The 144,179-nt window shown below is 43.6% G+C and overlaps 2 protein-coding genes across 10 annotated transcripts; both read left to right on the top strand.

The window, feature by feature from the left end:
- The first annotated feature begins 23,308 nt into the window (after window positions 1–23,308).
- LOC141410253 (N-acetyllactosaminide beta-1,6-N-acetylglucosaminyl-transferase-like) lies at window positions 23,309–26,767 on the top strand. The gene has a single exon (XM_074039117.1). The coding sequence runs from the start codon at window positions 26,153–26,155 to the stop codon at window positions 26,765–26,767; it is 615 nt and encodes a 204-aa protein (XP_073895218.1). The 5' UTR covers window positions 23,309–26,152.
- Window positions 26,768–30,240: 3,473 nt separating this feature from the next.
- On the top strand, window positions 30,241–139,374 carry GCNT2 (glucosaminyl (N-acetyl) transferase 2 (I blood group)). Of its 9 annotated transcripts, none has more exons than XM_045390496.2 (4): window positions 30,241–30,307; window positions 37,981–39,186; window positions 131,449–131,541; window positions 136,456–139,374. In XM_045390496.2, exons 2-4 carry the CDS (start codon window positions 38,262–38,264, stop codon window positions 136,644–136,646), a joined length of 1,209 nt encoding a protein of 402 aa, XP_045246431.1. In that variant the 5' UTR covers window positions 30,241–30,307; window positions 37,981–38,261; the 3' UTR covers window positions 136,647–139,374. The 9 variants fall into 9 exon arrangements, with proteins under 9 accessions (XP_045246431.1, XP_045246432.1, XP_065400516.1 ...); XM_045390497.2 differs by having other exon boundaries at window positions 30,241–30,472; XM_074038889.1 differs by lacking the exon at window positions 30,241–30,307 and having other exon boundaries at window positions 37,859–38,191; window positions 38,446–39,186.
- The last annotated feature ends 4,805 nt before the right edge of the window (window positions 139,375–144,179 follow it).

The raw sequence follows: 144,179 nt of genomic DNA, 5'->3' as shown, positions 1-144,179 counted from the left end.
ACCATGCCCAGAGCTCAGATAATTTTTCTATTTTTCTTTTTTTTTTTTTTGAGGCGGAGTCTCGCTCTGTCGCCCAGGCTGGAGTGCAGTGGCGCGATCTCGGCTCACTGCAAGCTCCGCCTCCCGGGTTCCTGCCATTCTCCTGCCTCAGCCTCCCGAGTAGCTGGGACTACAGGCGCCGCCACCACGCCCGGCTAATTTTTTTGTATTTTTAGTGGAGACGGGGTTTCACTGTGTTAGCCAGCATGGTCTCGATCTCCTGACCTCGTGATCCGCCCGTCTCGGCCTCCCAAAGTGCTGGGATTACAGGCTTGAGCCACCGCGCCCGGCCTTTTTTTTTTTTTTTAAGGATGGAGTCTTGCTCTGTCTCCCGGGCTGGAGTGCAATGGCATGATCTCGGCTCACTGCAATCTCCGTCTCCTGGGTTTGAGCAATTCTCCTGCCTCAGCATCCTGAGTAGCTGGGATTACAGGCACGCACCACCACGCCTAGCTAATTTTTGTATTTTTAGTAGAGATGGGGTTTCACCTTGTTCATCAGGCTGGCCTCAAACTCCTGACCTCGTGATCCGCCCACCCTGGCCTCCCAAAGTGCTGGGATTACAGGTGTGATCTACCACTCCTGGACTAATTTTTATTTTATGTAAAGACGGTGTGATGGGTAATACTGAGTGTCAACTTGATTGGATTGAAGAATGCAAAGTATTGTTCCTGTGAGGGTGTTGCCAAAGGAGATTAACATTTGAGTTGGTGGACTGGGAAAGGCAAACCCACCCTCAATCTAGGTGGGCACAATCTAATCAGCTGCCAACATGGCCAGAATTAAAAACAGGCAGAAGAATGTGAAAAGACTAGACAGCCTTAGCCTCCCAGCCTACATCTTTCTCCATGCTGGACACTTTCTGCCCTCGAACATCAGACTCCAAATCCCTCACATTTGGGACTTGGACTGGGTTCATCGCTCCTCCGCTTGCAGACGGCCTCTCATGGGACCTTGTGATCATGTGATTTCCTTAATAAAATCCCCTTCATATATACATCTATCCTATTTGTTCTGTCCCTCTAGAGGATCCTGACTAATACAGACAGGGTTTTGTCATGTTGCCCTGCCTGGTCTCAAACTCCTGTCCTCCAGTAATCCACCCACCTCAGCCTCCCAAAGTGCTGGGATTACAGGCATGAGCCACCATACCTGGCCTCCAAGTAATGCATCTTTAAGAACAGAAAAGGGCTAGGCACGGTGGCTCATGCCTGTAATCCCAGCACTTTAGGAGGCCAAGGTGGGCGGATCACATGAGGTGGGGAGTTCGAGACCAGCCTGGCAAACATGGCGAAGCCCCATCTCTCTACAAAAATTATAAAACTTAGGCATAGTGGCTGGCACCTATAATCCCAGCTATTAGCAGGGACTGAGGCAAGAGAATCGCTTGAAATGGAAAAGATACACTCATGGGACAGGGGCTCTGAGCTTTCAAAATGGTCCTTACAAACTCATGCTTTTCCAGGGCTGCTGGTCCAGGCTCCTCATCTCCAGGCTTTTTTCCTTTTCACCAGTGACTATCCCAGTTTCACATGCCTCTAAGAAGCGGGATCTTTCCTTTACCTGACCTCAGACTTGGTGACCCCTTTGTTAATCCCAGTCCTTGATCTCAGGAAACCGCCAAGGTCTCCATTCACTCTGCTCCTCCCAGGCTTAGGCACCTGACCCCTCAGTGCCAGCTATGTGACTATTTCCTGAATCCTACTTCCACTCTGTGGTCTCATGTTGCTTCTACCATGCTTTAAAGGACTGCCAATGTGTGAAGCTTTTTCTATTTGACATGTTAATGAGGTTGTGACTTTTACTCTTTGCTCAGCCAAATGAAATTGTAAAGAGAATTATATATATAATAGAGAAATTGTGAAGAGGATGATATATATGAAATCCACATGTATATAATCCATGTATATATACATATAATCCATAAATATATAATCCACATATATACATATAATCCATATATATATACACAATATATAAAAGTTTAACGAGTAGCAACTATCTATTGATGAAAATGGTGGAAGTTATGTAAGATGACTTGTAAGGAGCACCCCTTCCCTGGGAGAAATCAGCACTGAATGTCTCCTGGGAGGTAGCACATTTTGATGATGATGATGATGATGATGATGGAAAAGAGGAAGATAAGCATCTCTCCAGTGCTTTCTATGTGCTAGGTACATGGTCTCATTTGCTCTCATGTTAATCCAGGAAAGTAGGCACTGTTTTGGTCCCTGTATTAGCTAGCTTGGGCTGCCATAACAAAATGCCACAGACTGCATGGCTTAAACAACAGAAATTTATTTTTTCATAGTCTGGAGCTGGAAGTCCAAGATCAAGTTGCCAGCAGGGTTAGTTCCTGGTGAGGGCTCTCTTTCTAGCCTGCAGACGGCCGTCTTCTCACTGTGTCCTGACATGACCTTTCCTCTGTGCCTATGCTCCTGGTGTCTCTTCCTCTTCTTATAAGAACACCAGTCCTATTGGATTAGGGCCATGCCCTTATAACCCCATTTTACCTTAATTACCTCTTTAAAGACCCTATCTCCAAGTACAGTGACAGTCTGAGTTACTGGGAGTTGGGACATCAACAGATGAATTTTGCGAGGACACAGTTCAGTCCATAACAGCCTGTCTCTTAGGAATGATGAAACTAAGACTGAGATGAGATCTACACCTTGCCTAAGGTCATAGTAAAGACCAAAGAACAGGGATTTGAAGCCACATTTGCTCTTATGGCTTCTTAACCACCAGACCACCCTGCCACAGGCATCAGAACAGAGCAACTCCACAAAGTGGGCAGGAATAGCACACACTGCTTGCCACTGCCAATCTGACTGGGGAAGGAGGGGTGCTTCCTGGTTTCTGGAGCTGAGCTCTCACAGCCCAGCCTTATACTCATGAGATAGGAGCTCTGAGCTTTTGAAATAGTCCTTGCAAACCCATGATTTGCTAGTGCAGGACAGATGCTGTTTGCTGACATCTAAATGAAACACAACCTAAGCGTTGATTACTGTTTACCTGCAGACATGTGTCAAGAAGAAAAGGCATTAAAACCCTTGCGGGGGAAGCCTGTCCAAGGTGGAAATGAGCCCAAGATTCCCAGTATTAATCTGATCCCCCAGGTGTTTGTCAACTTTAGTTTATCAGGAGAGTGGAACATTGTGTTAGTGTTTCTATCCAAATATTTCCAGGCCCAAAGGCTCAACATTTTTTTGTGGAGACTTCCCCAACCTCTGGGGTTCTCAACTGCTCTGAGTTCTTTTAAAGCAGGGGTCCCCAATCCCTGGGCCATGGACAGGTATCAGTCTGTGGCTTGTTAGGAACTGGGTACACAGCGGGAGGTGAGTGGCAGGTTTGCGAGCATCACCACCTAAGCTCCACCACCTGCCAGATCAGTGGTGGTATTAGATTCTCATAGGAGCATTAACCCCATTTTGAATTGCACATGCAAGGGGTCTAGGCTGTGCATGCCTTATGAAAATCTAATGCCTGATGATCCGAGGTGGAACAGTTTCATCTCAAAACCATCCCTGCCCTCATCCATCCTCATCTGTGGAAGTCCCAACTCCCAGTAACTCATCCATGGAATGTCTTCCATGAAACCAGTCCGTGGTGCCAAAAAGGCTGAGGACCACTACTTTTAAGGCCCTCCATCCAGGCCCCACCTTCAGATGCTGACCACCCAGTGCGTTAGACTTCATTTGTTCATCTGTGTTAAGTTGAACCCTTTTTTTTTTTTTTTAATTAAAGGAGGGGCTCTGGGCTTGCAATGTGTTCTTGTGAAATGAATGAATGAATGAACAAATGGCTTTAGAAATCAGACAATTATGTTTCCCTAAAGTTTTTAAAGGATTCCATAAAATAAAAAGACTACTTGGAAGCACAGAACCAAGGAAAATTGCCTTGGTTTCTCATTACCTACTGGCAGGAGTTGCTCAGAGCTGAGCAGTATAGAACAGACAGACCCGGATTTACCATGCTTTATCTTACCTGATATTCAAAACTATCTTACAAGTGGAGTACTAGTAACATCTCCGCCCCCGCCCCCAACCTTTTTTATTTTTATTTTTTTTCTTTGAGACAGAGTATAGCTCTGTTGCCTAGGCTGGAGTACAGTGGCGCAATCTCAGCTCACTGAAACCTCTGCCTCCCGGGTTCAAGAGATTCTCCTGCCTTGGCCTCCTGAGTAGCTGGGATCACAGGTGTGTGCCACCACATCAGGCTGATTTTTGTATTTTTAGTGGAGACCGGGTTTCACCATGTTGGCCAGGCTAGTTTTGAACTCCTGACCTTAAGTGAACCACCCACCTCAGCCTCTCAAAGTGCTGGGATTACGGGCGTGAGCCACCGCACCCAGCCAACATCGCCTTTCAGTGGATGAGGAAATCAGGGCTTCCTGAAGTTAGGTGAGGTTTGCGGACACTTGATTGTTGGGCACAAACTCAAGAAGTCTGACTCCAGTGTAACTGGTAACTCCCAGGCCAACATGGAATTCAGAGCCTCTAGTGGTGGAATTTCTTTCAGGCCGTATCATCCCTGGGCTGAGGTTCTTTTGGAAGGTCAAGGGAGCTGAGTGGAACTTGGCGGTGTGGTCAATGAACAGCACATGGGCATTGAAGTTAGGACAGACTTGGATTCAAAACAGATCTGTCACTTTGTGATTTAGGGCAAGTTACTTAACTTCACCTGCCTCCATTTGCTTATTTGTAACGTGGAATTGTCATGAGAACTACATAGAATGACTTTTTTTTTTTTTTTTGGAGACAGAGTTTCACTCTTGTTGCCCAGGCTGGAGTACAAAGGCACGATCTTGGCTCACTGCAACCTCTGCCTCCCAGGTTCAAGCGATTCTCCTGCCTCAGCCTCCCAAGTAGCAGGGATTACAGGCATTCTCCACCACACCCAGCTAATTTCTATTTATTTATTTATTTGTTTATTTATTTATTTATTTACTGAGACGGAGTTTTTGCTCTTGTTGCCCAGGCTGGAGTGCAGTGGCGTGATCTTGGCTCATTGCAACCTCCGCCTCCCGGGTTCAAGCGATTCTGCTGCCTCAGCCTCCTGAGGAGCTGGGACTACAGGCGCCCGCCACCACAGCTGGCTAATTTTTTTGTATTTTTAGTAGAGACGGGGTTTCACCCTGTTGGCCAGGATGGTCTCAATATCCTGACCTCATAATCCGCCTACCTCGACCTCCCAAAGTGCTGGGATTACAGGCGTGAGCCCCTGCTCCTGGCCTATTTTCGTATTTTTAGTAGAGACAGGGTTTCACCATGTTGGCCAGGCTGGTCTCGAACTCCTGACCTCAGGTGATCCGCCTGCCTTGGCCTCCCAAAGTGCTGGGATTACAGGCATGAGCTATCGTGCCTGGCGAATGGTTTATGTACCAGTGTCACATCTATGTCATGTAAGCTGGTGTCTCCACCTCCATGTAATCATGTTTACATACTTTGGGAAGGAATGACAAAATCTGTGGATGATGAAAACCAGACTAAAACTGAGGAAAGGGGAAAAAATAAAAACAGAGTCTTAAAGTTTAAATGGACCATTTTCTCTAGCGGTGCTTGAAACACAAACTGGTTACGGGGGTCGAAAACATGATTCATCGCACCAGGAGACAGTCTGGTCTTTGGTAGTTCTGAATGGCCACCGTGAGCTCAGTCTTAGTCTTGAATGCAATAGCTAATCCCAATAAGCAATTCCAATGAGCCAATTAAATGGATTTCATGGAAGTCTGCAATGGATTACTAAGATATTCATGGCTGGGTGCAGTGGCTCAAGCCTGTAATCCCAGCACTTTGGGAGGCCGAGGCAGGCAGATCGCCTGAGGTCAGGAGTTTGAGACCAGCCTGGCCAACATGGTAAAACCCTGTCTGTACTAAAAATACAAAAATTAGCCGGGTATGGTGACGCACACCTGTAATCCAAACTATTCGGGTGGCTGAGGCAGGAGAATTGCTTGAACCCAGGAGGCAGGAGGTGGAGGTTGCAGTGAGCCGAGATCGTACCATTGCACTCCAGCCTGGGAGACAGCGAGACTCCATCACACACACAAAAAAATATTAAAAAAGATGTTCACATTGATCTCGGAGCATTAGGACCTTGGTTTCCTACTGCTGTGTGGATGGATGAGACCTCTGCTGGCGTCTGAGAACCTTGGGGAGGGGAAAGAAAGGTACGCTCTGAATCAAAACCAGATATACCTGCACCCAACTCCCAGGGCCTCACTTTCGCAAAACATCAACCACTGTCTCCTTATAGTGCAAAAAGCATTGCTGTGTGAAGTGCACGCACAAGTTTGATCGTGCAACAAGTGAAAACTTGCCTTGGGAAAAATGTGGTCATTTCCATGTTCCCGTCTTAAAAATTATTAAGAGACCATCTCCTACCTCTTAGGTCTGGTCAGCCTACCCCAGAATCTTGGCTCTCCCTCTCTGCCCAAATCGAAACCAGAGATTTGAAAAAGAATCTGGCAAAAGATTTTGAAAAGTTCACCAGGCCATTTCTTTGCTGCCTTTAGCGGTGGCAGCATTTATCTTACCATAAATGTCAAAAAAAAGTCCTGCAGACATTTGCATCAGTAAAGCAAAGAGACTGGGCCTGGCTCTGCGGGACTCAGTGGTGCCCGCTGGCCCTGCCAGCTCTGCTGAGTCTCTGAGAACTGGAAGGCTTTGGAGCTGCTGCACCTGACTACATGGAAAAAGCATGTAGTCAGGCGGCAGCGCCTGTTTCCGCAAGGAGCGCAAAAAGGTGGCGTCAAGGATTACTGTCCCCCTCGCAGTCGATAACTGGGCAGGAAGGCGACAAAGGCACTACGGCTCCGAACCTCAGTGGGTAACAAGAGAAACGTGCTCAGAACTGTGTGTGTGCATCTCCAATGCTGGATTTTGGTTTGGTTTTGTTTTTTATTTTAAAAAGATATAAAGTCTTTGGCTCTTTGCATGAAAACATTAGTGGTGGGATGGGAAATGTATCTGGATGAAGTTCAGTGGTAACTCAAGTGACAGTCGCTCCTCCTGGGAGGATCTTAGTGATCGTTAAGGTCCCGGACCACCCTTAATAAGTGCCTGTTACAGCCGCAGTTACGGATTTTTCAAAGTGTGTGGTCGGCAGCAGAAAGCCTGGTAGGGCCTTGCTTCTACCCTTTTCTCAGTTGTTTTGGAGTTGCCTTTGCAGAAGCCACGCATGGCTATAGTTCTGTGATAGCACCCGGGGCTCATGGTCTCTCTCTGCTTCGTACCAAATGTGTTGAACTAGCGCTGAGGACTTCTTGCAGGGGATGTCTGTTTAACAGCGGTCATTTCTACTTCCCTGGTGGTGAAAGCAGGAAACACCTGGAATCCTTCGATTGTGAAAACTTCATATTACTCTCTCTCTAATATGTGCATGCATGCGTGTGTGCGCGCAGGCGTGTGCGTGTGTGCGTGCATGCATATGCATATGATCTACTCTAGTGCGTTCTCTCAAGTGATTTTTTAAAACTGTATGATTTATTGCCTACTTTGGAAATGCAACAGGCTTACACAGCAGTTGGTCCGTAACCTGCCCCCAAGCACACAGCCCTCATGACCCTACACTGGGCAAATTCACCCTTTCTTTTTCTTTCTTCTTTTTTTTTGAGACAGAGTCTCGCTCTTGTCACCCAGGCTGGAGTGCAGTGGTACGATCTCGGCTCACTGCAACCTCCACCTCCCAGGTTCAAGTGATTCTCGTGCCTCAGCCTCCCAAGTAGCTGGGATTACAGGTGCCTGCCACCGTGCCTGGCTAATTTTTGTATTTTTAGTTGAGGCAAGGTTTCACCATGTTGGCCAGGCTGCTCTCAAACTCCTGATATCAAGTGATCTGCCCACCTTGGCCTTCCCAAGTGCTGGGATTACAGGGTGAGCCACTGCACCCAGCCCCAAATTCACTCTTACTTGGATCTGGGAAGCTTGTCTACTATTCTCTGAGGGGCAACTAACTATTAGTATTCATTACCATACAGTGATGTTGTTTGTGAAACAAAACCAAACACATTTTTGTAAAGCAAAATAAAAGTCAGATCTGTGAAGTTAGAATGTGAGGCTGGTAGGATTTTACAGGAAAGGTGTAGTATTCTGGAAAATTCTGAGATTGTACCACTAATGCCTGGCTAAGGAAGGAGTTTGCTGAGAGAAAACCCTTTAAGTTGTGTCTGTCTGTCAACTCATTCATTCATCCATCTAGCTATCACCTCGGCTCCTCTGAGTTCAGAATCTTGCTGAAGTTTGCACAGTTAACACTCAGGAACCAGGACTCTGTTCTTCTCACCAGCGGGGCAACCCAAATAGCAGACTTTTTTGGCCCTGTATCCCAAATTTTTCTGGAATGTTATTGAATCAGATTATCAAGGGATGCCACAATTAAAGAACATTGACCTTTATTTTCTGTATGAGGTCAGTTTTCTACCTGGAGGGAGGTTAATGCTTAAGCTCCTCTAACCAAGTGTTAAACGTAACCCAGCTGGTGATCTCTGGACTCAGGGCTCGTGCTGGAGACCTGGCTGCAGGGCCACAGGCTCCATAGCAATACCAGGGTGGTCTGAAAGGCAGGCTGCGTCCACGACGCCCCTAAATATCTCTTCCTGAGCAAAAAGGGACCAAGCTCTGCTTTTGCCTGAATAAGGGCTACTGATTAGATTTTTAAAAAATAAATGTTATTTTGGAAGTTTTTTTAATGTGCAAGAAATTTGCAAAGAGAGTACAGAATTCCTATATACCCATTGTCCAATTTTAGTTTTTGCTAATATTATCAGCTCATATTACATTTGTGGTACATTTGTCAAAACTAAGAAATTAACACTGATGTATTATACTAACTCAACCCCAGACTTTATTCTGATTTCACTAGTTTTTCCATTCAGGTCGCTTTTTTGTTCCGGGATCCAGCCCATGATACACGTTGTGTTTGTTTGTCATACCTCCTTAGTCTCTTTCACTCTATGACAATTTCTGTCTTACCTTGTTTTCTGTGACCTTGACAGTTTTGAGGAATACTAGCCAGGTATGTTTTCAAGTGGTCCTCAGTTTAGGTTTGTTTGATGCATTTTTCTCATTCTTGGACTGCAGTTGTGAGTTCTGGGGGAAAGAATACCACAGAGGTAAAACGCCCTTCTCATCACACCAAATCGGGGGTAGGGTAGCCACAGGATGTCGCTGAGGGGTTATCTCTGATCCCTTGGTCAAGATAATGTTTTCCAGCCTTCTCCACAGTAAAGTGATCCCTTTTCTCTTTCCATACCCCATTATTTGGATGTCAGTTACTAAATCAGTGTACCCTCAGGGGTGGGGGGATTAAACTTCACCACCTGGGGTAAAAGTGTTAGATGTTTTTTTGAGAACTAGGGATTACCTGGCTCCATCCTCCCCTGTTTATAATTTGCCATTTCACTGCATTTTGAGGGAGAGTGTGTCCATCCTTTCATAGCTAACTTAGTAGTTAAATTTTGTCCTGGGCACTGTGGACGTAGGACATAGAGGTGAACAGAAAATAGACCAGTGGAAAAGACGTGGAGAGCAAGGCCGATGTAATAAAATTTAAATACAGCTCACGCATAAAATCACTGTGGAACCTGCTTTGAATTTAAGCAGTTTCATCTGAAAAGTTAGGATAATAATAGCTTCCTCTTGAGTAATTGTGAGAATTAAGTTGGACAATGAATGCAGAAGGACCAAACATAGTGTCTGATATGCAGTAGCTGCTCAATAAATGTTAGTTGCCTTCCTTCAAGAAGAAAATGATGGACCCGGGCTGGGCACGGTGGCTCACGCCTGTAATCCCAGCACTTTGGGAGGCTGAGATGGGCAGATCACGAGGTCAGGAGTTCGAGACCAGTGTGGCCAACATGGTGAAACTGCGTCTCCACTAAAAATACAAAAATTAGTTGGACATGGTGGTGGGCACCTGTAATGCTTCAGGAGGCTGAAGCAGGAGAATCGTTTGAACCCGGGAAGTGGAGGTTGCAGTGAGCCGAGATCGCACCATTATAATCCAGCCCGGGTAACAGTGCAAGACTATGTCTCAAAGAAAAAAAAAAAAAAAAAGAAAGAAAACGATGGACCCTTGCTGCTAACAGCATGGATTCTGGCACCAAACTGCCTGCTTTTGAGACCTGGTTCTCTGGTTTCAAGCCTGTGTGACCTTGGGAGAGTTAATTAACCTCTCAGTGCCTCATATTTTTCTTGGATAGAAGGAGGATAATAATAGTATACCTCTCATGGGGTTGCTGTATGATTTATTGTATGTAAAGAGCACAGAACAGTACATGGCACATTGTATGTTACAAGTGTTTGCAAATATTCCATATCATTCCATTCATTCATACCTTAGGCAGTACAATACGCATTAATTTGATGTTTAACCATTCTATTGAATTCAATAGATTAGAATTCAGTCATTCAATAGATTAGATTTCAATTTGCTAGTGTAATATTTAACCATTTTATTTATTTATTTATTTATTTATTTATTTATTTATTTATTGAGGGGTAGTCTTGCTCTGTTGCGCAGGCTGAAGTGCAGTGGCACGATCTTGGCTCACTGCAACCTCCACCTCCTGGGTTCAAGCGATTCCCCTGCCTTGGCCTCCCCAGTAACTGGGATTACAGGTGTGCGCCACCATGTCTGGCTAATTTTTTTTGTATTTTTAGTAGAGACAGGGTTTCACCATGTTGGCCAGGCTGGTCTCCAATTGCTGACCTCGGGTGATCTGCCTGCCTCGACCCCTCAAAGTGCTAAGATTACAGGCATGAGCCATGGCACCCAGCCCCATTCTATAGAATTTAAAGGATATAGATTACTGTACCAATTTAATTTTTTCTTTCTCCCATATTCCACCCAATCCAGCAATACTGTGATACAATTGAGATACAATAAACTTCACATACATGTACAATTGATGAGTTTTAGCATATTAAAATATCTGTGAAGTCATCACTTCAATGAAACACAGAACGTATTCATCAGCCCCAGAAGGTTTCCTCAGGTCCCTTTGAGATGTCTCCCTTCCAGATAACCACTGATTGGTTTTCTGTTGCTATAGAAAGTTTGCACTTTTAGTTTGCATTTTCTAGATTTCTATATTAATGAAATCTTATAGCAGGAGCTTTGTTTTCCGGTATGGCTTCTTTCAGCATAAATATTTTGAGGTTTATCCATGTTGATGCATATATCAATAGTTTGCTCCTTTTACTACTGGGAAGTATTCCATTGGATGACTATACCATACTTTTTTTAATCCATTCACCTGCTGATAGACAGTATTACTTTCACTGTTTGTTTGTTTGCTTTGTTTCTTTGAGACGGAGTCTCGCTCTGTTGCCCAGGCTGGAGTGCAGTGGTGCGATCTCAGCTCACTACAGCCTCTGCCTCCCAAGTAGTTGGGATTAAAGGCACACGCCACCACGCCTAGTTAATATTTGTATTTTTAGTAGAGATGGAGTTTCACCATGCTGACAGGCTGGTCTCGAACTCCTGATCTCATGATCCACCCACCCCAGCCTACCATAGTGCTGGGATTACATGTGTGAGCCACTGTGCTTGGCTTTTTTTTTTTTTTTTTAAATAAACAAAGATGTCATGAATAGCTGTATACAAGAGTATATATGAACATATGATTTGAATTCCCTGGAATAAATATAGTTGATCCTTATTTGCAGGTTATGTGTTTTAAATACACCTACTCGTTAACATGTTTGTGTAACCCCAAAAGTATTAACCTTACAAGTATTATTCGTGGTCACTTGCCCATATGGGCAGAGCTGCCAAGAGTTTAAGTTCCCAGGCTTGCACATTCCCAGCTAAGGTTGAACAAGGTGACGCTGCTTTCTTGTTTCAGCTCATACACAGAGGTGACTAGAAAATAGAGATCAGGTCAGGCACGGTGGTTCATGCCTGTAATCACAGCATTTTGGGAGGCCAAGGCAGGTGGATCACCTGAGGTCAGGAGTTCGAGACCAGCCTGGCCAACATGGTGAAACCCCATCTCTACTAAAATACAAAAAAATTAGCCAGGTGTGGTGGCAGGCGCCTGTAATCCCAGCAACCCAGGAGGCTGAGGCAGGAGAGTCACTTGAACCTGGGAGGTGGAGGTTGCAGTGAGCTGAGATTGATCGTGCCACTGTACTCCAGCCTGGGCGACAGAGCAAGGCTCCTTCTCAAAAAAGAAAAAAAATAAAATAAAATAAAATAAAATAGAAATGGGAGGGAACATTATACATTATAGGGCAAAAAGTTGCAGTTCTGGGGCCAGCTGGACAGATCTGAATCTCAGCTCCAGTGCCTGTAGATCCCGGAGCATTAGGACCTTGAATATTTTTAAAAGAATGTTCTCTGATCGCATGGAATTAAGTTGGAAACCAGTAGCAGAAAACGCCCCTCGGTGGGGCATCTCAGGCAAGACACTTAACACTTGGGAACATAGTTTTCTCTTTTAATAAATTAAGGAAAAGAAAATCAATCAGGATGAGTTGTCTTGGAGATTTAAGATTGATTTACGATTATAATCCATGAGAGATATATATCCTCTTGGGACAATATTTCAGAGTTAGCTAATTCAGAGTTTGTGGTGACTTTATAGAAATAACTACCTCAAATAATGAGAAGCAGTTGTACCTAGAGAGGGGATGGATAGGTCTTATGACAGGGGTATATTTAACAGTTTAGGAAACTACTGAACTATTGTCCAAAGTGTTTGTGTGATTTTACATTTCCAGCAGGATAGGAAATTTCCAGTTGATTCACATCTCACCAACACACGGTATGGCCAATCTCTTTAATTTTCGCTATTTTAGTGGAATTATAACAATATTTCCTTGTAATTTTAATTAGCACTAACTTGCAATGAATAATGATTTTGAATATCTTCTCACGTATTTATTTATGTTCTGTGTGTCTTCTTTAATAAATTGTTCAAATCTTTTGCTCATTATTTAAAAAATCAACTTTATTGGTCTTTATTTTTAAGAACATGCTTCTCACATGTTTACGTACGTAACAAACCTGCACATACTGCACATGTACCCCAGAACTTAAAATAAAAGTTGAAGAAAAAATTTAAATTTTTTTTTTTTTTTTGAGATGGAGTCTTGCTCTGTTGCCCAGGGTGGAGTGCACTGGCATGATCTCCGCTCACAGTAAGCTCTGCCTCCTGGGTTCACGCCATTCTCCTGCCTCAGCCTCCCGAGTAGCTGGGACTACAGGCGCATACCACCACGCCTGGCTAATTTTTTTTTTTTTTTTTTTTTTTTTGTATTTTTAGTAGAGATGGGGTTTCACCATGTTAGCCAAGATGGTGTCAATCTTCTGACCTTGTGATCTGCCCGCCTCGGCCTCCTGGGATTACAGGCGTGAGCCACCGCGTCCAGCCTCTTCTTTTTTAATGTAGGTGTTTTCTGCTATAAATTTTTCTCTGTGCACTTCATTAGCTGAATCCCACAAATTTTCATACGTTGTGTTTTTATTTTCATTAAGCACAAAGTCCTCTCTAACTTCCCTTTTAATGTCTCTTTTTGACTATAAATTATTTAGAAGCATGGTCTGAAATTCCAAATATTTGGGGATATTCCAGATATCTTCCTGTTGCAGATTTCCAACTTAATTCCATGTGATCAGAGATAATTCTTTTAAAAAAAATAAAGAAAAGGTATTTATTTGGCTCACGGTTCTGCAGGCTGTACAAGAAGCATGGCACCGGCCTCTGCCTGGTTGCTGGTAAGGGCTTTTGTGTTGCGTCAAAACATGGCAGAGAAGGTCAAAGGGGAAGTGGGCACATGTGAAGCAACGTTCCTTATAGGACTTGAATCCTGTTGTATTTATCAAGACTTGCTTTATGGCCCTGAAGATGGTCTATTTGGTAAATGTTTTTTGTGTACATGAAAATAATATGTATTCTTCTTTTGTTTGTTTTTTTGAGATGGAATCTTGTTCTGTCACCCAGGCTGGAGTGCGGTGGTGCGATCTCACCTCACCGCAACCTCCACCTCCCGGGTTCCAGTGATTCTCCTGCTTCAGCCTCCCAAGTAGCTGGGACTATAGGCACGAGCCACCACGCCCGGCTTATTTTTGTATTTTTAGTAGAGACGGGGTTTCGCCTTGTTGGCCAGGCTGGTCTCAAATTCCTGACCTCAAGTGGTCCACCTGCCTCAGCCTCCCAAAGTGCTGGGATTACAGGCGTGAGCCACCACGCCCGGCCAAGAATGTGTATTCTCATATTGTTGGGCAAAGGGCTCTTTCTCTGTCAAATAGGTCGACCTATATCCTTCCTGGTTTTGTGGCAGCTGATCATCTAATTTGACTGGACTGAGGCAATCCCCTTCTGAGTATACTACCTAATGACTTTGAATTACAAGGTTTTTCTCTTCTGGCTGGGAGGAACACAAACAATTGCTAGCCCCGTGTAAGTTTTGCTGTTTCTTTTCTCTAATCCTTGGGTCATTCTTTCCTTGGCATTAGGTCATTTCTTTGCATATTTCCTGATCTGTCCTTAGCTAAAGACTTGAGGGAGACCCTTGCATATGTCTGGAGTTCTCTCTCTGGACTATTTCCTTCTCAGTAACTCCGCCCCAGGAACCTCAGCAGTCTTGACCTCCTCAAACTCTCAAATCTGTCTGCTCCATTCAAGGAGATGGCCAGGTTCCCTCTGGACTCCTCTGCCTGCCCTGTGGCAGAATAACTCTGTACTCAGTAAGTTGGGGCAATCGCAGGGCTCACTTCATTAGTTTCCCCTCTTTCCGAGTTCACTGTCCCATGCTGTGTGATGTCCTATGTTTGCAAACCGTTGGCTACAGTAACAATGAAGTATGCGTCCTGATTACTGAATTGCTATCTAATTAAGCTTTCATTTTGGTTTAATAACTTATTTGAATTATTCCCGATAATATATACACTAGAATGTTCCTTGATTCTGAACTTAAACACCCCAGTGGCAGGAAAGAAGAAGGCTACTGAGGATTGTAAACCTTCATCCTTGGCCCTGCTCTTGCTGATTCAGTATCCTGCAGAGCCGAGCTTCCTTCCGCTTTTTCACTCCTGTGTTAGACTCTCCTACCATGCTGTCTTCTGAGGTTCACATTCACCATTGTTGGAGTCTCCTTGTTGCTATTATATCTTTATTTTCTAATTGTTATAAAAATTTGTCCCTGAACCCCAATTTGATGCAACTTCTTGTTCCCAGGTTTGTTTGTTTTTCTCCCTGGCCTGTACTTCATCCACTTCTTTGCATTTCTTTTAGCATATTTGTCTTTTAATGGCATTTTAATCTCTTTTTAAAACCTCAATATTTCAAAGGCATTTGCTTATTATAACAAATTCAAGCCAGGCGCAGTGGCTCACGTCTGTAATCCCAGCACTTTGAGAGGCTGAGGCGGGTAGATCATGCGGTCAGGAGATCGAGACCATCCTGGCTAACACAGTGAAACCCCGTCTCTACTAAATATACAAAAAATTAGCTGGGCGTAGTGGCAGACACCTATAGTCCCAGCTACTCGGGAGGCTGACGCAGGAAAATGGCGTGAACCAGGGAGGCAGAGCTTGCAGTGAGCGCCAAGATTGTGCCACTGCACTGCAGCCTGGGCAACAGAGTGAGACTTTGTCTAAAAAAAAAAAAAAAAAAAAATTCAAATGCAATAGGGATGCATAAATTTAAATTTACAAATTAAACTTTTCTCCAAGTCAAAGTGGGAACCCTGGGTCTGGTCAGAACATCTGACTTTTTTTTTTTTTTAAACATGCCTTCATTCTATTCACTCAATTATCAAGTTAGCTTTCTAGTTATAAATGATATACAGGGCCAGACATGGTGGCTCATGCCTGTAAATCCCACCACTTTGGGAGGCCAAAGCAGGTGGATCACTTGGGCTCAGGAGTTCAAGACCAGCCTGGACAACATAGCAAAACCCCATCTCTACAAAAAATACAAAAAATTAGCCAGGCATGGTGTTGTGTGCCTGTAGTCCCAGCTACTTAGGGGGCTGAAGCAGGAGGATCTCTTGAGCCCGGGAGGTCAAGGCTGCAGTGAGCTGTGTTCACACCACTGTATTACAGCCTGGGTAGCAAAGCAAGACCCTGTCTCAAAAGAAAAAACATAAAAGATATACATGTATTTTCAGACATTGTATAATTCACTTAGACATTACCCTACCAAAGGGGACTGTATTGTCAAACAAGCTCACATATGGCCACTTGTGGTGGCTCACACCTGTCATACTAGCACTTCAACTTTGGGAGGCTGAGGCAGGAGGATTGCTTGAGCCCGGAAGGTTGAGGCTTCAGTGAGCCATACTCCAGCTTGGCTGACAAAGCAAGACCTCGTCTCAAAATAAAAAAGAAACTTAGCTAAAAAAATGAGTTGGGGCAACACTGGGAGAAATAAAGCCAAGCAAGTTTCTTTACTGCTTCTCAGATCTTCTTCTGAGCTAGTTTAAGCCATCAACCTTCAGGATGGGAAGGATTAGCCTTTTTCAAATCGCCTTTTTGTGTGAGTAAATCCATAATAAAAGTTGATCAATAACCAGTAGACATTTATTTTTGTATGAGTAAATCCATAGTAAAAGTTATCAATAACCAGTAGACACTTAAACTTCAAATATAAGGCAATAAAACAAAAACACTGATTTTAGGCACTGTTTGAATTAATCACGCCAGGGCTCCACTTTACAAGCATCTGTCTCTGAAGGTTATTAAATGTGGCGTTGGCCTGTGCGCTTCAGTGGCCAGGAGGTCAGAAGGCAAAGGAGGGCCGGAAATGACTGCTTCCCTCCACCACACCCTCTCCTGGATCTGGAAAGAATATATAGAAAAATGGATAGTGTTTCAATTTATTCTTGATTAATCTCTTAATTTCATTAAAGTGAATTAAGTTTTTCAGAACACAGAAAAGAACTTCATAAAAATACCAGACGATATATTTTTTCTCTTTGCATGAATAGAAACTGCCCAGAAGTCTCTGGGATTTCAGTTTGAAGTGCCGTAGTTTGAAACACGGTACTGTCTCAGGACTGGTATTTGGTCCACTGTGATACTCCTGGAGCAGATGCGGTTTCCACTTTGACATTTCTGGATTTCAGAAATAAGCTCTGCAAATTGAGACTGAACAAAATCTTTTTCCCGCTTATAAAAGCAGTGCAAGCTCTGGAATAGAGTAAAAGTAATAAAAATAATCCATAATGCTACAGCTCAGTGAGAACCACTGTTAACATTCTTGTGTATACATCCCCGTCTTTTTATTCTGTGTATGTGCGAAAGTATGTGTGTGCATCTGTGTAGCAAGAAATGTGTCTGGGCCGGGCACGGTGGCTCACTCCTGTAATTCCAACATGTTGGGAGGCCCAGGCAGTCGGATCACCTGAGGTCAGGAGTTCGAGACCACCATGACCAACATGGTAAAACCCCGTCTCTACTAAAAATACAAAGGTTAGCTGGGTGCGGTGGCAGGCACCTGTAGTCCCAGCTACTGAGGAGGCTGAGGCAGGAGAATGGCTTGAACCCGGGAGGCAGAGGTTGCAGTGAGCTGAGATATGCCACTGCACTCCAGCCTTAGTGACAGAGTGAGACCCTGTCTCAAAAAAAAAAAAACTGTAACTGTCTCTCACCCCTGTATTTCAAGTACGTAGCACATATCTACCTCAGTCCTTGGTATAGGAAAGGCATTTCTTAAGTAGAGCATGAATAAATATTAAAAATTAGGGGCCAAGCATGGTGACCCAAGCCTATAATCTCAGCACTTTGGGAGGCCAAAGTGAAAGGATTGCTTGAGCCCAGGAGTTTGAAACCAGCCTGGGCAAGATGGTGAGACTCTACCAAAAACAAAAAAAGGGATCACAATGGGTCTGTTCTTAACCACTTTCAAGTATTCCATTGGAGCTGCCTGATCTCCACCCGGCGATGGCCTAGTACAGTGAGAACTCCCAGATGTGCCCCTTCTGGTGAGAGGCAAGCTTCCTGACAACGCCACTCTGAATGTTTGATTGGCCAAACCTGTTCATAGAGTATTTCACAAGCTGTCCTTTCTTATGCAAACTAGCTGGGAATAAACGGGCCCCCTGTGGGTCTTAGAACTAAAGCAAACATGAACATGAAAGAACAAAGGAAAATCCTTACTGGTGGCAGGAATATGAGGGTGCTTCCATAATACTATTTCACAAGTCTTTTCTACGTGGGCTTCAGTCACAAATGTGGTTTGACAAACATTCACTGAGCAGCATGGTGATAATTCTAGAACACTTATTCTATCCCTGAGCTATTTCTGTGATACAAATATTGTTATATTCTATCCCTGAGCTATTTCTGTGATACAAATATTGTTAAAATATGGCTGGGCACAGTGGCTCATGCCTGTAATCCCAGCACTTGGAGAGACCGAGGCAGGCAGATCACCTGAGGTCAGGAGCTCGAGACCAGCCTGGCCAACATGGTGAAAGCCCGTCTCTACTAAAAAGGCAAAAATTAGCTGGGCATGGTGGTGTGCACCTGTAATCCCAGCTACTCAGGAGGCTGAGGCAGGAGAATCACTTGAACCCTGGAGGTGGAGGTTGCAGTGGGCTGAGATTGCGCTACTGCACTCCAGCCTGGGTGACAGAGCGAGACTCTGTCTCAAAATATATATATATATATATATATATATATATATATATGTATATATATATATATACACACACACATAAATATAAATAATGCATTTTAACTATATATATATATATATATAATATTCTTGACAAAAAGAATGCTATTGTTTACTCTAACAAAACAAACACACTTCTTCTCTTCCAAAAAAGATGTGAGACAGCTTAGACTGTTACAGTACTGTGAAGGGAACTATTAAAATTTATACCATATTCTAGTTGTGAAATGTTCAGAATAGGAGAAACTTTAGAATCAGAAGGTAGATTAGCAGCTCTCGGGGACCCAGGGAGGTGGGACAGGGACGTAATGGTTGGATGGTTTCTTTTGGGATAATACAAATATTGTGGAATTAGATGGAGATGACGGTTGCACAACCTTGTGTGAATATACTGAAAACCACTGAACTGTACGTTTCAAATGGGAGAATTGTATGGTATATGAATTAAGTTTCAATAAAGTTGTTACAGAAAATTTACATCATAACAATGGCTTGCGTGTGTAACAAGTTCCTACTTTCAAAGTACCTTCCTTTTATTATATAACTTTAATATCATTATAACCTTATAAAGTACACAGGGCAAGTTTATTTAATCTCCCTTAACAGTTGGTAGAACTGGGACCCAAAGAGACTCAGTGATTTTGCCAACATCACACATCTAATTAGAAGTAGAGGCAGATTTCGAATAAAAATATTTCAGTTCCTATCCAGTGAACCTCTGTTGCTCAATGTCCCATTACTGGGTTTTACTCAATATCCAGCTACTCAATTTCATGTATTTCATATGATGTTATTAAATAATAACAACTCTTATTTATTAAGTGCCTGTTATGTGCCAAGTAGCTTCAAACACTGTTTTTGTTTGTTTTGCTTTTTAGAGAGCAGATCTTGCTATGTTGCCTAGGCTGGAGTAAGTGGCTATTCACAGGCTGGATCACAATGCACTGCAGCCTTGAACTCCTGGGCTCCAGCAATCCTCCCACCTCAGCCTCCCCAGTAGCTGGTACTACAGGTGCATGTCATCATGCCCTGGTATTACAAGTCATTATACAAACCTCACATAGTTTTGCTAGCTGCATTTTACTTCTTTTGGAAGGTAGCTTATTGGTCCAAGGTTGTCCCATAGGGGACATTTAGCAATGTCTGGAGACATTTTTGGTTGTCACAGCTGGAGGGGGAAGATGCTACTGGCATCTAGTGGGTAGACACCAGGTATGCTGCTAAACATCCAACAATGAACAGGACAGCCCCCACCACAGACAATTATCTGGTCTAAAATATTGATAGTGCTGAGGGTGAGCAACCCTGCTTTAAATGATGATGACATAGTATGTGTGAAAACCCTCTACAAATCCATACTGCTATTGTTACCATTTTACAAGTAGATTTTTCTAGTACAACAGCTATTCCTGGCAATGTTAGCCAGCTCTAGGCCCTCAGCTCATGTTTGTTGGGTAGACCCATGTGTGTCAAAGATGCTTAGGAAACATTATGCTAAGTGAAATTAGCCAGTCACAAAAAGAAAACTACTACATGATTTCACGAATGTGGGGTATTTAAAGTAATCAAACTCATGAAAACAGAAAGCAGAATGTGGTTGCCAGGAGCTGGGGGGAGAGGAAATGGAGAGTTGTTCTTTGATGGGTCTGAAGTTTCAATTATGCAAAGGTGAGAAAGTTCGAGACATCTGTCATACAACAATATGCAATAGAGTTAACACTACTCTATTGCAACTCAAAGGTGGTTCAGATGGTAAATTTTATGGTAGGTGTTATTTACACAGTTTTTAAAACTGTTCAGGCCGGGCACGGTGGCTCATGCCTGTAATCCCAGCACATTGGGAGGCCGAGGCAGGTGGATCACTTGAGGTCAGGAGTTTGAGACCAGCCTGGCCAACACAATGAAACCCCATCTCTACTAAAACTACAAAAAATTAGCTGGGCGTGGTGGCACATGTCTGTAATCCCAGCTACTCAGGAAGCTGAGGCAGGAGAATTGCTTGAACCCAGGAGGCAGTGGTTGCAGTGAGCAGATAATTGCACCACTGCACTCCAGCCTGGGCAACAGAGCTAGATTTCACAAAATAAATAAATAAATAAATAAAAACAAAACAAAAAACTCTTTTATCAAGTCTTCAACATTAGTGATTAGGGATAGAATTTGAAGTTTCCAGGTTCCTATGGCAGTGTGTACACCTGATAAAACACTACTCTTCCATCCCAGCTAATTTGACAGAAATGCAACAATATGTTAAATATGGAAGGAGAGGGGCGGGTGATGGGAGAGAGAAGTATGAAAAGCCCCACAATATGTCCTCATCCTGGAGACACTGAGTACGTGCTTGAAAATAGGCTGATGTATTGAACTAACCTTGGAATTGTGAGAAATAATTTATTTGCAGAAGATAAAAGATTTAGAGGACATTTATAAATGTAAATGTTATTAGAATTAGGTGACCTTCAAAGGAGTATTGAATACACCTGTTGATTTTGGTCACAAAGTTTCCCAAATCATTTTTGTTTTGCTTTGATTATATTTACCTAATCCTGATAAGATTCACCCGAGTGAATAAATGTTATCGCTCTGCGGTTCAAAGTGCAAATATTTTACCAGCCTCGTTGAAAAGCACAAATATTATCTTTAGCATAGATTGGTTTCTCAGGGTAGAAACTGCATATAAGAACAAATCTCATGAAGTTAAGATTATCTCATTCCCGATTTAATTTGTCCTTTAGTTGAATAGTGAGTTAGAGCTAGAGACATGCTTATAAAATTTTGTTTTCTGGCGTCTTTGCTGTAGGACAAATGAAAGGAAACGCTTTTGGAAGCAGCTTCTTATGTCTGACCAGTTATGCTAAGCTGCCACTCCCAGGTCTGGGGCTAGATGGCTTTGTGACTTTCCTTCTCTGGATGGCATTTTGCTTTCCTCTGTAAAATGGTGTGATGGGTGAGATGACCTCTAAGCCTCTTTCCATGTCTGTCACTGGACTGTCCTCTTACGTAGCCATTTAAGTTTTCTGAATTAAAAAAAAAAAAGAAATTTAAAACTTGATGCTCAGTTAAGTTACATCAAAATAATTAAAATGAAACTACAGGTTGAGTATCCCATATCCAAAACGCTCGGGACCAGAGGTGTTCTGAATTTCAAATGTTTTCTAGTTTGGAATATTTGCATATACATAATGAGATGTCTTGGGGATGGGACCCGAGTCTGAACATAAAATTCATTTATATTTCATATACACCTTATGCACATAGCCTAGAGATCATTTTATACAACATTTTCAATAATTGTGTCCAAGAAGCAAAGTTTTGACTGCTATTAGACTGCGACCTATTGTATGAAGTCAGGTGTGGAATTTTCCACTGATGGTGCCACATCAACTCTCAAAACATTTTGGATTTTGGAGCATTTCAGATCTCAGATTTTCAGACTAGGAATGCCAAACCTTCATTTAATTTTGCTTTGAGTGTGTGCCTGGGATACTGGGGAAATTTTGATTTTTAAGATTCATCTCTAATTCTGAAAACAACCTGGTCAGGTGCAGTGGCTCACGCCTGTAATCCCAGCATTTTGGGAGGCTGAGGCGGGCAGATCCCCTGAGGTCAGAAGTTCAAGACCAGCCTGGCCAACATGGTGAAACCCTGTCTCTACTAAAAGTACAAAAATTAGCTATGCATAGTGGTGCACACCTGTAATCCCAGCGACTTGGGAGGCTGAGGCAAGAAAATCGCTTGAGTCTGGGAGGCAGAGGTTGCAGTGAGCCGAGATCGTGCCACTGCACCCCAGCCTGGGCGACAAAGGGAGACTTGGTCTCTAAGTAAGTAAGTAAGTAAATAAATAAATAAATAAATAAATAAAACCTAAGTGATGGCACGTCACCCTGGGGTGCCTTTCCACCTTCACGTTCTCTCCCAGCTGCTTAACCCGCCTTGCCAGCACAGTCCAGAGGGCCCTCGTTAGCATCCCACATGCCAGGCCTTGCTTAGATGGAAGGCCTTTTCTTCCATCTAATCTAACCTGTCGCTGGTCCCATTTTTCCAGAACCTCTATTGGATGGCATTGATTACTTACTCATGGTGTAATGAGATATATAGAGGTTATTGCTAGGTCATCCTTCTTGACTCAAATCTTATTTAAGCAATTAGCTTCCTTATGAAACCTCCTAAGGGTCATTGTGGAACCCTTGGCTGGCTGATGGGGCTGCGACCTTGGGATAGGCAGGTTTTTCCATGCGCCTCAAATGCCACATTGAATATTCCTCATATCTTTGGAGACATGTCCTTTCCTTCGAGCTGCTCCCAGTCAGGTGAGGAATAAAATGCTATGATGGTGTGAAAACTCTCCCTTGCTCTCATCCATAGATTTGCAATCACCTAAAAGAAAGGAAGAGTGTGCCAAGCCACCCCTTACAGAGCCACTGTGTGGCAGCACTGCATCTCGCCAAAGCTTGGGCCACCCAGTGTCAGGCAAAGTGCAGTGGAGTGAGTTTCCAGTTCACTGGTGGTACAGGTAGGCCCTAGAAGTGACCATGCCCAGTAAGAATAGCCAGCATTTCAGAGTATTCACTACACGTGAATACCGCTCAGAGTGTATTCTACTTATTAACACATCAACTCACAAAACAGTCCTACTGGTATTATCTTTATTTTACAAAGAAACTAAGACAGAAAGGAAAATTGATTTGCCCAACGTCACACAACTAGGAATCAGCAAAGCCAGGATCTAGACCCACACAAATCTCTCTTTGAAGCTCATGCTTTGCTACCAAACATCATGTCATTCTGGCATTCACAAGGAAATCTTGAAAATAAAGCAAAAAGTTGTAAAATGGTATCAAGTCCACAATCGCTATCTTGATGTTGTGCAAACACAAAGGTATGCAAGGGACATCCGTAGATACAGAGGAGAGGGTCAGCAAACCTTTTCTGGTAAAGGCCAGATGGAAAAGATTTTAAGCTTTGGTGGCCAGATGTGGCAACAACTCAACCCTGTTAATGTAATGTGAAAGCAGCCATAGGCCCTGTGTAAACAAATGAGCACCGCTGTGTGCCAATAAAATTGTATTTATGGACACTGAAATTTGAATTTCATGTAATTTTCATGTGTCACAAAATATTTTTCTTCTTTGGATTTTCTCCCAACCATTTTAAAATATAAAACCATTCTAGCTGAGAGATTGTCTAAAAACATGTAGTGAGCCAGATTGGACCCCCCCAGCTGTGGTTTTGCTGATCTCTGGTATAGAGGAAAGAAGAGTGACTGAACTTAATTCAGTGAGTGCCTACCATAAGCAAGGTGTTGAAAATGCAGTGACCAGTAGACAGAAATAGTTCTCCATGGGACATTATGTTGAGTGAAATAAACCAGGCACAGAGAGACAAATATTGCATGATCTCACTTATGTGGAATCTAAAAAGTTGTTATCATAGAAGTAGAGAATAGAACACAGTGGTTACCAGAGAGTGGGAAGGGAAAGGAGCAGGGGGTGATGAGAGATTGGTCAACAGGTGCCAAGCTATAGTTAGAGAGGAAGAATAAGCTCTGGAGTTCTATTGCATAGGAGGAGGATTACAGTTAATGACAATGCATTGTATATTTCAAAATACCTGGAAGAGCAGTTTTCGAATGTTCTGATAACAAAGAAACAATAAATGTCTAAAGTGATGGATATGCTAATTACCATGATTTGATCATTACACAATGTATACATGTATTGGAACATCATGCTGCACCCCATAAATATGTATACTTATTACCTGTAAATCATACATTAAAAAATAAAATATTAATTTTTTGTTTTAAAAACAAATAGTCCTCCACGGACTAGTGGTAGAGCAAACAAACAAGCAATTGTAGGAGTACAAGGTTTTATTAGGGCAGGTGAAGGGCTTCTAACCCTAACTTGGAAGAGCAAGGAAGGGTCACCAGGGAAGCAGTGTCACATAGGGACCTGAAAGATGAGTAGGAACTCAAGACAAGGCAGGGGGAGAGAATATTCCAGGTAGATGGCCTACGCAGTCAGAAGAGATAAGCTTGCAGCTAGGCACAGTGGCTCATGCTTATAATCCCTTTGGGAGGTGAAGGAAGGAGGGTTCTTTGAGCCTAGGAGTTCAAGACCAGCCTGGGCAACATAGTGAGACCCTGTCTCTACAAAAAAAATTTTAAGTCCAGGCCCAGTGGCTCACTCCTGTAATCCCAGCACTTTGGGAGGCCGAGGCGGGTGGATCACCTGAGGTCAGGAGTTCAAGACCAGCCTGGCCAATATGGTGAAACCACTTCTGTACTAAAAATACAAAAATTAGCTGGGCATGGTGGTGGATGAGTGTAATTCCAGCTACTTGGGAGGCTGAGGCAGGAAATTGCTTGAACCTGGGAGGCAGAGGTTGCAATGAACTGAGATCGCACCATTGCACTCCAGCCTGGGCAACAACAGCGAAACTCTGTCTCAAAAAAAAAAAAAAAAAAAAGAAAAAAGAAAAAGAAAAGAAAAGAAAAGAAAAGAAAAAAAAACCCTTATTTTAATTAGCCAAGCAATGTGGCTGGCACCTGTAGTCCCAGCTACTCAGGAGACTGAGGCAGGAGGATGGTTTGAGTCCAGGAAGTTGATGTTGCAGTGAGCCATGATTGTGCCATTGCACTCCAGCCTGGGCACAGACCCAGACCCTATCTCTAAGAAAAAAAGAAGAGGAGGAGTTAGGTTTCAAAACCCCATGCTACCCTTAACTAATTACTGGATATCAGGCAAGCTAGCATATCTTTGGGTTTAATTTCTTCATGTGCAAAGTGGATATAATGTCAATGCTTACCTCTCAGGCCATCAGTGAGAAAATGGAGACAAGGTGTGATAGAGTAGTCATTATAGTTCATTGTCAGTGTCCTTCATTTGTAAACTGAATAAGTTGGTGGGAAAAATCTGCAAGATTCCTTCCAATCCTGAAATACTATAAATTCTTGATCTTTATTTTTAGGTAAAGAGACCCCACTATTGAGGAGTTCTGGGTGCTGTCCACGTAAATGGTGACCTACCTCAGGACAACTGTGATTGCCTGAAATTGAAGAAATATAGTGTCCCTTGTATTCAAAGGTGACGTCAGTGATGGTGATGGTGGCTCTGCATGGGGAAAAGAGGTGCCGAATGAACACACATTCCACCCTTACTCTACGTGGGAAAACACCCTGAGCTGGCAGTTGTGGCCGATTTGCTAGGGTCTTAATTTGTGGTTGACTTAGACAGAGGTGCCCAAATGTGCCTGGCGTTCGCGAAGTGGTCAGCTGGCCCCACTGGCTCATGTTCAAAGAGTCACCTGATTTTTTTTTCAATATAAGAGAAGAGTTACCGACTTGTGGTTGATCCTCCTTCTTTTAAGTAAATGGTCATATTGCCCTTCTTGCTGAAAATAAGTTGCTAGAGCAGATTTCTCAAGTCTGGGCAGGGAACTGCAGACTGACTTCAGCAATGGCATAAAATGAGGTGAGTGATGAACCAAGAAGAGGCCACAGGAAAACTGAAGGTGAAGGCATTTGAGGTGGTCCTAGGGCTTATGGCCATGTCCATAACTCTTTTATTCCTGTATACCAACCATTTAATCCTGCAAAAACACCTTCCACAGGGGAAAACCTCAAACTCTTCAGTCCTTGCAGAAGTGTGTGGCACGATTGTGACAGGCAAGAAAATGTTCTTCAATGAAAATATACCAGTGACGCCATTGAGAATTGTAACTTGCCAGCAATACTTGATCCGAAATCACTACATAATGGAACCTCTGTCCGAAGACGAAGCCGAGTTCCCACTGGCCTATGTCATGGCCATCCACAAAGACTCTGATACATTTGAAAGGCTCTTCAGGGCCATCTACACTCCCCAGAACATCTACTGTGTTCATGTGGATCAGAAGGTCCCAGTCGCTTTCAAAGACGCTGGAAGAAAGCTACTGAGCTGCTTCCCAAACGTCTTTGTGGCTTCTAAGAGGGAGTCTGTGGTCTACACGGGGATCTCCAGGCTCCAGGCTGACCTGCATTGCCTGAACGACCTGTGGCCTTTGAGGTTCCCTGGAAGTATGTCGTCAACACCCGTGGGCAAGAATTCCCCCTGAAAACCAACAGGGAAATAGTTCGGTATTGAGGGGACTGAAAAGGACAAATATCACCCCCAGGGTGCTGCCTCCTCCTCACATTATCAGAAGGACCAAATACATGCACTTGGAGCAGAGATACAATTTGTTTTCCTTCATGCTGTGGACTTGGGTGAGAAAAATGCCTCCTCCCCACCATCTGACAATTGACTTTGGCTCTGCCTATGTGGTCCTTACAAGGGAATTTGCTAATTTTGTTCTTCAAAACAGAGGGCCATTGATTTTCTTGAGTGGTCAAAAGACACCTCCTCTCCTGATGAGCATTTCTGGGTGACACTCAGTAGGATTCCAGGTATGTGGAACTTGATTTCCAATCTACATACAGTCTAAAGTGTGTGTGAATGTGCACATGTGTGTTACACATTGAAAATGGTCTTGATGAAGTTATGTATACCCACCTATGTTTCTAGACTTAATGAATATCCTGTTGACTGCTTTGCATATCTGTTTCAATGAATTAATATAAAATAAATTATACTTCCGGCCAGGCGCGGTGGCTCATGCCTGTAATCCCAGCACTTTGGGAGGATGAGGTGGGAGGATCACTTGAGGTCAGGAGTTTGAGACCAGCCTGGCCAACATGGTGAAACCCTGTCTCTACTAAAAATACAAAAATCAGCTGGGTGTGGTGGCACTGGCCTGTAATCCCAGCTACTGAGGAGGCCAAGACAGGAAAATTGCTTGAACTTGGGAGGTGGAGGCTACAGTGAGCCAAGATTGCAGCACTGCACTCCAGCCTGGGTGGCACGGCAAGACTCCATCTCAATGAATGAATGAATGAATGAATGAATGAATGAATGAATGAATAAAATAAATCATGCTTCTATGTGTCACTAAATATACTGTTAGCTTATTTCTCAAGGAAAAAATTGCCCCCTGCTGCAATGATTTGACTTAACTGGCTCTTTCCCAATAAGTAGACCCAGTCCTGAATCTCCAGAACAGTCATCGTTTTTTCCCTACTTTCATCACCAGACTCTGGGTTTGCAAAATACTGATGTATACTTGGATATTTGATGATTTTATTCCTTTGTTGGTAAAAGGCATAGAATTGTGTGGAGCATTTTATTTACCTCTCCAGCAAAATTCCCATAGACTGGTCTCTATTTTTAATACTTTTACAAATAGTACGGAATGACAGGCCATGAAGAAATGATGAGTCATGCGTTCATGAGGAAGCTGAATTGCAGATCTGGGCCCCACACATGCGGTGCAGGGTAAGATGAAGGAGAAGATAACCAGGCATGACCATTAAAATGGTTCCTTTCCAATTAGAAAAAAATAATTCATGACCATTTTAGAAAACATGGAAAATAGGAAAAAAATATGAAGAAGAAAGTAAAATTTCTCATAATCCTAAAACTCTAAAAAAAATTCCGTTAAAAGAGTTGGGCTTCTTTTAGTCTTTTCAAAATAGGTCATTTTAAGAATTGTTGATTTGGCCAGGCAGGGTGGCTCATGCCTGTAATCCCAGCACTTTGGGAGACCAGGCAGATCACTTGAGGTCAGGAGTTTGAGATCAGCCTGGCCAACATGGTGAAACCCCGTCTCTACTAAAAATACAAAAAAACAGCCTGGCGTGATGGCAGGCGTCTGTAATCCCAGCTACTCGGGAGGCTGAGATAGAGAATTGCTTCAACCCGGGAGGCAGAGTTTCCAGTGAGCCGATATCGCACCACTGCATTCCAGCCTGGGCAACAGAGCAAGACTCCATCTCAAAAAAAAAAAAAAAAAAAAAAATGAGAAAAGAAAAGAAAAAGAGGCCAGGTGCGGTGGCTCACACCTGTAATCCCAGCACTTTGGGAGGCCGAGGCGGGTGGATCACCTGAAGTCAGGAGTTCAAGACCAGCCTGACCAACATGGAGAAACCCCGTCTCTACTAAAAATACAAAAAATTAGCTGGGTGTGGTGGTGCATGCCTGTAATCCCAGCTACTCGGAGGCTGAGACAGGAGAATTGCTTGAACCTGGGAGGCGGAGATTGCAGTGAGCCGAGATCGTGCCATTGCACTCCAGCCTGGGCAACAAGAGCGAAAATCGGTCCCCTCCCCCTCCCCCCCCAAAAAAAAGAAAAGAAAAGAAAAATAATTATTGATTTGGGCTGGGTATGGTGGCTCACGCCTGTAATCCGAGCACTTTGGGAGGCCGAGGGGGTTGGGTCACTTGAGTCCAGGAGTTCAAGATCATCCTGGTCAACATGATGAAACCCTTTCTGTACTAAAAATACAAAAATTATCTGGGCATAGTGGCGGGTGCCTGTAGTCCCAGCTGCTTGGGAGGCCAAGGCAGGAGAATTGCTTGAACCAGGAGGCAGAGGTTGCAGTGAGCCGAGATTGTGACACTGCACTGGGTGACAAAGGCTTGCTCTGTCACAAAAAAAAAAAAGTTCAAAAGTTTAATATTTCTTCAGTTTATCCTGGCTTTATGACTGCAAAATTTTGTTTGTTTGTTTTAACTCCGTTGGATTTTTTCTTTTATTTTTGTTTTAAGTTGATGTCTCACTATGTTGCCCAGGCTGGTCTCAGAATTCCTGGGCTCAAACAACCCTCCCGCCTCAGCCTCCCTAGTAGCTGAAACTGCAGGTGCACACCACCATGCCCTGCTTTATCCCCACTAAATTTTATAAGCTGCTTCTAACTGCAAAGTGTTTGGCAGAAGAGAGGCACACGGCTAAGTACACGGTATGTCTAGCTTGTTCCCTGGGACAGGAATCAGTTCATTCCTGAAAGGGTATGTAAAGAGCCTGTTTGCCTGGCCTGGGAAAAGCCAGAGGTTCAGAGAGAGGAAGTGACTTGCTCAAGATCTACAGCTTGCATTAGAGACGAGAGAACGTGCCTTCTGAAAATGCCCAGGGTATTTTCTACTAAATTCTACTGCCACCTTAGGATTTCCCTTCCTCAGTGAGGGGCGCATTTGAGAAGAACACATATCTAAATCTGTTAGGGGTTACCCTAGGGCAGAGACTATAAGATTTCCTACCAATAACTAAACGTAAGGATGGAACCTTAAACACAGGGGTCTGTGAGGGAATCCAAAACTTCCCCTCTGGATAAAGCAGCCTCTAAGGGGGCAAAATGGAGGGTGGTCTTAGGAAAACACCCAAATAATTATCCTGAGGTCTATCTTGGAGTGTCCTCGTGAAAAACCCAATTACACCCAGGGCAGTTACCTTTCTGAGGAGTTTCTTCTTATAACATTCCTGGAGTGGAAATTGATCAACTCAAAGCCCTCCAGGATTCTGGAGGCAGGGGATGAGCTGGTGTCAGGTAGCACCTGGTATCCAGCAGTTTAAGAAATCAGACTCCAGTAGTTCTGTCTCTGAGACTCTCAGGGCAGGCCTTGGGGGTGGGACTGAAAGCAAACAGACCTTCCCTCTTTCACATTCCAGCCTTTGTTATTCCACTTAAAACACTAGGGTTAAACTGCGTTTATCTTAAACAGGCTTACTGTGTTCACTGCTGGACGCCTCTGGGCAATCTTATCCTCCTGGGAACCGAGAGAGGTAGGTGCAGGGAAACTGGTGGAGGGAGGAAACTGCAGGGAGCTGGTCTTCCCGGGTTACCTCTGTTAAATCCCTGACAGCAGTTTAAGGTCCAATAGACTGGTACTCACATGGGCTGCACGGATGTTTTATATTTCCAGAACCTAGCACAATGCCGGGCATAAAGTAAGTACGCCAAAAAATGTTGAATGAGTCATTTGGTCATGAGATTTCTGTTTCCAAAGGTTTTTTTTTTTTCAAAGAATAGCATGTTTGTATGTTGTTTCACTACGTGATGGGCCTACTGGGCACTAGGATTTTCCATCTGTCTCTTTAAATCATTAGTATCCTTCTATATCTCAGTTACAACTTTTAACTTTGTAGGAAAGGACAACACTCACTTCAGACTTCATAGTTTATGTTTCTCCGTTCCCTTCAGGCAAGGGAAAATGTTTCCAGAATTTGACAAGGTACTTGGCACTGTCTGGCGTTTAAATTTTTTTTTTTTTTTTGAGACATAGTCTCACTCTGTCACCCAGGCAAGAGTACGGTGGTGCAATCTCGGCTTACTGCAACCCCCACCTCCTGGGTCCTGCCTCAGCCTCCTGACTAGCGGGACTACAGGCATGCGCCACCAAGCCCGTCTAATTTTTGTATCTTTACTAGAGACGGGGTTTCATCATGTTGGCCAGGCTGGTCTCAAATTCCTGACTCCATGTGATCCACCTGCCTCGGCCTCCTAAAGTGCTGGGATTACAGGCGTGAGCCACCGTACCCAGCCTAAAATGTATTTTATTTAATTCGTTCTTTTGAAACATTCCTGTGAGGTATGAACCTCATTTGATAATAGGTAAAATTGAAAATGAAGCTCTGGGCCATGTAGAAAAGTAGCAGATCCATATTGCCATTCTATGAAAACCCACCTTCTGATATTAAAGACAGGTCTACTAAGTAAATTCAGGTTTTGCCAAATTCAAAGCTACTTTTCTGTTTTCCTTGTTTTTAAATGTAGGCTTTTGAGAGTCGTCACTTGTAGAGTCTTTCCGCACCTGGTAGCAGATTGGCCAAATAGAGGGTAGTTACCTGTAGGCTGTGGTTTTCCAGAAGAAATAGGGAGACTGTAATCCCAGGCCCTGGGGACCCTGTAGCGTAAAGGATTTGTTTCTTTGCACTCTGTTCTGATTGCACAGTATATTGCAATCATCGGAAGAAGGGAGGCTACATTCTTTCATGTAATTATTCTTAGTGATCAGAAGCTTGAGGTCTCCCTTGTGGAGGTATTCTACCTATGGCGGTGATTTTTGGTTCCTGTAACTTCAAAATCCTATCAAGGACTTTCTGAGGGATAGAGGGCTGGAGGGTAAGAGCAAAACTCCACAAAGGTGAAAACAACAAATAAAGCCCGGGGCACCGAGATGGGGCTGCTGTTCTAGCTTCTCATAATATCCAACTTAGAGAAAACACTCAGTCCTCAACTCCGGGGTAACTTTCTGCAACAGTAAAATTAGACTGCTAAAATGTATGAGGTTCTCTGGCTTCTCCCCTAGCCCCTGGCTTGGAAAGCCTGGAGTTGTCAGATATCTTTTCGTGTGCAAATGCAGGTGGAAAGTACCTTTAAGGCCTGGACTCTGCCTAGTAACTGAGCTGCTATTTAACTGTCCTCAGCCTTGCATTGCCTCAAAGTTATTTAATTGACTGGATTGAAAAGACCGGCTTTCGGCCAGGCACGGTGTAGCTCATGACTGTAATCCCAGCACTTTGGGAAGCCTGAGTCAGGTGGATCACCTGAGATCAGGAGTTCGAGACCAGCCTACCAGCATGGTGAAACCCCCATCTCTACTAAAGAGAAAATACAAAAATTAGCCAGGTGTGGTGGCGCATGCCTGTAATCCCAGCTGCTCAGGAGGCTGAGGCAGGAGAATTGCTTAAGCCGGGGAGACGGAGGCTTCAGTGAGCCTAGATGGTATCATTACACTCCAGACTGGGAAACAAGAGCGAAATCCGTCTCAAAAGAAGAAAAATAAAAGGACCAGCTTTCTCTTATATTTTCCTATTACATTTTTTCCCAGCTATTTTTTGTTAAACGATCACAACCCACTTCATTTCCCCCTCGTAGCCTCTTCTTCCCCGCAGCTTTCCACCGAGGTCTGGAATTAGCTCTGACTTCTCTACAAGCCCCGAGCTGAGGGCGTTAGGTGCCCTACCTCCAGAATCCTCCCAGCATGACCTGGAGATTGCTGTTGCCTTGACTTTAGACTTGAAAAACCTGGCTGGGTGCGTTGGCTCAGGCCTGTCATCCCAGCACTTTGGGAGGCCGAGGCGGGCGGATCACGAGGTCGGGAGATTGAGACTGTCCTGGCTAACACGGTGAAACACCGTCTCTACTAAAAATACAAAAACATTAGCCGGGCGTGGTGGCGGCGCCTGTAGTCCCAGCTACTCGGGAGGCTGAGGCAGGAGAATGGCGTGAACCCGGGAGGCGGAGCTTGCAGTGAGCCAAGATGGCGCCACTGCACTCCAGCCTGGGCGAAAGTGCGAGACTCTGTCTAAAAAAAAGAAAAAGAAAAAGAAGAAGAAGGAAGGAAGGAAGGAAGGAAGGAGAGAGGGAGAGAGGGAGGGAGAGAGGGAGGGAGGGAGGGAGGGAGGGAGGGAGGGAGGGAAGGAAGGAAGGAAGGAAGGAAGGAAGGAAGGAAGGAAGGAAGGAAGGAAGGAAGGCAGGCAGGCCAGACTAAGACTAAGAGGCGTGGTGATCTAGCTAGGAAGGAAGCCACAGTTGGGAGTTGGAGGCTCTAAGTAACTGCAGAGTCCCTTCCAGCCTGCCAGATCCACGCTGGATCTCGGTTTGTTTTTCAACAAATGGGTGTTGTTTTCTCAAATTCACTCCAAGAAGAAGCTGTGATTATAAATAAAATGACTTATTCAAGGGTTCCAAGCCTGTCAAGAGTGGCCTTGGTCCACGGAGACTTTCTGACACATAATCCAGGGCTTGTTTTTGGGAACGGAGTTTCGCTCTTGTTGCCTGGGCTGGAGTGCAATGGCACGATCTCGGCTCATCGCAACCTTCGCCTCCCAGGTTCAAGCGATTCTCCTGCCTCAGCCTCCCGAGTAGCTGGAATTACAGGCATGAGCCACCTCATTTTGTGTTTTTAGTAGAGACGGGCTCATTTTGTGTTTTTAGTAGAGATGGGGTTTCTCCATGTTGGTCACGCTGGTCTTGAACTCAATCCAGGGCTCTTTTTAACCATACTATTTAAGCCCTGTTGCTCGAAGCCTGTGGCTATAACCTGTGCTTAAAAAGAAATAGTGATGAGGATAAAACAGGGTACCGAACTTGTCAATAGAAAACACATAAATAAGAAAGAGGAGGCAGACAGGAGGATAGGAAAAGGTTGTCTTTTTGAAAAAGGACAAAATGATACAAAAATTAGACAGGTATGGTGGCGCACACCTGTAATCCCAGCTACTCGGGAGACTGAGGCAGGAGAATGGCATGAACCCGGGAGGCGGAGCTTGCAGTGAGCCGAGATCGCGCCACTGCACTCCAGCCTGGGCAACAGAGTAAGACTCCGTCTCAAGAAAAAAAAAAAAAAAAAAAAAACCCCAGATTATTCCAAGCTGTTCTTCCTCTGAGACCGCATCAGGCTTTCATAAACATTGAGAAAGTTTCCACTGGCCCCGGCTGGTTTCTAATTTGGGCACACAGATGATGTCATGGTAAAATGAACATGTGAAAAACGCTTTGGGCGTCATATGGTCCATGAATAATTAAGGTGAGGATGATGGGATTCTTGTCTGTGGAAAGAGACAGACTGCTTCTCTTTCTACAATCAGTTATTGAGATTAAACTCTAAATGCAGTATCTTAGTGCAATAAAAATTAGTTTATATCCTGGAGTGAGAATTTATAAGAGTATGTGTTATGGAGAAATAAGCAATTAGAGATTGAACATAATATACACCCTGCCAGTTACTGAGCAACCAAACTACAAGTCTTTGCTGGTTTCCCATTTGTTCAGAACTCTCTATCCCACCTGATCAGTGCCTCCAACTTAGAATTTGGGAGTATTAATTTTGATCTGAAGTTCAAGCTGGAATGAACAATCTCTGCTCTTTTTGGTCACTCCCTGATTACCATCTCCTCGCATTATATTACACAAATGCAAGAGTCTAGAGCCCAGAATTGAGGAGAGTGATTAGTGATAGATTGTACAAGGGCATCGGGAAAGCTGGAGGGTCAGGAAGACCAGCGTGTCCCATATGCCTACCAAAAAGAAATGCACCAGCTAGCACTGGGTTGATGAAAAAGGAAATAGATTCATATTAATTATTTTTTAAATGTCTAGCATTGTCAAAGACACTATTTTACATAATCATAAATGCTCCAGAGCTCAAAATCAAGGGACCCTCATAGCATTTCAGGTAAGGTACAAGTAAAGATGTATGAACTTTGCTTGTACTTGCAGCAGAGCACAAAATACAAGTGTTCGTTACCTTGCAACTGAATCAAGTGAGTTGTAAATTCGAAGAGCAGGCAAATGATTCAAGATGCTTCTATGCCTGCAACGTCTGGAGGGATAGAACTAGGCCAAGAATGAGGTGAGAGTCAAAGAAAGAAAGACCTGATGTAATTGTCGGGATAAATTGGGAGAAAACATGGTAAAACTTACTTGACTAGTTTAGATAAGCATCATTCAGCATTGACATTTTCATTTAATCATTCCTATAGTCAATTTCATTTGATATGGACAGGGTCTAAAGAGACATTAAAAGTCAACTAAAAATTAGAGAAATTTTAGCCATTTCAGAAAAGATTGATTTTGTATGCGTACTGTATTGAAGAAGTGATTTGTTCAAACGAATTTTGGATAGATGCCTGAAAGATAGTTAAGAAAATAGATATTTGGGTTGATTAAATTCTATTTTGGGGGCCCTATGGGCACGACTGGGTGTTCCTGAGTCACGCTGTAGAATCTGATTCCAGAAGCAACTAAAAACTGACTCACTGAGTTCTAGAGAATTTTCCCTGTGTCCTTTCTTGTCATCATTTCCTGTGTTCCTGACGCTGTGAAATGGGGTTAGCCGCCGTCTCAATGTGTTCGCTGTTAGCTGGGATAGCGGAAAAACCAACAAGAATAACTCCAGATTCTAAAGTAGTGATTGTGAAGATAATACCCGAGGCACACCAGGAAGCACTATGGAAAATGTTATGGTATAATAGTACGTGCAAAATGCAGGATTTAAGCTTGCATCTTCCTGCATTCTTTTTTTAATTAGAGATGGGGCCTGGCCATGTTGCTTAGGCTGGTCTCAAACTCCTGGCCTCAAGAGCTCCTCCTGCCTTGGCCTCCCAAAAGTGCTGAGATTACAGGCATGAGCCACTCCACCCAGCCTCTCCTGTGTTCTTGATAAAATAAAAATGTGTTTGTCCTGTAGGCAAGAGGTAAATGAAAGTACAGGACGTGGAAACACTGTGTTTAGAAACTATCTACAATATCATGTTGTCTTTGTGATTAAGAAAATGAGCCGGGTGCAGTGACTCACAGCTGTCATCCTAAAGCTTTGGGAGGCTGAGGTAGGAGGATAGCTTGAGGAATTCAAGACCAGCCTGGGCAACACAGTAAGACCCCCACCTCTTTGAAAGAGTAAATTAATTAATTAATTAAATTTAATAAAAATCAGAAGATATATTAGAAAAATTAGGTATGTTGACTGCACTACATTCTTAGATACAAATATATGTCTCCGACGAATCAGTATTACCTGGAATTTCTCACTAATGTGATCAGGGAAACAGGGACATGAAAACTTGAGCATTCAATCAATAAATAGTTGATTGATGGCTGGGCAGGTGGCTGACACCTGTAATCCCAGCACTTTGGGAGGCTGAGGTGGGTGGATCACCTGAGGTCAGGAGTTTGAGACCAGCCTGCCCAAAAATGGTGAAACCCTGTCTCTACTAAAAATACAAAAATTAGCCGGGCATGGTGGCAGGTGTCTGTAATCCCAGCTACCTGGGAGGCTGAGGCAGGAGAATCGCTTGAACCTGGGAGGCGGAGGTTGCAGTGAACCAAGATCGCGCCATTGTGCTCCAGCCTGGGCAATGAGAGTGAAGCTCTGTTTCAAAAAATAAATAAATAAAATAAAATAAAATAAAAAGTTGATTGTCTACTACACACAGACAATGCTAGGAGCTAGAAACATGAGGAATACGTGAGCTCGGCACCAATGGAACATGCTTTCACACCAGGTGCAGCTGACTACCACATCACACAAAACTCATCGCTGCTGTTTTATTTATTTATTTTTTATTTTTTATTTATTTATTTATTTTTGAGACAGAGTCTCACTCTGTCGCCCAGGCTGGAGTGCAGTGGCCGGATCTCAGCTCACTGCAAGCTCCGCCTCCCGGGTTCATGCCATTCTCCTGCCTCAGTCTCCGGAGTAGCTGGGACTACAGGCGCCTGCCACGACGCCCTAATTTTTTGTATTTTTTAGTAGAGACGGGGTTTCACCGTGTTAGCCAGGATGGTCTCGATCTCCTGACCTCGTGATCCGCCCGTCTCGGCCTCCCAAAGTGCTGGGATTACAGGCTTGAGCCACCGCGCCCTGCCTCGCTGCTGTTTTAGATGTATAATCTGATTGGCATGGGCTCACAGAGGAGGGAGTAAGGGAAGAGTAAGAAGATTTCAAAGGAGAGGTGGTAATTGTGTCATTTACTAGAAGTGTGAATGTGGGGTGAGGGGTACGTGTGTATGCATGTGTGTGTGTATGCACATGTGTGTGTGCGTGTGTGAACGGGCTTCTTGTTTACTCTGGTACAATTTCGCGCTTATTTACCACCCCAATCTGTTCCTGGACACGGTGATGGACTCTGTATATGTTATGTCATTTTATTCTCACAATTGATCTATGGTGGTAAAATTATTCTCATTTTTTACACCTCCTTTAAAGCATTTGTAAATCTGGACGTAAGAGCCTCTCTCCTAAAGTTCAGGAACATTCAAAACTGAGATGCTCTTCTCTCCTTCCTCTAAGCATCAGGGTTCTCTGTCGGCATCCTATGTGGACCAGGGCAAAATAAACTTGAAATTCACTGATGTTAGCCTCTATGCAATTTTGGGTGCTGATGGGCTGTTAGTTATTTTGTTGTTTTAAAAAAGAAGTTAGCCTTTATTCATCAGAGTGCCACAGTGACTTTGTGCAGTAAGTTAAGTGGTAAGGTAAGCTTGCTAATTAATGTGCCTTTTAAAGGACTTTACCCAGCAGCAGACAAAATTGAGCCCTGGAAAGAATTTAGCCCCATAGCCAGTCGTATACCATGCCGTATAGCATACCCAGCCAATGGGGAGAACGAGGTATGGCTGTGGAAAAAGACAGGGTTAAGGAATTTTTTTAAAGCACTACATATTTATTGACAGAATATAACTCCAGGCGGTATTCACATGCTTTAAACTGAAGCTCTTAACTTGGCAGCGCAGTTTAAGCAAACAAACTCAGGCTGTTGAACACAATGATTAACAGGAAGCAGGGGAGGGGACACAGTTACTAGACTCTGGCTGGGAGAAGAGGCTGAGGTTAAGGTCTTAGAGCCGATGACTTGCAGAATGGTCACCTCATCCACTTGCGATTTCACGGTGGGAACAGGTGGACCTACCCGGAATCAGAACCTCTCTGAGGATATTTGTTTTTGTGTAGACACAGGTTGCAGGTTAGCGGGAGAACAGGCAAGCCAAATGCAAAGGAGCCACTTCAGAAATGTGTCAAAGAAAAGTGAAAATGCAGCCTAGTGGTAAATGAAGAGGGGAAGAAGAAAGAAAAAGGACTAGAACTGTGAACTGAAGGGACGGGGAACAGCCAGACCAGAGCTTCAGCCATCAAGAGGATGATTTCGGAACGTGGAGAAAATGTAAGTTAAATATATCTACACTCTGATCCTATCTTAAGAGAGAGATCTTTTACTCATTTCCTGGTTGTGAATGATGGGCTCTTGGAAGCACTGTCTTTTTAGCGTGTCTCTTATTTCTGCCCTGATTTTTGTATTTGTTTACAATACTGAGTTATGGGAGAATAAACGTTTTCTGAGGGCAGCGCTCTCCAATGCTTCACTGTTAGCAGAAGCCTGTCATCAGATTTTTGAGGGGAAAGTTTTTTACCCAACAGAAAATGCATTGAAAACTACCCTTGATGAAGCTACCTGCTATGAGTACATGGTTCGAAGCCACTATGTAACAGAAACACTCTCCGAAGAAGAGGCTGGGTTCCCTTTAGCTTACACAGTGACAATCCACAAAGACTTTGGCACTTTTGAGAGGCTCTTCAGGGCGATTTATATGCCCCAGAACGTGTACTGTGTGCACCTGGATCAGAAGGCGACGGATGCCTTTAAAGGTGCAGTGAAACAGTTACTCGGCTGCTTCCCAAATGCTTTTCTGGCTTCCAAGAAGGAGTCAGTCGTCTATGGGGGGATCTCCAGGCTCCAGGCTGACCTGAACTGCCTGGAAGAACTTGTGGCCTCTGAGGTTCCCTGGAAGTATGTCATCAACACCTGCGGGCAAGACTTTCCCCTGAAAACCAACAGGGAAATAGTTCAGTATCTGAAGAGATTTAAAGGGAGAAATATCACCCCAGGGGTGCTGCCTCCTGACCATGCTGTTGGACGGACTAAATACGTCCACCAAGAACTGTTAGACCACAAAAATTCCTATGTGATTAAAACAACAAAATTAAAAACTCCTCCTCCTCATGACATGGTGATTTACTTTGGCACGGCCTACGTAGCTCTCACAAGGGACTTTGCTAACTTTGTCCTCCAAGACCAGCTCGCACTTGACTTACTCTCCTGGTCCAAGGACACCTACAGCCCTGACGAACATTTCTGGGTGACACTCAACAGGATTCCCGGTACGTACGTCTCTTAACTTTTATTTTTACGAAAAACACTGCATGGTCAATACTGAACAAGTTGCTTTGAAAAGAGTGGAAAAAATGGAACAAACTTCTTTACAGTTCTAAATGTCAAATTAAAAAAAAGCCTTTCATCTGTAAAATGGTAAAATGGAGATGTGTTATATCACCCACTCTTGTGAACCGCTCTGTTCACGGGACGAAAGATTGAAGGAACACTGGCCATATAAATAAAAACGTGGCCGAGCACGGTGGCTCAAGCCTGGAATCCCAGCACTTTGGGAGGTGGAGGCAGGTGGATCACTTGAGGTCAAGAGTTTGAGAGCAGCCTGACCAACATGGTGAAACCATGTATCTACTAAGAATACTAAAAAAATTAGCCAGGCATAGTGGTGCACGCCTGTAATCCCAGCTACTGGAGGGGCTGAGGCAGGAGGATCGCTTGAACCCAAGAGGCAGAGGTTGCAGTGAGCCAAGATTGTGCCACTGCACTTCAGCCTGGGTGACAGATCGAGACTCTGTCTCTAAATAAATAAATACATAAATAAATAAACCTTATTCTCCTTTAAGCGTAATGCATTTAAAATCAGGAATAAGTATGATAAATAAAATTTGAATGACAATTTGAACACTTCAATAATATTTTTGTCTCTGTTGAAGCTCCCATCCTTTGGAAATGGGAGCAAGATACAACTTTTAATTTTTTTATTTGCAAGCTCTTTTCTGGTCTTGAATCAAAAATTTAAAGCATGGCCAGGCATAGTGGCTCATGCCTATAATCCCAGTGCTTTGGAAGGCTGAGACAGGAGGATCTCTTGAAGCCAGGAGTTTGAGACCAGCCTGGGCAACATCGTGAGACATTGTCTCTATTTTTTTTCGAGAAGTTAAAAAAAAAAAAAAAAAAAAAACCTTAATGCACCTTAAAGATTTCTAGGCTGGGCGCGGTGGCTCACACCAGTAATCCCAGCACTTTAGGAGGCCGAGGCGGGTGGATCACAAGGTCAGGAGTTCGAGACCAGACTGGCCAACATGGTGAAACCCCATCTGTACTAAAAATACCAAAAATTAGCCAGGTGTGGTGGCGCGTGCCTGTAATCCCAGCTTCTCAGGTGGCTGAGGCAGTAGAATCGCTTGAACCCGGGAGGTAGAGGTTGCAGTGAGCCGAGATCACGTCATTGCACTCCAGCCTGGGTGACAGAGGGAGATTATGTCTCAAAAAAAAAAAAAAGATTTCTAGACCAGTGCCTCCATTTTATAGATGAAGAAACTTCAATGTGATTACATGATGTGCTCAGATCCCACAGCTAGTAAGTAAGCATATGCACCAATTATAAACCAGGTCTCCTAAGCCTGATGTTCTTTTTAGGTTGACTTTCAATTAGGTCTCTATTGTTGCTAAATCAACTCCATCTCTCCTTTGGTCCAAGTTCCAAATGATTTTTGAATCATCTCAAGTTGTTTACAGTGAACCAATTTAGTTCTGCTAGTTCAATTCAAAATAAGAATTCATATTCGCAGTTCAAAGGAAAAAGTAACTGGAATCCATATGAAGATCACAGTCATGGTTTCTTTGGATTGCTGGTTCAACCCCGGATGCACATTGTGATCATCTGGGGCTTCTAAAAATACCTAAGCCAGGGCCTGTTTCCCTCCTTGGGGCAAGACCTAACTATTGATATTTGTACAGTTTCTGAGTGATTCTCATGTACAGCCAGGAGTGCAAGCCATTGCAGGTGCTTGTTTTAGATATTGGCATACAAAGCTTCATAGGCTTAGAATTCTCTTTAAATCTGTGATTTTCTTAGAGCCAGAAGGGGAAGTGTAGTGATCAAAAGAAATTACGGCTCAGGAAAGTCATGGGGAAAGCACAGAGCTGTTTAAATAGAATTGTAGTGTCCAGAGTAAGGGAAGTGAAAGCCCCACTTCTCTCCCACGTGCTTGGAGAAGGATGTAGACTCTTCAGGTCTGGCCACCCTACTGTACTGGGAGACATTGACACAGCAGTTCCCAAGAGAGCAGTCAGGGAGGTAAAAAGGCCAATCCCCCCGCCCCCCTTTGTTTTTTTAAGAGAAGACCAAGACAAAGAAACAGGAGAATTGATTTGAAAAAGACTTGAAGAGGGATCGGTGTCTTCACTTAATTAAAAGATTTGCTCAGGAAAGAGAAATTAGACCAACTCTGTCGTTTTGAAAGTAGAATCTAGGGCCAGCGGGTGGGAGATGAGAACACGTGGAGCTGGGAATAGAATGGGCAGCTTCCTCAGTGGTGAGCAAAGCCAAGGGAAGCAGGGCTGGGGAAGTGCTGCCCAGGACAGCTCAAGGATTGGACTGGATGGTCTCCGAGTCCCTTGCCACTCTCAGAGTCTGTGATCCTCATCAGCTGACTGAACAGAAACTTAAGGGAAACCCCCCCCGACTTCTCAACTCGGTGTATCTATTGGAGCTGGATTTTTACTCTCCGTGTTAGCAGTAACAGATTGGCAAAGCAATAGAAAACAAATGCACCAATTAATGTTTTTTAGAAACTTACAAAAGTTAACCCCTGAAATCATTTCTGTGTTATGCATGTGGAGGATCACTGCCTGAGGACCCTGACCAGCCCTATCAACTCTTTCATTTTTGGAATTTTTCTTTCTTTCTTTCCTTTTTTTTTGCATCTCACTCTGTTATCCAGGCTGGAGTGCAGTGGCACAATCATGGCTCACGGCCTCAACCTCCCAAAGTGGCGGGATTACAGGCGTGAGCCACAACACCCAGCCCGTGCTGGTCTTTACCTCCCAGGCTCAAGCCTTCCAAGAGGCTGGGACTACAGGCCCATGCCCCCATGCCTGGCTAATTTTAACTTTTGTAGAGATGAGGTCCTGCTGTGTTGCCAGCGCTGGTCTTGAACTCCTGGGCTCAAGCGATTCTCTTGCCTCAGCCTCGTGAGCCACCACATCGGGCGAGCCTTGACAACTCTTTCACGACCTGAGGCAGGGCTGAATGTAAGAGGTTAGGGAATTAGAAACCTAAGGGGTTGTTTTGTTTAATTATTACTCCTACTATGTGGCGATCTGAGCCATTGTCCATTGTAAGGGTCCTTCTGGTTGATGTGTATGCATTGCAGTTTCGCGTTGTTTTTTTTTTTTTTTTTTTTTTTTTTTTGGCAGGGGATGCAAGGGACATTTTGATATTGTTCCAACTGATTATAGTGATTGAGGGATTATGATTAGGATTCTCCAAAGTAACTAGTCCAGGCCAGGCGCTGTGGCTCACCCCTGTAATCCCAGCACTTTGGGAGGCTGAGCCGGGTGGATCACCTGAAGTCAGGAGTTCAAGACCAACCTGGCCAACATGGTGAAACCCTGTCTCTACTAAAAATACAAAAATTAGCCTGGCGTGGTGGCACGTGCCTGTAATCCCAGCTACTCGGGAGGCTGAAGCAGGAGAATCATTTCAACCTGGGAGGCGGAGGTTGCAGTGAGCCAAGAGCACGCCACTGCACTCCAGCCTGGGTGACACAGTGAGACTCCATCTTAAAAACAGAAATTAAAAAAATAAAGTAACTAGTCCAGAAAAACATCTCACAGCTGAAGTGGTCTCATGGGAAGGGAGAACAGCACTGCACAACAGGAATGCTACAATGGGAGCCATACATCTAAAATCAAAGTTTAGATTTTCCAGGAGCCACATTAAAAGAAGTAAAAAGAAGCAAATGATATGAATTTAAAGAACGTATTTTATGCTGGGTGTGGTGGCTCACACCTGTAATCCCAGCACTTTGGGGAGCCAACGCAGGCAGATCACTTGAGGTCAGAAGTTTGAGACCAGCCTGGCCGACAAGGTGAAACCCCAATTCTACTAAAAATACAAAAAATTAGCCAGGCGTGGTAGCTTGTGCCTGTAACGTGAGCTATTCGGGAGGCTGAAGCAGGAGAATTGCTTCAGCGATTTAGGGAACCGGGAGGCAGAGGTTGTGGTGAGTCGAAATCATGCCATGGTACTTCAGCCTGGGCGACAGAGCAAGACTCTGTCTCAAAAAGAAAAAAGAGTGTATTTTATTTAACTCAGTTTGAAATATCACTTCTGCATGTGGCATGTGGCTGTGACCACAGGCAGGGGAGGTGGACCTTGCATCCTCATTGCTGGTATAGTAGTCAGGCTCTGCTGCCCTAGCGGCACTGAGATGTTGGCCATCCTCATGTCGCAGAGTCTCCACCTCTGCTGGTCTTGCTTTGCCTGCTTCTTTTACTTTATTTGAAATTCTTGCCTGTGCTTCAGCGCCTCCCCTGGTTTATGGGCTCCTCCACCCTGTGGCTTCTACTTCTTATGTCTTCCCCTGGTATCTGCCAGATTCCATGCTGCTCTTTTTTTTTTTTTAAGATGGAGTCTCAAGCTTTGCTTGAGCAACACAGAGACCTTGTCTCTACAAAAAAATAAAAAAATAGCCAGGCATGGTGGCATGCACCTGTAGTCTCAGCTACTGGAGAAGCTGAAGCAGGAGGATTGCTTGAGCCCATGAAGTTGAGGGTAGAGTGAGCTGCAATAGCACCACTACACTCAGACTGGTCAACGGAGTGAGACTCGGTCTCAAAAAATGGATAAATAAATAAGCAAGCAAAGCAAAACATGGGGCCGGGCACAGTGGCTCACGCCTGCAATCCCAGCACTTTGGGAATCTGAGGCAGGGGGATCTCCTGAGGTCAGAAGTTCGAGGCCAGTTCTGGCCAACATGGTGAAACCCCGTCTCTACTAAAAATGCAAAAATTAACCAGGTGTGGTGGTGCACACCTGTAATCCCAGCTACTCAGGAGGCTGAGGCAGGAGAATCGCTTGAACCTGGGAGGCGGAGGTTGCAATGAGCCGAGATTGTGCCACTGCACTCTAGCCTGGGGGACAGAGCAAGACTCCGTCTCAGAAACACAAACAAACAAAAACATGGTCCATCCCCTGTACCTAAGAGGTCCCTTAAGAAGCAGCAGGTCCTCTGGAGGCCTCTCAGAGGATAAGACTCTCTGCATGGCCTGCTCAGGTGAAGGTGCCCATGAGGAGAACAGTGTTACAGAGAGGGAGTTCACATATGGCTTTAAAGATGTCCAAGAAGCCTCACTAGCTGTTGTGAAATTAGGGCTTCCTGCCCTCCTTTTTTCCTCTCCCCGTTTCCGTCTTTTACCCTTAATCTGGTCCACAACAAGATGGCATGCCTTTTAGTTTCTTGTCTGATTCAGCTGTGGATGATTTCCATTTATAAGCCCAAGATGCAAATTCATCCACCTCCCACTTTCCTCCTGAGTTGGATCCTCTGGGTTGGATGGCTCTGCCTGTGATAGGGACATTCAGTGAGTTTATTCCATTGGTCATGTGTGCCTTGGATTTTACACATTTCAAAACTGACCAGTGATTTCTGTTTCACTTGCTACAAAGCAATATTTTGCATATAACTCCATGGGAGTTTATTTCAAACTCACATTAAAATAGGAATGAATGCAAAAACAGCCTTTCCTGGGAGCAGGCTTTGCTGGGGGTGGGAGGAAGAAGGAGTGCCAAGGTGTCCAAAGGGGAAGGAATAGAGAAAGGAAGATACCTCGCAGGTGATTGAGTGCCCGGAAGACAGACCCTCCCTGCTTCCAATTTGTTTTTCCCCTGGAGCCAGCCTGTGGACCGGCCCTGTTGATATTCCATGGCAGACATCTTCCCCGAACCCTAAATGTGGGTGGCTCATTGTATTTCTATTTGCTGTAGAGTCCATACTGGCCTGACTCTTTGTCACTGTTTGAGGCTGGTATATCCCGTTAATTCCTCTATAAGTAAAAATGCAATGCTGTGGTTCCACGTGCCAAGACCTTGAGAGATGCAACTTTGGGAGCAGAGAAGGGCAGATCCGAATCAAGGTGGTCTTGGGAACTCATCCTTTATCCCCAGGGATGTGGCTGGGGTCTTACTGCGTGCAGAGGGAATTGCTATGCCCCAAACCAATCGTGCGCACAGAACTTCTGAGATGCTGGGCGAATGGACAGACTTGAAGGGGAGGAAAATGTGGGGATTTTTACTATTAGTTCTGCTTAAGCAATCTTTGTTTTTTATATCTGCCAGAAATACCGATTTTTGTCAACTTCTAGAAAAGGAAATCAGAGAGTTGGGACACCTGTGAGTTCTTTCTTTCTTTCTTTTTTTTTTTTTTTTTGAGATGGAGTCTCGCTCTGTCACCCAGGCTGGAGTGCAGTGGCGTGATCTCAGCTCACTGCAACCTCCACTTCCTGAGTTCAAGTGATTCTCCTGCCTCAGCCTCCCGAGTAGCTGGGACTACAACCTCTGCTTCTCGGGTTCAAGCGATTCTATTACATCAGCCTCCTGAGTAGCTGGGACTACAGGTGCCCACCACCACACCTGGCTAATTTTTGCCTTTTTAGTAGAGATGACAGGGTTTCACCATGTTGGCCAGGCTGGTCTCGAACTCCTGACCTGGTGATCCGCCCACCTCGGCCTCCCAAAGTGCTGGGATTACAGGTGTGAGCCACCATGCCTGGCCACCTGAGAGCTCTTCTCAGGGAAACACGGTTTCTTAGGATGGTGGTAAATGGCCTGACAGACTTCATTTTTTAAATAGGTAGATGATCAAGAAAACAATGGCATTAGTTTTAGCACTTCCCTAGAATAAGAAAGGAAGAGTTTAACCTGCAAGTGATCTTATCTTTGTCTACCTTCTTCACTGATCACTGAGTTTGTTCTTTGGGCATTCTGTAGCTCACACTCTTTACTTTCTTCTTCCTCCTTGCCAGCTCATTGCAAGTTGAAAATATCAGAAATCAAAAATGCATTTAATGGCCACGTGGGGTGGCTCATGCCTGTAATCCCAGCACTTTGGGCAGCTGAGGCAGGCAGATCAGCTGACTTCAGGAGTTCGAGACCAGCCTGGCCAACATGGTGAAACCCCGTCTCTACTAAAAAGGCAAAAATTAGCCGGGCATGGTGGTGGGTGCCTGTAATCCCAGCTACTTGGGAGGCTGAGGCAGGAGAATAGCTTGAACCTCGGAGGTGGAGGTTGCAGTGAGCTGAGATCACACCATTGCATTCCAGCCTGAGCAACAACAGCGAGACTCCATCTCAAAAAAAAAAAAAAAAAAAAATATATATATATATATATATATATATATATGTGTGTGTGTGTGTATATATATATATATAAGTTGAACTCATATAAGTCAGGGACTCTCTTTATTCTTTCCTGAATTCATACCCATGACACCTTAAATATAAACCCTGATAGATCTGATGGCATCTATGTTTCGTTCTGGAATAACAGGTTTAGTTGCTGAAAGTCATAAAGTGACACAGCACAACTGAGGACTGCTAATGATTTTGACATTTTATTGAGTTTATAAAAAGATTGTAATTTCCCCAGATCAGAAATTGCCCCAATATGTAGTTTAATGGATTTATATGCATTTTATATATCCATATATATTACCATCGAAAATGGCTTACATAATAATGTTAATGTATATGAATAGTTTTGCTTTGCCAATTATACCATCTTCTGGGATCTCAGAGGAATAATCAGAGATGTGACCCTGTTTTAATATTCTGTTGCTCCTTCAGGTAGCAATTTCCTTTTTAAAACCAAAAAATAGTGTTTCTTCCTATGGGGACCTATCTTAATTTTATACTGAGGAAGCTAAAAGTAGATTGATGAGAAAGAAAAAATTAAGGGTTGGGCCCAGCTGGAGTATAGTCAGATGACATCAATTAGAATGCATTTAAGATTTAAGTGGACTGGTAAATGGGTTGGAAAAATAGTCTAAAGATTTGTTTACTCTCTATGAGAGTTAGAAGGCAGCTCACACTCACTGGTGGGGTTTAGAAACAAACAGGCCTGAATTTAAAGCCTGTCTCTACAGCTCACCATCTCTCTTTTTTTTTTTTTTGAGATGGAGTTTCGCCCTTGTTGCCTAGGCTGGAGTGCAATGGCGCGATCTCGGCTCACTGCAACCTCTGCCTCCCAAGTTCAAGTGATTCTCCTGCTTCAGCCTCCTGAGCAGCTGGGATTACAGGCATGCGCCACCACGCCTGGCTAATTTTTTGCCTTTTTAGTAAAGACGGTGTTTCTCCATGTTGGTCAGGCTGGTCTCGAATCCTAACTTCAGGTGATCTGCCCACCTCAGCCTCCCAGAGTGCTGGGATTACAGGCATGAGCCACTGCGCCCCGGCCCTCATCTCTCTTTAACTTTAACTCATTTCACTGAGCCTGAGTCTTTATCTATATCCTGGGGATAAAATATCTCTTTGTAGGACTGTTGAAGGATCAGAAAATATGCAAACTATACCTGGCACATCATAGAAACTCATTAAATTTAGAGACAACAGATGAACTTCTCAGGTGTTGATTTTTGAGGTTTTAATGTTACTATTCTAAAAATTCAATGTGCAACTAAAACAAAAAACAAAACCCACTTACATTTGGTTTTGAAAGTGTAAGGTCTAATTTTTTGTTAGAAATCAGGTATGTGACGAGGGGCGTGATAGTTTATGCCTGTAATCCCAACACTGGGAGGCCAAGGCAGGAGGATCAGAGGATTGCTTGAGACCAGCCTGGGCAACATAGTGAAATTCCATCTCTACAAAAAATATAAAAGTTAGCTGGATGTGGAGGCACATGCCTGTAATCCCAGCTACTTGGGAGGCTGAGGCAGGAGGATCACTTGAGCATGGGAGGTTGAGGCTGCAGTGAGGGGTGGTTATGACATTGCACTCCAGTCTTGGTGACAGAGTGAGACCCCATCTCAAAAAAAAAAAAAAAAAAGAAAAGAGAAGGAAGGAAGGAAGGAAGGAAAGAAAGAAAGAAAGAAAGAAAGAAAGAAAGAAAGAAAGAAAGAAAGAAAGAAAGAAAAGCAAGAAAGAAAGAAGAAAAGAAAAGAAAGAAAGAAAAAGAAAGAAAGAAAGAAAGAAAAAAAGAAAAGGAAGAAGGAAAAAGAAGGAAGGTAGGAAGGGAAAGAGGGAGGGAGGGACGGGAATAAATTAGGTATGTGGCTGCAGAGGTCCCCTCGGGTATAATTCTTCTTAGCAATGTCACCTGTCTGTAGTCTTGTACCGGGAAGCAGCATTCTGTGACTAAAGCCTCCTACCTCGCCAGGCTTCTCACTTTAGACTGGTTCGAAGCCAATGGCCTCCACAACCTTGTTCATGCTGTCTTTTTGTTCTGGAATGCTCATTATCTTTTTTTTTTTTTTTTTTTGAGAGAGAGAGTCTCCTTCTGTCGCCCAGGCTGGAGTGCAGTGGCGCGATCTCAGCTCACTGCAAGCTCTGCCTCCTGGGTTCACGCCATTCTCTTGCCTCAGCTTCCCGAGTAGCTGGGACTACAGGCGCCCGCCACCACGCCCAGATAATTTTTTGTATTTTTGGTAGAGACGGGGTTTCGCTGTGTTAGCCAGGATAGTCTCGATCTCCTGACCTCATGATCCACCCGCCTCGGCCTCCCAAAGTGCTGGAATTACAGGCCTGAGCCACCGCGCCCGGCCTTGGAATACTCTTTATCTTTGCTGCTCATTCTCATCTCATCAGTTCTCTTCAAGATCCAGTTGAAAAGTCACTGCCTCAGCTGCTTTACACTCCTGCAGAAGGAGCTCCCCTGCCCCCACTTTATCCACACTTCTCTTGCAGCGCCTCCTCCATTGCATCTTAACTATTTGTGGATCTCAGTCCCCTCTACGCCGGGGCCCTGCCCACCCCCCACCACCAACACACCAAATGTGAGCATGCAACCGAATGATTGGCCCAGGACCTAGACTTTTATCCAGCTTCATCACTGAGTGGGCTTCCAATATCACTTTGCATGAGGAATGAAGACATGGGAGAGAAATGGTCTGCGTGTCTAATAAAATGTTCTCTACAAATGGAGAAAATTCCCCTTCAGCATTACAGGAAGTTTATTTTCTGATTTTTCAATTCTAGCTCAGCTTTTAAGCAGTCGACAGGGTGGGATTCTTAAACCTAAACCCCAGCTCCCTCATCACCTCCACCAACTTTTCCAAAGGACACACATCCTTTGCTGCCACCTATGCTAAATCCATTAGCAAACACGCTTGGGAGTGTGGGCTGCCTTTGGGAGTTGTTAGTCAGCTGATTGCTAGGGTCAGTATCAGTTACCCTGCATGCATTTGAGGACTGGGTTTGTATGTTGCTTTTGTTCTTTCAATTTTGATTTTAAGTTCAGGGGTACATGTGCAGGATGTGCAGGTTTGTTACATAGGTAAACGTGTGCCACAGTGGTTTACCGCACAGATCATCCCATCACCTATGTATTAAGCCCAGCGTCTCTATTAGCTCTTCTTCCTGATGCTCTCCCTCCTGCCACGTCCCCCACCAGCCCCAGTGTGTGTTGTTCCCCTGCATGTGTCCATAAGTTCTCATCAATCAGCTCCCACTTATGAGAACATGTGGTGTTTGGTTTTCTGTCTCTGCGTTAGTATGCTGAGAATAATGGCTTCCAACTTCATCCATGTCCCTGCAAAGGACATGATCTCGTTCCTCTTTATGGCTGCATAGTATTCTATGGCGTATATATACCACGTTTTCTTTATCTAGTCTATCATTGATGGGCATTTAGATTGATTTCATGCCTTTGCTATTGTGAATAGTGCTGCAATGAACATATGTGTGCATGTATCTTTATGACAGAATGATTTATATTCCTTTGGGTCTAAGAGATTGCTGGGTCAAATTCCTGTATGTTTTAGTTCAGGTCTAAAAAAGTAAAATCATTAATTAAGGGAATTTAGCAGAGTTATTTTGGCCCTGAGAGGATGTGATTTAAAATATTCAGAAAATGTAGTTGAAGTAGTTGATTTGGCAGGTAATTGTGTAATTGCAGGGAATTCAAGGGACTCTGAATTCAATTCAGGGAATTCAAACAGACCTCTTTGCCTTTGAGCCAGTTTTCCCCCTAGGCTTTTCTTGGCCTGCAAAAATCCTGGTTGTCTTTGAGGATCCAGTTGAGTTGCTCTTGCTCCTGAATCATTGACAAGCCCCTACTCCCAGGCAGAGCAGTTTGTCCTTTGTGCCCCAAGTACTTTTTGTTGTCACTTTTGTTAGGGTTTGCGGTTTAATCATCTGTTGCTGCTGCCAGAAAGCAAAGTCTTGGAGAGTAGGGAGCTTTATATCTTTGTGAGCCTCAACCCACACAAAGCTTGGTGTCAGATTGAATTCAAATTCACCTTATGTTGCTAGTATGAAATAAATTGTGTTGTTGCTTTCATACAAATACAGCAGTTTTCTGCTAATAAGACCTGCAATGTGAAATTAAAAAAGAAAAAAAAAATAGGTTTCTACCGTCCAAGTCACTGACAGAATCTACAACAGATTGACAGAGTTACAGCTGTTTCCAGCCCCAGTTTTAGACACCATACAGCCTTTCTAGAAGGCTTGCCAGTCATCATCATCCCTTAAGATCTTACAATGCCAGGCACTAAACTGATGGCCTTTTCGGGACTACAGGAACACACCACCACACCCAGCTAATTTGTTTGTATTTTTAGTAGACAGGGTTTTGTCATGTTGTTCAGGTTGGTCTTGAACTCCTTATCTCAAATGATCCGCCTGCCTCAGCCTCCCAAAGTTCTGGGATTACAGGTGTGAACCACTGCGCCCAGCCTCCTATGTGAATTCTATACTTAACATTTTAAGGAACTGCTAAACTGTTTTCCAACGGGTTGCAACATCTTGCATGCCCACCTGCAGTGTATGAGGGTTCCAATTTTCTCACATCCTTGCCAATACTTGTTATTGTCTATCTTTTTTAGTTTAGCCCTTCTAGTGAGTGTGAAGTGGTATCCTCTTATAGTTCTGATTAGCATGTCCCTAATTAACAACGATGTTGGACATCATGTACTTGTTGGCCTTTGATATATTTTCTTAGAAGAGGACCAAGTGCCCTTTGGACATTATTTCTTTGAATTAAGATTGTTGCAATCGCTGAGGACACTGGGATATGGAGTTTGTATTACTTGCCCAAGGACACCCAGCTAGTAAGTGTCAGTGTCAAGATGATTACATTTGAATTTTAAATGGGGTCTATTAGGAGATGAAATTGTCTGACATTGAATTAAGGACACACTATATGGACAAAATGTTAGTTTAGGTCTGTAACTCCTAAATCCTATGACCAAGAAAATAGCTAAGACTCATTTAAAAAATAAATAAATGGGCCGGGCCTGGTGGCTCACGCCTGTAATCCCAGAACTTTGGGAGGCTGAGGTGGGCGGATCACCTGAGGTCAGGAGATCGAGACCAACCTGGCCAATATGGTGAAACCCCATCTCTAGTAAAAATACAAAAATTAGCCAGGCGTGGTGGTGTACGCCTGTAATCCCAGCTACTTGGGAGGCTGAGGCAGGAGAATTGCGGGAACCCAGGAGGCAGAGGTTGCAGTGAGCCGAGATCACGTCACTGCATTCCAGCCTGGGCGACAGCAAGACTCCATCTCATAAAATAAAATAGGCCGGGCATGGTGGCTCAGCCCTGTAATCCCAACACTTTGGAAGGCCAAGTCAGGTGGATCACGAGGTCAGGAGTTCAAGACCAGTCTGACTAACTTGGTGAAACCCCATCTCTACTAAAAATGCAAAAAAAATTAGCCGGGTGTGGTGGCAGGCTCCTATAATCCCAACTACTCGGGAGGCTGAGGTAGAGAATTGCTTGAACCTGGGAGGCAGAGGTTGCAGTGAACTGAGATCACCCCACTGCACTCCAGCCTGGGTGACAGAGTGAGACTCCATCTCATAAATAAATAAAATAAAATAAAACAAAATAAAATAAAATAAAACATTAAATCAATTAATTAATGGGGCCGGGCGCAGTGGCTCACGCCTGTAATCCAGCATTTTGGGAGGTGGAGGCGGGCAGATCACCTGAGGTCAGGAGTTCGAGAGCAGTCTGGCCAACATGGTGAAACCCCGTCTCCACTAAAAATACAAAAAAATTAGCCAGGTGTGGTGGTGGGCGCCTGTAATCCCAGCTACTTGGAAGGCTGAGGCAGGAGAATCACTGGAAACTGGGAGGCATGGGTTGCAGTGAGCTGAGATTGCACCACTGAACCCCAGCCTGGGCGACAGAGCAAAAACTCTGTCTCTAAATAAATAAATAAATAAATAAATAAATAAATGGGATGGTCAGAGAGCTGCTGGGAAAATAAATAAACAAATAAACAAAGCAATTTAATCCTAATATGTAGTTACTGTGATTCGATTCCTTTTCTGCGATTTTATGTAAACAATCATCCCTCTTTTTAAGAATCAAGTGGGTACAGCTCCCTCCTTTCTAATAAAACTGTATCTTGTGTTTCTAGTCTATGTCCTTTTCCTCTCAGCTCTTGCACGATGAGCTGAAGGGTTTGTGCTGAAGTCCTAGTTGGTGCTTTTTGCTTTTACTTTTTTGGCTTTTTTCCATTTTGCAAGAGCTGTCCCTTGGCTGTGGTCTCCATTTTTGTGGGTGCTCATTGGTCTCTGCTATGTACATTTGACCACCTAGAAACTTAAGAGTTTTGTTTAAATCCACATCAAGCCGGCTCACTCCAAACTTCCTTAGTGATTTTTGCTGCTTTAAATACTACCTTTTGTGTTCCTGAGCTTGACAAATTTAGGAGTGTCTGACAGGGTTTCATGTTCTTTTGTTTTTACCTTGAAGGATTCATAAATGTGTCTCTTTCTAGTTTTCTCCTTATTAGGAATAAAGTGAACTTCAAATTCCTATGATCGTTGCAATCCTAACCTCTTTCGTGCCTTGGTGAAAAATCATAACAGTTTTCATGAAGGGTAAATCAGTCACCCTTGTAGAATTTTCCATTCAAATACTGAGCCATGTGAAGCTGTTTTTAGCTGTTCTCGTGACTTTCCCGAGTTTAGTCCTGGTCTGGGAGACTCAAGTGTCTTCAGGCAAAAGCCAGCAGTGGAGTAGGGTGTAAGGCTTCCTTGCTTTTCAGCTCCCAAGCAGTACAAGGGATGGTTAAGATGGCAGGGGAAATGAAATTAAAGAAAAGGCAAGGTTAAGGAATGAAATCAGTTACAATGATAGGTCACTGTTGACAAGATGTGGGGCCTGAAAGTAGAAACTTGGAGTTGTTCCAGAGGTTTCAGGGTCTAGTTCCAAGGGCAGCTAGAAATGACTTGATCTTTTCCCCATGTGTAATTTTTTCCCAATGTGTGTTTTTAGCTTCTTAAACTGATTTCTGTAAGGCAGCCTCTTTTGCTGTTCTTTATGCCTCACTGCTGAGCTTCCCTGCCATGTCTGTGCATGCTGACGTGCTGGGACTGGGTTACAGACAGGCTACACTTTGGTCTCAGCAGCATATATGGCAGGCAAAACCCAGGGCAGTTGAAACCTTTTGGCCAGATACCTCTGGCTGAGAGCAGCTGTGTCCATTCTAACTGCAGGTGTCAGACAAATGCAGCTGACCAATGAACAATGTGGGGGTTAGGCCCACTGAACCCCTGTGTAGCCAAAAACCTATGTATAGCTTTTGATTCCCCAAAAACTTAACTACTAAAAACCTACTGTTGGCTGGGCACATTGGCTGATGCCTGTAATCCTAGCACTTTGGGTGGCTGAGGCGGACGGATCACGAGGTCAGGAGTTCGAGACCAGCCTGTCCAATATGGTGAAACCTCATCTCTACTATAATATAAAAAAATTAGCCGGGCATGGTGGTGTGCATTTGTAGTCCCAGCCACTTGGGAGGCTGAGGCAGGAGAATTGCTTGAACCTGGGAGGCAGAAGTTGCAGTGAGCCGAGATCATGCCACTGCACTCCAGTCTGGGCGACAGAGTGAGACTCCATCTCAAAAAAAAAAAAAAAAAAAAAAAAAACACAAAAAAACCCTGCTGTTGACCAGAAGTTTTACCAGTAACAATTATATACTGTGTTATTACAATAAAGTAAGCAATTGTAAATAAATATTTGCCAAGGGTCAACTTTAATTGCTTTCAATATGTGTCATCGTTGAAAAACACTTCCTTACTGAATAACTCATCCCACGTTAAACACTAGATTTCAAAATATCAGAAAGGCAGTTTCCATTTGGTCATAAAAGGCAGGGAAGAGCCATATCTGTTAATAGAGTATCGATCTTTAGGTGGAATCACATTTTAATAAATATCCTATGTTAATTTTGTTGAGTCAGACAATTTCTATCAATCAGACAACCTAGGCAACTCTAACACTGGCACCGTTTTGTTGATGGGAATGTAAATGTTTTCTAAAGAGGAAATTCTTTTTTTTTTTGAGACGGAGTCTCGCTGTGTCACCCAGGCTGGAGTGCAGTGGTGCGATCTCGGCTCACTGCAAGCTCCGCCTCCCAGGTTCACACCATTCTCCTGCCTCAGCCTCCGAGTAGCTGGGACTACAGGCGCCCGCCACCACGCCCGGCTAGTTTTTTGTATTTTTAGTAGAGACGGGGTTTCACCATGTTAGCCAGGATGGTCTCGATCTCCTGACCTCGTGATCCACCCGCCTCGGCCTCCCAAAGTGCTGGGATTACAGGCTTGAGCCACCGCGCCCGGCCCTAAAGAGGAAATTCTATAGGACAAATATTTTATCAAAGAGAGAGCAGAGAGACTAACACTGATGCTTTATTTGGTTAACTCATCTGAACTTCACAGAAAACCTCTGAGGAACATGGTTATTATCTCCAATTTGCAGATGAGGAAGCTGAGGCTTCAAAAGGTAAAATTACTTCATCTAAGTGTGTTTCACCCCTAATTCATGATCATTCTAATCTACATACTGCTTGTCTGAAGTTCCTGTAAATTATGCAACTTATTTAATGAAAATATTGGCCGGGCGCGGTGGCTCATGCCTGTAATCCCAGCACTTTGGGAGGCCGAGGCGGGCAGATCACCTGAGGTCAGGAGTTTGAGACCAGCCTGGCCAATATGGTGAAACCCTGTCTATACCAAAAATACAAAAAAAATTAGCCAGGCGTGGTGGTGGGTGCCTGTAATCCCAGCTACTCAGGAGGCTGAGGCAGGAGAATCGCTTGAATCCAGGGGTTGGAGGTTGCAGTGAACCAAGATCACGCCACTGTACTCTAGCCTGGGTGACAGAGTGAGACTCCGTCTTAAAAAAAAAAGGAAAGAAAAGAAAATACTGCTCTTTGAAGATCTATAAAATGTTGAAACATCTCAGAGAGGTTTTCAACCTTTTATTTATTATTTATATTTTAAAGCTGGTTTTTATGAAAGTAGTATATCCTTATTTTAAAAATTTAAATAGTACACAAAAGATTAAGAAAAATAAAACATGTCCATACTTCCTCATCCTTCTCTGTATACATCCTTTTTCCAGAGATAATCAACATTAATAATATGTTGGTAATCTATGACATACCCATCCACATATAAAAATATGCTTTATGGAATCATTATACCTTTTTTTTCTTTTGTGGTTCACGATTTTATGTCCTACCTTAAGAAATTTTTGCCATCCCGAGATCACAAAGATTTCCTTCAACCTTTTATTTTAAACTAGTTCAAACTTACTATACTTACAAGAATAGTATAAGGAGCTCTCGTATACCTTTTACCCATGTTTCCCAAACCATAATATTTTGTACACTTGCCTAATCATATTCTCCCCTCTCTCTTATTCATATATTTTTCTTAAACTATTTGCAAGTTATCCCTTAAAATTTCAAAGCATATTTCCTAGCAACAAAGACACCCACCCCCACGTAACCACAGTACAACTATCAAGTGATAGTAGCATTACTATTTAATCCACAGACCCTATTCCAGTATGCATGGTTATACTCATCACGTCCTTCACAAATCTGGGATCTGATCAAGAATCTTGAGCTAAACTTGGCCATCATATCTCTCCAGTTTGGAACAATTTCTCAGTCTGTCTTTGTCTTCTAAGATCTTCTCATTTTTGAAGAGTGCAGCTCTGGTGATTTCTCATGATTAGATTTAGGTTATACCTTTTAGGCAAAGATATGGCAAAAATAACGCTGTAGAGCCTTATGATGATGATGACTTTTTATCAGTTGCCTAAGATAGTACCTGACACATTTCTTCAGTGAAAAGCTAGGAAGTGTTTTTATTTATTACTAAGTAGATATCCTATTTATCAAATAATCCTTCCCCAGTTTTGCCATTCATTGGATCTTGCCTGACTCAATTTTTACTGTGATAGTTACCAAATCATGATTTTTAAATAAAATTCATCCTTCTTCTATGTTTATTAGTTGACATTCAACTATAAGGTAGAGCAATCTCTTCTTCTGTGTGTTGGCTTATTTATTTATATCTCCAGGGAGTTAGATTTCTATTTATTCAATGGGTTATAATCCAGTACTCTTTTTACTTACTTTACTGCTCAAATTGTTCCAGACTTGGCCAGTGAAAGCCTGTTCAAGCTGGCTTGTGTGTTCTTTCAACAAGTCCCCGTGATTCTTTTTGGCAGAGATGTTCCAAGCTAATCCTGCACTTAACCTGCCCCAGTCTTGCAATCAGCCATTCTCTCCAAGAAGGAAGCCCTGGTTCTATTGAATAGAGAATGGTATTTAGAGATCAAAATCTGGGAGGCTGAAACAGGAGGATCGCTTGAGCCCAGGAGTTTGAGGCCGCAGTGAGTTAAGATCTTGCCACTGCACTCCATGCCCTCCAGCCTGGGCAACAGAATGAGACCCTCTCTCTAAAAAAAAATTGAAAGTAAATAAATGAAAGCGAACACCACAGTTCTCCTTATGTCTCAGGATTTTGCCATGAAGCGGATCTGGGCCCTGACACCAAGATGTTCCTGGGCCTCCCAGAAAGGGCACTGCAAAAGGATGCATAAAAGAGCAAGAGCTTGGGAGCCAAGCCGTTCACATTCAGGTCTTAGGTCAGCCATTGCTACCTGAGTGACTGGGGGCAAACACCAGTGACCTTCTGAGTCTAGCACCTAATGCCAGTTATCAGCGTCGTAAGTCATACTTTCCTGGTACACTGTTATTACCATCCACTCCACTTGCCAGGGCAGCCGCCTCCCACTCCTGGTATAATCTAGATATATAAAACCTTGTTTTTGTACTTTGTGTAAGTGGAAATATACAGCATGCGTTGTTTTTTCTATCTGGCTGGCTTTTGTTCAACATTATGTTTGTGAGATTCACCTTTTTTTGTTGCAGGCAGTTGTATTTCTTCTTCATTCATTCTCATTGCTGCATAGAGAGAAGAACCCATATTTGAAGAGGTTTTTTTGTTTGTTTGTTTGTTTGTTTCTGAGATGAAGTCTCGCTCTGTCGCCCAGACTGGAAGGCAGTGGCGTAATCTCAGTTCACTGCAACCTTCACCCCCTGGGTTCAAGCAATTCTCTGTCTCAGCCTCCTGAGTAGCTGGGAGTATAGGCTCGTGCCACCACGCCTGCCTAACTTTTGTATTTTTAGTATAGAAGGGGTTTCACCATGTTGGACAGGCTGGTCTTGAACGCCTGACCTCGTGATCCACGTGCCTCAGCCTCACAAAGTGCTGGGATTGCAGGCGTGTGCGACTGCGCCTGGCGCGAAGACATTTTTGGTTGTCAGAGGTCGAGGGAGGGAAGCAAAAGGTGCTACTAGCATTAGTGGGTAGAGGCCAGGGGTGCCCCTCAACATCCTACAATGCACAGAGCAGTACATCCCACAACACACAGCCCTTACAACATGGCATTTTCAAGCCCAAAATGCCAATAGTGCCAAGGCTGAGAAACCCTGCTGTTGGTGGAATGCCCACCACAGTCTCCAGTTTGGCTCTATTATGAATATGGCCACAGTGAATCTTGACTTAGGTGGCTTTTGATGAATATACTGCATTTCTGTTGAGTAAATACTGGAGAATGGAATTTTGAGTCACAGGATATAGATATGCTCGACTTTAGTAGACATTGTTGGTTTTTCAACGTTGTCATACCAATTCACACTCCTCCATCAGGGCATGAGGATTCCCGTTGCTCCATATCTTCATGAATTAAGTTGGTATTTTCTGCCTTACTTCCTTTCTCTCTCTCTCAATCTCTCTCTCTCTCTTTTTGTTGAGAAAGGGTCTCGCTCTGTCACCCAGGCTGGAGTGCAGTGGCACAATCTGGGCTCACTGCAACATTCATTTCCAAGGCTCAAGCGATTCTCCTGCCTCAGTCTCCCGAGTAGCTCTCTGTCTCTTTTTAAAAATCCTTTTCTTACACCCTTTTCGAATTCAGCTTATGCCCACTACTCAATGCAGCAGTGTTTATTGTTAAATAATTCTGTTCTGTATTTTGTAAAATATGGATTGTGCCTAGATGTGGTTGCTGTGTGTAGTAATTAGAGATGGCGTTTGGGAGATGACTTGTAACCAGGGCTTCTCTCATTTAAAGATAAGCACCAGCTGTTTGTGTATTCATTTTCTCCCACTACTGCCACCAATTAGTTTTCCATAGTAAATTTTGCTGTAGTGGTTAGATTATCCATCATTTGAGTTCATGTTTACAAAGTATTTCCAAATTGTACAGTACTGTTTACCCCATTTTTTGTTTGTTTGTTTGAGATGGAGTTTTGCTCTTGTTGCCTAGGCTGGGGTGCAGTGGCACAATCTGGGCTCTTCCTCCCGGGTTTGAGCAATTTTCCTGTCTCAGCCTCTCGAGTAGCTGGGATTACAGGCGCCCACCACCATGCCTGGCTAATTTTTGTATTTTTAGTAGACATGGGGTTTCGCCGTGTAAGCCAGGCTGGTCTTGAACTCCTGACCTCAGGTGATCCACCTGCCTTGGCCTACCAAAATGCTGGGATTACAGCCATGAGCCACCACGTCCGGCCTAACATTTTTTTTTTTTTCCTTACAATATATTAGTTACAGGGAAAGTAGAGATGGGGTCATTGAGGAAAAAAAAAGTCAAATAATTTTGGTCTCTGGTCCCTTGACTCCCAAACTTTGGTCCTAGGATGAGTACTTTCAGCTTTATCTGGGACCAAAATGCAAATTATTATTATTATTGAGACAGGATCTTGCTTTGTCACCCAGGCTAGAGTGCGGTGGCACCATCATGCCTTACTGCAGCCTTGATCTGCCAAATTCAAGTGATCTTCCCACCTCAGCCTCCCAGGTAGGTGGCATGCACCACTGTGCCTGGCTTTTTAATGGTTTTGTAAAGACAAGGTCTCACTATGTTGCTCAGGCTGGTCCCAAACTCCTGAGCTCAAGTAATCCTCTCTCTCGGCCTCCCGAAAGTGCTGGGATTATAGGTGTGAGCCACCACACTTGTCAGAAATGTAAATTATTAAACTCACCTGGAACCTACTGAACTCTTAGGGCCCTGTAACCTGTATTTCTACAGCTTCTCCAGGTGATGAGATGTAAAAGTAAAGTTTGCAATCCACTGATCAGTACTATCCTTATCCTCAAGCTACAGACACACCCAATATGGCTGACAGTTGTGGAGACCAATGTTTTGGTAACACAATTAATGAGTCAGTCACCCTCCCAGTGTTAAACAATTTCCACAAGTAAATTCAGTGGTAAGTCTTGTCTTGAGGTGTTCATTGGCCATGACCTATTTTTGGCAACTTATTTTTCATTTTCCAAGGCCCCAAATGTCAGGATTTTCATATTTCCAATTGCTAGATGTATGCTAATAGAAGACTGCCCCTAGCCACATGTGCCTTAACATTTGCCTATTTAAATACGTTGTATACAGTCTTTTGCAGGTATTTGCTTGGCATCATTCAGCATCCAGGAAGTGTTTCCATGGTAACTTTGCTGCATCAAAATCAGGTGCAGATTACACCAGCTCACACAGATGGCAAGATCACCTCTGGACTTGCCACCTGGGTCTTTAAAATTCTGCATGTTAAACTTCTTTCCCGCCTCTGAGATGATAATTTATCTTTTTATTTTTAAATTATTATTATTATTTATTAGTATTATTTTTTGAGATGGAGTCTTGCTCTGTTGCCCAGGCTGGAGTGCAATGGTGCGATCTCGGCTCACAGAAACCTTCGCCTCCCAGGTTCAAGAAATTCTCTGCCTCAGCTTCCTGAGTCGCTGGGACTGCTGGTGCCCGCCACCATGCCTGACTAACTTTTGTATTTTTAGTAGAGACGGGGTTTCACCATCTTGGCCAGGCTGGTCTTGAACTCCTGACCTCATGATCCACCCGCCTTGGCCTCCCAAAGTGCTGGGATTACAGGCATGAGCCACCGCGCCTGGCTATTTTTAAATTTTTATTTTTTATTTATTCATCTTTTGAGATGCAGTTTCTCTCCTATCACCCAGACTGGAGTGCAGTGGCGCCATCTTGGCTCACTGCAACCTCTGTCTCCCAGGTTCAAGCAATTCTCGTGCCTCAGCCTTCCGAGTAGCTGGGATTACAGGTGCCCGCCACCAAGCCCGGCTAATTTTTGTATTTTTAGTAGAGATGGGGGTTCCACCATGTCGGCCAGGCTGGTTTCAAACTCCTGACCTCAGGTGATCCTCCCGTCTCGGCCTCCCAAAGTGCTGGGATTACAGGCGTGAGCTACTGCACCCTGCCCGAGATGAGAATTTAAAATAATGCTTTGGGTTCTGTGATCTAGACAACAACTTCTTTTGTTGCTAATTAGATGAATGGTATAGAAAGTAAAATGATTGGGCCTCCAGAGAAGCAGGATTTTCCTCAGGGAATCCAGTTGGAGAATGTCTTTGTTATGGGAGGATTGTTGTTTTAGTTAAAGATGTGCTTTGGAAATGTCTTCTTTCTTCACGTTAGTATCATGATCATTATCGTGTAAAAAAAAAAAAAAAATTTACGGCCAGGCACGGTGGCTCACCCCTGTAATCCCAACACTTTGGGAGGCCGAGGCGGGCGGATCACAAGGTCAAGAGACCGAGACCATCCTGGCCAACATGGTGAAACCCCGTCTCTACTAAAAATACAAAAATTAGCTGGGCGTGGTGGCATGCACCTGTAGTTCCAGCTACTAGGGAGGCTGAGGCAGGAGAATTGCTTGAATCCGGGAGGCAGAGGTTACTGTGAGCCGAGATCATGCCACTGCACTCCAGCCTGCCAATAAAGCAAGACTCCATCTCAAAAAAAAAAAAAAAAAAAATGTATAAACCACCTGGCCACCCAGAACAGAATTACAGTCAGCACTCTGTTTCCTCAGGTCCTGAATCCTTAGATTCAACCATCCTCAGCACTGTTTCCCCAGGTCCTAAATCCTTGGATTCACCCAACCTCAGCATTGTTTTCCCAGGTCCTGAATCCTCGGATTCAACCTTGGGCGGGGAAAAGAATGGTTGCTTCTCTACTGAACATGTACAGGCTTTTTACAGGCTTTTTTTTTTTTTCTCTTGGCATTATTCCCTAAGGAATATAGCATAACAACTGTTTACACAGCATTTACATTGTATTCGGTATTATAAGTAATTTAGAGATGATTTAAAGTACAAGAAAGGCTGTGAATAGGTTATATGCAAATACTACATCATGTTATATCAGGGACTTATACATCTGTGGACTTTGGTATCCTCAGAGGTCCTCCAAGGGATGACTGTACTTAACAGGTTCTCCAAAATGAATTGGACTGCCAGCATTCTCTACTTTTCCATGTCTTACTCTTAGGTTGGGGAAAAAACAAATCCCTGTATTTTAAAATTAAGAATGAATCCCTGAGTCATTTGACTTTCTTCAATAACAAAGCAAACCACATAAAAATACCCTTCCAAGGAAAGCCATCAGAATGGATACAATCTCAGCCCATTTACCTAACCTTTCTGCCAGTGCAGCTGAGCCTCTCGACACGACTTTAACAAACTCTCTCAGAGCCAGTCTTCTCAGTGCCATCTTTGCTTTCATTTAACTTTACATGTCTAGTGTTGCTGCTTAAACCTGTGTCCCCTCAAGTCCTTTCCCAACTAAAGGATGGTGGTTATTTGACAATAGACAAACAAGTCTCAGAACAATTATGAGGGTGTAATGAAGTTTGCATTCGTACATGTAATTAAATAGAGGAAAGATGCATGAGCGAATGTGGACACAATCCTCCTCCAGCTGGCACGCCTTGCCTGGAGGTGCTCCTCTGGCAAGGAGATGAAGTCCCAGATTTTTAGTGCATTATGCAAGGTTGTTTCCACCTCCCTCACTGGTTGACTTAACCTGGCAGGTAGCAAACTCTTAGTTTTGTCTGCCTCCAACTCAGCTTTCCCCAGGTCTTTCGCACCTTGACCTTCAGATGGGAAGCCAAGAGGTGCTGAGCACATGGAGGAGGCAATCTTTCCCCCCTTTGATTATGATTATTTTAATTCATTGAGATTCTAAGTCCTCTGTCATTTCAAAGAAAGGATACTGTCTTCACTTTGGAGCTATGTTCTACATATCATCCTAAGTGATCTACAATCATTAAATACGCTGGGCATGGTGGCTCATGCCTGTAATCCCAGCACTTTGGGAGGCCAAGGTGGGTGGATCGCTTGAGCCCAAGAGTTCAAGACCAGCTTGGCCAACATGGCGAAATCCCATCTCTTTTAAATACAAAAATTAGCTGGGCGTGGTGGCACATGCCTGTAATCCCAGCTACTTGTGAGGCTGAGGCAGGAGGATTGCTTGAGCCCAGGAGGTCAAGGCTGCAGTGAGACGTGATGGCGCCACTGCACTGCAGCCTGGGTGACAGAGTCAGACACTGCCTCAAAGGAAGAAAAAGCAAACATACCTCAAATTATGTCTGCAAAATAAAAGACTTCTGAATGGAACACAGAGAAAGCCTCTAAGATGGCCCCAGGGGAGTGTTAACATGTCTAGCCTGATTAATTGGCTAGTTTGGAAATAACTGTATCCAAAGTGAGTGACAAGGCATGGCTGGCTAGTGTCAACTTTGTCCTCAGCTATAGTTAAAGCAGGCTGGGAGGACTGACTTGTTCGGTCTCAGTAGCAAAAAAGTGCATGGTGTCTGGATAAGCAGGTTGTACAGCCTATTAGAAAAGAAAGGTAACAGGTAACAGTCTTCCTCTAATACGATAAGTTATTTTTTTTAAAGTTCTCCTGTCAAGATTTTTTAATACCGGAATCTGAGAGTGGAGAAAATTGGGCCAAGGACAGACAAAAGAGCTGGGAGGAAAATCGACTGTATTTTTCAACACACAAACAATGCCATTTGAAGTACTGGATTGAGTACAGAAGTATCATGAACATTCCTAATTTGGTTAGTGTCTATATTTCTTAATATAGTAATACTATTAATATCTGTCTCCTAAGTTTGTATAAATCCAAACCCCCATGTTATTGGCCAGTTGGAAACAATAATGTAAACAGACTCTGTTGCCCAAATTAAGTTATGTGCACTGAATGCTTTGTCAAACTGTAACTATTTTAATATTCATTCTAGCCACAAGTCTTTGCCAAACAAGATCGCTCTTTTGTTTAGGAGTAGAATACACAATAACCTAATATTTAAAAGTATTATTCAGAAGAAGAACAGCTTGGGATTGAATTTTTCTTTATCATAAATTTTAGATCATTCTCTTTGCTCTACTCCGTAGAAGACACTAAGAATTAGATGGATCTGCTTCCTCATTTTATTGTTTTCTACTTGATCTAAAAATCCAGAGGTGGGTTATATAGAGAGTTTATTCAGGAGACTTTGGTAAGGGAGGGAGAAAAATAGTGTACAAGCTGGAAACTCATGAAAAATGTAAACAATGAGAGCTAGAAGAATGGAAGCGACAGTGTGCTCAGGAAATGATGTGTCATTCTGTCGGAGTTCAGGGTGCCCTGAATCCCATGAGAGTAGCACTGGCTTTCCTGCCCATTGTGAAGGCAAGGAATCCGTGTGTTGTCCTATCAATTCCATTCATGGCAGGGTAGAGAATTTTCAAATGGAAGAAAATGTGCATTAAAGGACATTCTTTCTTCGTGGGGTGGGGTAGTGAAGGTGTTGGGGTTGAGGCACTGAGTTGTTTAGGTCAGGTAAACAGTGAGGGGAAATGGGCAGGCAGTCAATGGTTAAGTTGGTGTTTTGCAAGCCATTTCAAGAGGATACCACATAAAATGCATTCATCTACATTTCATTAAAAATTAGTTGGTGGGAAAGTGGAAAGCTGAAGGCAAGAACCTTCCAAGTAAAACAGCTTGATACTTACTCCTTGGCCAGAACACCACTATATTTACAAATAGGGGATAACAACATTCACTTCCTAGGGGGTCCATAAGCTTAACTGGGCAGGCATATGACACTTCTGAGCATTCAATGTCATGATGGATTTTTAGGTCAAGTAGAAAACAAGAAAATGAGAAAGCGGATCAATCTAATTCTTAGTGCCTTCTATGGAGTAGAGCAAAGAGAATGATCTAAAATTTATGATAAAGAAAAATCCAGTCCCAAGCTGTTCTTCCGAATAATGCTTTTAAATATTAGGTTGTTGCGTATTCTACTCCTAAAGAAAAATGATGCTCCCCTGTCTGAGCATCATTTATGACCAAGATTGAAATGATTTCCCATGAAGTTCTAAGGTCTCATCTAACTCAGTGGATGTAGCTCACGACTTGTTCGTTTGACCCCAGTATTCTAATACAAACACCACAGCCGATGCTGGAAGTGAGAGGAGAGGGGTTCGTTTCAGTGTGGAGCCCAAGGTGCCCCAGCAATTTCAGACCCCCTGGGACAGGAACTCCTCCTCCAGTAAGCTCTTGTTTTGAAAAACAGTGGGGTGGGGCAAAAAAGCATTACAATGGAGCTGGGGTGGATGAGGCTTTCTTCTATTTGAGATGTCGCTTGTGTCAGGTTTCATGAAACAGCGCTTTGGAAAACAGAAGCTATTTTCTATCCCGTGGGTTGCGCTGGAAGAGCCGAGAGGCCAGGCTGTGGATCCTTGCCACGAACAAGAGAGGGCAAGTCCAGCCGCCTGCTAGGGGACTAGCAGGAAGCAGCACGCCTGCCAGAGCTCATCACTTCAACTCTGGCTTTCACTGCGCTCATTCCCTGAATGGCAATAACCAGGGGGCGGGAGTGGCATGGGAAATGAAAGACAAGAGATCTGGGAAACTAAATCTGCCGGGGGAAAGAGAGTTACCGGAGTTTTAGCCAAACAGCTAGCAGATGCAAACGGGGAGGCAGAGGGAGGAGGGAAGGCTGGGCTTCAGCAACCTGCCACGGGGATTTAAACAAAGGAGGTTTGAGAGAGAGGCGGGATCTGGCTGTAATATCGGCACGGGGACAGAGACAGCAGCTGGACTCGCGGGATGAAGCGGAATCAATTCCCAGCGTCTGCAACAGGGCAGGAGTGACTGGAGTATGTCCCAAAATAAGAACTCAGGGAAACGAGTGAGTTTGGAACAAAGACTTACAGATTGTGACGGTCTCGGACATTTCACCCTTCTTTGAGGCATGCCTTTATCAATGCGTTACCTCTTTGTAATTTCTGTCTCTAGTGTAATTATTTTTATCGTCTTCTCTGTGTTCAATTTTGGGGGAGATCAAAGCTTCCAGAGGCTAAATATCTCAGACCCTTTGATGCTGACTCAAGTTTGCACATCTTTTATCAATGGAAAAACACGTTTCCTGTGGAAAAACAAACTAATGATCCATGAGAAGTCTTCTTGCAAGGAATACTTGACCCAGAGCCACTACATCACAGCCCCTTTATCTAAGGAAGAAGATGACTTTCCCTTGGCGTATATAATGGTCATCCATCATCACTTTGACACCTTTGCAAGGCTCTTCAGGGCTATTTACATGCCCCAAAATATCTACTGTATTCATGTGGATGAAAAAGCAACAACCGAATTTAAAGATGCGGTGGAGCAACTATTGAGCTGCTTCCCAAACGCTTTTCTGGCTTCCAAGATGGAACCGGTTGTCTATGGTGGGATCTCCAGGCTCCAGGCTGACCTGAACTGCATCAAAGATCTTTCTGCCTTGGAGGTCTCATGGAAGTACGTTATCAACACCTGTGGGCAAGACTTCCCCCTGAAAACCAACAAGGAAATAGTTCAGTATCTGAAAGGATTTAAAGGTAAAAATATCACCCCAGGGGTGCTGCCCCCAGCTCATGCAATTGGACGGACTAAATATGTCCACCAAGAGCACCTGGGCAAAGAGCTTTCATATGTGATAAGAACAACAGCGTTGAAACCACCTCCCCCCCATAATCTCACGATTTACTTTGGCTCTGCCTATGTGGCTCTGTCAAGAGAGTTTGCCAACTTTGTTCTGCATGACCCACGGGCTGTTGCTTTGCTCCAGTGGTCCAAGGACACTTTCAGTCCTGATGAGCATTTCTGGGTGACACTCAATAGGATTCCAGGTACGTACAACTCCGTATTTCACGAAAAGAAATGTGTCATATTTGAAAGGTCTTTAGAATAACCAGCCACTTTTTATTAGGAAGTAGAAGATGAAAACCGGAATGAATATATGTAGTTCTCACTCTAGTCCTTTCTAAATGCAGAAGATGTTCTTTTTTTTTTTTTTTTTTTTTTTTCTTTTTTTGAGACAGGGTCTCGCTCTGTGGCCCAGGCTGGAGTGCAGGTGTGCCATCACAGCTCACTGAAGCCTGGACCTCCTAGTCTCAAGTAATCCTCCCACCTCAGCCTCCTGAGTAGCTAGGACTACAAGTGCACACCACCACGCTAGGCTAATTTTTAAAGAAATTTTTGTGGAGACAGGGTCTCGTTATGTTGCCCAGGCTGGTCTCCAACTCCACAGCTCAAGCTATCCTCCCCGCCTTGGCCTCCCAAAGTGCTGGGTTTATAGGCAGGAGCCACCATGCCTGGCCCAGAATGATGTTCTTTATGTGATAATTCACATGTTCTAGCACTACTAAGTAATACCTTTCCATGGTATCACTCTGTGGTCCGTTAAGTTCTTTTGCACACATCATCGTATTACATCTTTACCACAATAGCTATTAGTCCACACTGCTGTTCTTTCTTTCCCCTAAATTTGTCAAGCTTGCTCTTACCCCAGGATCTTTGCCTTGGCCACCCTCCTGCTTACTCCAGGCCTCCACAGCCTCCTCCCCCTTAGCCAGATCTCAGCTTTCAGGTGTCAGCAGTGCTGATACTCCCCCTCATTGACCAGCACACCACCCTGCTTTTCCTTTAAAGAGTTTTTCCGCCGTGCGGAATTAGGATATTTACCTATTTGCATGGGTTTGTTCTAGGTCTTCTCTCCATTTGTTCCATGAAGCCAGGGTTATTTTCTATCTCATTAACTGCTCCTCAGTGCTTAGAACAGAGAGTAAATGCTCAATAAGTATATACGAGATGAATAAATGAGTGAGTGAGTGAATGAATGGTAAAGCATGAGGCTTTACTATGGCACCAGAGCTGTCTCCCTAAGACACTGTTCAGCTGAGAAATATTTGGACTCATGCATGTGCCATTTTATATGTGTAGCATTTTTAAAAATACATTTTATTTCAGATAAAATAATGAGATTCTAGGAGAAACTCTTGGCTTTCTCATCCGAATTTTCCTATCTTTACTAATTTACCAGACCGATTGTTTTTTAAAGTGTATAAAACATGATAGGATTTCTTCTGAAGGAAACAACGTGCTTTGGACTCAATGAAAAATACAAAATGGATCTCTGATGAACTAGACAGCATTATTATAGCAAGAGAAAAGCAATCATTGTTCTGGCTGTTGGGGGGTTGCCAACTTGGAAAGGCTGGTAGGTGCTCTCAGGCTGCAGGGCAGGGCCTGCTGGGCAATAAACACGCCAGCATTCTCTGGAAAATACCATGGCTGGTGTCTGAATCCCAGAGTGGCTTGTCTGGTGAAGGGGGCTCACTTGTACGCTGCGCACACTCTTTCCGCACCTGCCCCTCCCTGGGTTCATCCTCTCTTCGCTCTTGATCTGTTGTTTCTACCATTTGCATATCATTGAGGAGAATTAGGTACTTAGGAGCTGATTTTCATATTTAAATATTCCCTTTCTATTTTCATTCTTCCTTTAAAATTCATAAAAATTGGGTCCCAGTCAAGTGGTTCCATAAGTATTGTGCTGAGATGAGGGCATTTCGTAAGTTAACAAAAGTCTGAACTGTTGCTTTTTTTTTTTTAAGAAAAACATGGGTTTTGGTTTCTAATAAATGTAAATATTTGTGGTTACTTTGCCAGAAGCCTGGTCAGTTTTATCAATGTCAAATAATACAAGAAAATCAAGGGAAAAAGAATTCCCCTTTTTTCCTTACCCCTTTCTGATCTCTTGGGAGACCAAAAGAATGATATCTGGATAGGTATAGGAGAGAATGCTATCTAGATGGGTAGAGGAGAGAATGACATCTAGATAGGTAGAGGAGAGAATGGTATCTAGATGGGTATAGGAGAGACCACCTTGTTTGCTGTAGGTTTATGCCATGGCATGCTGGCTTCTGCCTTCTCACTGCAACAGTATGACCCCATGTAAATCACAGAACCTCATGGGACCTCAAATCTCTCCAGCTACAAAATGGGGAACCCAGGTAGAAAGACCCCTTTCATTCCTACACATACCTTTCTTTGCAGAAGACACAATGTCTAGAACAATGTAAAGACCTTGCACGCTGCTACTAGGAATCTGTAGAGAAAGGCGGAAGTGCTGGTGAGCCTGGATCATGTACTGCCCACCAGCTTTGGGAAGTGCATCCCATTTCCCTTGCAGAAATCGGAGGCGAGAGCTCCTCCAGAGAGCAACTGCCTGGAGAGAAAGGCCAGTACGGCCCATGTCAGTGGTCTGTCGTGTCTGATTCTGCAAGACATGCCTTTCAGGATAACGTGCTATGTCCTGGGGCTTTGTCTCTTTCCTTTCTTAGACTCTGGGCAACATCCTGGTTCAGGGAGAAAGGATATCCTGCTTCTAGGTAGGGCCTTCACAAATTACAAGTGAATTACAGCAAACAAATCTTCAAATGCTCTAGCCAGAGCGGTGCCTCTCTCTACCTTCAAAGGCAATGGAAAATCTAATCCCACGCTCGAGTAACTCTCATGGTTTTACACTTGAACATTCTTTGTGATTTAAGATTTGGCATGTGAATCTGGTTCTTATATAACCACACAGCCTTTAATCAATATCAGCTCTTCTGTTTTCTCTTTTTGGAGACAGAGTCTCACTCTATAGCCCAGGCTAGAGTGCAGTGGTGCGATCTCGGCTCACTGCAACCTCTGCCTCCCGGACTCAAGTGATTCTCGTGCCTTAGACTCCTGAGTAGCTGGGATTATAGGCCTCCACCACCATACCCGTTTAATTTTTTTGTATTTTAATAGAAACGGGGTTTCACCGTGTTGCCCAGGGTAGTCTCGAGTTCCTGAGCTCAGGCGATCTGCCCACCTCAGCCTCCCAAAGTGCTGGGATTACAGGCGGGAGCCACCGCGCCAGGCCGAGCTCTTCTATTTTCAATGTCATGGTTTAAGGGGAAACATTCTTCTGTACGTACAGCGTAAACATATTTTTGCCAACGTGCACGCGCAGGCGGTGCTGTCCATTTCTTCCTCAAAGCGACCGCCTCCCTTTCTCCGAAACACCTTAAATTAAAATGTGTTAGCAAGATCCTGTGCAGGCATTTCAGGTTTCCCAAAACACCCCCAAGAGCAACATGACCAAGAAAATGATTAGTACCCTAGATTAGATAGTTTCAGAAAACAAAGTGAAAATCGGTTCGAATTGGCGAGACTGAAGAGAAGGGATATTCATAGAAGTAGCACTAAATCACAGAGCTTCACACTGCCTTTTTTTTTTCTTGGTGACTTTCAACTGAGAGTGACTTCTCTTTTGGTTTTCAACCATTAGGCTCCCTCCACACTGTTAGAAATGGTGATGGAACAGGCCAGAAAGAGGTCCTTAGGGGCCCCAGTCTCACACTCCTCTTCAGGGGAAGCCGGTAGAGTGGCTGTCCTTCTGTTCTGTGTGGCTAGTGCACAGATGGGGTGTCCAGCTGCCTCCTTTCTGGCCACATTCTCAAAGGAAATTCTCCAGGATCACAGATTTCTCCAACCCACCCTACAGAGCATCAGGCTGTGACAGCAGTAACTTCCCCTGACTTCCGGTGCGCCCTTATGTTTTGTAACATCTCTGATCTTTGTAATGATTGCTCTAAGTCACTTTAAGAAGAGCCCATGTGCTCTAGCTCTTCTGGCTATTCTTTCAGCATTTTCTTTTTTTTTCTTTCTTTTTTTTTTTTTTTTCTGAGACGGAGTTTCACACTTCCTGCCCAGGCTGGAGTTCAGTGGCGAGATCTCGGGTCACTGCAACCTCCACCTCCCTGGTTCAAGTGATTCTCCTGCCTCCTGAGTAGCTGGGATTACAGGCGTAAGCCACCACGCCTGGCTAATTTTGTATTTTTAGTAGAGACGGGGTTTCTCCATGTTGGTCAGGCTGGTCTCGAACTCCCGACCTGAGGTGATCTGCCCACCTCGGCCTCCCAAAGTGTTGGGATTATAGGTGTGAGCCACTGCGCCCGGCTCTTCCAGCATTTTCATCTGCCTACCTTCCCCAAGGCAGAGCACCTGAAGCCATTTAGATTTTTGCTTTACGCTTTGTGAAATTGTTCAGCATGTACCCAAGTGGCAGCTGGTTGATCTTCTTCACAGTCCGTTCCCATGGCTAGATTGTCTTCTTACACTTCGGCGTGGTTTTGTCTCTAAGGAGCAGAGCTACCCCACTCTGGCTTCAGTTCCCTTGTTTCCCTCACTGCACTAAGTGTGTTTTTGGAGTCTGCTCATTCATTACTCTGACCTTTCTCATGCCATGATCTTTTTCCTCCATAAGAATGTTTTCATTTGTCTCGTTTCCTTTTTCCATTTTGTATACGTTTTCTTTTTTTTTTCAGAGCCCCTTTGTCAAATTCTCTCGACCTCAGAAGGGACCACATGATCCCATTTCCTTATTTTTTAATTCTAAAAATACCGCGTTTCCTACTTTGATTTATTTTGCTTTTTTAACTGTGACTTTTATTTATATGCGCACATTCTTTGGGAGGGTGTTAGGACTCTTTCAGCTGCAAGTGTCAGAAACTCAAGTCAAAGGAACTTAAATAAGCACCAGAAGTTACTGGGTCACATATCTGAGATGCCCAAGGGAGCTCCCAGTCAAGCTGGATCAGTGAGTGAAACTGTGTGCTCAGGACCCTTTCTTGCTAGGTCGTCTCCCTGTGGAGTGACCAACTGTCCCTGTTTGCCCAGGTCTGAGGGGCGGTCCTGGGCATGGGCCCTTGATGGGTACAGCCAGGTCGAGATGGTCCCTCTATCTCTCTGCATCTCTGTGCTGGCTTCCATCACGCAAGTTCTCTCCGGAAAGCCAGAAGTATCTCCAAGTGTACTTGCTTTTCGTTACTCCTGGACTACAAGAAACCCTTTTTCCTGAGACTTCCAGCAGCAGCTTAAGGGAGACCTCAGATTGGCCCTGCTTGGCCAAATTCCCATCCCTGGTTGGGCACAGTGGCTCACACCAGTAGTCCCAGCACTTTTTGAGGCCCAGGCGAAAGGATCCCTTGAGCCCAAGAGTTTGAGACCAGCCTGGGCAACAAAGTGAGACCCTGTCTCTACAAAAAATAAATGATTCAACAGGCATGGTGGTGTGCGCCTGTACTTCCAGCTACTCAGGAGGCCAAGCCAGAAGGATCGCTTGACAGAGTCAGACCTTCTCTGAAAAAAAAGAAGAAAAACCCACAAAAACAAATTCCTATCCCTAAACAAATCACGGGGGTGAAGAATGCTCACCAGCGTTTCTTGGATCCCTTTCCTACCCTGAAGCCAAGGGCTAGGGGCAGGCTTTGGTGGAGGAGGCTGCTCAGGGTGACGCTGGGCAGAGCGAAGCACAGGCCCGCTGCTGGATACCCCTTGTCCTACACTGGGTGGCGGGGTGGGTTGGTGGTTGTTAGCAGCACTTTGGGAGGCTGAGGTGGGCGGATCACCAGATGTCGGGAGTTCGAGATCAGCCTGGCTAACATGGTGAAACCCTGCCTCTACTAAATATACAAAATTAGCTGGGTGTGGTGGTGCACGCCTGTAATCCCAGCTACTCTGGAGGCTGAGGCAGGAGAATCACTTGAACCGGGGAGGTGGAGGTTGCAGTGACCCGAGATCGCGCCACTGAACTCCAGCCTGGGCGACAGAGTGAGACTTGGTCTCCAAACAAACAAACAAATAAGCACATCCCTCCTGTGATATTAGAGGGGCAAGATTTAGTGATATGCATATGGGTGTGTGGGTGGATACGACTTTAACCACTTGAACAATTTTAACTGACCTAACCGTACCCTTTTCTCTCATAAAAACATGCTTAATAATAATGCCACTCTATTATATTTGGACAGTACTTAATTTGCAAGGGAAATTTCTTACACATTATCTCCTTTAATTCTTATGAAACCCCATAAGAAGGGGACTGTTCCCATTTTACAGATGAGAAAGTTTAAGATGAAAATATGTGACATGGCTTAGCGTGGTGGCTCACGCCTCTAACCCCAGCAGTTTGGGAGGCTGAGGCCTGTGGATCACCTGAGGTCGGGAGTTCGAGACCAGCCTGGCCAACATGGTGAAATGCCTTCTCTACTAAAAATACAAAAATTAGCTGGGCATGGTGGCAGGACCCTGTAATCCCAGTTACTCGGGAGGCTTAAGCAGGAGAATCGCTTGAACCCAGTAGGCGGAGGTTGCAGTGAACTGAGGTCGTACCACTGCACTCCAGCCTGGGTGACAGAGTGAGACTCCGTCTCGAAAAAAAAAAAAAATCTATCTATCTATCTGACTTGTCCAAAGACAAATAATGCGTATGCCTAACAAGAAATCAGAATAAAAAGAAATATCCAAGGGAATGAGGTAGCACGTTATCCGCTTATTTTAAATTGAACCCAGTTTAATGAATTCTTCATTGAATGATTGCAATTACTGCGAGTGTTCCGAAGATGAAACTTAGCTAATTCTAAATCTTATTTAGCTTGCAGAATAGTCAAAAACTCTCTTTCATCCTGATATTCAGCCCATTTTCCTGGAGATTTTGGCTTTTTTCATGTGAGCAGAGGTGCAGGAAAGATGAAGGCAATTAACATTTACTGAACATGTGCCTATGGGTTTAGAGTATCTCAGTTGAATCTCCACAAGAATCCTGTCCAGTGGGTACTTAAATCCACATTTTGCAAATGTGAAGACGGGATCAGAGGGGCTGAGTAATGTGCCCTGTTCCAAAAACAGGAAACAGAGTACAGAATGTGTGCGGTGGGCCCCTCGAATTACACATGTTCTGAACTAAACTCAGACCCTCCCCTTTGCAAGTCCCTGAATTTGACACCATTCTCTGTTAGCTCAGAACTGTGGGCTGGATTCTATCTCTCCCTTAGCTCTCCCTTCCCTCATCCCTGCTGATCTGGCTCTTCCTGGAGTGTAGGAGTCAAAGGCTCAGACTCCAGAGTCAGAGAGAACCAGGTTGGACTCCTGGCTCCTCCATCACCAGCCATGTGTCCCCTGACATCTGTCAACTTTAGTCTCAGCACCGCAATACGGCACAGATGGCAGAAGCCTGGACCCTGCATCCAGACGGCCTGAACGTGAATCCCAGTCGGTCACTTAGAAGTTGTGTGACCTCAGACAAAGTACCTAACTTTTGTGTCCCAGTGACTTCATCTGTAAAACGGGACAATAATAATAGATAGCAAATATGTAGGGTCTAAATGAGTTAGTTATTGTTATTGTATTTTCATCTATAAAATGGATATTCATTTAGTAAATATTTATGGAGCACCCAGACACTTTGCTGGACACTGAGAAATAGCAGTGAATGAGATACATAAGGCCCCTACCTCATGGAGGACACATTTTAGAAGGGAGAGACAGCCAATAAATAGTAGAGAGAGAGAAGGCGGATCATTAGAGATGATGAGAAGTGCTATCAGGGAAATATACAGGGAGCAACCTACTGTAGATGAAATGGGACAGGAAAGCTTCTTGGTAACAGTAGCACATGAACTGCCTCCCAAAATGAGAGTGAGCCAGCCATGCACTTGTGAAAGAGGTCCCAGGCAGAGGGATTAGGGATTGCAAGGGTCCTGGGTGAGCCTGGTGTCTGCAGAGGCAGAAAAGCAGCCCATGTGGCCATGGCAAAGTGAACAAGGATGACAGCTGGACTGGGCATGAGGCAGGCAGTGCATGAACCACACAGGCCCTTGCAGGAGGCCAGAGAAAAACAGATCTGGCAGTGCTCTGCTCGTGGGCAAGTGCTGAGCACAGAGTAAACACTCAGCAAACTAGATCTTGCCACGGGCCTGTTTTCTGTGGAGTCCTAGTGAGGGAAAAGGACTCAAGCTGGTGGAATCAAGGAAAAGCGAAGAGGGAAAGCAGAGAAGCTGCAAGTCTGCCTTTCTTCATGGTCCAGGACACAGCCTCCTGAGCAAATAATTCATGATTTCCCCATGACCAGCTATCACCAGACACCTGCACATTAGCTCCCTGCAACCTTGGTGTTGTCAGTACTGCACAAAGCTTTCTTCAGCATGAATGCTCTCCTGTAAAATCTCCAGCAAGCCTTTGTTCCTTTGCAGTCAGCTTCTGCTGGCCTGCCCATTGCCTTCTTGCAATGTATCTTCCTACTTTCTTGCATAAATCTACCTTTCTCGGCCAGGCGCGGTGGCTCACGCCTGCTATCCCAGCACTTTGGGAGGCCGAGATGGGCAGATCATGAGGTCAGGAGATTGAGACCATCCTGGCTAACACAGTGAGACCCTGTCTCTACTAAAAAATACAAACAAAAAATTAGCCGGGCATGGTGGCAGGCACCTGTAGTCCCAGCTACTTGGGAGGCTGAGGCAGGAGAATGGCGTGAAATCAGGAGGGGGAGCTTGCAGTGAGCCAAGATCGTGCCACTGCATCCCAGCCTGGGCGACAGAGCAAGTGTCTGTCTCAAAAAAAAAAAAAAAATCTACCTCTCTCTACCTACAACTGTCTTGGTGAATTCTTTTACCCCAATACCACTGGCCAAGATAGTGTCACTCCTCCATGACACTTGCCACTTCTGGCGCTGTCGTCTACTCCTCTTCTTTCTCTTAAAGTAGTATTTCTTCCTAACTAGTTTACCTGACCCGTGCTTTAATCCATCCTCCACAGTGACAGGATGACCTTTGTAACATGCACTCATGATCATCCAATTGCATCCCTCTCCTTCTTAGAAACTGTCTATGGATTCCCTTCCCCTACGGTGTGGGGGTAGCATCCCAGCGCCTTTGCCAAACAGAGAGCTCCTCGAGATCTGGCCCCCTTGGCCTTTCCAGTGACTTTTCTAGCTGTGCCCTTCCCCAGATAACTTGCAGGTCCCTGTTCTGCCACTCCCAGCCTTCCTGCCCTGACACATGCAGTCTGTCTCCCGGGAGCCTCCCGGATGCGCTTCCTCCCTCTCCTGCATCTGACTGATGTGTGCTTTTTTTTTTTTTTATTTTTTAAGATTCAGCTTAGAGTCACACCCTGTAAAATTCTTTTCCTAATTCTCACTCCCCTGGACTCTTATACCACGTTGTACTATTATTGGTCTTTTTATTTTTATGTTTTAAAAAAATTTTAGGAGACAAGGCCTGGCTCTGTGGCCCAGGCTGGAGTGCAGTGGTACCACCATGGCTCACTGAAGCCTCGACCTCCCAGGCTCAGGCAGTTCTCCTGCCTCTGCCTCCTGAGCAATTGGGACTATAGGTGCCACCATGCCCAGCTAATTTTAAAAATCTTTATAGAGATAGAATTTCACTGTGTTGTCTAGGCTGATCTTGAACTCCTGGCCTCAAGTGATCCTCCTGCCTTGGCCTCCCAAAGCATTGGGATTATAGGCATGAGCCACTGCGCCCAACCATATCAGTTTTGCCATGCTGTGTTGTGTATTCCTAGTGACCTTTTAGACTAGGTTTCAAGGGCAGCCACTGCACAGGCCTATTTCTGTTTACACCTAGCATACCCCAGGCACATGAGCAGTACTCAAGATGATGGAGTCCCAACTTATATTCGTTTAACCTACTCAAACTTGATTATATGCATGCACACATGTACACATGCACATGCACATGCACACGTTTTATATGGGTTTAAATGGTGTTGGCCATGCTACCCTGCCCTTCATTTCACCCAATGAGTGGGGTCCAGAGTAAGCCAAGGATTCTGCTCATTCTCTTGATGGGGTTTGCTTCCCAGGGCTCACTAATGTTAAAGGACTGTATATGTCTATCTCATAACATAGCTCCTCTGCTCAAACTAACTTCTTCACCTAGTGCTCATTAGAAGAAACAACCAACTGGACCAAGATTAAAGAGAAGGCTAGACTTATGCCTATAATCCCAGCGCTTTGGGAGGCCAAGGCAGGAGGATCACTTGAGCCCAAGAGTTCAAGATAAGCCTGGGCAACATAGTGAGACCACATCTCAACAAAAAAAATAAAACAGTAAAATGAAATTGGCCAAGTCTGGTGACACACACCTGTATTCCCACCTACTCAGGAGGCTAAGGTGGGAGGATCACTTGGCCCCAGGAGCTGGAGACCAGCCTGGGCAACACAGTGACTCATCTCTACAAAATATACAAAAATCAGCTGGGCATGGTGGCACGTGTCTGGGGTCCCAGCTACTTAGGAGGCTGAGGTGGGAGGGTCATCACTTAAGCCCCAGAGGTGAAGGTTGCAAGGAGCTATGATGGCGCCACTGCATTCCAGCCTTGGCAACAGAGAAAGATGCTATCTCAAAGGAAAAGAAAAGAGATTAAAGGGAAGACTGACCATGTTGGAATGTGGTGCATTCCTAAGGGATGTCTCTAGAGGAATTTTCACTATTAGGCTTTTTTCCCGTTACTCATTGACTCTGCAACCTCACTTCTGTGTAAGATGTATAGCTACTGTACATATTTCTTGGATGTATTGAACAGCTAATAATTGCCAGAGCCAGGGCACAAACTGATCTCTTCTTACTTCTAATCCAGTGCTCTGTCTCCTGTCCACAATGCAATGTATAGAATCGATCTTTTCTGGAAGTTGTTATTGAGAAAGGCAGATAGGGTTAGAAGTGCTAGCAAGAGAATTATCAAAGATGGAAGCCATAAAATTTATCATGGAATTTTGACTTTGCCCTCGAACTCTCAGCCGAAACCTCAGGATGATGAAAAGGCGATCACGTTGCCAATTATAAAGGGGTTTTATAATCCCTCGCTGAAAAACTTGAGTGTAAATGAAGAGCTCTGTTCTTTTCATCATCTTACCTACTATTGAAATGAGACTTAGCTATCAGTTGAGTTTTGGAGCCACTATTCTCAGTGAAATTCAGAATTCAAGAAATGTTTTCAGGAAACATCCTCCTCAGTTCTTTCCTCAGTTTACTTCGTGGCTCTTGCAGTTCTTTTCCCTTTGGTGATCTCATTACATCTACAGTTTCTCACTACCACCTCATTACTGACCATTCATTTCCCTGCGGTGAGCTCCCAGGCCTTCTGCCACATCTCCTTATCTTTTGGATATCTCTTCTCGAAGCTTCCACGAGTGCCTACTGACCCCTCCCTACTCTCCACACACCCAGCTTTCCACTCACAGTCTCTATGGTATGGCCATCCTTCAAGTCAGTCAACTTCCCCCCTTCTGGTACCCCCAGATCCAGCCAGCACATTCTGTACATTTTGTCTGTGAGAGTTTTCTAGCAAGTTCTACCCTTCCTGTTTTCACCATTACTGTTCTTAACTCTGGCCCATCACACCTGTCAAGCAGATTATTGTCAGACTCATTCCAAGTGGTCTCTCTCGCCCGAGTTTCCCTCTTCAAACCATTCTAACACTCTTAACATATTTTGCTTCTTACAACATAGCCCTAAGAAAAACCCCAGAGGTGAAGGCTGCAATGAGCTATGATGGCGCCACTGCATTCCAGCCTTGGCAACAGAGCAAGATGCTATCTCAAAGAAAAAGAAGTCCAAAAGCTTTAGTGAGTGTCAACAACTTATTAAATTATTCAGTATAGACATCTCAACATGGCAGGTTGGATGTCAAAATCTCCCTGTTGGAGATCCCCTCAGTATTACCTGTGTTACCCCACCATCAACTCCCATTGCTGCCTTCCCTGAAAGGGACCCTTCAGAAAAGCCACCATGCCTGTAATCCTGCCATAGGTCCTTTTCTTCATGTCACCCTCTCTGTTTGGGCCATTGTCTTCCATCTCTTCATTTAAATAATGGCCTTATTTAATCGTATGTCATTCAGTGGTAACACATCATGTCATTGGTGTGTCATTTAGGAAGCTTTTTCTGATCTCATTTTTTCCCAATTTTATACCTTTATAAACCTCTGTTGTAATGCTTTTACGTCATTCTAGAATCTTTGCATTATCATTATTAATGTGAATATCATATTACCCTGACTAGACTATAATGTCTTTGAGGTCTTTTGTAGTTTTGGCAGCCTAGCATAGTGAGCATTCAGTGGGTTGACAGGAAACATTTATTGAGTTGAATCAAATGGAAATAATTTTAGGATGTTGGTGCCCCACAGCACTGCTGCCCAGTCAACTTCAAATCATCACCACCTGCATCACCCCCTGCCACCTGCTCCCCCCACCACACACACACACACACACACACACACACACACACACACACCCCGGGTAATTTTGCCAAATCCTGAAGGGTCAACTTCCAACAGTATCTTTCAGCTATGTTTTCTGAGACAGGGTCTCACTCTGTCTCCCAGGCTGGATTGCAGTGCATGATCTTGGCTCATTGCAGCCTCAAACTCCTGGGCTCAAGCAATTCTCCCACCTCAGCCTCCCAAGTAGCTGGTATTATAAGCATGAGCCACTGCACCTGGCCCATGTTCAATTTTTCTTTGACGTTTCCTAAATGCTCCTCTGCTCTTGGGCATCAGCAATGACAGTTCTCTCCCACTCAGTTTTTCCAAAGCATCCTGCTTATTTTGGGAATGCTTCTCATTCTGAGCCCAGCCTGGGGGCAGCATCTGCTCCAGACAGGCTGTTCTTCAACCCAAGGTCCAGCCACCATCATAGTGGACCATTTGCTGTGTCAGCTATGCCCTAAGCAAAAATATGTTAACTGCTTTTCTAACCATTTCTCAACGTAGTTTTTCGATGCTAGGACTGCTCATGCACCTGTCTTTCTCTCACCCTCTGACCTCATGTGGATTTCTTTCTCTCTTTCTTTCTTTCTCTTTCTTTCTTTCTTTCTTTCTTTCTTTCTTTCTTTCTTTCTTTCTTTCTTTCTTTCTTTCTTTCTTTCTTTCTTTCTTTCTTTCCTTTCTCTTTCTTTCCTTCCTTCCTTTCTTCCTTCCTACCTTTTTCCTTCCTTCCTTCCTTTGTCTCTCTCTCTTTCTCTTTTCTTTTCTTTCTTTCAACAGGGTTGCACTGTGTCACCCAGGCTGGAGTACGTGGCGTGATCATGGCTCACAGCACCCTCAACTTACCAGGCTCATGCGATCCTCCCATGCGCCACCATGCCCAACTAATTTTTGTAATTTTTGTAGATATGGGGTTTTGCCATGTTACTCAGGCTGGTCTTGAACTCCTGGACTCATGATCCACCTGTCTCAGCCTCCCAAAGTGTCAGGATTACAGGCATTAGTCACGGCACCCAGCATGTGGCATTCTTTCTTAAGTGCTTCTGGACAAAGCCATGAGTGGCAGAAGGCTTTTCCTGAATCCACTTACCTTGTGTCTCCTTTTGACATCACATTTCTGGAGAATGGATGGATGGGAGTTGCGCTTTTGAAGCTTTGCCCTTCAGCTCTGTACTTTTGTGAAATGTATTCTACCATAACCTTCCTCCTCAGCCAGGTTTAAAAGATCAGAACTTAACTGTGAAAATATCGGAGGCTACAACTTCAGTCTTTCCTGAGTAAGCTGGAGATACTCATGTCATCCTGATAAATTTAACTTCGTGCTACCATCGGCCCTCTCTTCTGGACATTTCCTGGTTCATTTTCTTTCTAGCCATCTCCTTCCTTAGACCCAATCTTCACATAATTCTTCCTTCACTGAAAATGTAATTCTGCTCTTGGTCCAAGTCTGAGCTCCTTCTTCAGGTTCTTTGGGGGGCCTACTGAAAAAGGCCCTCCTGCCTTGGAGTCCAAATCCCCTCTTGTGTCCTATGTGAAAACTACTGTCCCCAAGACCCTGAAGTCCTTGCAAAGTTTTGGGCCATGTCCTAGAGAGGCTGAACACGTCCCTGTCTGGTTTCTTCTCTCCCAGGATTTTGGTCTGTTGCAGTTAACCAGCTTCCTCCCCACTTCTAAGCCTTCTAGATTTATCTCTGCTCCATTATCCTACCACTTTATGGACTTTGTTTGTCAGGTACTCAATCTAAACCAAGCCTCTCAAGTACAGTCTTCCCATTAAAAACAGCCTCCTCTTTATTCTATGCTGAATCTAAAATAATGACAGCATTAAAAACCACAAGGGGCCTTAGAGAGCATCCTCTAATCCGAGTTATACAAATTTGGAGATTGTGAGCCAGAGAGATCAAGTGGCTGGCTGATTGTCCTGCTCCTTAAAATGAGTTTACATTTTCTAGCCTCACTGCCTATTTCTTACAAAGCTTAGAATGAGCATTCCATCCCTACAATCCCATATGTTTGTATTAATCCCACCCCATCCTGAAAGAAGATCTCTCAAGTTACACGTGGTATAGAGGGAGGGGTGTTTAGAAACTGTAATGCTATAGTAGAAATTATTATTATTATTATTATTATTATTATTATTATTATTTGAGACAGAGTCTTGCTCTTGTTACCCAGGCTGGAGTGCAATGGTGCAATCTCAGCTCACTGCGACCTCCGCCTCCCAGGTTCAAGCAATTCTCCCTGCCTCAGCCTCCCGAGTAGCTGGGATTACAGGCACCTACCACTATACCTGGCTAATTTTTGTATTTTTAATAGCAACGGGGTTTCACCATGTTGGCCGGGCTGGTCTTGAACTCTCGACCTCAGGTGACCCACCCACCTCGGCCTCCCAAAGTGCTGGGATTACAGGTGTGTGCCACCGCACCAAGCCCTATAGTAGAAATTATTATCTCTTTATGTTCTCCCATTATTGTTTGTTACCAAAACCTTCCTATATCCACTGGAAAACATCTGTGTAGCTGGTATAATTTAAATGCATTCTTTTGGGTTCACTGTAAAGCCATCCCATGAATATTAATCATTTGTCCCCATGCCTCAGTGGTTCACGGAAATGTGAAGAAGGATCACGCAGAGATTTTCCGCACTATAGACTTAGTGATGATTTGCATGCCTCCCCCTCCACACCCCCGAGATAATGATTTGAATGTTTCTTTTCCTTTCACACTGAGCAGTTATTGTATATCCCTAATCAGTAATACCTTCAGTAGTAATTGTCTGTCTGGGAGTGGTTAGGACTGATGCTGTCTAGAGTGAACAATTCTCCCTGGTCTGCCAAAGCTTCTCTAGTTCTAGTACTGAAATCCCGTGTTCTGGGAAATCCCTCAGCTCTGGGCAAACCGGGACAGTTGATCACCCTAAGCACCTCCCACCCCATTCCTGCTCACCTTTCCATGTCAGGATGAAGAATTCAGTGCCCAATATGTTTATGTTCCACAGAACAGCACTGATCAATAACCTGGAAAGAAAAAGATACTTGAAACCACTCATTTATGTAGGTTACAACACATTGAAGGGTAGTAATCAAAGCTACAATATCAGTCGTGAAGACCCCATCCAAAGTGGACCCGGACTGGACCTATTCCATTGATAACGATTTTCCGATTGTTTTTTAGGAGAGAGGATAGAGTTTAAGGATGTCATCTAAAAGGATAGATGGCAGGCCAAGCGCGGTGGCTCACACCTGTAATCCCAGCACTTTGGGAGGCTGAGGCAGGCAGATCACGAGGTCAGGAGATCGAGACCATCCTGGCTAACACGGTGAAACCCCGTCTCTACTAAAAATACAAAAAAAGTTAGCTGGGCGTAGTGGCGGGCGCCTGTAGTCCCACCTACCCAGGAGGCTGAGGCAGGAGAATGGCGTGAACCCGGGAGGCGGAGCTTGCAGTGAGCTGAGATTGTGCCACTGCACTCCAGCCTGGGCGACAGAGCAAGACTCCATCTCAAAAATAAATAAATAAGTAAGTAAATAAAATAAAATAAAAAGATAGATGGCTAAATATAAAATGTGAACTTAAAACTATATTACCCAGTGAGAGCATCAAATGCAAAAATTGTCTCCAGTTAGGTACAAATACAGGATGTATCTTGAAGGCAGATTTGTTCCTGATTTAATTTCTGGGAAAGCAGAAGAAACATCTGGTTTTTGGGATCTATCCAAGTCCTCTGCCCTAACAAACTGTCTAAACTCAGGCAAATGGCTGGCTCTGTAGGAAAGGAGCTAGTGTAAGAGTGGACTGAGTAAACTGAAAATGAGTCCAGAATTTAATAGGGCTATTAACATTAGAAGTTGGAAGAAATCACTGCCTATCTCTATTTTAAGACTTTTGTTTCCATTTATTTGAAAGTGTTCGGAAGATATAAAGGACGGGATGTTCTAGATATAGATCTCTGGCAGCAGCTAGATTGTCAAATAGTGTCTCTTGGAATTTCTAATCTTTTTTTTTCTCGGATGAGACATTCGGTGCAGAAAGACAAATAGTTACCTATGCTGTTCCTTGAAATTTAACAGAATATAGTCAAAGATAAAGTTTTCATGTGTGGGTTTTGTTGTTGTTGTTGTTGTTGTTGTTATCTTTGCTTGGGTATTTAGTGTTAACAGCTGGGCAGTTAACACCAGAAGGGAAAGAAACTTTCTCTCCCAGTGGGGTTGCTAGGGAAATAGAGAAAAGCAGGGTGACCCTGGAAGAGCAAGGTAAGTTGGGGTGGGGGCAGGTGGTGTAACAGACAGAGAAGCCATAGAAAGCTTCTTAGATTTACTTTCCGCCACTTGGATAGGCTTTCTCCTACGGCCTTTTAAAAATTGGAAAGCTAAGGCACAGTAATTTTTAGAAGCTTTCTCAGGGCCCCTTAGCAAACCGCAGGGCCAGATTTAAATGTGGTCTTCCACTGAAACGCAGTGGTCTTCACCACCATGCCACATATGGACCCCATCATTGGTTTTTTGCAGGTGCACCAGCAGGCCAGCTCACTGGAGCAACCAAGTCAGATGCAGCGTCAAAGACCAGGCTGCAATTGGGAATGAAATGCAGTTCCCCCACACTGGGCTGAGACTGCCCATGACAACAGTGGCCTTGAGGGCTTCTGCCTGTGCTTAGGGATATTTCAGGTGACGGAACCACCCCTGCACACCAGCCATTCGGCTTCACTAAACCTACCCTGGAAGGTGGTCAGGGTGCTCAGGGGCCTAGATGAGCTGGGTTTGGCGACAGAGAGGGATGTCTTGAGATTTGTCACGTACTAATTACGTGCAAGGCATTGTTCTAAACTCTTTTTATATACTGGCCTATTTCAATCTCTTAAGAACCCTATGAGGTCAGCGTTCTTAATGTCTCCATTCTATAGAAGACGAAAGGAAACGGAGGCATGCAAAGTGGCATCTGACTCTGCCCTGGCATATCTAGGACTGGCCAAGAGAAGCTTGTCCACTCATGGGTTCCTTGTCACCTCCAGCAGAAACCAGGTTTGGTGGGCACCAGGACATGTGCCTACATTTATATGCATATGTTTATATACCTACCATCCCCTTTAACTCTCACTGCCTTGTGAGGTAGTTTCTATTACCTGCATTTTACAGAAAAGAAAACTGAGGCTATGAGTGTAAATTACTTGCCTACATTCTCTATAAATCCACCCCTTTGCACTGCAACTCAGATGGTACATGTAAAGGGGGCGTGGGGAGAGGGATGCTCAACACTGTTATTTTCCCTCATTTCACACTTCCTCATCTGGAAAAACACAGAAATTACAGGTGGTGGTAAAGATCCCCAAATTGCAAAATTTAGGATGGGGGGAGCATGATTATAATCTAGAGCAGAGATCAGGGAACTATAGACCATGGGCCAAATCTGCCTATTTTGGTACTGCCCTTGAGCCAAGAATGTTTTTTGTCTGTTTGTTTGTTTTACGGTCCAGGGCTCTTTTATTTTGTTAACGCCTATGATGCCATGAATTCATAGGGAAGAGGCTCCAGCAGCTCAGGCTCCTTCCCACCGGCTCTCATAAAGTGTGGTTCTCTGGGTAGAGCAGGCTGGTGCTTCAGCTGAACCCAGACACCATTCTCTTTGGCTTCTTTCTTTTTCTGTCATTTTCCTTCACGCGTTTCAGGAAGCTAGCTCGGCTCTTAGAGTGTTTAATGTGCTCAATACGCGCATTATTTCTTTTGGCAAGAATCTTGCCCTTAACTTGTTTGTTTACAATGATGGCAACGGCATGCTGGGGAACAGACTCTTCCAGCTTAGCCACGGTAACATTTGGGGGCATTCCTTTTTGAACAGGACCCATTCCCTTGATGCCTACAATGTCACCTTTCTTATAGATTCGCATATACGTGGCCAAAGGAACAACTCCATGTTTTCTAAAAGGCCTAGATAACATACACTGGGTGCCTCTCCTCTTTCCCTTTTGTTCATCATCTTGGCAAATTAATTTTTATGTGGTAAATTAAATCCTCTTTCTTGTCAACCAAATTTTCCGTGATAGCGTATCTCATATAGCATCTATTTAACTGGAAGACGGCAGTTCTGGCCAAAAGGCTGGGTTGACATTTTCTTTCTTTCTTTTTTATTTTTTGGAGATGGAGTTTTACTCTTGTCATCCAGGCTGGAGTGCAATGGCGCGTTCTCAGTTCACTGCATCCTCCGACTCTCGGGTTCAAGCGATTCTCCTGCCTCAGCCTCCCAAGTAGCTGGGATTACAGGCACCTGCCACCGCGCCTGGCTACTTTTTTTTGTATTTTTAGTGGAGAGGGAGTTTCACTATGTTGTCCAGGCTGGTCTCGAACTCCTGACCTCAGGTGATCTGCCCGCCTCAGCCTCCCAAAGTGCTGGGATTACAGGTGTGAGCCACCACGCCCGGCCACATTTTCAAATGATTGAAAAAATATCAAAAGAAGCAACTTCGTGACAGGAAGAGTTGTAGGAAATTCAGATTTCGGGATCCGTAAAGAAAGTTGTATTAGGACACAGCCATGCATTGTTACGGCTATTTTCACACCTCAACAGCAGGGTTGAGTTGTTGCAACAGAGACCTAGTGAATGGCCCACAGCTTTAAATACCTACTACACGGTCCTGTGCAGAAGAAACACTGAAGACTGAAGTAGAATCACATGGCAAATACATTTGCCTCACGTTACCTGAGGTAACAGTTTGGTCATAATTGTGAGTTTCCTAGATAATTGAAGCCTGCCCTTTTGTGCACAGAATAGTTAATTTAAAAAACGAAAACCTATTCCAGGAGGCTGGAATTCAGGATCCAGAGGAAGAAGCATTTGAGAGTGGAATGGAAAGACTTAGGGGGAGGTAGGAGGAATGGGTTGGGGAGCTCCAAAATGAGAGAGGGCCTTTGAATAGGACAGAGACAGAAAGAGATTTGGGGAGAGATAGAGAGACACACATAGAAAGAAGAACCGGGATTCAGAGAGATCATTGCAATCAGAAAAGGGGGTAAAGTGTTGTTAAGCAGGAGCTCAGAAGCACTCAGGAAGCTGGATACAGTGGCTCAAGCCTGTAATCCCATCACTTTGGGAGGCCAAGGCTGGAGGATCACTTGAGGCCAAGAGTTCAAGACCAGTCTGGGCAAAATAGCTAGACCCCATGTCTAAAAAAAAAAATAAAAAAAAAAATAATAATAATAAAATTAGCCAAGTGCCTGTAGTCTCAGCTATAGGAGGAGGCTGAAGTGGGAGAATCTCTTGAGCTCAGGAGTTCGAGGCTGCAGTGAGTTATGCTCTCACCATTGCACTCCAGCCTGGGTGACAGAGTGAGATCTCATCTTTACAAAATTACATGAAAATGAAAAATAGAAAAGAAGCACTCCGGAGGCTGGTGAGAACTGGGCGCGCGTGACTGTGGCCTAGCAACTTGACCTCCCCGAGGCTTTCTTGCACATCAGATGGAGAGAAATCACACCTTGGCTCCAGGGGGCTGCTGTGCAGTGTGAGGGAGGTGACAGCCATGTAGGGCAGGGGGTGGGGCTCTGCACTCGGACGCCCCCCGCGGCTCCTGGAGTTGCCTCCTCTCATCCCAGGCAAGTGACTCCACTCCCTGACGCCAGGGAGCTCAGCCACAAAGTGGGCAGAGTGGGCTCTGTCGCCCTGGGAATTGGCGAGATGCAGGGAAACCTCCTTCCTGGGAGGTCACCGAGCAGTCTGCCCAGAGCCCCAGGAGCAGAAGTGCTCACGGGCCAAGTTAAGGGGCTCGAATTCCTTGGTTTGTTGAATGCGTTTATTTTTATTTTATTTTATTTTTTTGAGACGGAATTTCACTCTTTTCGCCCGGGCTGGAGTACAATGGATCTCGGCTCCCTGCAACCTTCCCCTCCCGGCTTCGAGTGATTCTCCTGCCACAGCCTCCCGAGTAGCTGGGATTACAGGTGCCTGCCACCCTGCCCAGTTAATTTTTACATTTTTAGTAGAGACGGAATTTCACCATGTTGGCCAGGCTGGTCTTGAACTCCTGTCCTCAGGTGATCCACCTGCCTCAGCCTCCCAAAGTGCTGGGATTACAGGTGCGCGCTGCTGCACCCGGCCTATTGAATCCATTTAAAGCAAACGCCAGGTCCTTGTTTTTGAACTTTGTGGTGGTAGGAGGTGTGCCTTAAAATTAGCGCTTTGCAAACACTTATTCCTTGATTTAACCCACCACCAGTATGACCATCCCTCACTGATTCATCTAAAAGTGGGTTTATTTGTAGTCTTTTTTCTAACTTCTGTAGTTGATTGACCTCATTCAAGAAATATCTGTTGGGTACCTCTGCTCTGCACTGCCATTTTCAGTGGTAAAGAGTAGAGGAAGGGCCGTGTGCGGTGGCTCACACCTATAATCCCAGCACTTTGGGAGGCCGAGGCGGGTGGATCACCTGAGGTCAGGAGTTTCAGACCAGCCTGACCAACATGGAGAAACCCCGTCTCTACTAAAAACACAAAATTAGCCAGGTGTGGTGGCACATGCCTGTAACCCCAGCTACTAGGGAGGCTGAGGCAGGAGAATCGCTTGAACCTGGGAGGCAGAGGTTGCAGTGAGCCAAGATCATGCCATTGCACTCCAGCCTGGGCAACAAGAGCGAAACTCCGTCTCAAAAAAAAAAAAAAAGAGAGTAGATGAAGCTGGCCAGGTGCAGTGGCTCACACCTGTAATCCCAGCACTTTGGGAGGCCAAGGTAGGTGGATCACTTGAGGTCAGGAGTTTGAGACCAGCCTGGCCAACATGGTGAAACCCCATCTCTACTAAAAACACAAAAATTAGCTGGACATGGTGGCGCGCGTCTATATATAATCCCAGCTACTCTGGAGTCTGAGGCAGGAGAATCGCTTGAATCCAGGAGGCGAAGTTTGCAGTGAGCCGAGATTGAGCCACTGCACTCCAGCCCCTGGGCAACAAAGTGAGTGAGACTCTGTCTAAAAGTTAAAAAAAAAAAAAAAGAAAAAAAGAGTAGATTTGAAGCCCTGTCTTCATGGAGCTTACATTCTTGTGGAGGAGAGAACATTGAAAAGGATAAGCATACAAAAATGAAGTTAACTTAGATCCATTTTTTTGTTGTTGTTGTTAAGATCATCACTTTTGAGCACTTGTTTAAGGCAGATATCTGGATTAACCACATTGAGGAACTGGGAGGAGGCGGAGAACTGGAAACTGTCTTAAGTAAGGGTTGACTAAGTCCTGCTTCTGGTATGAGAAAGTCCAGCTTATCTTCAGAATGGATGCTGAAGCAACATCAAACTATAGGAATTTACCGCATTGCATAATTTTGTTTTAATATGAATTTCTCTGACCTCTAGTGTGAAAAGGGTGTGTTTCTATATGTTCATTGGCCATTAGTTTTTTCTGCTTTGTGATTGTCATGTACTTTGTGATTGTCATGTGATGTCATGCATTGTGATTGTCATGTACCTGCTTTTCTCTTTGGTTATTTACCTTTTCTTATTGATTTATAGGCTACCTCTTCACAAGAGGAATATTAACCTCTAGTCTTATAAAACTGTTATCCCAGTCTGTTATCTCTGTATACTGTGCTATTAAAAACAGTGCCTCAATGAAAAAACCCATTATATTAAATAAACATTTCAGAAATGCCTTTTTAAATAGAATGTGCAGAATATATATATAACATGTCTATTAATCCATTTCTATTTGTTTCACTAAATGTTTGTATTCTGCTTATATTCAAAGAAAGCTAGGTTGGCCTATTTTCTTCACAGTTTTCAAGTCTTTTCATAGAAATTAACTTGTTTGATCTCTATAAGTACTAGAGATATTGATCTAGTAAAATAAGATGGGGCTGGGCACAGTAGCTCATGCCTGTAATCCCAGCACTTTGTGAGACCCGAGGCTGGTGGATCACTTGAGGTCAGGAGTTTGAGACCAGCCTGGCCTACAGGGTGAAATCCCGTCTCTACTAAAAATACAAAAATCAGCTGGCTGTGGGGCTGGCACCTATAATCCCAGCTACTCGGGAGGTTGAGGCAGGAGAATCGCTTGAACCCGGGAGGCGGAGGTTGCAGTGAGCCGAGATCATACCACTGCCTGGGCCACAGAGCAAGACTCTGTCTCAAACAACAACAACAACAACAACAACAACAAACTAAAACCAAAAACAAGTAATAAAATGGGCATGGAGCTGTATAAATGCTGTTATCCTTACTCCAAATGATCTCATGCAGCTCTGCATTTGTAGTTGAACTTACTTCACCTACTGCTGTCAGCAGGAGACCTGAACTTGCCAGTTTTGTTTGCCTGTTCTAATTTGTGACTTTGTATCTGTGTAGCTATAAGAACATTTGTTATGATGGTGACTAAACTAAGAGTTAATAGGCTAAGCCTCAGAGGGATTTAAAGGATGTAAGCTTTGATGCTTAAACCAAAGAAGACAAAACTGGCATCCTGAGGGCCAAATGCAGTCCTTAGGGGTAAGTTTGAGAGTTTTTCTGTTAACATTCAGGTTTCTCACTTCTCTGAAAACACTGGAAGAGCTGGCAGCCCTGGGCTCATGACCCCATGTGGCATTAATTGCGGGGGGTAGGGGAGTGGGGAGGGATGCAAGCTCTCTCATTCCCTGTGGCCCCCACCCAACCCTCCTCAATGTCCGCTGCCCTCTGTGAACTCATCGGCTCTGCTCATCTGACCCTTCACCAGCTTCCCGCACTGTGCCTTACCTGCCTGTAGGCATTTGAGTGCCTGAATCCGTCCTACAATGTGTGATGATTATTGTGGTTGCTTGGAGATCTGTTTTCACTTACTTCCTGCATCTCGCTTGTGGCCAAAGAGTTTGAGGTTGTCAATCGGACACAACTAAAGCCTTAGACACAGATCAAGATGGAGTGGTCTTGGTGGAGATGAGAGGACTCATCAAAAAGCATTGCCTTAAAAAAAAAAAAAAAAAAAGGTACTGCCTTGATTCAATAGCCACTCATTCTGCAGAGGGTGATGAAGAACAGTAAGGTTTGAGAGCAGGTCAGACTCGGGTTCCAGTCCTGCCCCTCCCCTGACCGGCATCTGCCTCAGCCTTTATAAACTCACCTGCAATGGAAGCAGAGCTCGTGGAAGGTTAATGAGAACTAACTCATTGTGAGGGAAGAGAAATCCCAGCACTGCTCAGAAGGACCCCCCGGGCAGCCCAGCCCTTGGTTTTCATGTTGAGTTGAGATGATGACGTGTTGTTAGCCATAGTCCTCGTGCTGTCTTCTTGTTTGTGACTGTAAAGTTTATCCTGGGACAGAGAGAGGTGGGATTGATACAGAATGACCACTTAACGCCAATTTTCAGTCTGTTGAGCCAACTAAAGTGGGCAGAGCAGAAATAATGCCCTGGTTGGAAGTTAATAGCTTAGCCTGCCCAATTATTTACTGGAAGGAAATGTCTGTTCAATTGCCACAGACACCAAAGAAAACAAACCTACTGCTAGGGCCAGCCACTCGGAAGGCATTACATGCTAGGCTGGGTCTGTTCATCTAAACCACTGTAAATAAGTCAGGACAAATGATGGACGTGGTTTTGGGGTTTTGTTTTCTTTATGTATTTATTTATCATTTTTTATTTTTTGAGACGGGGTTTTGCTCTTGTTGCCCAGGCTGGAGTGCAATGGCGCGATCTGGGCTCACTGCAACCTCTGCCTCCTGGGTTCAAGCCATTCTCCTGTGTTCAAGCCATTCTCCTGCCTCATTCTCCCTAGTAGATGGGATTACAGGCATGCACCACCACACCTGGCTAATTTTGTATTTTTAGTAGAGACAGGGTTTCTCCATGATGGTCAGCTGGTCTCGAACTCCCAACCTCAGGTGATCCGTCCGCCTTGGCCTCCCAAAGTGCTGTGATTACAGGCATGAGCCACCGTGCCCGGCCTCGTTTATTTATTTTTGGATGCTGCTGTTTTGAACTATAAATCACGCTGCCACTCCCATCTGCAATCTGCTTTGGCTAAATCATGATGAATGATTTCTTGAGTTTGTTTTGCACTGGCGCTTATCAGAGCTCCTTATTGTAGGATCAGGGCTTGAGGCAAAGAGAAGAGAAAAAACGGACTGAACCTGCAATGAAAGCCCTTTGCCTCCCTTTTCCGACTCCAACTTTCCTCTTGTGTTCTCCACAAGACCTGCCAAGGACAAATTTTACAGAAAAGGGTGTGGTTCTAGTAAGAATGAAGAGACGTGAAGGCATCAAAATGGTTATTGGATTGTTCCCTTCATACGGTCACATTTCTAGAGTGTGTATGAGAATATATATAATAAAATAGTAATATATATATACACACACCTATATGCATGTATAAATACATTTATGTGTATATATGTATATATCATATGTATTATATGTATATATATTTTTAAATATATATTTTAAAATACATATGTAATATATACTTTAAATATGCATACAAAAATATATTTCTTAAAGTACATATATAAAAAATATATTTATAAATGCATTTTTATATATGCATATATATGTGTTAAAATATTTTTATACTTATATAAAAATATTTATATGTTTTTATATAAATATATTTTCCCATGGGCTAAAGGGGAGGCAGTGATGGGGAAGGAAAATGGAATTTAACCTCCGGGAATAAAGCATTTGAAAGCCTTAAGGTAAATGTGTTTTTTTTTTTCCATTACTAAGAACAGAAATCAAAATATCAGTTCATTAGCAGGGTCAGAAGTGTTGGATATTTTCCAACAGAGAAACAACAACAGCAACCATAGCTAATGCTTATGGAACATGTACCAGGTGCCCAGATTCCTGCCAAACCCTCAGCAAGAGGTGTCTCATTTAGTCTTCCTGACAACCATTTGAAATAAGAGCCACTGTTCTTTATCTTTTCACAGTGGGAGGGCCTGGTTGTGTAAAGAGGTTAAGTAACTTTACCCTGGCACTGCGAGCAGCTGGGATTTACCCAAACAGACTGGCTTCAGCACCTGGACCAGGGAACTGTAGAATTAAGGCTCTGGTTTCTATCCAGCTGAATGACGTTGGGGAGAATATTTTTAAAGGCCCCAATTTGCTCATCTGTGAAAATAACGGGGTTGTGATGGGTGATCTCAAAGATCCCCGCCAACTCTCTAGCAGCTCACCACATTAATATCCAAATCAATATCCATCACATCCATGCCACTGTTGCCATTCATTCCTACAGTTCACTGTAGGAAATTAAGGGGTGGAGTGGAACAGAGAGGGGGCGGGGAAATGGCTGCATTGTTCATCAAATGTTTTCCTAACAGGAGCAGCTGTTCCAATTGGCACAAGCCCTGGCAGGTAGGATTGCTAGGTGACTACGGGAGTAAGATGGGAGCAGGGCCCACTCTTAACACACCTTGTGTGGCTGCCACAGTTAATCTTTTAGTTGGACCAGTTAATTTCTCCCTTGGAAGTGTCCTTACTGTCCACATCAATCCCCAATATACTTCACATTGGCTGCGAGATCGCTTGCAGCACTGGAAGCTGGTGAACTCTGAGAACCCTCTGTAATGCCACCAGACCTGTGCTTTTCCTGGTTCCCCTGAATTACACTGACTGATACGTCCAGGAATTTTGCAGCAGCCCTGGTGGTTTTGTTCTTTCTTCAGAAAAGGAAGTTGGAGAGAGGGTTGGGTGGGAAGGAGAATGAGAATCCTTTAAGTTCTTTGAAATGACCTCAGAACTGAGGTTGTCAGGCTTTTAAAGAGAGCCGGTAGGTAGTCACTCCACATATTGTAGATAATACTGTGTCAACAGCTCAAGTTATCTGAAACTCTCTTTGTGAAATGGGATCCAACTTTTGCTCTCTGGGAACACTATCACATTTCTCAGGCATGCAAACTTAGGTGTGTTTGATGAAGGGAGCCTGCCTCTCCACTCCAGTGGGTATTTCTTGCAAGGTGGAGACGAGAGACTGAGAAAAGAAATAAGACACAGAGACAAAGTACACTGGAAGAAAAGCAGGCCCAGGGGACCGGCGCTTAGTAAGTGAGGACCTGCACTGGCGCTGGTCTCTGAGTTCTCTCAGTATTTATTGATCACTATTTTTACTGTCTTGGCGAGGGGAATGTGGCAGGGCTATAAGGTGAAGGTGGGGAGAGGGTCAGCAGAAAAACATGTGAGTAAAGGAATCTGTGTCATAAATAAGTTTAAGGAAAGGTGCTGTGCCTGGATGTACGCGTAGGCTAGATTTATGTTTAACTTTACATAAACATCTCCGTGCAGTAAAGAGTAGTATTGCCACCATGATGTCTCACCTCTAGTCATAAGGCGGTTTTCTCTTAGAATAGAATGTATGGTTGGTTTTCCACCGAGTCATTCCACTCCCAGAGACGTGCGGGAGACAGATGGCTTCCTCTCATCTCAACCGCATTGAGGCCGCCTTCTGTCACTAATCTCCTCAGCACAGACCCTTTACGGGTGTCGGGCTGAGGGGCTGTAAGGTCTTTCCCTTCCCAGGAGGCCATAGCTCAGGCTGTCTCAGTGGGGGGAACCTCGACAATACCCAGGCTTTCTTGGGCAGGGGTCCCTGTGGCCTTTCACAGCGCATTGTGTCTCTGGTTAATAGAGAATGGAGAATGGCAATGACTTTTACAAAGCATACTGCCTGCAAACACATTTTTAGCAAGGCACATCCTGCGCAGCCCTAGATCCATTAAACCTTGATTCAATACAGCACATGTTTTTGTGAGCACAAGGTCGGGACAAAAGTTATAGATTAACAGCATCTCAAAGCAGAAAAATTTTTCATAGTACAGATCAAAATGGCGTTTCTTATGTCTTCCTTTTTCTACATAGACACAGTAACAATCTGATCTCTTTCTTTTCCCCACATTTATTTCATTCTATGATATCAGCACTGATTCTTTCATGTAAAATGTCACTCCTAGGTTCCTTCTGCCCTGTGTGTGACTGTGCTCCCAAGGGTGTAATTCATTGTTCCTTCTTGTCAGTGTGTGTGTGTGTACATGCGCGTGTGTGTGTATGCTATATTCTGACACATGATTAGAATCTAAATCTACCTTGTTATATTTTTCTGCCACTGATAATCTTCTACTTAGACACGTTACAAATGTATTTTTTAAAATAAGTTTTTGAAGAGACAGGGTCTCACTGTCACCCAGGCTGGAGTGCAGTGCTGCGATCATAGCTCACTGCAGCCTTGAACTCCTTGGCTCAAGCAGTCCTCCCGCCTCAACCTCCTGAGTAGCTGAAACTACGAGTGCGTGCCACCATGCCTGGCACACATTCATTTTTCATTATTTGTGTCTGTATGTGCCCAGAGGTAGAGATAACACTAAAATGAAAAGAAGTGGCAGAGAACAGGAAGAGAAATAAACCAGAGAAGCTGATATCCTTAAATGCTGTAGCTTCCAAGGACTGCCAGCAGGTTGTGGGGCTAGCCAGAAAAAATAGAGCCTCTGATTCTAGAAGGCTTGGAAAAAGCGTGAGAAGGGAGATCAGATCGAAAGAGATTGATGGAAGGGGAAGGCAGTGAGGGTGAAGCAAGGGAAACAGCTCCAGTGAAAAGGACCCGTCATTCCATTCCAGAACGTAATTTGCATTTCATATGTAAATGAGGAGGATTCCTGGAGGCTGGGCTGGGCTGGGCTTAGCTGAGCCTCTACAAACAGCAGGGATTCAGCCCTGGGGAACTGCAGACCAAAGTGCAAGAGGGATGCACGGCATCTCTAGGCACATCCAAAAAGGATGGACGAGACACTGAAGCAGAGGATACAGGAGGATTAAAGGATTCAGGAAAGCAAGTAGCTCTCTGGAGAAGCTGTCGAAATTCAAGACTGGCAAGAGAAGTAAATTCAGCCTCTCACACCAATCATTTCTCATCCCCTGAAAAGAAGAGATTGCTTCCCCAGGGAAGTGAAAACAATGAACTTTTGGAGGTACTGCTTTTTTGCTTTCATTCTGCTCAGTGTGGTCATTTTTGTGAGATTTTACAGTAGCCAATTGAGCCCGTCAAAAAGTTACGAGAAGCTGAACAGTTCCAGTGAAAGATATTTTAGGAAAACTGCCTGTAATCACGCCTTAGAGAAAAAGCCAGTCTTTTTGTGGGAAAATATATTGCCGTCACCTTTGCGAAGTGTCCCTTGCAAGGATTACCTGACCCAGAATCACTACATCACAAGTCCCCTTTCAGAAGAAGAGGTTGCATTCCCTTTGGCCTATGTCACGGTCATCCATAAAGACTTTGATACCTTTGAAAGGCTCTTTAGGGCTATCTATATGCCCCAAAATGCCTACTGTGTTCACGTGGATGAGAAAGCCCCAGCTGAGTTTAAGGAATCTGTGAGGCAGTTACTGAGTTGCTTCCAAAATGCTTTCATTGCTTCAAAGACAGAGTCTGTGGTTTATGCAGGAATTTCCAGACTCCAGGCTGATCTGAACTGTCTGAAAGACCTTGTCGCCTCTGAGGTTCCCTGGAAGTATGTCATCAACACCTGTGGACAAGACTTCCCCCTGAAAACCAACCGGGAGATAGTTCAGCATCTGAAAGGATTTAAAGGGAAAAATATCACCCCAGGGGTGCTGCCTCCTGACCATGCAATTAAGCGAACTAAATATGTCCACCAAGAGCATACAGATAAAGGCGGCTCTTTTGTGAAAACTACTAATATTTTGAAAACTTCACCTCCACATCAGCTGACCATCTACTTTGGCACTGCCTATGTAGCGCTTACCAGAGAGTTTGTCAACTTTGTTCTCCATGACAAAAGGGCCATTGATCTGCTACAATGGTCAAAAGATACCTATAGTCCTGATGAGCATTTCTGGGTGACACTCAATAGGGTTTCAGGTAGGTACTAATTTCCATTCTGATTGATAGATTGAGTTTGCTAACATTCTGCTCACCTAGAGAACTGACTCATTTGAAATTATTATGAAATAAATTTAAATACTTAGAAAACTATTAGTTTGGTTGCTTGTAGCAACAGTTTATTGTTGACTCCGTTGTCTTATCAATATGTGTGATATAGTGATCTAAGAAATGCTGGCTGCAGTCGCCCCAGTAAAACTAACTTAGATTACATAGTTGCTGAATTTTAACTGTTTTTTGAATTAATGCTTTTCATAGTCCTTGATAAACACAACTGTAACATAACAAAATTAACTTTTAAAATAAGCATTCTAGAATTTATGAGTTGAAATAGGTGATGTTTCTTTCAGATGGATGTTAAACATCGTTTTCATTGATGCAGTCCCATTGCTCAAAGTTCGTGGAGCTGTTACAGGGGTACTTACTGATTTTAGAATCTTGGAAGCTGCTTCGGATGTTCACAAATCATCATTCTGGCTGAAATATCTCTAGTTTAAGATCTGAACAAGTAGCCAGGTTTCAGCTCTTCTCGGTTACACAAATCTAACCTGATATTTTAGTCTGGAGGAGGGGGTAACAATGAGTTGAAACATACAGAGAGAGAATCTAGCTACAGATGATCCAAAGAGAGTTCTCAATTTTTAAGTCATAGGTTTTTATTGGAAATTCCAATTTGCAGCTTATTGTTTTTATATACTGTGCAGTCTTCAGTTGTTTATGTTAATTTGGGAAAGCGTCCAAGGTATGCCAGGCAGCTGAGGCAGAAGATAACACCAAGCTCCCTCTTTGGTTCAGGACTGGGTTTCTTTTCTAAACTCTGTTTCCCATAGGTGGTCTGTGACCTGCATTACATCTTTCCCGTGTGTCCCCATGTGCTTGTTTTCAACAGTGACCCAGCATGCTTGTGGGTGACTGGTGACGCGCATGGGCACAGTGACCCTGACAAGCCTCACATACTTAATGTCTACACACACACACACACACACACACACTACACAACCACGCCACACATACACACACACCTGCCTGCCATTCTTGAAATAACTCCCAGCTCTTATGTCTAGTGTCATTATCACTGGCATACTTTCGAGTGCTGTTTGAAGCCACCTAATGCCTGAAAGTAGACTCAATGCAGAAAGGTCCCCAATAACACGGCATTCGTAAGAACTAAACTAGAGTGGTGGTCACAAAAATCTACTTAGAGAGGGACAGAAAGAGGATGGGCAAGGTGGCTGGAGACGAGAGAATTATGCTATCTCATGAGCAGTTCATTTTCAGAGATGCTAAACTGTCAGGTCACAAAGACTTGTAGGAGGGGCAGTGAACCAACATTTATCATGGTGTGAGTGTTAACCCTTTCTTTACAATCACCAATTTTAAACACATGTAAATATTGCATACATGGCATTTAATCTTATTTTTGCTGGTATAGTTGGTGATAGCTTACATCATTCCTTTTAATGATAGGAAGTCATCGTGTTAACCTCACGTACAGATGAAAAACATGAGGCTTAGAGACACTGAAGCAATAGTATGTTCACATTGTTCACATAGCTTTTCCTAGGCAAACCTGGAATCTGACCCCACATTTGTGTGGTCTGAAGTGTGAGCCGTTTCTCTTGCACTAGGAAAGGAAGGAATGACTATTTCTTTTTTCCCATATATCTAAAGCAAATTTCCTACAGAATTCCAAAAAAGAGAAAGGATTGAGGGTGTTCAGAAAAAATGAGGAGGGCTGTGGAAGGAAGTTTCACCTGATCACTTAGAGCTGGAGATGAGGTTAGCAGGGATATGGTTTGTGTGTGTGTGGTGTCCCAATATGCTTGTGTGGTGTGTGTGTGGTGTATTTGTAGTATGTGTGTGTGTGGTGTGTGTGTGGTTGTGTGTGTGGGGTGTGTGTGTGGTGTGTTTGTAGTGTGTGTGTGGAGTGTGTGGGGGTGTGTGTGTGTGTGGTGTGTATGTATGTGGTGTGTTTGTAGTGTGTGTGTTGTGTGTGTATGTGTGGTGTGGTTGTGTGGTGTGGGTGTGTGTGGTGTGTATGTATGGTGTATGTGCGTGGTATGTGTATGGTGTGTGTGTGGTGTGTGTGTAGTGTGTGGTGTGTTTGTAGTGTGGTTTGTGTTTGTAGTGTGTTTGTGGTGTATGTGAGATGTGGTGTGGGTGTGTGTAGTATGTGTGGTGTATGTGCATGGTGTGTGTATGGTGTGTGGTGTGTGTTTGCAATGTATGTGTCTGGTGTGTGTGTGTGTGTGTATGTGCGTGGGGTGTGTGTGTGTAGTGTGTGTGGTGTGTAGTGTGTGGTGTGTTTGTAGTGTGGTGTGTGGTGTGTAGTGTGTGGTGTGCAGTGTGTTTGTAGTGTGGTGTGTGTTTGTAGTGTGTGTGTAGTGTGCGGTGTGTTTGTAGTGTGTGTGTGTTTGTAGTGTGGTATGTGTTTGTAGTGTGTGTGTGGTGTGTGTGTATGTGTGGTGTGGTTGTGTGGTGTGGGTGTGTGCATGTCTGTGTAGACAGCAAGTATGTGAGGCTTGTCTGGGTCACTGTGCTCATGAGAGTCACCAGGCGTCCTTTCTGGAAGGAACCACCATCCCTCACAGGCTTCTGTACTGTGTGCTGGGTCCGTCTGGAGCAGGCTTTGGTCTGGGCCAGTGCCAATGGGAAGTGGCCCTTGGTTGATGTTCTCAGAAGCTGGGGAGTAAGAAGCAGCCAGGCAGATTTGAATGGTTGAGTGTTAAGTTTTACTGACTGTTTCATAAGAGTGTATTGGATTAAGTTTCCCTCACCTCAACCACTTGCAAAAAAATTTTTCATGAATATCTGTCACTATTTAAAAAAATATTTTTTTGGCCGGACTGGGTGGCTCATGCCTGTAATCCCAGCGTGGCTCATGCCTGTAATCCCAGCACTTTGGGAGGCTGAGGCGGGTGGATCACCTAAGGTCAGGAGTTTGAGACCAGCCTGGCCAACATGGTGAAACCCCGTCTCTACTAAAAATACAAAAAATTAGCCGGGCGAGGTGGCGGCGCCTGTAGTCCCAGCTACTCGGGATGCTGAGGCAGGAGAATGGCGTGAACCCAGGAGGCGGAGCTTGCAGTGAGCCGAGATCGCACCACTGCACTCCAGCCTGGGCGACAGAGCGAGACTCTGTCTCAAAAAAAAAAATTAGCCATGCGTGGTGGCGGGTGTCTGTACAATCCCAGCTATTCGGGAGGCTGAGGCAGGAGAATCGCCTGAACCCGGGAGGCAGGGATTGAGTGAGCCGAGATCGCACCACTGCACTACAGCCTGGGTGACAGAGTGAAACTCTGTCAAAAAAAAAAAAAAATTAAAAATTAAAAATTTTTTTTTTTGCCGGGCGTGGTGGCTCACGCCTGTAATCCCAGCACTTTGGGAGGCCGAGGTGGGCGTATCACGAGGTCAGGAGTTCGAGATCAGCCTGACCAACATGATGAAACCCCGTCTCTACTAAAACTACAAGACTTAGCCAGGCGTGGTGACGCGCGCCTGTAGTCCCAGCTACTCAGGAGACTGAGGCAGGAGAATCCCTTGAACCAGGGAGGTGGAAGTTGCAGTGAGCAGAGATTGTGCCACTGCACTCCAGCCTGGGCGACAGAGTGAGACTCCATCTCAACCAAAATAAATAAATAAATAAATTTTTAAGTTAGCTTTTTAAAAACAATAGGAAATATATTTTAAAGGTTTTAAAGGTACCAAATTTTTAAAGTTTTCACTCCATCAGCTACCAATGTTAATACTTCCTTGTACATCTTTCCTGAGGTACCTTATTATGTTTATAGACAATACAACTGATTAAACATGTGGAGAACATTATATGCGGACTTCAAGTTCACTACGGATATACTCGGAAAAGGAAAAATGGTCCTCATTTTAGGTGCCATATTGTCTGTGAGAAACAAAATACAGTAAAATGTGTCCTTTATTTAAATACATCATATGCAGACATTTAAGAAGCTCTTTTTTCATTACTTTGAAGCATTTTTAAAGCTAGCTACAAGGAACTTTCTGGATGAAAGTTACCAGGGACCTTTGCCCCACAGCATCCAACCGCCATGAAGTGCAGAACTCTGGCTGTGGAACACCCGCTATTCCCTTGCTCCAGGCTTTATAATGGCTTCTCCTGATCTAAAAGGACCCTTAAGTCTTGGCCAGGCAAGGTGGCTCACACCCATAATTCCAATATTGTGGGAGGCCAAGGCAGGAGGATTGCTCGAGGTCAGGATTTTGAGTCCAGCCTGGGCAACATAGTGAGATCCCTGTCTACAAAAAATTTAAAAATTAGCTGGGCATAGTGGTGCATGCCTGTAGTCCCAGCTGCTCAGGAGGCTGAGGAAGGAGGATTGCTTGAGCCTGAAAAGTCAAGGCTGCAGTGAGCATGATTGCACCACTGCACTCCAGCCTGAGTGACAGAGTGAGACTCTGTCTCAAAAAAAAAAAAAAAAAAGGCCAGGCTTAAGCTCTTCATGTGGCATGACTTCCAGGACCTGGCCCCCCACCACCTCTGTCTCTACCCTCATTTCTTTTTATTTGATGCCTCATACTTTCTGTTCCAGCAACTACTTAGCCCTACACACTTCTGCAATTTTCACCTTTTTTTTTTTTTTTTTTTTTTTTTTTTGAGACGGCGTCTTGCTCTGTTGCCAAACTGGAATGCAGTGGTGTGATCTCAGCTCACTGCAACTTCCACCTCTCAGGTTCAAGCGATTCTCGTGCCTCAGCCTCCCAAGTAGATGGGATTACAGGCACCCACCACCACGCCTGGCTAATTTTTGTATTTTTAGTAGAGACAGGTTTCACCATGTTGTCCAGGATGGTCTCGATTTCCTGACCTCATGATCTGCCTGCCTCGGGCTCCCAAAGTGCTGGGATTACAGGCATGAGCCACGGCGCCCGGTCTAATTTTCACCTACTTTTTAATGGCTTTTTATGACATCCTCTCATAAAGAATGCCCTTCCTGTCCAATGCCTGTCCTGTCTAACTCTTCATCCTTTATGTCTAACTCTGTCTAACTCTTCATCCTTTGTGGCCCACCTTGGAAGTCACTTCCTCTGGAAGCCATGTCTGATCACCTCCCTCCCAGATCGTTGTGTTTCAACTCTGGGTTCTCCTGGACCTAATGCCACTGCTGCCAGCATTGAATTGTAGTCACCTATTAACTGAATAGCTCTTCTACCAGACCTCCTCAGTATTTGAGCTCCTTAAGCGTAAGAAAAGTCACATCTTTTGTTCTTTGTGTTCTCCACCACTACTTCTATTCTGCATGCATCACTATGCACCTGCCTGATCTGACAATATGCAAGGTGCTGGATGGGTGTGGAAGGGTCTGGGGAGGGGCAGGAATGTGCTGGAGAGTTCTGAGAAGATGGGCGGAACATATGAAAGTGTACCGGGTACCTAGGGTGGGGATAATTTTTGGTAGTAAGGATTAGAGAAACAGTAGGTAAAAGTCCACAATGGCCAGGCCAAGAAATGATGTCAGTAAATATGAGAGAGTCCTGAGCGAATTAGCAAGCCCCACTTTATTCCAGATAAAATGTTAATGGGATAGAGTCTGTCCTTAGAAAATCTGGCTCCCACACAACCAACCTGGGCCCATGATGCATTCGGATTCTGATGCCAAGAGAAAGTCGCTGCAGGTGGCGTATGCAGACGCCTCCACTTAGTTTCTGCCTTCCTTGCACCTGGTGTGAGTTTCTTCCACACCTGCCACCCACTCCCTCCTCCTGCTGGTACCACTCCCGGGCTACTCACATTCATGCACTGGGCTTCTTCTGACTTAATTTGATGTAGACTTCTCCTGAATTGCTGGCTTAGGAAAAAAAACCAAGGCTGTAAGAATATGAGAGGCTAAGAAGAGACAACAATAGAAAGAAACTCACAACATCTCTCCAGCTCTCAACAACTGTAAACACTGAGCTATTTAGAAGGTACATGTTCTCTGCAGGACGGTCACTGGGGCCTTACATCTGGGTGTGGCTGGATCAGTCCCAGTCTTTTTCAAAGTATGCATTGTGTTCTCTGTACATCAGCCCAGACTTTGAATTCAGTTTCTAGGACCACAAAGGATGCATTCACTCGTGCTGATTGGACCGGTGACTGAGAATTATAAACGTTGAATAATGGGGTAGAATCATGTCTTAACAAACGTCACCAGGACATTCGGGTCTGTAATAACGCTAGGGGGCCGGAGGACAATCCACACTGGTATTTGTCTTGTCAATATGGAGATAAATTCTGGCTGAAGGAGAAATTCCACAAAAACAAATACTTCCATAGATTTGTATCCATTGAACGGACTCTTAAAATAATATTTTTGGACAGCTAGATAATATTAAGTAAGCATAATAAATGTGAACATGATTTTCAAAATATTGTGTTAGTGATATGGGCCTGTTTGGCTTATTTAACCTTTGTAAAGCGCTCTTGGCTCTTCCCAGGTCAGTAATTCAGGTAGGATCACAGGGGAAGATTTTGATTTACAATGTATCCCAGCTCTTGAGCACCTAGATTGATGGGTCTACATCATAAGATGCTGAGCTCCTGGTAGAGAAACCTTAGGCAGGTTATAAAGTATTGACAGAATAAACAAATGGCTATAGCCATTTGTAGAATCATTTATGATGTTTCCAGCCACTGGCTCCACTGTACTATTGGGGAAGGATCATCTCCTTCATTGGAGAATCTGTACCCTAAAATTTCTGCTTGCCACCCCTAAAAAGGAAATAATTGGGAAACGCTACTCTTAAGTAGCTCTTTTTTTTCTTTTTGAGACAGAGTCTCACTCTGTCACCAGGCTGGAGTGCAGTGGTGTGGTCTCGGCTCATGCAACCTCTGCCTTCCGAGTTCAAGCAATTCTCCTGCCTCAGCCTCCCAAGTAGCTGGGACTACAGGTGCCCGCCACCACGCCCAGCTAATTTTTTTCTATTTTTAGTAGAGACGGGGTTTCACCATGTTGGCCAGGATGGTCTGAATCTCTTGACCTCGTGATCTGCCCACCTCAGGCTCCCAAAGTGTTGGGATTACAGACATGAGCCACCACGCCCAGCCTTAATTTGCTCTTAATTCCTAATCTCTAGAACAACATTTTATAAAACAAGACAAATTGGATTAAAGTATATATTAGCATAAAATATATAAAAAGTGAATATTGAATTAAGTATAAGTACAATCATGGCTGGTAAACATCTACTAAGCTGAACTGATCATGAATTCAATTCTAAACCAGCAAGATCATTTCTCCAGCTCATTCATCTTCCTGTCATTCCTTACCAATTGTATACGAGTTTTTTTGTTTTTTTGTTTTTTTGTTTTTGAGACTGAGTCTCGCTCTGTCGCCCAGGCTGGAGTGCAGTGGCACAATCTCGGCTCACTGCAACCTCTACCTCATGGGTTAACGCCATTCTCCTGCCTCAGCCTCCTGAGCTGGGACTACAGATGCCCGCCACCACGCCTGGCTAATTTTTTGTATTTTTAGTAGAGATGGGGTTTCACCGTGTTCACCAGGATGGTCTCGATCTCCTGACCTTGTGATCCGCCCGCCTCGGGCTCCCAAAGTGCTGGGATTACAGGTTTAAAAGCAGCAGTTGTTTTTGTCCTTGTTTTGTTCTGAGATAGGGTCTCCCTCTGTCACCCAGGCTGGAGTGCAGTGCCACTAATTTGGCTCACTGCAGCCTCAGCCTTCTGGGCTCAAGTGATCCTCCTGCCTCAGGCTGCCAAGTAGCAAGGACTACAAGCATGCGCCACTACACCTGGCTCATTTTCAAATTTTGTGTAGAGATGGGATCTTGATATGTTGCTCAGGCTGGTCTCAAACTCCAGGGCTCAACTGATTCTCTCTTTAGCCTCCCACAGTGCTGAGACTACAGGTGTGAGCCATCGCACCTAGACAGTTGTCTTTGTTTTAGACGAAGTATTGCATTTCGATGGCTTTTAAAAACAATAAAATATTAGTTGTATATCAAAGCTATATATAATTGATACATGTATATATTAATGTACATAGTACAATAATCAATATATACTCGACCTCTAAATTATCTCTTGAAAATATATATCTCTACCCTATTTCTCTCTACACAATACAAAAGCATCTCCTTCCATCCTTTGTTTGAGCCCACATGCTATTAGGTAAATGACTTTGGAGACAGACATAGTATAAGTCTGTCCTCCCAATATTTGCTAACTGTGTGACACTGGTGTTAGTTTATGCTGAGCCTTAGTTTCCTCATCTGTGATGATGGAGATAATAAATAGTACTTAGTTCCCAGAGAACTTATGAGTATTAAATAAGCTAATGCATATAGTACAGGGGTTCTTAGGCTTGACTATGCCTCAGAATCTTTGGCAGGTCCTGTTAAAGCACAGATTTCTGGGCCCTACCCTGAAGTTTCTGATTCAGCAGTCCCCAGAATTTGCATTTCTTTTTTATTTACTTATTTATTTATTTATTTATTTATTATTTTATTTATTTATTTTTTTATTATACTTTAAGTTCTAGGGTACATGTGCACAACGTGCAGGTTTGTTACATGTGTATACATGTGCCATGTTGGTGTGCTGCACCCATTAACTCGTCATTTACATTAGGTATATCTCCTAATGCTATCCCTCCGCCCTCCCCCCACCCCACAATAGTCCCTGGTGTGTGATGTTCCCCTTCCTGTGTCCAAGTGATCTCATTGTTCAATTCCCACCTATGAGTTAGAACAAGCAGCGTTTGATTTTGTTCTTGCGATAGTTTGCTGAGAATGATGGTTTCCGGCTGCATCCATGTCCCATTACAGAATTTGCATTTCTAACAGCTTCCTGGGTTATCCTGAGGCTTCTCCTCTGGGGGCCACACTTTGAGAACTGCTGACTCGGACCATCTTTTACCGAGACTGCCACATGTATATAGATTTGCAGCAAATGCTGATTCTGTTCATTTCCAACCACCAGTAAAAATAAAAACTAGTTGATATAAGGAAAGGCTTTTGGTGTTGACTGCATATGGCGGACTTCATGAAAGTGGTATGCAAATGACTGATGTTTGGGAAGTACTCTATTAAGGAAATATTATGGACTCTGGAGTGACACAAACCCAATATTGAATTTTAGCTTTATCTCCATTAGTTTGATGACCTTGTGTACCCTGAACCTAAAACTCTTCATTTTGTAGTCACCATAATGATGGCTACTTAGTAAGGATGTTTTGAGAATTAAATTTTAAAAATGGGGTAAAATGATAGGTTAAGTGTTTATCCACTTATTAATGTGAACATTTATTAAGAAAAACCTAAATGTGGTCTTGTATTCCTATACTAATGAGATCCTCAAGGCGTTGAATAAAAGCAATTTAAATTTCACTATGGAAGGATGTCCATGCCATGGCTCACCAACCATATAAAACTAGATATAGATGTACCCAAAGATGGATAGGAGGAAATGTGTGAAACTTTAAGTAAATTGACATGTTCAGATGGATATTGGTTCTTTTTTTTTTTTTTTTTTTTTTTTTTTTGAGACAAGATCCCTGCTCTGTTCCCCAGGCTGGAGTGCAGTGGTGTGATCATGGCTCACTGTAGCCTCAACTTCCTGGGCTCAAGCAATCCTCCCTCCTCAGCCTCCCCAGTAGCTAGAACTATAAGCCTGCCTCACCACGCCCTGCTCATTTTTAATTTCTTGTAGAGTTGGGGTTTCATTATGTTGCCCAGACTGGAATACTGTTCTTGATCATTTTGATTTCCATTAGTTTTATTGATGTAATTTTTATGACCACCAAAAAGTGTCACTTACCCCATACATAACACTATGAAGTGTGTATTATCCATTAGAAGAGTGTTTCCTTAAAAACATGAAGGATGTCAATTATCTGTTTTTGAAATCCATCATATCACAGGAAAGGAGCAGGAATTGGGTTGCTTTAGTTTCTTTTTTGTTTGTCTGTTTGTTTGTTTGTTTGTTTGTTTTGAGACGGAGTCTCACTCTTTCGCCCAGGCTAGAGTGCAGTGGCACAATCTTGACTCACTGCAAGCTCCACCTCCTGGGTTCATGTCATTCTTCTGCCTCAGCCTCCCAAGTAGCTGGGACTACAGGCGCCCGCCACCACGCCTGGCTAATTTTTTGTATTGTTAGTAGAGAAAGGGTTTCACTGTGTTGGCCAGAATGGTCTCGATCTCCTGACCTCGTGATCTGCCCATCTCGGTGTCCCAAAGTGCTGGGATTACAGGCGTGAGCCACCGTGCCCGGCCGGTTGATTGGATTGCTTTATTTTGTTAAGCTGTATCATGTTCCAGAAATGACTTAAGATGTCATAATATAATTCCTTGGGAAAGGAAATCAACCTAGCCAAGATCTGAAAAAAATGAGAGCCTTTTCACAATTATTCTATATAGGTTTTGACTGGCCTGGCCACATCCTTCCCATTTTGAGTGTTCAACCTCCTCAATGTTAAAACAAATTTTGCCCATCCTCTTTGCACAGGAGTAATTTTTAAACTCTAGTAGAAAAACTTATAAACACACACCACAGTGCAGAGAACAGTACCGTAATCCTCATGTGCCCATCAGCCAGTTTCAACAATCATCAACTTGTTGTGCAAACTCAAAGCAAAAAAACCTAAAATGTATGACAAATCTTTGAGTCGACTCTATGATTCTCATAAATGAGTAGCTTCCTCTTTGCAAGGAAAGTGCAAAATTCTGATATTCCAGACTAAGGCTTTCTCCACATCCCGTAATAACAGTTCACTGAAAAGTAAAAATATTTTCATCCAACTTCAACTTTTAGGATATACTACATGAACCAGACTGAGTTTTCTTTTTCTTTGTTTTTCAGCGACAAAGCTGAATCTACAAGCACAAGCTCTTTAGGCATTCGAAGTAAGAGGCAGAATGTGGTTTGTTAAGATTTCCATTCAGCCGGGTGTGGTGACTCACACCTGTAATCCCAGCACTTTGTGGGGCCCAGGCGGGTGGATCACGAGGTCGGGCATTCGAGACCAGCCTGGCCAACGTGGTGAAACCCCGTCTCTACTAAAATACAGAAAGTAGCCAGGCGTGGTGGTGCATGCTTGTAATCCCAGACACTCAGGAGGCTGAGGCAGGAGAATCACTTGAACCTGGGAGGCGGAGGTTGCAGTGAGCTGAGATCGCGCCACGGCACTCCAGCCTGGGTGACAGAGTAAGACTCCGTCTCAAAATAAAAAAAGATTTCCATTCTCTTGGCCTTCCTTTTCCTGGAGGAAAAATGGGAAGGAGTATGGTACTAAGAGTAGTAAATTGGTTAGTGAGGTACACTGGTATCCCACTGTATGGTTAGTGGGGTACACTGTTTCTTGTATATGCCTCTAACCATTAAAGTTCCCTTGTTTTCATCTCTTCTCCAGACTGAATATTCTGCTTCCTCTATTAAAAAAAAAAAAAAAAAGACAGTGAGTCCAAAGTATGTTTGAATATAGAATTGACACGATGATATTTTGCCTTCAGCCAAATCTGAATGTATTTTCCATTACTGCGTATTCTCACAGAGGCTTGTCTGTGAGATTCAATGTTCTTGTTAATTTTTCACATCTGTAATTTAATTTGAGATGCCTCAGTTATTAAACCTGGTTACTTTGCATGAGGTCTTTAGTCTTGCAGTGTGATGTGGATGAAAGAATACAAACTTTGGAATAGGACAGACCTTTTGAATCCTAGGCCTCACTACTTAACAGCTTGTCAGTCACTGAACAAGTTATTTAACCAAACTGAGCCTCAGTTAATTTTGGCTTTAGGACATTAAAGAAAGTTTTCAAGGTGTTTGAGAATTTATTAGAAAGTAGGAATTGCCTTTTGTTTTTGTTTTTGTTTTTGAGACACGGTCTTACTGTATCGCCCAGGCTGAAGTGCAGTGGCATGATCTCGGCTCACTGCAACCTCTGCCTCCTGGGCTCAAGCAATTCTCATGCCTCAGCCTTCCAAGTAGCTGGGACTACAGGTGTGCCCTACCATGCCTCGCTAATTCTTTGTATTTTTAGTAGAGACAGGGTTTTGCCATGTTGCCCAGGCTGGTCTCAAACTCCCAAGCTCAAGCCATCCGCTTGCCTCAGCCTCCCAAAGTGCTGGGATTATAGGTGTGAGCCACCATGCCCGGCCAGGAATTGTCTCAATTCAACTTCCACCCCATAAAATAGATCTGGAATTGGTCTGGAGACAGTCTTATAGCAGTGACTATGACTTGCTAACATTTCTTTTCAAAGATATTTGTAAAAGGGCCAGAAGACTCTCTGGGTGGCTCCAAGGCTGTGAGGGGTTTTTTGCTGTTGTTGTTTTGCTTTTTTACTAGAGGTGGGGTCTCTCTGTGTTACCCAGGCTAGTCTTGGACTCCCGGGCTCAAGCCATCCTCCCACCTTGGCCTTCTAAAGTGCGGGGATTACAGGTGTGAGCCACCACGCCCGGCCAGGATATGAGTGTTGATGACCCCAGAAGACACTAAAGATTGGAACAGTAGCTCGTGAACTTTGACTTTTTAAACACTTCACACTGCACAGTTAAGAAGACTAGACTAAGCAAATGGAAAATAAGGATTATGAGCCATGTGTGAATGTTTAATTTCCTTTTTTTTGAAGTGCTTTCAAGTACTGTGTAAGAGAGGCTTGTGACTTAGATACCCACACTACACAATTCTGTTCTAAGTTCTAGCCTTTGTCTGTAAATAACTGTTTGACCTTGGACATGTCACTTAACCTTTCTGGGCCTCAGTTTCCTCATCTGTAAAATGAAGAAATTGGGCTAGGTCATTTCAGAAGAGATTCCTGTATTATTTTGCTTTAACTCTGGAGCATGCAGTGAAAAAGCAAAAGTATTTGAGGCAGGCAGACTTAGGCTTTATTTACCTGCTGTCAGATCTTGAGCAATGAACCTATCTTAACATGGGCTTCCGCTAACTCATCTGTAAATTGAGGGCAATTCCAATTTCATAAGATCATTGTGAGAGTTACAGCAATGGGGATATATCTCCCAGCTCAGCCATTGTTAATCCTGTTATCACCTCCATCTCTCCCCCTTCTCCCTCTCTACAGTATATTAATGTCATGACATTCCTATTTATATTACACTGTGGACGGTAGGATTAATGAAACAATGGCCTCTGGGCATTGAATTTCTCTCTTTGTCACGATCACCGTGTCCACATCTGGATGCCAACCACCACTACTGTCACAATTTAGAACTCAGGCCAGCCACCATAGGCAGTGCATGGGAGTGATTTTTGTGCTGTAAAATTCTGACCAAAGGAGGAAACTGAGTACCAAGTACTTACACATAGCTTCACCTCTCTGATTGTTCTTAATATAGTACGTTTCCCCTTGTTTCCAAGAGTATTTTCTCAGTGTGCCCAGGGACACTGAGCTGGACGGGGCTAGTGTGGTGTATTCAGTGTTGGGGAGGGAAGGGACCCTCTGGAGCCAGACCATTTGGCTTCCAATCCAGCTTTGCAGATTCCTAGTGTGTGTGACGTGAGGCTAATTATGTTATCTCTCTGATTCTCAGTTTCTGTGTATGTAAAATGGAGATACTAACATTACCTACCATTGTGCAAATGAAATGTATGAATACATATCAAGTGCCTGGAATGGTGCATGGTGCCTAGGAAGTGTAAATAACTTTTGTATTTATTCCACCCAATTGCCCTTGTTTTTCTTGTTGTTGTTGTTTGGTTGGGTTTTTTTTTTTTTTTTTTTGGAGACAGAGTCTTACTCTGTCGCCCAGGCTGGAGTGCAGTGGCACCATCTCGACTTACTGCAACCTCCGCCTCCTGGGTTCACGCCATTCTCCTGCCTCAGCCTCCTGAGTAGCTGGGACTACAGGCACCCGCCACCACACCTGGCTAATTTTTTGTATTTTTAGTAGAGATGGGGTTTCACCATGTTGGCCAGGAAGGTGTTGATCTCCTGACCTAGTGATCTGCCTGCCTTGGCCTCCCAAAGTGCTGGGATTATAGGCGTGAGCCACCGCGCCTGGCCTCCAATTGCCCTTATTAAGGGGAAAATTAACGATGAACAATTTCCCCTTGTTAAGGGACTAGAAAAAATGCAATACCCCAAAGTGCTACTCCAAAGGATCTGGAAGATTTTCTGAAACTCAAACAAAAGCAGCTTGAATTCCCTCCATCTCTCAGGTTGCCATACTACCAGAGCTCATCCTGCACAAGGAGTGAGAGGAGCAGAGTAACTGCTCTGGGTGGTGAATGGGATTGATTGTACCATGTGCGCTGTTCATAGGCACGTCAGTTCATGCACTGCAACGCTAGGAAACACAGGTAGCCAACAACAATCCTAGGCCAATGTTAATTGACTCTTGAAAAGAGAACACCTACAATTCCCAAATAACCTGAATCTTCTCTCTTTCCGCCTCGGTAAAATATGTGGTGTTGTTTCCATCAGAATGAGGGAGCACCTGAACCAGACTGAAACAGGGTGTTTCACTGAGGGGCATCTTGCCCATCTCCCTATCAGCTTCCATCCATTGTATCCCAGCGGAGGTAAGAGCAGGAGACAGTGTGCCATGTGAATTAGACATGAGGCCATGTACCTTCAGAGTCCGCCAGTGGTCCCCAGAGAATTGAGAGCTATGGTAGAATGAAGACGGTAGCTTCCCCTGTCTCCAAGGGTACGGGGCTCGCATCATGGCTTCTTGTAGCTTACGGTCTTGAACAGATCTTTTCAACTCTCCACACTTGCTTTTCTCAGTCAAGGAATGATAATAACCGCTAATCTCATGGTGGCAAGGGAGGGGAAGGCACATGCTGTGAACCATGAATGATGAACTCTTTAATAACTTATAAGTCATTAATTCTAAAGCCAAGAGCATCACTCCTGGCACATAGAAAGAGGAAGCTTGTGGCGATGAAGTTTTTTTTAGTAGAAGATACGAAAGAAGCAGAAACTCAGGCTCCTTCACGAATAACAGAATGATTTTGTGAAGTGGAATGGGTAATTCTGTGCTAGGGTTGGAAGGAATACTCTCATCGTTTAAAATCAGAGAAACCAAGCACAAGGAGATGAAATGATTTGTTTGTGTTGCATGATTTAGCAGCTGAACTTGGTCATAAAGATGGGATTTTAAGTCCTTCAAGATAATAGTCTTTATATAGTTAGTGCTTCTTATAATTTCTTTCTGAAACGTAATAGATATCGGAGCAAAGGGGCAGTATGAATATTTTGGTATCTATACTAATACTGAAATATGGGTTTGAATGACAGGATTCTTAAGAAGTGTTCAGAATTTATGGAAAAAGAGTACCTATTAGTATTACTCACATCAAAGTCTTATAGATATACTATATAATACAGTTTTTTAAATGTATACATTTACCGTGAAGGAGATCCACTCTGTTTTACATTGTTGTTGATTTTGAAGCAGCCTCTTTGTATTTTTTGATTTATATACATACAGTTCACTCTCTTTAGTGTGTAGTTCCACGTGTTTTGACAGTGGCATAGAGTCACGCATCCACCGCCACCATCATCAAGAACAATTCCGTCAGTCCCCAAAATTCCCTTTTCCAGAACGTCATATTTTTATCATAGAGTATGTAGCCATTGGGGGCTGGAAAAGCGCTGCTTATTCTTTCTTTTCTATTAAATGAATGTCCTTTGCATGTTACAAGGTGATTATGAGTGTCTCTCATAGATCCTCTGGCAGTTTTATTTTTATTTATTTATTTATTTATGAGACAGCATCTCACTCTGTTGCCCAGGCTGGAGTGCAGTGGTGCAGTCTTGGCTTTTTGCAGCCTCCACCTCCCAGGCTTAAGCAATCCTCCCACCTCAGCCTCGTGAGTACCTGGGACTACAGGTGCATGCCAACACACCCAGCTAATTTTTTGTATTTTTTTGTAGAGATGGGGTTTTGCCATGTTGCCTGGGCTGGTCTAGAACTCCTGGACCCAAGCGATTTACGTAACCGCCTTGGCCTCCCTAAGTGCTGGGATTATAGGCATGAGCCACCGTGCCCAGCCCTCTGGTAGTTTTAATATCTATTGAGTATTGGTTCCTTTTGCCCTGCTTTTCTTTTCCCATGTTATTTGTTTTTCCTATAAATAACAGAAGCAGTTGGGCCTGTTTTTTTTTTTTTTTTTTTTTTTTTAAAAAGTAGGGCTGTTTTTAGTAATATTATTCATTTGGGGTAATAAACTAAAGTAAGTACAGCATTTAATTATGTAGTTAAACTTGTACTTTTTTTACCTTTGATTTTGCAACATCAGGGATTCAGAATAAATAGTAGAAACACCATGAACTTAATTGGAAGAACAAGAACAACCAAAAGTGTGTTCCACTTTTATTCTGAAAACACATGTGACAGACTCACAAAACTTGCCACCAATCAATCAGATTATACAAGAGTGTCATGGTGAGCATGCCACAACACCCCAGTATGATTTCTTTTTTTTTTTTTTTTTAGACGCTGGAGTGCAGTGACGCGATCTCGGCTCACTGCAAGCTCCGCCTCCCAGGTTCACGCCGTTCTCCTGCCTCAGCCTCCTGAGTAGCTGGGACTACAGGCGCCCGCCACCACGCCCAGCGAATTTTTTGTATTTTTAGTAGAGACCGGGTTTCATTGTGTTAGCCAAGATGGTCTCGATCTCCTGACCTCGTGATCCGCCTGTGTCGGTCTCCCAAAGTGTTGGGATTACAGGCGTGAGCCATCGCGCCCGGGCCCCAATATGGTTTCTTATCAGAATTCATACAGGAAAAGCTCTGCTTAGGTTTACAGATGGCTCAATGGTTTATTTTTTCCTATAAATTGAATATATTAGTCATTGGTATCGATTTGAAGATGTCCATAATTCTGTTTCTAAAATATTCAAGTATTTAAAAGTAAAGCCCTTGGCCAGGTGCAGTGACTCACACCTGTAATCCCAGCACTTTGGAAGGCTGAGGCAGGTGGATCACGAAGTCAGGAGTTCAAGACCAGCCTGGCCAAGATGGTGAAACCCTGTCTCTACTAAAAATACAAAAATTAGCCAGGCATGGTAGTGGGCGCCTGTAATCCCAGCTACTCAGGAAGCTAAGGCAGAGAACTCCTTGAACCTGGAAGACGGAGGTTGCAGTGAGCCGAGATCACACCACTGCACCCCAGTCTGGGCGACAGAGCGAGACTCTGTCTTATAAAAAAAAAAAAAAAAAAAAAAAAAAAAAGTAAAGCTCTTGATGCCGGAAAACTGGATACTGGAAACTGCTACTGCAGTCCCTAAATTGGCCCTGGGCAGAGGAGAGGGTACGAGGGCAAACCACTGAAGAGGCCAACATTTCTTTGAAGTCTCATTATTATTTTACAAAGTTATTTGAATATTACATTTTTGTCTACTCTGTAACTTTTGTAAACTTTTTATTGAAATATAATCCTATATACAGAAAACTGCACATAACAGAATTGAACAGATCACTGAATTTCTACATTACTGTTACCTGTATAAGCAGCCCAAGAAACCATGTTCCTGGTACTCCTAGAACCCACTACCCACCAAGGGCTCCTTCCCAGACACGTTCAAGATTAACAATTGTCCCGACTCCATTAATTAGATGTGTGTGTTTTTGTGTCGCTGTGTAACTTCTAACTGAAGCCCAGGGCTTTTCATCCAAATGTCCAGGTTAAATGGGTATTTCAGGAAGAAGTGCCAGGCCTAGGTTCCCTGTATTTCTGCATATTCTCTGTGGTCAGGGAACGGGGAGAGCTTCCCCTGCACATCAAAAGACTCTGTCTCCCATGTCTTCCCTCTTTCTAAAAGTTTATTTAGGTGTTTCTTCATATTTGTAGAATAAGACTGTAAACAGATCTGCCCTGCTGTTCTTTATAAAACATTAGGCTTGCAATAGATAAGGACTTAGTTCCCAGACTGCGCAGTCTATATATACTCCAGTACATGCAGCGACAAATGGAATTTACCACTGACCTTCAACAACTTTTGACCTGTCTTGGTTTGTAAATAGGGGTTAAAATTAAACAAGAGTCCTAAGTGAGCATGATTTCTTATTTGGCTGCTCTTACATGGAATTGGAGGGAAGGTTTTACAAGTTGCGAATGAATTCTTGATTTATATCCAGCTGGGTGCAGCCTGGTGCCTTGTTTTGAAGGTGAAGAAGGCACTGTGTCCAGGGCAAGATGTAAATTTGTCTAGTGGAGTCATTAAGAACTTTTCCCAGCCAGACACGGTGGCTCACGCCTGTAATCCCAGCACTTTGGGAGGCCGAGGCAGGTGGATCACGAGGTCAGGAGATTGAGACCATCCTGGTGAACATGGTGAAACCCCGTCTCTACTAAAAATACAAAAAAATTAGCCAGACATGGTGACGGGCGCCTGTAGTCCCAGCTACTCGGGAGGCTGAGGCAGGAGAATGGCGTGAACCCGGGACGCAGAGCTTGCAGTGAGCCAAGATTGTGCCACTGCACTCCAGCTTGGGTGACAGAGCGAGACTCCGTTCCCGCCACCCCCCCAAAAAAAGAACTCCCCACCCCTGTTACAAACAAAACAGTACAGGGCATACTGTGTTCTGTTGATTTCAGTGAAAGAGACGACCCTGCTGTGAGAAGCAAATCAATGCTGTACTTTTATTTGAAAGAGTCAGTAAAACCTAGGAAATGCCACCTGAAATGCAAAATACCTACGTCAAGCTGTGAACAAACACATCTGAATAAGTAGATGGCAAAAAAAAGCTTACTACTTGATGTTCAAGTGCTGCAAACAACATACTCTCTCATTTCTGGAATCCAATAAAACTTAAGTCCTAAGGAGGCAGTTTTTGAACTCAAAAACCGATCAAAGTGATAAACGTGTACATGAGTGATGCCTCACCTCATTTAATGTAAGGAAACCACCTATATCTCAATGGTACAGGTCCCTTGTGAAAGGTTGTTTTCAATCTATGTTCAATATAGGTTAGTCAGCTATTTAATAGTTACATTATTGTCATGAGCTGACGTGGAAGTATTTATTTGTGCAGGAAGATGTTTTAGGAAATGGTATTTTCTTCCCTCTGTTTTCTGCCATTAGAAGAAAACTTTAATGTTATTCACAGTTGCCCTAGAAACAAGAGGCACAGCACACCACACAACGCCACAGCGGGAAGCACCCGTGTCAGTTCCAGATGCAGACGGGGGAGGGAAAGGCATAAGCCACAGTCTTTTTTTAGTTTTTGAGATAGAGTCTCTGTCTGTTGCCCAGGCAGGAGTGCAGTGGTGCAATCTCAGTTCACTGCAACCTCCGCCTCCTGGGTTCAAGTCATTGTTGTGCCTCAGCCTCCAGAGTAGCTGGGACTGCAGGCGCCGGCCACCATACCTAGCTAATTTTTGTATTTTTAGTAGAGATGGGGTTTCGTCATGTTGGCCAGGCTGGTCTTGAACTCTTGGTGTCAAGTCATCCACCCACCTCAGCTTCTCAAAGTGCTGGGATTACAGGTGTGAGCCACTGTGCCTGGCTAACAGTCTTTCTTTTTTTTTTTCTTTTTTTTAATAATGCTATCTTAATGTGTTTTTTTGTTTGTTTGTTTGTTTGTTTTGAGATGGAGTCTTGCTCTATCACCAGGCTGGAGTGCAGTGGTGCAATCTTGGCTCACTGCAACCTCTGCCATCCCGGTTCAAGCAATTCTCCTGCCTCAGCCTCCTGCTGGGATTACAGGCGCGCACCACCACGCCCGGCTAATTTTTTTGTATTTTAGTAGAGACAAGGTTTCACAATGTTGGCCAGCATGGCCTTGATCTCCTGACCTCACGTGATCTGCCCGCTTCGGCCTTCCAAAGTGCTGGGATTACGGACGTGAGCCACTGTGCCCAGCCTATGCTTTCTTAATGATTGTTACTTGTAGGTATTAGATTTCATAATGTGTTTTTTTAAATTTGATCTTTGTTTTTTGTACTTTTATGTATTATTTGAAATTATTCTAATAACCACTGTTCTATTTGGCACAAGTTACAGAATAATAGTTTTAAGAGAAAATAAGTAAAGACTCACAAGGTAAATATGCCAAAATGCTAACACTAGCTAATTTGAGGGAGTTGGAAAATAAACAATTGGCTACTTCTTTGAACTTTTCTGCACTTTGAAAATCTCCAAGACTTAAAGAAAGTTGCTGTATTTGGTGAAAATTAAACTCTCTCCTTACTGAGACACAATACTTGGTGCTTTAGTACTATAGATAATACTATGAAGTATTATCTCTGGACCAGGTGTGCTGGCTCACGCTTGTAATTCCAGCACTTTGAGAGGCCAAGGCAGGTGGCTGTCTCAAACCCAGGAATTTGAGACCAGACTGGGCAACATGGTGAAACCCTGTCTCTACTAAAAATACAAAAATTAGCCAGGCATGGTGGCACACCCAGCTAGTCCCAGCTACTTGGGAGGCTGAGGTGGGATCACTTGAGTCTGGGGAGGTCCAGGCTGTGGTGACCTGTCATTGAGCCACTGTAGTTCAACCTGGGTGACAGAGTGAGACCTTGTCTCAAAAAAAAAAAAAAAAAAAGAAAAAAATGTATTATCTTTATAAAAAGATGTTCAATAAAATACTTCTATGAAGAACAGGTATTCCTAGCCCAGGCAATATAGCAAGACCCTGGCTCTACAAAAAAGTTTTAAAATTAGCTGGGCATGGTGGTGCACACCTGTGGTCCCAGCTACCTGGGATGCGGAGGTGGGAGGATCACTTGAGCTTAGGAGGTAAAGGCTGCAGTGAGCCATGATCACGCCATGTGCTCCAGCCTGGGACACAGAGTGAGATTCTATCTCTTTAAAACAAAAAACAAAAAAGCAAAAAACAGGTGTTCTCAACCTTGGCCACATATTGCTTTCATGTAGGAATTTTTTTTTTTTTTTGGAGACATAGTCTCATTCTGCCACCCAGGCTGGAGTGCAGTGGTAAAATCTTGGCTCACTGCAACCTCTGCCTCCCAGGTTCAAGTCATCCCTCTACCTCAGCCTCTCAAGTAGCTGGGATGCCAGTGCCATGCCTGGCTTTTTTTTTTTTTCTTCTTCTTCTTTGTAGAGATGGAATTTCATCATGTTGACCAGCCCAGGCTGGTCTTGAATTTCTGGGCTCAGGCGATTCATCTGCCTTGGTCTCCCAAAGTGCTGGGATTACAAGCGTGAGCCACTGCACCTGACCATCTAGGACATTTTTTAAAAATACCAATGTCTGGGCCCCACCACCACCCAGGTATTCAGAATGCCTGGGAGATGGGGCCCTGTCATTGGTACTTTAAAAAAGTTCCATAGATGATTCTAACATGCAGCCAGAGTGAGGAAATGCTGGTACACCTGAAAGCTAAAGTCCGGGATAAAAACCGAAGAATGGCATTTATTCACTTATTGACTTGGACCTCATTTATTCCCTACCATTTGCACCTGCTATCTACTTTCTAAAAAAAAAAAAAAAAAAAAAAAAAAATCTGTTAAGATTTTCCTGGGAGAAAAAGAACTTCCTAAACTTGGTGGCTTGAAAAAAGTTTTTTAGTGATTCTTTGAGTTCTTCTGATCAAGACCAGCTCCACTAGGGCTAGATGGTGTTGGATGGTATCACTCACCTGACCTGGCTTTCTCCCCAGTGATCTCTCCTTCTCTGGTGGGCTTGCCTCGGCTGCTTCATTTGATGGCCTCAAAGAGAGGACAAGCCCTGGTCAACAAACATTAATTTTAAGTCTTTGGCCGGGCGCGGTGGCTCATGCCTGTAATCCCAGCACTTTAGGAGGCCAAGGCCAGTAGTTCTCCTGAGGTCAGGAGTTTGAGACCAGCCTGGCCAATTTGGTGAAACCCCATTGCTACTAAAAATATAAAAATTAGCCGGGTGTGGTGGTGCACGCCTGTAATCTCGACTACTTGGGAGGCTGAGGCAGGAGAATCGCTTGAACCCAGGAAGCAGAGGTTGCAGTGAGCCAAGATCATGCTATTGCACTCCAGCCTGGGTGACAGAGTGAGACTCCTTCGTGTCACGTTTGTTAATGTCCCATTGGCCAAAGCAAGTCACATGGCCAAGACTAGATCCAAGAGGTAGAGAAACATTTTCCCCCTCTTAATGGAAAAGCTGCAAAGTCATACTGAACAATGACTGCATATAGCAGTGGGACACATTTGTGGCCATTTTTTGCAGTCTGCCACAGTAAATAAAAATATATCCTTGTTTAGCAGAAACATATGATAAAGAAAGATATTTATTGGGATTTCTTTTAAAAATAATTTTTTTCTAGTTAATTTTGGGAATGTATCTTTAACTTCCATTATAAGAAATTTAATAGTGGTTAAGAAATTTTTAAATTTTAAAATCACTACCTGCCCAATAACATTTTAAAAATAAAGAAAATGCAGAAAACTGTAAAGACTAAAATAAAAATCGTCACTAAACTCAATACTCAGAGATAATAGTTCAGTATATGTTTTTTATATTAAAGCATAGTTTTACACGTCTTCACTGGTTTTTCTGACCAGTTCTCCTCATGTATTAGTCCATTCTCATATTGCAATAAAGAAATACCTGAGACTAGGTAATTTATTTACTTATTTATTTATTTTTATTATTTATTTTTCTGAGACAGAGTCTTGCTCTGTTGCCCAGGCTGGAGTGCAATGGCGTGATCTCGGCTCACTGCAACCTCTACCTTCTGGGTTTAAGCAATTCTCCTGCTTCAGCCTCCCAAGTAGCTGGAATTACAGGGGCATACCACCACACACAGCTAATTTTTTGTATTTTTAGTAGAGACGGGGTTTCACCACGTTGGCCAGGCTGGTTTCGAACTCCTGACCTCAGGTGATCTGCCGAGACTGGGTATTTTATAAAGAGAAGAGGCTTAATTGGTTCACAGTTCTACAGGCTGTACAGGAAGCAAAATGCTGGCATCTGCTCAGCATCTGGGGAGGCCTCAAGAGATTTTCAAACATGGTAGAAGGCAAAGAGGGAGGAAGCATCTCACACAGCTGGAGCAGGAGGAAGAGCAGAACGGGGAGATACCACACACTTTTAATCAACCAGATCTCATGAGAATTTGACAGCACTAGGGGGATGGTGCTAAACCATTAGAAACCACCCCCACGATCCAATCACCTCCCACCCAGGCCCCAACTCCAATGCTGAGGATTACAATTCAACATGAGATTTGCGCAGGGACACAGATCCAAATCATTTCACCTCACCTAACAGTATGTCATGGCTTTCCATGTCATGAAGAATTTGTCACCATAATTTTTAATAGCTCTGTAGTGTGCCATCATTTGAATGCAATGTAATTTATTTAGAAAAGCCCTAACTTATGGATATTTGGGAGGTCTTATTGGTAATCAATTGTTTGTTAATAAAGTTGATAATTAATGATGATAGATACTTTAATAGTACTTACTATGTACCAAACACCATTCAGAGTGTTTTAAGTATATTATGTACTTCACAATAAGTTCATGTGGTAAACGTGCTGTTTTCACTCTAATTTACAGATGGGGAAACTGAGGAACAGAGAGATTAGATAACCTGTCAATGGTCTCACAGTAATTGACAGAGCAGGCACTTGAATCCTGCTTAGGTTCGAGAACTTGCTTAGGTTTCAGAATATCTCCTCTACCTCAAATAATAATTTATAATAACTTCCTTATAATTATAATAATAATTATAAATAACTTCCTTAAGACAGATGCCAAAGATTGAAATGCTGAGTCAAATAGTATGCACCTTTTTTTTTTTTTTTTTGAGATGGAGTTTCGTTCTTGTTGCCCAGGCTGGAGTGCAGTGGCAAAATCTCAGTTCACCGCAACCTCCACCTCCCAGGTTCAAGCGTTTCTTCTGCCCCAGCCTCCTGAGTAGCTGGGATTATAGGCATGTGCCACCACGCCGGGCTAATTTTGTATTTTTCGTAGAGATAGGATTTCTCCATGTTGGTCAGGCTGGTCTCAAACTCCCGATCTCAGGTGATCCGCCCACCTCGGGCTCCCAAAGTGCTGGGATTATAGGCGTGAGCCACCACGACTGGTGATATGCACATTTTTAAGGCTTTTAATCCAGAATATCATATTGCTCTTCCAAAAATTGTACCAATTTATACTCCCACTTGCAGGTTTAAGAGCTCCATTTCACTCTACCTTTTCCACCATGGGTCATTATTATTTTCTAAATGTTTGCCAGCTTGATAAGTATAAAAAGAGGAATTACCAGGTGCAGTGGCACATGTCTGTAATCCTAGCCACTCAGGAGGGTGATGTGGGATGATCCCTTGAATCCAGGAGTTCAAATCCAGCCTGGGCAACATAGCAGACACATCATCTCTAATAAACAAAACAAACACAAAAAGAGAGGCTCTCTTAGGATTTTAACTTTCATAAGTTTGGTTCCTAATGAGGTTGAGCATGTTTTCTTGTGTTAGACATTTGCGTAAGCCAAGGTGCAAAGAGCTATGTGAAAATGGAAGGCCAATTCAGGAATTCCCACCTGTGTGGCAGGACAGTTGGATGTGTGTGGACAGTGTTGAAAGATGAGGCCTGGAACCCAGTTTTGCAAACTACATGTCAACAGGGCCAGACAATGTAGGTGAATGAAACACATTGGGGCCAGGGTAGCCAGAGAGCTCTCGGATGCCCCAGTGAATTGTTGTCAAGGGACAATAGGAATTCAGACTTCCATAGAAAGTCTGGTTTTCCCATGTTGGCTCAATTCCACCCTACTGCGGGGGTCAAACCAAACAGACCTAGCAATCAAATGTGGTTTATGGGCTCCCAGTCTGCTGTTTGTAGTCTGGAGGTGTCTTAGTCTGTTTTCTGCTGTGTAACAGAATCCCTGAGACTGGGTAATTTATAAAGAAAAGAAATGTATTTGGCTCCTGATTCTGGAGGGTGGGAAGCTCAAGAGCACAGCAGTGGCATCTGGTGAAGGCATTTGTGCTGCATCATCCCATGGCATAGGGTAGAAGGGCAAGAGAGCACGTAAGAGTGAGAACCAAGAGAGGGTCAAGCTTGCTTTTACAATAAATCCATTCCTGTGATAATGAACCCAATCCTGCAATAATGAACTCATACGCAAAATAATGACATTAGTCCATTCATGATGTCAGAGCCCTCATGACCTGATCACTTCTTAAGGTCCCACCTCTCAAACTGTTGCACTGGGGATCAAGTTTCCAACATAAGAATTTTGGGGGACACATTCAAACCATAGCAGAGGGCAAGATTGTAAAAGCTCTGATGTGTTGTGGTCAGCATTTTGAGATCTTCCTGGCCAGGACGTGATCTATAGAACTGAAGTGATGGGTCCGGCCAGGGTTATAATTCTGAGGAGCTGGCTGGGGCAGTCTGCTTGGTTAGTGACAGTTTGAAGCAAAGGAAAGAAATGACAGTTGAGAATCTAGCTCTTGAGGGAGGAGATAAGCATGAAGCTGGGTCCAGGGGGAGCACATGTAGAAATGTAAAATAAGAAATGAGGTGAGGAGTTGGAATTCTGGTAAGAGGTGGTAAGAGGTGGCAGAAGAGGTCTAGGATGAGGGCAGTCTGAGTTTGCTTTTGTTTGTTGGAGGGTGAGTGGTTGTAGGGCATCTCAAGCTAGCTTGAAAAATCAGATACAGGGTCAACCACTCAAAGTAACCTGCCCCCACCCTCCGAAATAGAAGGGTGACAGGATCAGTGCTGATTATAGGAAGAGCCATCTGGTGGTATTGACAGCATCTAGTGGAAATACTGCAGACAGAGAGACTCATTGGCAGGCAATTACAATAGTTTTGATGAGAGATGTTGAGCACCTGAGTGAGGACTGTGGCATCAAAGGAAAGCAAAAGGTATGTGTTTGAGCAACACTATTATCAACCAGTTTGGAGAACTGCTGGTAGATTGGAAATCCATTGGGGACTCCTGTACTATGCGAAATTTCAACAGTCGTAGCTGGAAGGGAATAACTAGTGGATCAGGTTAATCACGAAGGTGAAAGATTTTGAAGTATGTCAGGGTTTAGCGGAGCAAAGAAGGGAAAATTCTCAGGCTTCATGTCTGGGAGTATGGAAGCTGAAGGCCTTCACCACCTTAGGAAAATCTGCTATAATTAGAAGAGTGTTTGACAAAAGCTAAAAATTATAAAGAGCAGAGATGTGTAGGCAGGCGGCCAATGGACCATGTCAGCATTGTAATGAAATCTGAACTGCTCTAAGCCAAGGATTGCCTGTGTTTCTCAACTTTCCACTGATGTTGCCTAGTCTTCACCAGAAAACCGTCCAAGAATGACTCTGGCTTGAAGGCATTTAGGCTGCTACTGAAGATATTGATAAATATAAATTCTCTAGATACATTAAGCTGAAAACACCAAGATTATCCCATTCATGGCTTTACCCCCACCATCTACTCTGGAATGTTGGAGGCATGCAAGAAAGTATTTGAATAAGTGAGTAAATTATCTGGAAACAAAATCAACAAGTTCTTTAGCGCGTCCGCTCTCCTGAACTAGAGCCTAGAAAATTTAAGTGAATTTTCTAGGCTCTAGTTTACATAGCTTGGTAACAAGGAGGAAACATTAGAAAAATTTTAAAATCCATTCAGTTCTAAAATTTAGGGGTTTTCTTCCTTCATTTCATCTTCTCCTTTTAAACTAAGAAGGAGTGAATTTGTTGGTAGTTATGAGAGATGAACGCAGAGATGTCGTATTAAGAATGCTATACCACTATCTCAGGGACTACAAAACTAGAAACATCCACATCAAACAAAACAGGGTCTCTTTTAGTAAGTTTCTTGTGTTAAAAATCCTAAATAGGCCAAACGTGGTGGCTCATGCCTGTAATCCCAGCACTTTGGGAGGCCAAGGTGGGAGGATTGCTTGAGTCCAGGAGTGTGACAGTCTGGGAAACATAGTGAGAGCCATATCTATTTGGGAAAAAAGAAAAAAAAATTCCTATCAGTTGATCAATGAACCAGTACTGGGTGGAAACAAATATATACTTTCAATTTCTAAAAATGACCCAAATTAGCACTCAGAATAAGAGGCGACAAGTTATTTAACACTACAACTCCCTGCCATTGGGCAATTTTCCATTTTGGTGGAGGTTGTTGTTAATCAATTTAATTATTAGAATTAGTCACAATTACTAAATCAATGAAGCAAATAAAACTCAGATGTATATCAATAAACTTTTATAAAAAATATAAAAGCAATACAACATTAAAGAAAGTTTTATAAGTAAGGAAAACACTGGTATTGCCTCCACTCAAAATGCTGGCATCTGCTCAGCATCTGGGGAGGCCTCAAGAGATTTTCAAACATGGTAGAAGGCCTCCACTCACATTTCACATGCAAATATTTGTGCATGGTTTATTAATAGTGTACAATTTCATATTCTGGTGTTTTTGTGGGGTTTTGTTGTTGTTTGCTTGTTTTTTTGAGACAGAGCCTCACTCTGTTGCCCAGGCTGAAGTGCAGTGGCGACATCTTGGCTCACTGCAACCTCTGCCTCCTTGGTTGGAGCAATTTTCCTGCCTCAGCCTCCCAAAGAGCTGGGATTACAGGTGTGCACCACCATGTCTGGCTAATTTTTGTATTTTTAGTAGAAACAGAGTTTCGCCATGTTGGCCAGGCTGGTCTTGAACTCCTGACCTCAGGTAATCCACCCCTTTCAGCCTCCCAGAGTGCTGGGATTACAGGCGTGAGCCACTGCACCTGGCCTTTGTTTTTGTTATAACTTTAGATCAGTAATTCTCAACCAGGGGTGATTTTGCACCTGAGGGGACATTTGGCAATGTCTGGAGAGATTTTGATCTGTCACATCTGTGGTTGGGGGCCTGCTACTGGCATCTCGTGGAAAGAGACCGGGAATGCTGCTAAACATCCTAAACGGCATAGGTCTGCCCCCACAACAAAAATTACCTGGCCCAAATGTCAATAGTGCTGAGGTTGAGAAAGCTGCTTTAGATTATAGTAAAAAAGCAGTCTTTTCCACAGATACATTATCGCCGTGATTTTATTAAAGGGATTATATTTTCAACTATGTATTTAGTGTTTATGTATGCCAGGCACTGCAAAGCACTGCACCTAGATTTTTCTCACTTAACCCTCCCAAATCCCTGTGAGGTTTTAAAGACGAGTATAACATGTCTTAAAGAGATTCGGTAGTTGTTCAGAGTTGTACAGTGAGTAGTAGCAATGCTTCTCTATCCGACTTCAAAGCCAGTGCTGTCAGTTATTGTATGAAATGTCATAATGCACACCTTCATATACAGATTTCTGCATTTTAAAAGTGACTTCCTTAGCTTATTTTGAAGATATTAAAGAGTCAAAGGGAATTGGCAGTTATGGTGGCTTTTCCTACATGTTTCTAAATTGATTTTCTATGGCTGAACCAATGTCAGCACCACCTTGAATTGTGAGAAAGCCCTTTCAATATATTGTCATCAGCATTGGCTATTTAACATTTAAAAACAAAATTCCTTGTTTACTTAAGAAATTAAAAAGTATATATATGAGCTTAAATCATAAGCAATTTCTGGAACTTGTTACCACAGATAGTTCTCCCAAAATGAGGACCAAGCTGTGTAAGAATAATAAGGAGACCGTCAAGTCAATATAAATAAAGCTTGCATTTCAAAGAATATTTAACAAACGCAGTTACTTGACTAAGAAAGGCTGAGCCCCAAGGAAAACATTCCTGTTACTCTGTAAACTTTGCCTCAAATGCTCTGTTTACATGAGCCTATGAAGAGCAAATGAGATAATTAGATTTTATAGTTTAAAATGTTTTCTCAGATAATATTGACTTTTTTTTTTGGCCCGTCCTAGAAATAATGAAAAATAGGCCTTTGCTAGGATTCTTGTGAATGAAGGGTACGCTCCTACCCACACTCCCTGTAACTACCCTCCCAGAGTCCTGACAAAGAAGAGTAATAGTGATCCTAACAGCAAATACAATAATAGTAGAATCCAGTCCAGTATTTTTCCAATACTGGTGATATCCCATTAGAGGATACAGAAATCACTTTAGTAGTTTTTGATCCGAATTTTTAAGATGAAACAAGACTAGAAAACAATGTAAAATTAACAAGTGCATAGCATGTAATAAGCATAGGTATTGTTTTATGAAACTTGTTTGCTTTATATACGTGTGTGTATGACAGTATACAGTGCTTTTTCTATGGGTTGCAGTCTAAAAGGTTGAAAAGTCATTGATCAAATCTATCTACTTCATTTGAGAGGTGAGGTTTGGAGACGTTAGATGATGTCCAGGGATACCCAGCTGGTTAATGGCAAAGCTGGAATGAGAATGGAAGTTCCCCAATCCCTAGGCCAGTGTCTACTCCATCATGGTCCTCAGCCTGGGATCAGTCTCTGGCGGGAGGGAGACAGGAAACAGGCTTAATAGAGAAGCTTTTGGGGAGTCGTGAAGGAGCAACTGGATATTGGCAAGAGTGATGGGACTGGTAGCTTTGGGATCTCTGTGTATCTTTCAGCCGAAGCCAAATTACTCACTGACCAGTGGGCACATTGTACATTCAGGGTCTTCAATCTTAAGCTTGCCAGTATCTCTTCAAAGTAATAATCAAGTGATGCTTACTAAGTATTCAAATTGAGCTGTCACCAGAAGTCTTGTTGAATATTTTCTCACTTCCCTAAGCAAGTTGAACCAAGCAGGACAGATTCAGAGAAGAGATGATTGCTGGTCACCCAGGTCATTATTGAAGGGCAAACTGAAATGGGTTGGTGCTTGCTAAGAAGGTAGAAGAGGCTGGGCATGGTGGCTCACTACTGTAATCCCAGCATTTTGGGAGGCCAAGGCGAGTGGAGCACTTGAGGTCAGGAGTTCAAGACCAGCATGGCCAACATGGTGAAACCCTGTCTCTACTAAAAATTCAAAAAATTAGCCAGACGTTAGTGGCACGCACCTCTAGTCCCAGCTACTCGGAAGGCTGAGGCAGGAGAATCACTTGACACTGGGAAGCAGAGGTTGCAGTGAGCTGAGATTATGCCACTGGACTCCAGCCTGGGCAACAGAGCAAGACTCTGTCTCAGAAAAACAAAAAAGAAAGAAAGAAAGAGAGAGAGAGAGAAGGAAGGAAGGAAGGAAGGAAGGAAGGAAGGAAGGAAGGAAGGAAGGAAGGAAGGAAGGAAGGAAGGAAAGAAAAGAGGTAGAAGAAATGCTTTTTGGTACTGAGAAGTAGAGATTATTACACCTTAAGTTGCCATGTCCTGTTGGGAAATCAAGACAGGATCCAGGCCTGTCTGATCCTCACACAAGCTAAACCGTCCTCCCCATCAGCACTAAAGACTGACTGAGTCAATGGGGCCACCTTTGCATTGGGAATGGATGCTCATTCGTTCCTTTAACATGGGTTGAGAGTCTCCTGGTGGCCAAGTGCTATGAAGTCAAAGGCACTGTGAGAACTGGCCCTCTGTTCCGTGTAGCTTTCTCCTATAACAGGTGGGCTGATGCCTTCAAGGAGGTGATGTGAGAGGTCTGTTAAAATGCATATATTCCTAGCAGTGGGAACAAGTTAGTTGCAATTAACCCAAGGATATAGGGACCAGATTCGTTCATAGGAGCAGATTTTGAGTGAGAATAGAGTCAGTCAGAGACTAACCTAGAAACCTGATGAAGATGGAGGGAGGGAGGTCAAGGAGGGGAGGAAAAAAGGACAGTGCCGTTGCTCCCTAGGAAAAGCTGCATCCTCCTCCAGCGTTGCTTACAGCTCAGAGCTACTCACACTTGATCATGCACAAGAATCTTCTGGGGATCTTGTGAAGATGCTGACGTTGGATGTTGGTACAAGAGGCCTGGCATGGATCTCAATTCCTTCCTTCCTTCCTTCCTTCCTTCCTTCCTTCCTTCCTTCCTTCCTCTCTCTCTCTCTTTCTCTTTCTCTCTCTTTCTCTCTTTCTTTCTTTTCTTTCTTTTCTTTCTCTTTTTCAGGCTCTCACTGTGACCTGATTTTGGCTCACTGCACCCTTGACCTCTCAGACTCAGATGATCCCTTCCACCTCAGTCTCCCGAGTACCTGGGGCCACAGGCACACATCACAATGTGCAGCTAATGTTTGTATTTTTCATAGAGACGAGATTTCTATATGTTTCCCAGGCTGGTCTCGAACTCCTGGACTCAAGAGATCCACCTGCCTCTGTTACAGGAAAGGGATCCCGATCCAGATCCCAAGAGAGGGTTCTTGGATCTCGCGAAAGAAAGAATTCAGGGCGAGTCTGCAGTGCAAAGTGGAAGCAAGTTTATTAAGAAAGTAAAGGAACAAAAGAACAGCTACTCCATAGACAGAGCAACCCCAAGGGCTGCTGGTTGCCCATTTTTATGGTTATTTCTTGAAGATACGCTAAACAAGGGGTAGATTATTACTCCTTTTTAGACCATAGAGGGCAACTTCCTGACATTGCCATGGCATTTGTAAACTGTCACGGCACTGGTGGGAGTGTAGCAGTGAGGACGACCAAAGATCACTCTCATTGCCATTTTGGTTTTGGTGGGTTTTGGCCAGCTCCTTTACTGCAAACTGTTTTTATCAGCAAGGTCTTTATGACCTGTATTTTGTGCTGACCTCCTATCTCATCCTGTGACTTACAATGCCGTAACCGTCTGGGAATGCGGCCCAGTAGGTTTCAGTCTCTTTTTACCTAGCTCCCATTTAAGATGGAGTTGCTCTGGTTCACATGCCTCTGACACCTCAACCTTCCAAAGTGCTGGGATCACAGGCATGAGCCACCGCGCCTGGCCAGATTCTCCATTTCTTTCTTCTTCTTTTTTTTTTTTTACTGAGACAAGGTCTCACTCTGTTGCCCAGGCTGGAATGCAGTGGTGCAATCTTGGCTCACTGCAACCGCCACCTCCCACGTTCAAACAATTCTCCTGCCTCAGCCTACCGTGTAGCAGGGACTATAGGCATGTGCCACCACACCTGGCTAATTTTTGTATTTTTAGTGGAGACGGGGTTTCACCATGTTGGCCAGGCTGGTCTTGAACTCCTGACCTCAGGTGATCCACCCGCCTCAGCCTCCCAAAGTTCTGGGATTACAGGCGTGAGCCACCACGTCCAGCCAGATTCTGCATTTTTAACAAGTTCCCAGGTGCTGCTGATGCCCCTACTCTTTTTTTTTTTTTTTTTTTTTTTTGAGACGGGGTCTCGCACTGTCACCCAGGCTGGAGTGCAGTGGCCGGATCTCAGCTCACTGCAAGCTCTGCCTCCCGGGTTCACGCCATTCTCCTGCCTCAGCCTCCCGAGTAGCTGGGACTACAGGCGCCCGCCACCTCGCCCGGCTAGTTTTTTGTATTTTTTAGTAGAGACGGGGTTTCACCGGGTTAGCCAGGATGGTCTCGATCTCCTGACCTTGTGATCCACCCGTCTCGGCCTCCCAAAGTGCTGGGATTACAGGCTTGAGCCACCGCGCCCGGCCGCCCCTACTCTTAAGAACCACACTCGAATAGCAAAGCCTTGTGCCTACTTCTGCCAGATATTTCTGTGCCCCAGGATTCTTCGCAAAAAGAGTAGAATTCAACTTGTTCTGTTTGCTCTTCTCCTCGCTTCTGCTTTTAAAAATCTAATGTTTTAATGCACAAACATGAATAAGATCTAAGCACAGATGTGTTTGACACCTGTCATCAAACAAAGTATGGAAGTTGAGGTTTGGAATTTCAGTAACAGGAGGTTAGTAGGTGTTGTGTGTTCATTTTATAAAGACAACAGGTCATTAATTATAAATGTCACGATCTTATCTCTGCAATAATGGAATCTGTTTCTGAGTAAGAGTCAGTTTGGGATTATCAATATTAAAGAGAATGAAAAGGAAGAAAAATGTCTTGTGCTTTCAAAAATACAGTCATTTCAACATTAAATGACTTTTTGTCATCGGAATGTACTCTTCATGTTTTTATGATGTAGTTATTTAATAGACATTGGCTCATAATAACACATCAGCTAATCACACAGATGTAGGTAAATAAGCCAGATTCTCTCTTTGCTTTCCAGACTCTCCTTCCCCATCCCACAGCTTAACCAGACAAGTTTTACTTCAATTCTTTTAAAATATGTGTTAAGAACAAAACAAGGTAGCTTCTTTTTAGATAGGCAAGCACCAAAATAATTGTAAAGTATTAAAATGCAAGTTAAAGAAGTAGAAATATTGCTTAATAAATAGTGTTTTTCTTGAATACTTGAATACTTTTATTAAATATATGCAAGTTTAGGTAAGAAGAAGAAAAGATCCCTGCCTTATAGAGAGCCCTTAGGGTTTAAAACTCATGCTGTTTACAGGAAAGGCTGTAACAAAATTTAATTTTAGTTAGGAAACCTGGTTACAAATCAGATCATCAAATAATCACGTGACATCAGGGCAAAAGAACAGACCTTTTTTCTTCTGAAAATGCACATTTTTATTAATATTTTTAAAAGCCTAATTTAATTAAATGTCTTTAAAATATTGGTCTTGTCCAATTTTTTCTTTATTAAAAATTATTAAAAATACTCATTGTCTTGGCCGGGCACGGTGGCTCAAGCCTGTAATCCCAGCACTTTGGGAGGCCGAGACGGGTGGATCACGAGGTCAGGAGATCGAGACCATCCTGGCTAACACGGTGAAACCCCGTCTCTACTAAAAAATACAAAAAACTAGCTGGGCGAGGTGGCGGGCGCCTGTAGTCCCAGCTACTCGGGAGGCTGAGGCAGGAGAATGGTATGAACCCGGGAGGCAGAGCTTGCAGTGAGCTGAGATCCGGCCACTGCACTCCAGCCCGGGTGACAGAACAAGACTGCGTCTCAAAAAAAAAAAATACTCATCGTCTTAAGTAGCTTTTTCCTTCTTTTATTTTAGGAATGATCCCTCTCTTGTCACCCAGGCTGGAATACAGTGGCACTCAAACTCACTGCAGCCTTGAGCTCCTAGGCTCAAGCAATCCTCCCACTTCAGCTTCCCCAGTAGCTGGGACTACAGGAGTGCACCACCATGCTTGGCTAATTTAAAAAAAAAAAAAAAAAAAATTGTGGTGATGTTGTCTCTCTGTGTTGCCCAGGCTGGAGTGCAGAGGTACAATCATTGTTCACTGCAGTCTTGAACCCCTGGGCTCAAGTGATCCTCCTGCCTCAGCCTGCTGAGTAGCTGGGACCACAGGCATTAGCCACCATGCCTGGCTAATTTTAAAAAAAAATTCTTTTAGTAGAGATAGGGTCTCACTATGTTGCCCAGGCTGGTCTCAGACTCCAGGCCTCAAGCAGTCCTCCCGCCTTGGCCTCCCAAAGCACTAGGATTACAGGTATGAGCCACTGCACACAGCCCTTGAGTTGTTTTTTTCTCATTAGCATGTGTATTAGCTTTTTAACTGGCACTGCAACAAATTACCACAAATTTAGCAACTTCAACAACATAAATATATTGTCTTACAATTCTGTAGGACAAAAGCCTGACTAGGCTGAAATCCAGGCATTGGCTGGGTCAGGTTCCTTTCTGTAGGCTGTGAATACAATCCAGTTCCTCGCCTTTTCTAGCTTCTAGAGGCCACTCACATTCCTGGCTGGTGGCTTCTTCCCCCATCTTCAAACAGCAAAGGCAGAGTCAGAGGAGAGCCTTCTCACATCACGTCACTCTGTCCAGCTCTCCTGTTTCCCTCTTCCAACGCTGAGGACCTCTGTGATTGATTACATTTGGCTCACCCAGATAATTCAGGACAACCTCCCTATGTTAAGGTCGGCTGATCAGCAACTTTAATCCCCCTTTGCCGTGTAAAATAACATATTCTTGGATTCCAGGGATTAGGATGTGGGCATCTTTGTCTGTTCTGTATGTGTGTGTTTGAGGGGGTGGGTGGAAGCCATTATTCTGCCTACCACAATATATCTTATCAATAATTAAAAAGAATCTTCTAAGAGAGGACTATTGTAATTTGGGTACAGATAGCATTTGCATAGTGCCATTGCATCAAAATTACATTCAGATTGCATTACTCACTGGTGGAAAATGCTGTAACTCTAAAGCAAAGTATTTCTCTTTGGTTGCATTTATGTTGATTCCCATGTTTTCCTTTTCTTTTTTTTTTTAATTTTTTTTTTTTTTTTTTTTTTTTTTTTTGAGACAGGGTCCTGCTCTGTGACCCAGGCTGGAGTACAGTAGCACAATCATGGCTCACTGCAGCCTTGACCTTCCTAGGCTCACATGATCCTCCCACCTCAGCCTCCTAAGTGGATGGGACTACAAGCACATGCCACCACACTCAGCTAATTTTTTATTTTTTGTAGAGACAGGGTTTCATTCTGTTGCCCAGGGATCTTCTTACCTCGGCCTCCTAAAATGCTGGGATTACAGGCATGAGCCACTATGTCTGGCAACTTCTTCTCTAGTAATGATTTATATATTATAATCTTGGAGTCTAACTATGATTAAATAGGCCCTTCAATCTCTATGACCGACCCAAATTTATTTCATAGACAGGGTTATTGAGAAACACTTGGGACAGTGTTTCTCAAATGGGGTGATTTTGCTCACCCACAGGACATTTGGCAATACCTGCAGATGTTTTTGGTTGTCACAATTGAGAAGACGGTGCTATTGGCATCTATTGGGTAGAGGCCAAGGATGCTGCTAAGCATCTTACAAAACACAGGACAGCCCCCACAACAAAGAATCATCCAGCCCAAAGTGTCAATCGCGCTGAGGTGGAGAAACCCTAGCTTAGCAAGATGCCAAGCTACAGCACCCCACCCCCCAACTGAATTAGGTATTAGTAAATGGATCAGAATTGTATTACTATATTGATTTGTATATTGATTGAATTAGATGTTATACTAATTAGATGATGAGTCAACAACTAAAATTCTGGTCAAAAGATCAACTGGAGGAAACAGAAGATGGGTAGATCAGTACGTACCAATCTGTGTGAAATGTGAAAGGTAATAAACTGAAAGAAAGTAAGCCTGATTTAGAGGCTTAATTGATGCAATTGATGCCCTTCTCTCATGGTTCTCATCGCTACGTTTTTTCTTTATCAACATTGCAGGTGTTCCTGGCTCTATGCCAAATGCATCCTGGACTGGAAACCTCAGAGCTATAAAGTGGAGTGACATGGAAGACAGTCACGGAGGCTGTCACGGTGAGGCTCTCATTCCATGCTTCTAGGCCACTGCCTGTTGGTGTTAGCAGGAAGGTAGCTGTGGAATCCAGGGTTCTCATGGAGAGAGAATTGCTGCTATATTTAGACCAATCTGTTAGTTATTGGAGAAGCCAAAGGCTCAAGACACAGTCCTTCAAAAATAAGTTTAAATATCTCACTGATGTTCTCCGACTTATAATTACCTAGGGAGATGGAAAGATGGGTTCAAATCATAGTGACATTTTTTTCTCCTTGCTAGTTTTCAGCTTTCTTTCTTTCTTTAGAGGCAGCGTCTCACTTGTCATTCAACTAGAGTGCAGTGGCATGAATACAGCTCACTGCAGCCTCAACATTCTGGGCTCAAGCTTCACACCTCAGCCTCCCAAGTAGCTCGGACCACAGGCATGCACCACCACACCTGGCTGATTTTTTTTTTTTTCTTATAGAGTCAGCTTTCTTCTTGTTTATTCGTCTTGCTGTGCCTTCTGAGAGTCTAGCTATTCAGAGGGGAAAGCCATAAGGAGGAGAAGTGATGTCATGTTCTCACCACAGAGAAAGCTGGGCCCCCAATCCTCAGGCCAGTCCCTGCTCCCCCTACAGGCAGCCTTCCCAGTGGCTTGGAGAGCTGTTGGGGTTTGCACAGCTCTGGCATGATGGATGGCAGGTGACACTAGCAAGAAGGGTTCCCCTCCAAATGGAAAAGGACTAGAAATCCTAAGTCATTTCCATTTCTATAGAACTTTATGAAGAAGAGTTTGTATCAGTCCTGGCACATACTGCATTCAGAATATTGCCCAGCACATACCGGGCATGAGTAGTAGTTTGCTAGAGCTGCCATAAGAAAATGACACAGACTGGGTGCTTAACAGAAATTTATTTAGTTCTAGAGGCTGGAAGTCCAAGATCCAGGTGTCAGCAGGGCTGGTTTATTGAGGCCTCTCCACTTGGCTTGTAGGTGGCATTTTCTCCCTGTGTTCTCACATGGTCTTCCCTCTGTATGTGTCTGTGTCCTAATCGCCTCTTCTTCTAAGGAGACCAGTCATACTGGATTAGGGCTCACCCTAAAGGTCTCATTTTAACTTAATTACCTCTTTAAAGACCCTGTCTCTACTCTGAGACACTCAGCGTTAGGATTCAACATATGAATTTAAAGAGACAATTCAGCCCATAATATGTAATAAATATTTATTTAGTAAGTGATTGTTTGAACGAATGAATCAGTGAATGAATGACAATATAGCAGTTTGGCCTTTTCTCCCTATGGTAACAAGGCTTTGCCTCTACTCATCAGTCCATCTTTTTTTTTTTTTTGAGATGGATTCTTGCTCTATCACCAGGCTGGAGTGCAGTGGCAAGATCTCAGTTCACTGCTGCAACCTCCACCACCCGGGTTCAAGCGATTCTTGTGCCTCAGCCTCCAGAGTAGCTGGGACAACAGACGCATGTCACCACACTCAGCTAATTTTTGTATTTTTAGTAGAGACGGGGTTTCACCATGTTGGCCAGGATGGTCTCGATCTCTTGACCTCGTGATTTGCCCCCCTTGGTCTCCCAAAGTGCTGGGATTACAGGTGTGAGCCACCATGCCCGGCCCCATCTTACCTGCACCTAAATGTTAAATGTTTCAGGTGAAAATTTCCAAGTTGCTCCATCTCTACAACTCTCCATTACACCAACTTCTTTTTCATGTGTCTCTTGATGGTCTCATCCCACTGTGGACAGCAATGTTCTCATGCCACTATAAAGAAATTTCGGTCCATTCTGAAGCATGTTGATATATTTACTTTAATCAGCCCATATTTTCTTCAGGGGATAGTGCATGCCACCTGCCTATGTTCTGTTTTTTTATTTTTTAATTTTTTTAAAGATGGAGTTTCGCTCTCGCCACCCAGGCTGGAATGCAGTGGCACGATCTCAGCTCACTGGAACCTCCGTCTCCTGGGTTCAAGTGATTCTCCTGCCTCAGCCTCCTGAGTAGCTGAGATTACAGGCACCCACCACCACGCCCAGCTAATTTTTGTATTTTTAGTAGAGACGGGGTTTCACCATGTTGGCCAGACTGGTCTCGATCTCCTGACCTCGTGATCCACCTGCCTCGGCCTCCCAAAGTGCTGGGATTACAGGCATGAGCCACCACACCCAACCTGTATTACCTTCATCAGGCCTCTTAGCACTTAGAATGATCTTCAACTTGGAGTGCCCATCTCTGATTACAATGTCTTTGTCACCTCTACTAGTTTCCTTCACCTACTTACATCCTACTTATTTTACTGTCTTTATTCCCAGAGCAGAAACTCCAAGACAGCTAGGATTTTTGACCAGTTTGTTCACTGTTTTATGTCCACACCTAAACCATGTTGTTTTTGTTTGAATTGAACATTTCGAGCTTTTTCCTTCTGTGAACTTCCTTCTGAGGACTCCCTGTCTGACCCGGGTATTGTAATCAGCCACTACAAGATGTCCTCACCAACATTTTCAGTCCCTTTGTCATTTTGACCCTATAAGGCTGATTCCGAACCCTAATCATTACCACCATCTGCCTTTTTTGCCATTTGTACTTCCCTAGGCAGAGTATTGGTGGAGGGTGTTGTGGAACTCTCTTAAGACACGCCCATCATTGGGTCCTGTCACCTAACTTCAGCTAGGCCTCCTAGCTACCTACTTATCGTTTTGTTTACCCATTATTTTCCTAGTGCCCTTCCTAAGGGACACTTTTTCAGCTTTCCTGCTCACCTTTAAGTTCCCAGGGTGTCTTAGTCTGTTTTCACACTGCTGATGAAGACATACCCAAGACTGGGTAATTTATAAAGAAAAAGAAGCTTGATGGACTCATAGTTCCACATGGCTGGGGAGGCCTCACAATCCTGGCAGAAGGCAAAAGGCACATCTTACTGGTGGCAGGAAAAAGAGAATGACAGACAAGCAAAAGGGGAAGCCCCTTATAAAACCATCAAATCTCATGAGACTTATTCTCTACCACAAGAACAGTATGGGGGAACCGCCCCCCATGATTCATTTATCTCCCACTGCATCCCTCCCACAACACGTGGGAATTATGGGAGCTACAGTTCAAGATGAGATTTGGGTGGGTACACAGCCAAACCATATCACAAGGTTATGCTAAAACAGTCTTTCCTATTCTCAAAAGCGACCATTTCAACTTGAAAAAGAACTTTCAAGATATGTGATCAAAATTCATCATCTAGTCCCTTGTCATGTCATGCTGTCCCACCATCTTAGAGCGGTTTGGACACATTCTCTCATTGTTCCCTCCTGTTTCAAGAGGAAAAGTCACCCATCCTCCCAACAAAGGCCACCAGCTATGGTCTCAGCTATCTGTGGGCCCCCTCTCTCGGACCCTTACCCTTTTGCATTCTCAGCCTCTCCCTTTCTGCTGCCTCTTTTCCTTCTCTCCAAAGCGTGTACTCATTTCCCCTATCTTGAAGACGTCGAGTTGTCTATGAACCCTCTGCTTTCTCCAGGCCGAAAGATTCTTTCCTTGTTCACTTCCATTTCCTTAAGCATGTGCTTAAGACCTGTGTTTTCGGTTCTCGCCGCCTGGTCATTCTTTCACTTCCTACAATTCTGGCGTCTTTCCCCAGTGACTTCCACTCTCTCTTATGCTTCTTCCCAGCCCACTGAATTAATCACCACATTCTGTCTGTCCTTCTGTACTAGCGTCTTCAATATCATCCCTTTCTCACTCATCACAGACATTAACTTTGAACGAGCTCTCCAGTTTGTTACTACTGCAGCCTCTTGGTTTCTAATGTACCCTGCAAAACACTTCAAAATTAATCTTGCTAAAATCAGTTTCATCATTTGATTCTTCTATTCAAAAATCTTTAAGGACTGTCCATACTTATGAGAACCCTTCAGTCTGTGAAGTCGGTCAACCAGCAATTGTCCTACTATGTGCCCAGAGGAATCTCTGGAAAATGATTGCAACTTCCTACTATTCTTGTTTCTAACCTATTCCTAACAAAACCGCCTCTCCCAGAAAGTCCCCACCCCAAAAGCTATTGAGGTTAAAAAAAAATTCAATATTGACATCTTACATCACTGAGGTTTATTACACATCTAGGCAGCGATATAAAGTAGGCACTTGGATAGCCTAGAACTCAGGAAAAAGATGTACCCTATGCAATCCATAAAGACCTCTTCCACCTGTACCACTGTAGGACTTCTCATCTGTAACTCTCATTTAGTAATACAGTAGGCCTCCCTTATCCACGGGGAATACATTTCAAGACCCTCAGTGGATGCCTGAAACCACAGACAGTATGGAACCCTAAATGTACTTTGTTTTTCCCTGTACATGCATATCTATGATAAAGTTTAATTTTTGAAACAGGCATAGTAAGAGGTTAACAATAATAACTAATTATAAAATAGAACAATTATAACAATATGCTGTAATAAAAGTTATGTGAATAAAAGTAAGTTGTGTGGAATAAAAGTCATATGCTCTCTTTCTTTCTCAAAATATCTTAATATTTTTGGATCATGGTTGACCTCGGGTAACTGAAACCTCAGAAAGCAAAACTGCAGATAAGGGGGGACTACTGTATATGAATGGCCTTGTAACACCTATTATGTTACTAACACAATTTTAATTTTAATATTGACATAATAAACAGTAATTAACATAACAATTAAAATATTAACATCTGTTATTTTATGCCTTCTATGATTTAACTCTCTTTTTTTTCGAATAACGTATTTGTACCTCTTGTTCTTCTAAATAGAGTTCCAGTTCTTTGTGGGCTGAGACTGCACAATCATATTTCATTTGAATCCTGTAGCATTGGCACAGTTGTAGTTAGTCAGAGAGTACCTCTAGTATTCTGTAAGTTCATCACCCTTTTGAAAGCAAGCATGTTTTGACTCTGTTTCTTGTTCTTTCTTTTGCAGGCCACTATGTACATGGTATTTGTATCTATGGAAACGGAGACTTAAAGTGGCTGGTTAATTCACCAAGCCTGTTTGCTAACAAGTTTGAGCTTAATACCTACCCCCTTACCGTGGAATGCCTAGAACTGAGGCATCGCGAAAGAACCCTCAATCAGAGCGAAACTGCGATACAACCCAGCTGGTATTTTTGAGCTATTCATGAGCTACTCATGACTGAAGGGAAATGGCAGTTGGGAAGAGGAGCCTGTTTTTGTGAGATACTTTTGCCTTCGTAATGTTAATGGTTTCAGGACGTTTATAGCTTCAGGACCTGGCAAATAATTATACTTAAAATGTCCACTGGACACTGTGAAATACACTAACAGGATGGCTGGGTAGAGCAATCTGGGCACTTTGGCCAGTTTTAGTCTTGCTGTTTCTTGATGCTCAGCTTTATATTAGTTTATTGTTAGGATCAACAATAATTTTAAATGACCTCAGATCTTTGAACCAGATACTCATATTCGAATGTTCCAATAAAAAAGAGAATTGTAGATAATACTATCTAAGAAACTAAGAATTAGGTTTCTTTGAAGAAGGAATCTTTTATAACACATTAACTGTCACCACTGTGCTCAACCAGACAGATACTGAAACAGCTTTCTGGGTAATTCACCAATTTCCTTTAAAACATAAGCTACCTGAATGGAGAATAGATCTTGTTTCTGAGTTTCAACACTAGCATTTTTGGTTTACTCATGGCCAAATCTCTGTATATAGTATAAAGTCATTAACAAGAAACAGGATATGCTTTAAGACAGAATTCACTGTCTGTTGCTTCAGTAAAAGGACCTCGGGGAAATAGAACATTTCTCTCTTATATGCCAGAATGTAGGCTGGTCGCTATGTCATGTCTTCCATTGAGAACACTAAAAAGTCCTTGCAAGAATGGAGATATGCATTCAAGAGAGGTGCTATCACATAGATCTAGTCTGAAGTCTGGAACACTTTCCTCTTCTGTGATTCCCCCCTCTCCCTGATATTCTCTTACTTGCAAAATAGAGACCAAATTCTATCCTGTGAGGCTTTTAATTGAACTATAGTATGCTCTGAGTAGCTTTACAATGCCTGGTACTGATAGTAGTGGCTCGATTTTTAAGAGCCTTCAATTGTAGATGAGCATCTCTGTTATTTATCCCTCATCCATCCATCCATTCATTCATTCAGCCTACATTCAATAAACATTTCTTGAGTGTCTCTTATGCACAGGACATGTACTGAAACAAAAAGGAAACACAAGAGCTTTTTCACTCTAAAAATCTTGGCAATAATGTCAACACCGGAAAGCCTCCTCTGGAGAATCTTGCAGAGTGATTGTAGTTTAATACAGGAACGCACAGGGCTGTGTAGCATGATACCAGACCCAGGAGATCAGCAATTACAAATTAAGGGTTAAATCAGAGATTATTCAACAGAGAGGGAGAAAGGAGGAGACGGAGAGAGGGCCTGTTGTGTTCCAGCTATTCTGGTATTCCTTTATGTATCTAATTTCATTCAAACTTCACAACAGTCTTCTGAGGACCTTATATAATTACTCCCATTTTGCAGATGAAGTAACTGAGGCTTAGAAAGGTAATAGCACCAGGGAACAATTTCTCCGTGTGAGAATTAGGACTCTGTTACTGGTCTTCTCGGTTCATTTCCTGAGGTGGATTTACTGAGAGAAGGTGAAATAAAGCCATATTTAGTATACCAGAGAGGGTAGATTTTAAGAATGGTCTCAGTGTTAATATTGAGAAGAACTCCTGTCAGCTCAGAAAAAATGTGAAGTCTACTTTACTACTCCTGTAATACTAAACCGTTGAGTTTCTAAATATTTATTTATTCTAACAAAAAGCAGTTACTACAATGGATGACACATTTAATGAACAATTTTATTTTTTTTCTATAACTGTGCCTGTTGAATGTCAATCATATTTAAAGGGAATGACTTTTAAGTAAAACCTTTTTTCTTGCTACTGAAAAAAATGGAATTGTTTTGGGTGGTAAAGAGTTAAGGAATAGGGAAGGCTGGTCACATAAGCAACCCTCAAAGGCCACATGTAGAGAGGCCAGCCCTGCTAAGGTGGCCAGAGTGAGCTCCAAGCACAAATTACCATTGCTATAGATGGGACTGTGTCCCCGCAAAATTCATGTGTTGGAGCCCTAACCCTCAATGTGATGGTATTTGAGATGGGGACTTTGGTAAGGGAAGTTTAGATGAAGTCACGAGTGTGGGATCCTCATGATGGGATGAGTCCCCTTATAAGAGCTCTGGCTTGGGCCAGGCGCGGTGGCTCACGCCTGTAATCCCAACAGTTTGGGAGGCCGAGGCAGGTGGATCACTTGATGCCAGGAGTTCCAGACCAGCCTGGCCAATATGGTGAAACCCTATCTCTACTAAAAAATATAAAAACTAGCTGGGCTTAGTGGCATGTGCCTATTTGGCAGGCTGAGGCATGAGAATCGCTTGAACCCAGGAGGTGGAGGTTGCAGTGAACTGAGAGCGCCCCACTGCACTCCAGCCTGGGTGACAGAGCGAGACTTTGTCTCAAAACAAAATAGGTGGGGGGATAGGGAGTGCACTCAGGGTCAGCAGTGAAATTTAAAAATTGTCTCTTTTCAACTTATTTCAATGACAGCACCTGAGAAGAAGAAACGTTTTTTACACTGGATGTTTCTCATGTAGAACGAGAAATCTTTCTGGAATTGATGTTTACATGCATGTTGTTGGTCATCTCTCTTATGTCTTAAACACTTTAATGTTGGAAGAGCATGGTGTTTGGGCTAGTGGATTTCTGACAGCCATGGGAATGCCCTGAAACTACTGTATCTGATGTTTGTTTTCGATGAGGTTCCGTGTTTTGTTTTCTTGGGAATAAATTAATATATTGTTTTCCACTTTGGGGATACTGTGTATTTCTATATGACAATTGGTTAAAAATCCACCAAAGGGTATGTCTAACAAGGCAATTCTCCTGGTATTAAGCAAAATTTACATTCATACATACATGCATACCTGTCTAAGAAACATCCATCCACTGAAAAATCATTACACTTTCCTATTGTGGGTTGTTGGGGAGAGTAACTGGGAGTGATAGAGAGAAGAGGACGTAATAGAAGATCAGTGTCATTTGAATTGGGTATAACCTTTTTTTTGGGGGGGGTGTAAGGGTACAACTGTTCTTAAAATTGAGACAGGAATAGGTTAACTTATTATTTACCTGCCTTTATTATTCATTTGAAAAAATCAAGATATTAATTAGGAAAAAGTTTTATGTTAATATTACCATAATTACTGATCAAGTGCCAACGTTTTTGAGCAGCATTTCAGTTGTAAGTTTGCTAAATATTGCCTCTAACAGACACATGGAAAATGATCAATACTAAAAATAAAAAATAAAAAAATCATTTAAAGGACATCTTATCCATCATATTTTTTCCAAATAAAAATATTTTAAAACTAAAGTGAAAAACATTTTAAACTATAATAGTAAATACATACATGCTCATAAACATGGAAATAATGAAGAATATAGAATAGAAAGTGCACTACTTTCTCCAGATGTAATCACTTATTTGCTTTTTTGGTTTTTGTTTTTCTGAGACAGAGTCACTCTGTCAACCAGGCTAGAGTGCAGTGGCACAGTCATGGCTCACTGCAGCCTCAACCTCCTGGGCTCAGGTGATCCTCCCATCTCAGCCTCCCAAGTAGCTGGGACCACAAGCATGCGCCATCGCACCTGGCTAATTTTTGTATTTTTTGTAGAGACGGGTTTTGCCATGTTATCCTGCCTCATCTCAAACTCCTGGGCTCAAGTGGTCCACCTGCCTCAGCCTCCCAAAGTGCTGGACTACAGGCTTGAGCTACCACACCTGGTCATATCTGGTATATCTTCTTAAATACTTTCTCAGTGTACTGATGTAATCTATACCAGTGCTGTCCAGTAGAATTTCTGCAATGATAAAAATGTTCTACATCTGCACTGCCCAATATAATTGCCACTCACACAAGCTATTGAGCTCTTGAAATGCAGCTAGTATGACTGGGAAATATTCTTTTACATTTTATTTAGCTTTCATTTTAATTTTTTTTTTTTTCTTTGAGATGGAGTCTCACTCTGTCACCCAGGCTGGAGTGCAATGGCGCGATCTCGGCTCACTGCAACCTCCACCTCCAAGTTCAAGCAATTCTCCTGCCTCAGTCTCCTGAGTAGTTGGGACTACAGGTGCATGCCACCACGCCCGGCTAACTGTTGTGTTTTTAGTAGAGAGGGGATTTTGCCATGTTATCCAGGCTGGTCTCGAACTCCTGATCTCAGGTGATCCACCTGCCTCAGCCTCCCAAAGTGCTGGGATTACAGGTGTGAGCCACTGCACCTGGCCAGGTTTAATTAATTTAGAAAACCACATGTGACTAGTGGCTACCATTGGACAGCACAGTTATAGAGGCAAACTTCAGTTACATGTATGTGCTTGTATATACAGTGGGAATACCATAAACACATACATATGTGGCATATTTTTTCAAAATGAATTGATTATATAAATAAGAGAAATAATATATCTTTGCAACTTGCTGTTTTAGACTTTTTTTTTAAGAGAGACTAAGTCTTGCTCTGTCACCCAGGATGGAGCGCAGTGGCATGATCGTGGCTCACTTCAGCCTCAAACTCCTGGGCTCAAGTGATCCTCCCATATCAGCCTCCCAAGTAGCTAGGACTATAGGCGTGTACCACCATGCCCGGCTAATTTTTTTTATTAATTTTTGTAGAGATGGGAGTCTCACGATATTTTCCAGGCTGGTCTCAAACTCCTGGTCTCTAGCGATCCTCCCACCTTGGACTCCTAAAGTGCTGGGATTATAGTCGTGAGCCACTGCTCACGACTATAAAATTGCACCATAATGCAATTTTAACTAGTAGCAGTGGTAGCAACTTTCCTTGTGTTGTTTCCAACATTAAAAAGCACGTTGAATTACTGTTGTTGGAGATTTGATATAGCTTTTTAGTAGATACCTTTTATTGAGTTAAGAATTACAATAGCAGAAAATAAATATAAATGTTATGATTCTAATTTTTTAAATCCCAGTTTCTATCTCTTTTTTGTTGACTGATATAATTATGAGTGACAATGTGTTGCTGTTTTTAATTTTTTTCCCCACATATTAATTCAAAAGGTAAGGAAAAAGGTTACTGCCCCTGCCTTTTTTTTTTTTGAACAGCTAGAATTGAGTACAGTGGCGTATGCCAAGCAAGAGATTGGAGCAGGGATCCATTTAAACAGAGAGCCACACAGTTGGAGCTTGGGAACACAAATGCCTGAGCTGGAAGGTGTCTATTGTAACTTTTCCCTCTACTGGATGGGATGGTTTAGGGATTCAGGGGTCAAGCCAATTGGAAAACACATAAGTGGACAACCTCCAAGGGCTGACTTCTGACCTTGGAACTACGATGTCTTTGAGAGGAGGAGGACGTGGGTGAAGCTGACTCTGCTCACCTTTCCATGAGGAACACCTACAAGCTCTGAAAGTGGTGGGAATCCACAGTGGCCGAATGGAAGGTCAACCTCGACAATCCTGTTTGAGCCCAGGAAGCCCAACCTGCATCTCGGGAAGGATCTGGGGGGCTATAGGAGACGGGCTGGAAGAACAATCCAAAAGAATACCTGAGAAAGAAAGACAGGACTCAAAAACTGACATTCAACATCAAGTATCAGACTGCAGAAATGAGCCCAGGGAGTAATGTGATGGAGGACTCAGGATATTAGGAGAAGTCACTGAAAAAGTTAACGCCGGGTTAGTTAAAGTAAATGGTTTCAAGTTCAGGCCATTGGCTGTAAGCCAGGCAAAAATGAAGGTTTTAGAGGGCTTTTTTAAAAAAGCTTAATTTTGAAATAATTTTAGACTTAGAGAAAAGTTATAAAAACATTACAGAGTTCTCGATCTTTAACTCAGTTTCTCCTTATGTCAGCATCTTACAGAAACAAAGCTCTAATATCAAAATCAGTTTTGCTGTGTTTTTAATTCTATGTTTGCTGTGTGTCGAGAGTTGGTAACAGCTGCCATTTACCTTTGCACAGGACAGACGAGATGGGTAAGGTGAGTCCCAATAATATGTAGAGATATCAGAGTAGACCAAATGACAGCAAGGGATTGGTCTCAAGTGATATCTCCTGGTGAAAATTGTACTATGGTGGTATAGACTGAATATTCATGCCCTGCCTCCAAATTAATATTCTGAAACCTTATCACCAAGGTGACAGTATTAGCAGGTGGGGACTTAGGGGTGTTTGGATTACTGGCCTTATAAAGGAGTCCCCAGAGAGCCACCTCCTTCCATCATGTGACAACAGAGCATGAAGGTGTAATCTAAGAACTAAGAAGTTGGATTCACCAGACACTACATCTGCTGGCATCTTGAACTGTAAGAGACAAATTTCTGTTGTTTCTACGCCACCCAGCTTATGCTATTTTGTTACAGCAGCTAAACAGGCTGACATATGGAAAAGAAAATTATCTATTCCAGACTATGAAAATGAGATGGAAGAAAAGGATGGAAGAGAGAGAGAGCAAGTCCATGGTCGCATCCCTTAGAAGACGGTGGAGAAGAAAGCAGATGTGTGGTAATGATGTAGCAGGACAAGCTGCAGACAAAACCCCTCAGACACTGAGTTAAAAAGGAAGCGGTTTATTCAACTGGGAGCATCAGCAAGACTACTGTCTCAAGAGCTGAGCTCCCCAAGTGAGCAATTCCTATCCCTTTTAAGGGCTCACAACTCTAAGGCAGTCCACTTGAGGGGGTCATGATCGATTGAGCAAGCAGCAGGTACTTGACTGGGGGCTGCATGCACCAGTAATTAGATCGGAACAGAACAGGACAAGGATTTTCACAGTGCTTATCTATACAATGTCTGTAATCTAAGATAACATAACCAATTAGGTCAGGGGTCAATCTTTAAGTCCCAGGCCCAGGGTGTGGTGCCTGGCTGTCTGCTTGAGGATTTCATTTCTGCCTTTTAGTTTTTACTTCTTTCTTTGGAGGCAGAAATTGGGCCTAAGACAGTATGAGGGTGGACTCCTCCCTTAATGACAACAGGACTTGTATCTTACAAATAAATCACTGGCTAGAAAACCAAGATTCAGATTCATTTTCTCAGGATTTTCCTAAGTAGGTTTAATGAGTCTTAAACAGGAGGAAAACCACTGATTCCTGCCATGTCTGCGCTTTTAACCTCTGGTGCTTAACACTTTTGGTGAGCTCCTTCCACATACCCTGAGCCAGTGAGCTGAGGTAATGGTGTAATTAGCATTCACACAGTGGCTTTCAAAGAGAACCCAGCAGAAAGTATTCAAGTTAGACTTTCCGGTAGCTGGACTGCTTATCAGCGATGACCCAGTGGAAAAGGAGTGGTTTAAAGAGCAACCACGGTTAACAGCATGAGATTCTTTTGAAAGCACAGTGACTTGAGTACAATATAGGCTGCTAGAGACAGACTTGAAAAGGGAGGAAACTTACTAAAACACTGGTGTCCTGGTGTTAGCATGCATGGAAGCTTTTCTATCTGGATATGTGACTGAGAAACTTTGCTAAGGAATGGTGGGAATTGGAGGAAAGGTTATTTGAAAAATTTCCGCAAATATAAAATGGAGGTAAAAACCTAGCATTGTGTTTTCATAGGATTTTTGAGCAGGAATATTCCATTTG

Source organism: Macaca fascicularis, chromosome 4 (assembly GCF_037993035.2).
Source record: "Macaca fascicularis isolate 582-1 chromosome 4, T2T-MFA8v1.1".
NCBI classification, from domain to species: Eukaryota; Metazoa; Chordata; class Mammalia; order Primates; family Cercopithecidae; genus Macaca; species Macaca fascicularis.
Note: the sequence above shows the minus strand (reverse complement) of the source record. Positions and strands in the feature narration are given on the sequence as shown.

Excerpts from the sequence above, each read along its gene's own strand:
- LOC141410253 (XM_074039117.1), top strand. The coding sequence starts at position 26,153 with ATGAACCAAGAAGAGGCCACAGGAAAACTGAAGGTGAAGGCATTTGAG.
- GCNT2 (XM_045390496.2), top strand. The coding sequence starts at position 38,262 with ATGATGGGCTCTTGGAAGCACTGTCTTTTTAGCGTGTCTCTTATTTCT. Across the intron at positions 39,187-131,448 it reads GACACTCAACAGGATTCCCG|GTGTTCCTGGCTCTATGCCA; the intron begins GTACGTACGTCT and ends TCAACATTGCAG. Across the intron at positions 131,542-136,455 it reads CAGTCACGGAGGCTGTCACG|GCCACTATGTACATGGTATT; the intron begins GTGAGGCTCTCA and ends TTTCTTTTGCAG.